Source organism: Mercenaria mercenaria, chromosome 2 (genome assembly GCF_021730395.1).
Source record: "Mercenaria mercenaria strain notata chromosome 2, MADL_Memer_1, whole genome shotgun sequence".
Taxonomy (NCBI): Eukaryota; Metazoa; Mollusca; class Bivalvia; order Venerida; family Veneridae; genus Mercenaria; species Mercenaria mercenaria.
Genome location: NC_069362.1, coordinates 51,773,912 through 51,895,807, shown reverse-complemented (window position 1 = coordinate 51,895,807; position 121,896 = coordinate 51,773,912). Strand labels below are relative to the sequence as shown.

The 121,896-nt window shown below is 36.1% G+C and overlaps 3 protein-coding genes across 4 annotated transcripts; 1 reads left to right on the top strand and 2 right to left on the bottom strand.

The window, feature by feature from the left end:
• Window positions 1-21,951: 21,951 nt before the first annotated feature.
• On the bottom strand, window positions 21,952-75,068 carry LOC123563957 (eukaryotic translation initiation factor 3 subunit B-like). 2 transcript variants are annotated; one of them, XM_045357151.2, is made up of 18 exons: window positions 74,894-75,068; window positions 73,125-73,320; window positions 72,206-72,325; window positions 71,146-71,203; window positions 70,488-70,631; window positions 70,000-70,157; window positions 69,499-69,636; window positions 68,099-68,165; window positions 67,621-67,667; window positions 63,606-63,846; window positions 62,264-62,336; window positions 42,755-42,877; window positions 42,421-42,499; window positions 41,998-42,136; window positions 34,163-34,288; window positions 27,996-28,073; window positions 27,373-27,481; window positions 21,952-22,664 (listed from the first exon to the last, which is right to left on the bottom strand). In XM_045357151.2, the coding sequence occupies exons 1-18, from the start codon at window positions 75,033-75,035 to the stop codon at window positions 22,561-22,563; spliced, it is 2,142 nt and encodes a 713-aa protein (XP_045213086.2). In that variant the 5' UTR covers window positions 75,036-75,068; the 3' UTR covers window positions 21,952-22,560. The 2 variants fall into 2 exon arrangements, with proteins under 2 accessions (XP_045213086.2, XP_045213087.2); XM_045357152.2 differs by lacking the exon at window positions 42,755-42,877.
• Window positions 75,069-76,905: 1,837 nt separating this feature from the next.
• LOC123563956 (WD repeat-containing protein 13-like) lies at window positions 76,906-109,865 on the top strand. The gene is made up of 13 exons (XM_045357150.2): window positions 76,906-77,041; window positions 87,856-87,914; window positions 88,309-88,397; window positions 88,859-88,919; window positions 94,690-94,835; window positions 95,973-96,055; window positions 97,312-97,452; window positions 98,117-98,283; window positions 98,861-98,920; window positions 103,692-103,834; window positions 104,726-104,845; window positions 107,968-108,083; window positions 109,115-109,865. Exons 5-13 carry the CDS (start codon window positions 94,777-94,779, stop codon window positions 109,309-109,311), a joined length of 1,086 nt encoding a protein of 361 aa, XP_045213085.2. The 5' UTR covers window positions 76,906-77,041; window positions 87,856-87,914; window positions 88,309-88,397; window positions 88,859-88,919; window positions 94,690-94,776; the 3' UTR covers window positions 109,312-109,865.
• On the bottom strand, window positions 90,037-94,375 carry LOC128555125 (uncharacterized). Its single transcript, XM_053536596.1, has 2 exons — window positions 93,866-94,375; window positions 90,037-90,305 (listed from the first exon to the last, which is right to left on the bottom strand). The coding sequence occupies exons 1-2, from the start codon at window positions 94,065-94,067 to the stop codon at window positions 90,079-90,081; spliced, it is 429 nt and encodes a 142-aa protein (XP_053392571.1). The 5' UTR covers window positions 94,068-94,375; the 3' UTR covers window positions 90,037-90,078.
• Window positions 109,866-121,896: the final 12,031 nt, after the last annotated feature.

Here is a 121,896-nt window from a genome sequence, read left to right as displayed (position 1 = left end):
ATATTAGAGATATACTAAACATTAATACAAAAAAGTGTCTTACCGACATATGTTACCACCAAAAAAATATATTTACTTTTTACATAGGACTATCAATAAAAAAGTTAGAAAAATACTGTAGAATCTGGTAAATAAGCGCATATTCGAATATAAGCGCATATCAAAAGTAAGCGCATATCATGCACTTACCATAATATTGTCTCGAAAGTAAGCGCATATCCGATTGCTGGTAAGCTAACAACAGATGCAGCAAAAAGATGTAATTAACGGATTTTACCGTGATAGTTGTTTATCATGAATACAGGTGACAAATGGTCTTACGATAGGTGTTAACAGATATTAACATCTATTGTCTGATTAAGTGGTAATTATGCACTTTGAATAGAAAATGTTCTCAGTCAATGAAAATAAAATGTGAAAGTAGGTAGCCTGATCAATTTCAAGGTCAAAGTTCATTTCAAACTATGCATGTGCTTCAAAGAAGCCTGTAGCCTGAGAAATGTGAAAGTAAAAACTCGGTAAAAATCAAGTTCAAATTTCAATTCAGAACAAAAAAGTATGCATGTGGTCCAAATTTGAAGGCAGTGTAGCTTCAGAAATGTGAAAGTAGGTCATTAGGTCAATCTCAAGGTCAAAGTTCATTTCGGTACAGAAAACTATGCATGTGCATAAAATCTGAAGGCTGTAGTTCAAGAAATGTGAAAGTAAATACTAGGTAAAAATCAAGGTCAAATCTCAATTCAGAACAAAAAACTATGCATGTGGTCCAAATTTGAAGGCTGTAGTTACAGAAGTGTGGAAGTAGGTCACTAGGTCAATCTCAAGATCAAAGTTCATTTCAATATACAAAACTATGCATGTGGTCCAAATTTGAAGGCTGTAGCTTGAGAAATGTGAAAGTAGGTCACTAGGTCAAAATCAAGGTCAAATTTCATTTCAGAACACAAAACGATGCATGGGGCCCAAATTTGAAGCCTGTACCTTCAAAAATGTTAAAGTATGTCACTAGGTCAATGTCAAGGTCAAAGTTTATTTCGGTACAAAAACCTATGCATGTTGTCCAAATTTGAAGGCTCTAGCTACAGAAATGTGAAAGTAGGTCACTAGGTCAAGATCAAGGTCAACTCATGTCAAGGTTCATCTAGCCATTCAAAACTATACATGTGGTCCAAATTTGAATGTTGTAGGTTATGGACAAGAAGATTTTTAAAGTTTTTTCCCTAGATATAAGTCTATATAAACTATGTGAGCCCCGGGGCGGGGCCTTATTTGACCCTAGGGGGATGATGCTACATTACAAATATCAAAGCCCTAGGCTTTGTGGTTTTGGACAAGAAGGGTTTCAAAGTTTTTCCCTATATAAGTCTTTATAAACCATGTGACCCCCGGGGTGGGGCCATATTTGACCATAGGGGAATGTTTGAACAATCTTAGTAGTGGACCACTAGATGATGTCACATACAAAATATCAAATTCCTAGGCCCTGTGGTTTTTGGACAAGAAGATTTTCAAAGTTTTTCCCTATATAAGTCTATATAAACCATGTGACCCCCGGGACGGGCCCAAATTTGACCCTAAGGAAATAATTTGGACAATCTTGGTACAGGATCGCTAGATGATGCTTAGTAACATACCAAATATCAAAGCCCTAGGCCCTGTGGTTTTGGACAAGAAGATTTTCAAAGTTTTTCCCTATATAAATCTATGTAAATTATAAAAATAAACAAAGGGCCATGACTCACTCAAATATTGTTGAACCAGTCTGATTTTCTAGGGGACACAACTAGGGTACCAATACATCATCCTGACAAAGTTTGGTCAAAATCCCCCCAGTAGTTTCTGAGGAGATGCGATAACGAGAAATTGTTAACGGACGGAAGGACGACGGGCGCAGAGTGATTTGAATAGCCCAACATCTGATGATGGTGGGCTAAAAACAGAATAATTTGTCCAGTCTTTGTAAAAGGTAACCCAAAAAACATTTGTGCAAAACTGTTTTAGATTGGACTTGCTGTTTCTGACAACATTTTTGAAGTTTCCAATATGTAAATATAGGGAAAATGTGACAACTCCCCCTGGCAGCCATGTTTTAAGACAAATCAAAATAATTTGAACTATCTTGATAGATAGACAGTCAAACAAGAACAACTTGTGTGAAACTATTTTAAAATCAGGCCAGCAATTTCACACAAGCAGATTTTTAGTTTCCATTATAAACATATAGGGAAAGTGACCATGCCCTCTGGTGGCTATGTTTTTAAATGAATCAGAACAATCTTGGTATTGGGTCAAACAGACCATTTGTGCAAAATTATTCTAAAATCAAGCTAGCAGTTTCACACAAGAAGACTTTTAAACTTTCCACTATATAAATATCAGGAAAAAAGACCAAGCCCCCTGCTGGCCATGTTTTTTGACAAATCGGAATAATTTAAACAACCTTGGTAGAATGTTACATAAGGACCATTTGTGTGAAATCATTTCAAAATCAGACCAGCTGTTTAGGAGATGTCGTTTGAAATTTTTTTTATTTTTATCTCTGGCGGCCCCTTTGTGCAACCAAGCAGAACCATTTGAATAACTTTGGTAGTGGACCACTCAAGAAACATCCAGGCCAAGTTTCAACAAAATCCATTCTTAGGTTATGGACGGAATGTTGTTTAAAGAAATTGTTGATGGACAGGCGCATTCACGAACGCACACAGCATTATTACAATAGCTCACCATGAGCATTTGGTGCTCAGGTGAGCTAAAAAATGGGTCAATTACTTCAACCCCAGATTTTTTTGCTATAGATAAAGGTTTAAATGTAAACACAAGGTCTGGAGTGTGCATGTAAATCAAGGACATAAATTCAAGTCTTTGTAACACACTGAAACACCTATTTAGTATAACGAGTTGTACTACTATTTAAAGACCTATCCTGGCAAAACGTGTAGAGCAGAGAATATTTTTTTAATTATCCTTGCGTGTTCTTTAATATTGACATAAAATGAAAACAAACTTCTTAAGTACCGGTCACCATGCTAACTTTTGCATTTTGTCAATCTGGCATTAAACTTAAAAATTATCTAAATGGCGAAAATATTTTTTTATGCAGGTTACCAAAAATCATAAAAGTATTCATGTACTTTTTAATAGAGATACAAATAATAATCTTCAGACATCCTTGTAGTACGACGTAACGTTATCCACTTAATTTTAATTTCAGCCGCAAGGGTTGTCATTGCATAAAATTTGGAATTATCTCTTCTTTCAGCAAAAATATAAATTTTTTCATCAATAAAATAAAAATGATGTCAACATTGTAGGACTCATGTCCCATAAGCTTATATTGCTTGATATGATAATAAATAAAGTCCACAACAGGGAGTTAACTATAGACAAGAGATCACAGAGTGATCTTGGCGCCCACCATTGAGCCATTTTTGATTGTTCCAAATTTCAAGACTAGCTCAAGGTCAAATTTCATTTCAGTACACATCACTGTGAATGTGGCCCATGTGGTCCATGCATGTGGTCCAAATTTGAAAGCTGTAGCTTGAGAAATGTGAAAGTATGTCACAAGATCAATTTCAAGGTCAAAGTTCATTTCGGTATACAAAACTATGCATGTGCTTCAAATTTGAAGCCTGTAGCTTTAGAAATGTGAAAATAAGTCACTAGATCAATCTCAAGATCAAAATTCATTTCGGTACACAAAACTATGCATGTGGTCCAAATTTGAAGGCTGTAGCTTGAGAAATGTGAAAGTAGGTCACTAGGTCAAAATCAAGGTCAAATTTCATTTCGGAACACAAAACTACGCATGTGGTCCAAATTTGAAGCCTGTACCTTCAAAAATGTGAAAGTAGGTCACTAGGTCAATGGCAAGGTCAAAGTGTTTTTCAGTACACAAAACTACAGTAAAACCTGCTATAGTGGTCACCTCTATTAAGCAGCCAACCTGTCTTAAGCAGCCAGTGTCTCATATCCCAAAATGGTCATTCATTCTATAGATTACCTGCATTAAGCAGCCACCTGCTGTAAGCAGCCTCTTCTTCCCACTCCCTTGGCTGGCTGCTTAAGACAGGTTTTACTGTATGCATGTGGTCCAAATTTGAAGGTTGTAGCTTGAGAAATGTGAAAGTAGGTCACTAGGTCAATGTCAAGGTCAACGTTTTTTACGGTACACAAAACTATGCATGTGGTCCAAATTTGAAGGTCAACTCATGTCAATGTTCATCTTGCCACTCAAAACTATACATGTGGTCCAAATTTGAATGTTGTAGGTTATTGACAAGATTTTAAAAGTTTTTCCCTATATAAATCTATGTAAATTATAAAAATAAACAAAGGGCCATAACTCACTCAATGCATGTGGTCCAAATTTGAAGCCTGTACCTTCAAAAATGTGAAAATAGGTCACTAGGTCAATGTCAAGGTTTTTTCCAGTGCACAAAACTATGCATGTGGTCCAAATTTGAAGGCTGTAGCTACAGAAATGTGAAAGTAGGTCACTAGGTCAAAATCAAGGTCAACTCATGTCAATGTTCATCTTGCCACTCAAAACTATACATGTGGTCCAAATTTGAATGTTGTAGGTTATTGACAAGATTTTAAAAGTTTTTCCCTATATAAATCTATGTAAATTATAAAAATAAACAAAGGGCCATAACTCACTCAATGCATGTGGTCCAAATTTGAAGCCTGTACCTTCAAAAATGTGAAAATAGGTCACTAGGTCAATGTCAAAGTTTTTTCCAGTGCACAAAACTATGCATGTGGTCCAAATTTGAAGGCTGTAGCTACAGAAATGTGAAAGTAGGTCACTAGGTCAAAATCAAGATCAGCTCATGTCAATGTTCATCTTGCCACTCAAAACTATACATGTGGTCCAAATTTGAATGTTGTAGGTTATTGACAAGATTTTAAAAGTTTTTCCCTATATAAATCTATGTAAATTATAAAAATAAACAAAGGGCCATAACTCACTCAATAATTGTTGAACCAGTCTGATTTTCAGGGGGACACAACTAGAGTACCAATACATCATTCTGACAAAGTTTGGTCAAAATCCCCCCAGTAGTTTCTGAGGAGATGCGATAACGAGAAATTGTTAACGGACGGACCACCGATGCAGAGTGATTTGAATAGCCCACCATCTGATGATGGTGGGCTAAAAATATAATTAGACATGAAAGTGTCGATAATACATGCATTGATGATGTATACCAATTTTCATTTTTATAGGATGAGACTGTAGGACTTGAGTACATAATGTTATGAAGTAGTTATAATATTTCAATGTCAAGAAAAGGGCCATAAATGAAAAGAAATCTGACACGATAGTCCCAATAACATGTATATGTCTACTTTATCTTGTTGATGTATGCCTAGTTTCTTTTCAGTCCGATTGGAACTGTAGGAGGAGTGGAGTACAAAAGGAAGTATGACAAACAGACAGACTGATGGACATTTCAATCACTCTATGCCTCTTGGGTCTTCAACACCAGCCTGACCAGGGGCATAAAACATCTAGCACAGAAAATGGTATGTATTATCCTACAATTATAAAGGGGCCCAAGTGCACCAATCGAAAACAAGAGGGCTATGATGGCCCTATACATCGCTCACCTGATCTAGCCTACTGACCTAGTTTTTGACCCTGCATGACAAAGAGTTGAACTTGACCTAAAGATCATTAACAAACATTCTGACTAAATTTCGTAAAGATTTGGTTACAACTGTGGCCTCTAGAGTGTTCACAAGCTTTTCCTTTGATTTGACCAGTGACCTAGTTTTTGACCCCATATGACCCAGATTCGAACTAGACCTATAGATTATCAAAACAAACATTCTGACTAATTCCCAAGAGTTTCAAACTTAAATTGTGGTCTCTAGTGTTCACAAGCTTTTCCTTTGATCTGGCCTAGTGACCTAGTTTTTGACCCCACATGACCCAGATTCATACTTGACCTAGAAATGATGAAGACAAACATTCTGACCCAGTTTCATAAAGATTGAGTCATTAAATGTGGCCTCTAAAGTGTTCCATTGATCTGTCCTACTGACCTAGTTTTTGACCCCACATGACCCAGTTTCGATCTTGACCTAGAAATCATCAAGACAAACATTCTGACCAAGTTTCATAAAGATTGGGTCAAAAATGTGGTCTCTAGAGTGTTCACAAGGCAAATGTTGACGGACGACGCATGTCGACGGACGCCAGACAATGACCGGTCTCAATAGCTCACCTTGAGCACTTTGTGCTCTGGTGAGCTAAAAAACTATATAATTTTGAAGAATCAAGGGTCAAACTCGACTGAAAATCATCAAATCAGAAAATGCCAACGATATGCACAACTTGACTCTTGTGAAGTTTGGTGTAAATCTATCCAGTGGTGACGGACAGTACTAAATCAATACAGTCAAATACTGTTACCTCGATATCGGTTATCACGATTCTCTGGTTAGCAAGATGTGTTTTGGTCGATCCCAACTTTTCTCTATATATTTTATCGGCATTATTTATCATTATCTCGATATCATTAGTACGATATTTTGTTTAGCTCGATGTGATTTTTCAGTCCCGTCAACTTATCTGTACTGTTTTTACACCTGGTTTCATCGGTATCACAGCTTGTCAAATAATATCCATGTTACTTGTAACCTGTGAAAATCAACCTATTGTTGTTCGGTGATGTATTAATTATAATCAGGTTAGTTTGTGTGTTTGTTTTGTTTGTTATTTAGTCTTTATTCCAATTTAAATGTTAGCAAGTTTGCGTTTAATATTCAAAAGCGTGCAAGTGGGCAAGCTGTTTTAATTTATACGGAGTATTTTTCTGTTTGACGGAGTAAAAATCTGCCATTTTTGATTGAGTAACAATGTACGTATTTAACTGGCAAATTTTCGTTATTGAAACACATTCAAAATTACTCAACCAGGATCATTACCGCTGCATTCAGACTTTTTTAGGGAAGGACCCGGTAACCAACCCGGTGGGATACCTAGCAACTCTACCGAGCATGCTGTTTATGGGGAAGGACCGGGTAAAAATTTAAAGTTGTATGTATATACTGTTGAATTAAGATGTTTTAATTGTCAATAAAATTCATATCGTATTTACGTTTTATATTATTTCTTTCCGCTTTCAAACCCTCTAAAAGAAGCATGGTATGTAATGACAATATAGACGTCCTATACAGATACAACAAAGTCCTAGATAGACTATCGTTACGTCGAACTTCTGATATGTTGATGCAATTTTTGCAGTCCCTTGAATATCGAGGTAAATGTATTTGACTATATAAATTATTTGGAAGACAGCCTTATAATGATGCTACAGACCAAGTTTGATGAAGATCTATCAAGCAGTTCAACAGAAATTGTTTAAAGTTTTTTTTTCTATTTTCAGTTCTAGAACATGCCCCTACTTGCACTAAATTGAGGGAGGACTTTATAATGATGCTAAAGACCAAGTTTGATGAAGATTCATGGGAAGTTGTTTAAGGGTTTTCCTATTTTTAGTTCTAGCAGCCACTAAAAGGGGCAGAGTGTTTGAATGAATTTAAGAGGACCTTGCGAGGATGCTACAGACCATGTTTGGCATAATTCTGAGCAGTAGTTTCAAAGCAGCTGTTAAAATGTTGATGATGGTCACCTGACCATTGCCTTTACTAATAGCAACCCCAAACTGTTGGTTCTGGTGACAGAGTGGAAGTGCATCAAAATCCTAGTAAGAAGGGGACATAAATCATGATACATTGGTTAAGAGTTATGGCCCTTAGGTCATATGATAAGGGTGATGATGAAGAATAACTATTCGTAGTTTGAAGCAAATCAATCATGTAATAACAGATAAAGTGCATAAAAAACTTTTTACCAAGCTGTAGACGCAGATGCCTAGGAGAGTAGGATTAATCTCCATATACTTTGTGGTTGAGCTAAAAAATAAATTCAACAGTCTAAGTGTATGAAATGTATAAAATCAGTTAGATTTTCTTTCCCTTCATATATATATCATATATATATATATACATGTAGCCCTATTTAAGTATCAGATATCAGACTTGAATAAATTACATATTATTTACTTGTTCCATGGGCAAGATAGTAGATAGTGTTCATACTGCTATTGATCTTTATTCATAACTTACAGCAAGCCTACAGTAAAACCTGTATGCATTACTTACAGCAAACCTACAGGGAAACATGTATGCATAACTTACAGCAAACCTACAGCGAAACCTGTATGTATAACCTACAGTGAAACCTGTATGCATAACTTACAGCAAAACCTGTATGCATTCCCTACAGCAAAACCTGTATGCATTCCCTACAGTGAAACCTGTATGTATAACCTACAGTGAAACCTGTATGCATAACTTACAGCAATCCTATAGTGAAATCACTATGCATAACCTACTGTGAAACCTGTATGCATAACTTACAGCAAACCTACAGCGAAACCTGAATGTATAACCTACAGTGAAACCTGTATGCATAACTTACAGCAAAACCTGTATGCATTCCCTACAGCGAAACCTGTATGCATTCCCTACAGCGAAACCTGTATGCATACCCTACAGTGAAACCTGTATGCATTCCCTACAGCGAAACCTGTATGTATAACCTACAGCAAAACCTGTATGTATTATAGGATTCTTTCACTGGTTGTAGGTGCAGATGGGAATTTCCGGTCTCGAGGGTAAACTGTTTAGGTGGTTACGAGGCTCCAGCCGAGTGACCGCGTAAAGTTACCCGAGAGCCGGATATTCCAATCTGCACCTACAGCCAGTGATAGAATCTTTTTCTTGCATATCATATTCAACAAAGAAGAGTAAAAAATAAATTCAAACAAATGATTTTCTTATAGCACTTTTTTTTCTTATAGTAGCATATTAACAAAGCGCGGGAACTTTACGTCCATAAACAGGAAGTACGTCATGACGTTACAGAGACGAAAACAACGTAAGAGTTCCGGTTTTGTTTTATCATCTGCACTGAAACGTTATGTTATTTCCTTAAAATAACGTTTTTTGAATCAAGAAATATGTGATAAGGAACAAAGAGGAACTATCAAGGTATTTAATTTTTATCCCGTTTTACGAAAAACATTATTATTACTACACACATCTTCTGTACATATGTAGTTCATTATACGTCATTTACAGCACGAGAGTCATTTTACACCTCGGGGTGTAAGATGGAGTTTTCCAGCACCGGTAAAATCACCAGAAATCCCCGTCTGGTATGCAAGAAAACCTACAGCAAAACCTGTATGCATACCCTACAGTAAAACTTGTTTGCATAACATGCAGTGAAACAATTAAACGCTCATATCTCAAGGGGCTGAACAAAATACTCTTGTTAAGAGTTTTGAGCAAGCCAGACAAAAATATATGGAAGATAGCCGAGGACCAAACTGAATTGATCATTTATCCTGAAAGCTCTAGCCATAAATGCTCAAGTTTCACTATAATCCTTCCCCACACCGCTAACATTTTACCATCATGGCAACAATGGGCATTTCTTGCTAGCATCTATTGCTGTATCAATGAAAAAAACACAAGTAACAATTTCTTTACATGATCATAAATCTGGTATAATAATAATAATAACTAGAAAATGCTTTTGTAAAAAAGCGCATGTCTCCCCCAATGCAAAGTCCTATAGGCAAGAAGTCAATAGGGGTCAGGAGCAAAAGTCAAAGAGACACTGATGGTTGGCTGCAATAGGGATCATCTACTTGGCATGTCCAGTCATCCCGCTAAATTTCAACACTCTTGGCCTAGTGGTTCTCAAGTCACTGTTCAGGCTCCTGTGACCTTGACCTTTGATCAAGTGACCTCAAAATAAATAGGGGTCATCTACTCTGCATGTCCAATCATCCTATTAAGTTTCAACATTGTAGGTCAAGTGGTTCTCAAGTTATTTCCAAAAAATGATTTTACATGAACAGGCCACTGTGACCTTGACCTTTAATAGACTGACCCCAAAATCAATAGGGGTCATCTACTCTGCATGTTCAATCATCCTATGAAGTTTCAACATTCTGGGTCAAGTTTTGTTTGTTTGTTTGTTTTGGGTTTAACGCCGTTTTTCAACAGTATTTCAGTCATGTAACGGCGGGCAGTTAACCTAACCAGTCTTCCTGGATTCTGTACCAGTACAAACCTGTTCTCCGCAAGTAACTGCCAACTTCCCCACATGAATCAGAGGTGGAGGACTAATGATTTCAGACACAATGTCGTTTATCAAATAGTCACGGAGAACATACACCCCGCCCGAGGATCGAACTCACGACCCCGCGATCCGTAGACCAACGCTCTTACCTACTGAGCTAAGCGGGCGGGTTTCTGGGTCAAGTGGTTCTCAAGTTATTGATCAAAGCTGGTTATCAATGTTCAGGCCTCTGTGACCTTGACCTTTAACGGAGTGACCCCAAAAACAATAGGGGTCATTTACTCTGCACGAACAATCATCCTATGAAGTTTCAACATTCTGGATCGAGAGGTTCTCAAGTTATTGATTGGAAATGGTTTTCCATGTTCAGGCCCCTGTGGCCTTGACCTTTAACAGAGTGACCCTAAAATCGTTAGGGGTCATCTACTCTGCATGACCAATCATCCTATGAAGTTTCATCATTCTGGGTCAAGTGGTTCTCAAGTTACTGACCGGAAATGGTTTTCAATGTTCAGGCCCCTGTGACCTTGACCTTTCACAGAGTGACCCCAAAATCGTTAGGGGTCATCTACTCTGCATGAGCAATCATCCAATTAAGTTTCAACATTCTGGGTCAAGTGGTTCTCAAGTTACTGACCAGAAATTGTTTTCAATGTTCAGGCCCCTGTGACCTTGACCTTTAATGGAGTGACCCCAAAATCGATAGGGGTCATCTACTTTGCATGTACAATCATCCTATGAAGTTTCAACATTCTGGGTCAAGTGGTTCTCTAGTTATTGATCGAAATGGTTTTCCATGTTCAGGCCCCTGTGACCTTGACCTTTGACGGAGTGACCCCAAAATCAATAGGGGTCATCTACTCTTCATGACCAATCACCTTATGAAGTTTCAACATTCTGGGTCAAGTGGTTCTCTAATTATTGATCGGAAATTATTTTCAATGTTCAGGCCCCTGTGACCTTGACCTTTGACGGAGTGACCTCAAAATCAATAGGGGTCATCTACTCTTCATGGCCAATCATCCTATGAAGTTTCAACATTCTGGGTCAAGTGGTTCTCTAGTTATTGATCGGAAATGGTTTTCAATGTTCAGGCCCCTGTGACCTTGACCTTTGACGGAGTAAACCCAAAATCAATAGGGGTCATCTACTCTTCATGGCCAATCATCCTATGAAGTTTCAACATTCTGGGTCAAGTGGTTCTCTAGTTATTGATCGGAAATGGTTTTCAATGTTCAGGCCCCTGTGACCTTGACCTTTAACGGAGTGACCCCAAAAACAATAGGGGTCGTCTACTACAGCAGCCCTACAACCCTATGAAGTTTGAAGGTTCTAGGTCAAATGGTTCTCCAGTTATTGCTCGGAAATGAAGTGTGACGTACGGACGGACGGACAGGGCAAAAACAATATGTCTCCTGGGGGAGACATAATCATGCCGTAGTGTGATAATAATTCCCAAGGCTTTATACTGAAAGTTAGTTACAGTAATTTTGTCATACTAAATTCTTAACAGACCATGCATTATTCACAGGCAAGCACATCAAGACTAGACAGATCAAGTTTTTCTGTAATGCCCAAGCCCAACACAGCCTTTTCACGGTATGTCACAGACACATAAGAAATTATTTCCAAGCAGGAATGGTTAGCTCATTGTCATACGTTTGATTTAAAACAAAAAAAAGTTAATTATCGTCAATAGATCAATAGATGTGTTTTCACTATTCCTAAAATGGCTTACGATGCAGAAAATGTCTCAAGAGTAACATGTCTGGCAATAGCTTGAAGAAACAGGATAAATGACTTGTCCTGTTGCTGTTTTACAGAACTCCTGTAAAAGAATATATACTCACAATGTTTTTTATTATTTTATATATACTAACAAAGTAAGAAACGGGCATCATTTACTGACAAACAAAACTGGATGGCTTTGAACAACTGAATTACATGTATTTATCAAATATGCATTTGTATTGCGAGGTACCAGGCTTTCTCCAGGCATGCTTGATCTTCACCAATGGCAACAAATTAGCACAACTGTCGCGTAAGTCTCAACACTGCCTTGAATCAGAATTTATGTCCAAATTTATCCCAACTAAATGAACATTCAATTGGAAGCAAATGATTGACATCGAGTAGTGACCTTATCAAGGTGCAACTGGAAAATCATGAGATTTTCCCACTATCTCAAGATGAGCAGAAAATTCAGTTATATCCTTCAAGTGTTTTTGAAGATATGGCCTGCACACAAAACTAGATGCCCACGGGCAACATGTCGAGTCCACCAGCTGTCAAAAGGACTAAAAGTTGCACATGACACCCTGTCTAATTGAGGCAAACATTTATGCCAAATAAAAAATGATAGCAAAAAGTTACAATATAAGTTATTTATAGTAACAACTAGAACTGTCACAGGAGTGACTCATACCCCCACCATACGGTCTTGTCACAGAAGAATGGAAACCATAAGGAATCTTAAAAATACTTTGGAGTACTTCATCCTGGGCTTCCACATATAAGTAATACTAGTATAATACTAGTATAGTAATACAAGTAAATATATTAAATCTCTAATATTAGAGATACACTAAAAGTGAATACAAAAAAAGGGTCTTACCGACCCATGTTACCACAGAAAAATGTTTTTACTTTCTCCATAGGACTTATAATAAAAAAGTTAGAAAAATACCTAAAATACTGAAAATCTAACAAGAGGGCCATGATGGCCCTATATCGCTCACCTGTTATCATTGCATCTGAGGACAAGAAGGTCCTCAGTAAAAATATCTAAGTCCAAAGGACAGTAACAACAAAGGGAAAAAATTTAACCAAAAAGAAAAAAAATTCTTACAAGGTACAGGTATGTCAAAATACACCTAAAAATTGGAGGTACCATCCACGCTGTACCACAGAAAAGTGGTCTCGGATGATTGTTCGTGCAGAGTAAATGACCCCTAAATATAAGCTATCTATAGTAACGTAAAAGGAAAGTAATTAAAAAATTTTTTTTATTGTAAGTGAACAAAAGAAGGATCTGCCATATAAATCTGTTGACATAAATGAAATTTCAGATCAGTATCTTCATTAGTTACGGAGATATACCCATTTTAATTTGAAATAAAGGGAGGTAATTTGACATAAAATCAGTCCATAGTTATCTACCCTGATTGGCTCAGTCGGACTAATGACATTAAAGAAATTTCAAATAAGTCCTATAAGTACTTACTGACATAAATCCATTTTGATTACAACCATGGGAGGTAATCAGATATAAAATAACTCTGAACCTACGCTTGGATCTGATTTGTCATGAAATCCAAGAATTATTGTTGTTGAATTTATTTTGGAAGTTTGTATCAAATAAAACCATAAATGAAGTCTCTATATGGCTGCAAAAGCCAAAATAGCCAATTTTGGACCTTTAAGGGGCCATAACTCTGGAACCCATGAGGAAATCTGGCCAGTTCAAGAAAAGAACCAAGACCTTGTGGTGATACAAGTTGTGTGCAAGTTTGGTTAAAATCAAATCATAAATGAAGCTGCTATTGTGCAGACAAGGTCAAAATAGCTAATTCTTGCCCTTTCAGGGGCCATAACTCCGGAAACCATAAAGGAATCTCGCCAGTTCAAGAAAGGAACCAAGATCTTGTGGTGATACAAGTTGTGTGCAAGTTTGGTTAAAATCAAATCATAAATGAAGCTGCTATTGTGCAGACAAGGTCAAAACAGCTAATTCTGGCCCTTTCAGGGGCCATAACTCTAGAACCCATAAAGAAATCTGGCCAGTTCAAGAAAGGAACCGAGATCTTATGGTGATACAAGTTGTGTGCCAGTTTGGTTAAAATCAAATCATAAATAAAGCTGCTATTGTGCAGACAAGGTCAAAATAGCTTATTTTGGCCCTTTCAGGGGCCATAACTCTGGAACCCATAATGGGATCTGGCCAGTTCAAGAAAGGAACCGAGATCTTATGGTGATACAAATTGTGTGCAAGTTTGGTTAAAATAAAATCATAAATGAAACCACTATCGTGCAGACAAGAAATTGTTGACAGACGGACTGACGCACACACGGACGGACTGACGACGGACGCACGTGATCACAAAAGCTCACCTTGTCACTGTGACAGGTGAGCTAAAAATAGGATTTCTAAAAATAGACTAATTCCTGGAATTTAAGGGGAAGAAACTCAGTACAAAAGTTAAAAAAAGGTTACTTCCCTTTGGCTCTAAGCCAATCAGAATGAGATATAGTGAAAATACATCAAAATTAACCTTAAATTCTAGGTAAAAGGGGAAACAATTCAAGAAAAATTAGTGTCAGAGTTATGCACCTTGTGTCACATGATGTGGGTGATGAGGTGGAACATCTACTTTAAGTCTGGATCAAATCCATTCAGTAGTAACTGAGATATAGTGAAAATACATCAAAATTTACCTTAAATTCTAAGTAAAAAGGGGCATAATTCACGAAAAATTGGTGTCAGAGTTATGCACCTTGTGTCACATGATGTGGGTGATGAGGTGGAATTTTAAGTTTGAATCAAATCCATTTTGTAATAATTGAGATATAGTGAAAATACATCAAAATCAACCTTAAATTTAAAGTAAAAGGGGACATAATTCATAAAAAAATTATGTCTGAGTTAAGCACCTTATGTCACATCATTTGGGTGATGAGGTGGAACAACTATTTTAAGTTTGAATCAAATCCATTTAGTAATAACTGAGATATAGTGAAAGTACAACAAAATTAACCTTAAATTCTAAGTAAAAGGGGACATAATTCATGAAAACTTGGTGTCAAGAGTTATGCACCTTGTGTCACATGATGTGGGTGATAAGGTGGAACATGTATTTTAAGTTTGAATCAAATCCATTTGATAATAACTGAGATAATAGATTTCGGGACGCGACGGGACGCGACAAAACTGCCTCCTATATACCCCCCTCAAACATGTTTGGTGGGGGTATAATAAAGGGAAGTAAATCTTTTAAAAAATCAAAGTCCGCACAAAAATCCTTACCAGTAGAGATAGGTCAAAATTGGATGTACCATGCATATTTTACTACAGAAAAGTGGTCTTGATTTTTCCCCAAGACCAGTAATAAAAAAGTTACAGTATAAGCTATTTATAGTAATAACAAAGGGAAGTAATTCTAGGTTCTTGCACATGACACTCTGTCTCATGATGGTGAACAATTGTGCCAAGGTACATCAAAATTCCTCTATGCATGAAAAAGAAATGCTCCGGACAAAGTCATTCTTGTATCTGACCTTTGACCCATAAATGTGACCTTGACCGTAGATCCTTGTTCTTGCGCATGACACTCCGTCACATGGTTGTGAACACTTGTGACAAGTTACATCAAAATCCCTCCATGCATGCAGAAGAAATGCTCCAGACAGTCATTATTGAATTTAACCTTCGACCTCCAAGTGTGACCTTGACCTCTGAGATAGGAACCTGCGGTTTGCGTATGACACTCCGTCTCAACGAGGTTAACATTCATGCCAAATATAAACGAGATTGCTCTATGCATGTCCAAGTTATGGTTCGGATGCACATGCACTGAACAGCCATTTGGACAACTGTCTTCGCTGCTGCAAGGGGGCTCGACAAAAATCAATTGCCCCAACATTTAGCTGTGACCTTGACACTGCCCAGTTCTGAAAGGATCTAAATGTCTTGAGACGAGATGAACATTCCACCCATGTTTCATCAATAAGGGGTTAACAAGAAATACTCGACATAAAATTAAGACCGACTGATGTGATACCTCTTGCTGCAGATCAAAATTGGAAATTTACCAAGCAGTTTTGTTGGTATTGGCTTAATTTTCACACTTTTCAATCATTGAGTAGGGGTGAACAATCTGAAGAAATTCTGAATGCAACAATGCCAACTATGTAATTCTTACAAGCCGCTTCTATGAATATGCACCACATGTTCATATAGCTTACTTTTACAGAGCCAGTAAAGTGATCGCTAACAAACACACAAACAAGAGGACCATGATGGTCCTGAATCGCTCACCTGACCCAATTTACATGAAGATCCATTGAAAAATATGGCTTCTGGAGAGGTCACAAGGTTTTTCTTTTATTTGACCTAATGACCTAGTTTTTGAAGGCACATGACCCAGTTGAACCTGACCTAGATATTATCAAGGTGAACATTCTCACCAATTTTCATGAAGATCTCATGAAGAGTATGGCCTCTAGAGAGGTCACAAGGTTTTTCTATTTTTATACCTACTGACCTAGTTTTGTCCACACGTGACCCAGTTTCAAATTTTATCTAGATATCATCAAGGTGAACATTCAGACAAATTTTCATGAAGATCCATTGAAAAATATGGCCTCTAAAGTGGTCAAAAGGTTTTTCTATTTTTAGACCTACTGACCTAGTTTTTGACCGCAGTTGACCCAGTTTCGAACTTTACCTAGATATCATCGAGATGAATACTAAGACCAACTTTCATACAGATCCCATGAAAAATATGGCCTCTAGAGAGGTCACAAGGTTTTTTTATTATTTGACCTACTGACCTAGTTTATGATTACACATGACCCAGTTTCGAACTTGACCTAGATATCATCAAGATGAACATTCTGACCAATTTTCATGAAGATTCATTGAAAAATATGGCCTCTAGAGAGGTCACAAGGTTTTTCTATTTTTAGACCTACTGACCTAGTTTTTGACTGTAGTTGACCCAGTTTCGAACTTGACCTAGATATCATCAAGATGAACATTCAGACCAACATTCATACAGATCCCATGAAAAATATGGCCTCTAGAGAGGTCACAAGGTTTTTCTATTATTTGACCTACTGACCTAGTTTTTGACAGCACGTGACCCACTTTCAAACCTGACCTAGATATCATCAAGGTGAACATTCTGACCAATTTTAATGAAGATCCATTGAAAAGTACGGCCTCTAGAGAGGTCACAAGGTTTTTCTATTTTTAGACCTACTGACCTAGTTTTTGACCGCAGTTGACCCAGTTTCAAACTTGACCTAGATATCATCAAGATGAACATTCAAACCAACTTTCATACAGATCCCATGAAAAATATGGCCTCTAGAGAGGTCACAAGGTTTTTCTATTATTTGACCTACTGACCTAGTTTTTGACCGCAGTTGACCCAGATTCGAAACTGACCTAGATATCATCAAGATGAATATTCAGACCAACTTCCATACAGATCCCATGAAAAATATGGCCTCTAGAGAGGTCACAAGGTTTTTCTATTATTTGACCTACTGACCTAGTTTTTGACATCACGTGACCCAGTTTCGAACCTGACCTAGATATCATCAAGGTGAACATTCTGACCAATTTTCATGAAGATCTTGTGAAATATATGGCCTCTAGAGAGGTCACAAGGTTTTTCTATTTTTAGACCTACTGACCTAGTTTTTGATGGCACATGACCCATTTTCGAACTTGACCTAGATATCATCAAGGTGAACATTCTGACCAACTTTCATAAAGATCCCATGAAAATTGTGACCTTTAGAGTGGTCACAAGCAAAAGTTTACGCACGGACGGACGGACGCCGCACGATCACAAAAGCTCACCTTGTCACTTTGTGACAGGTGAGCTAAAACAAGAGGGCCAAGATGGCCCTAGGTCGCTCACCTAAAAAACACTCCATAACAGTGTAAAACATGTTTGACCTAGTGATTTCATGGAAACAAATATTCTGACCAATTTTCATTAAGATTGGACCAAAAAATTGGTCTCTTGCGATAAAACAAGCATTTTCTTAGATATGACCTAGTTTTTGACCCTAGATGACCCATGTTCAAACTTGACCTAGATTTTATCAAGGCAATCATTCTGACCAAAATTCATGAAGATCAACTGAAAAATATAGCCTCTATCACATACAGAAGTTTTTTCTTTGATTTGACCAAGTGACCTAGTTTTTGACCTCAGATGACCCATATTCAAATTCGACCTAGTTTTCATTAAGGCAATCAACCTGACCATATTTCATAAATATTAACTGAAAAAAACAGTCTCTATCGCATACACAAGATTTTTCTATAATTTGACCTAGTGACCTAGTTTTTTACCTCAGATAACCCATATTCAAAACCGACCTAGTTTTCATCAAGGCAATCACTCTGACCAAATTTCATGAAGATCAATTGAAAAATACATCCTCTATTGCATACACAATGTTTTTCTTCAATTTGACCTAGTGACCTAGTTTTTGACCCGAGATGACCCATTTTCGAAATCAGCCTAGATTTTATCAAGGTAATCATTCTGGCTAAATTTCATAAAGATCAGTTGAAAAATACAGCCTCTATTGCATACACAAGGTTTTTCTTTGATTTGACCTATACACCTAGTTTTTGACCCCAGATGACCCATTTTCGAACTTGGTCTAAATTTCATCAAGGCAATCATTCTGACCAAAATTCATGAAGATCAATTGAACAAGAGGGCCAAGATGGCCCTAGGTCGCTCACCTAAGAAACACTCCATAACAGTGTAAAACATGTTTGACCTAGTGATTTCATGGAAACAAATATTCTGACCAATTTTCATTAAGATTGGACCAAAAAATTGGTCTCTTGCGATAAAACAAGCATTTTCTTAGATATGACCTAGTTTTTGACCCTAGATGACCCATGTTCAAACTCGACCTAGATTTTATCAAGGCAATCATTCTGACCAAAATTCATGAAGATCAACTGAAAAATACAGCCTCTATCACATACAGAAGTTTTTTCTTTGATTTGACCAAGTGACCTAGTTTTTGACCTCAGATGACCCATATTCAAATTCGACCTAAATTTCATTAAGGCAATCAACCTGACCAAATTTCATAAAAATCAATTGAAAAAAACAGTCTCTATCGCATACACAAGATTTTTCTTTAATTTGAACTAGTGACCTAGTTTTTGACCTCAGATAACCCATATTCAAAATCGACCTAGATTTCATCAAGACAATCACTCTGACCAAATTTCATGAAGATCAATTGAAAAATACATCCTCTATTGCATACACAATGTTTTTCTTTGATTTGACCTAGTGACCTAGTTTTTGACCCCAGATGACCCACTTTCGAACTCGGCCTAGATTTTATCAAGATAATCATTCTGGCTAAATTTCATGAAGTTCAGTTGAAAAATACCGCCTCTATTGCATACACAAGGTTTTTCTTTGATTTGACCTAGTGACCTAGTTTTTGACCCAAGATGACCCATTTTCGAACTTGGTCTAAATTTCATCAAGGTAATCATTCTGACCAAAATTCATGAAGATCAATTGAAAAATACAGCCTCTATCGCATACACAAGGTTTTTACGTGATATGACCTAGTGACCTAGTTTTTGACCCCAGATGACCCATTTTCGGACTCGGCCTAGATTTCATCAAGGTAATCATTCTCACCAAAATTCATGAAGATCAATTGAAAAATACCGCCTTTATCGCATACACAAGGTTTTTCTTTGATTTGACCTAGTGACCTAGTTTTTGACCCGAGATGACCCATTTTAGAACTCTGCCTAGATTTCATCAAGGCAATCATTCTGACCAAAACTCATGAAGATCAATTGAAAAATACAGCCTCTATCGCATACACAAGGTTTTTCTTTGATTTGACCTAGTGATCTAGTTTTTGACCCAAGATGACCCATTTTCGAACTCGGCCTAGATTTCATCAAGGTTATCATTCTGACCAATACTCATGAAGAAGAATTGAAAAATACAGCCTCTATGGCATACACAAGGTTTTTCTTTGATTTGACCTAGTGACCTAGTTTCTGACCCCAGATGACCCACTTTCGAACTCGGCTTAGATTTCATCAAGATTATCATTCTGACCTAAATTCATGAAGATTAATTGAAAAATACCGCCTCTATCGCATACACAAGGTTTTTCTTTGATTTGACCTAGTGACCTAGTTTTTGACCCAAGATGACCCATTTTCGAACTCGGCCTAGATTTCATCAAGATTATCATTCTGACCAATATTCATGAAGATTAAATGAAAAATACAGCCTCTATCGCATACACAAGGTTTTTCTTTGATTTGACCTAGTGACCTAGTTTTTGACCCGAGATGACCCATTTTCGAACTCGGCCTAGATTTCATCAAGGATATCATTCTGACCAATATTCATGAAGATTAATTGAAAAATACAGCCTCAATCGCATACACAAGCTAAATGTTGACAGACGACGGACGACAGACGACGGACGACGGACGCCGGACATCGAGCGATCAGAAAAACTCACCTGAGCATTGCTCAGGTGAGCTAAAAATACAGCCTCTATCACATACACAAGGTTTTTACGTGATATGACCTAGTGACCTAGTTTTTGACCCCAGATGACCCATTTTCGAACTCGGCCTAGATTTCATCAAGGTTATCATTCTGACCACAATTCATGAAGATCAATTGAAAAATACCGCCTCTATCGCATACACAAGGTTTTTCTTTGATTTGACCTAGTGACCTAGTTTTTGACCCGAGATGACCCATTTTCGAACTCGGCCTAGATTTCATCAAGGCAATCATTCTGACCAAAATTCATGAAGATCAATTGAAAAATACAGCCTCTATCGCATACACAAGGTTTTTCTTTGATTTGACCTAGTGACCTACTTTTTGACCCGAGATGACCCATTTTCGAACTCGGCCTAAATTTTATCAAGGTTATCATTCTGACCAATATTCATGAAGAAGAATTGAAAAATACAGCCTCTATTGCATACACAAGGTTTTTCTTTGATTTGACCTAGTGACCTAGTTTTTGACCCGAGATGACCCATTTTCGAACTCGGCTTAGATTTCATCAAGGTTATCATTCTGAATAATATTCATGAAGATTAATTGAAAAATACCACCTCTATCGCATACACAAGGTTTTTCTTTGATTTGATCTAGTGACCTAGTTTTTGACCCGAGATGACCCATTTTCGAACTCTGCCTAGATTTCATCAAAGTTATCATTCTGACCAATATTCATGAAGATTAAATGAAAAATACAGCCTCTATCGCATACACAAGGTTTTTCTTTGATTTGACCTAGTGACCTAGTTTTTGACCCGAGATGACCCATTTTCGAACTCGGCCTAGATTTCATCAAGGTTATCATTCTGACCAATATTCATGAAGATTAATTGAAAAATACAGCCTCTATCGCATACACAAGCTAAATGTTGACAGACGACGGACGACAGACGACAGACGACGGACGACGGACGCCGGACATCGAGCGATCAGAAAAACTCACCTGAGCATTGCTCAGGTGAGCTAAAAACAAGGAGCTGCGTTCAATTAACGCTCGATGCCCCCGGTGGCATCCTTGTCGATAGATTTGCACCAAAGTCCAAAATGACTTCAAGGTCAAACCAAGGTCAAGTGATGTTTGAAGATGAGGAATGGTCACAGGTTACATCTGCATTAGTATCAAGTCATTCTAGTAAGGGGTACTGATGCTAGACAAAACGGTCCCATTTGGTTAACCAAGAGATAGCCCATACAAAGCAACCAAAGTCCAAAACGAGGTCAAACTGAGGTCAGGTGATGTCTGAAAATGAGGAATGGTCACAGGTTACATCTGCATTAGTATCAAGTCATTCTAGTAAGGGGTATTGATGCTAGACGAAACGGTCCCATTTGGTTAACCTCGTACGGACGGACAGGTCAATCACTATATGCCTCCCGCATCAGTAGATGCCGGGGGCATAAAAGCATTTTTTTTGCAATACCCTTATATGCAACAATAAAAACAAAACATTTATGTTCAGATGTCCTTTTATTAAATGCCTATACTTTAAGCCAAAATAAATACCAAACAAATACCTAGCAATGTTATTACATAATCGGAAAGGAAGAGGAAAAAGTCCTGAAAAATGAGGAATATACTTGCATCTAGGAGGTGGTGGATATATAGATATTACTAGCACTGTATATATCATTCTATTCACAATATTTGATTCCACTGTTGTCTTTGATTTCCACAACATAATGTCATACAGGTATCTTGTCAACACAAAGGGAGACTAAAAGCACTTGTAGATTATTTATAAAACAAAGAGGTGTACCACATAAAATAAGAACAATAAATATATTATACAGCTAAACTCAGAAGAAAAAAAATACAATTTACCACAAAAAGCTTTTTTTAAATATATATTCTGCTAATTTCAGTGCCTCTTTTATCAACAAATTCTTTCGGTATACACAAACTCTTTGGCAAGTTTTCAAGACGGCTGGCTTTTCAAAGCTGGAATAATGTTCTTTACCAAAGAGTTGTAATATATATTTCAAAACTAAAAGAGGCAACAATGGCTAGGGGAGGGAATTCTGTCCCTCCCAATGTGACACACAATGTGATTGTATCCCCTACTCCTCGTCCAAGATAATTTCTTCAACTTTAAGCAGAAATTCAACAACTTCCTCATCATACTCATCATCTGGTAAGTTATCCAGCTCGTCTGTGTCAACACCTGTAATAGAAAACGTAAAATGCTTGATCAAAACTGCCTAAGCTGTTTAAATTTCAAATTGTATTTCTTAAAAACAAAAATGATGTCAACATTGTATGACACATGCCTCCTGAAAATGCTTGACAGAATAATATAAACAAGTGAATGAAGTATTGCCATGCAATACAAAGTCCCCTACTGGAAGGCACCTAATTTTCTCTACTGCAGTATAACATAATGAACTGATATCTGTCAATGTTGTATAAACAATATTGTACTATATATACAATATGCTATAACAAAACACTTGGATTAAAATTTATATATATAAAAACCTATAGTTGTTTTCATATTGAATTTTTTTGGCTGATTATAAAAATGTTATCATGTAAGTTATTTATAGTAACAACAAAGGGAAATTAATCTTTAAAAAAAAAAAAAAAATCTATATAATATAAGTCCACAAGAAACTCTTTACCAGGTAGAGATAGGTCAAAATACACCTAAAAATTGGATGTAACATGCATGCTGTACCACAGAAAAGTGGTCTCGATTTTTCTCTACCGCCAGTAATAAAAGTTACAATAAAATCTATTTATAGTAACAACAAAGGGACGTAATTCTAAAAACAAGGGTGCCTCATGGTGGTGAACATTTGGTCCAAGTTACATCAAAATCCCTCCATGCATGAAGAAGAAATGTTCCGTACAAAGTCATTCTTGAATTTGACCTTTGACCTCTAAATATGACCTTGACCTTAGAACTAGGGACCTGGTTCTTGCACATGACATGTTGTCTCATCCAGGGGAATATTTGTGCCAACTGATATCTAAGTTATAGACCGGACAGGAAAAAAATCCTCTTGACCTTTGATCTCAAAGTGTGACCTTGACCTTTAAGCTAGGGTACTGGGTGTTGCGCATGACACGTCGTCTCATCATGGGAAACATTTATGCCAAGTAATATTGTAATCCCTTGATGGATGACAGAGTTCTGGATCGGACAGGGAAAAAAACCTTATTGACCTTTGACCCCAATTGTGACCTTGACCTTTGAGCTAGGGGTCTGGGATTTGCGCACGACACGTCATCTCATCATGGGGAACACTTGTGCTAAGTGATATTAAAATTCCTTAATGAATGTCAGAGTTATGGACCGGACACGAAACAGACCCTGTTCATGCTATGTTAACATTCGACTGCTAAGTGTGACCTTGACCTTTGAGCTAGGGGTTTGAAAGTTGTGCATGACACATCGTCTTATTATGAGGTACATTTGTGCCAAGTAATATTAAAATCCCTTCATAGATGGGAGAGTTATGGACCGGACAGGAAAAAAGCCTTGTTGACCTTTGACCTCAAATTGTGACCTTGACCTTTAAGCTAGGTGTCTAGGTTTTGCGCATGACACGTCGTCTTCTCATGGGGAACATTTGTGCCAAGTAATATTAAAATCTCTTCATGGATGGGAGAGTTATGGACCGGACAGGAAAAAAGCCCTGTTGACCTTTGACCTCCAACTGTGACCTTGACCTTTGAGCTAGGGGTCCGGGTTTTGCGCATGACACGTCGTCTCATCATGGGGAACATTTATGCCAAGTAATATTAAAATCCCTTCATGGATGGGAGAGTTATGGACCGGACAGGAAAAAAGCCCTGTTGACCTTTGACCTCAAATTGTGACCTTGACCTTTGAGCTAGGGGTCCGGGTTTTGCGCATGACACGTCGTCTCATCATGGGGAACATTTGTGCCAAGTAATATTAAAATCCCTTCATGGATGACAGAGTTATGGACCGGACACGAAATTGCGGACGGACGGACGGACGGACAGACGGACGGACGGACGGACGGAAAAGCGCATTCCTATAGTCCCCGAAACTGGTTTTCAACCAGTAGGGGACTAATAAGTCAAAAGAAGGGGCAAAATCCAAAAATAGTAGTTGAAGGTGACGAAATTCCCAGCAAGTGGATGTCCATGTTGATGAAATACACCAATATGAACACGGGTCTTTCTAGATTATTTATTATAGGTAGATGAATTTCTGAAAATTCATCATTTACCATACTAACTGTGTAGGGTAACTTTTCGTAAGCATAATAACATTGGCATTACCGAAATTTCAACAGAAAAGTCAGAAATGCTGCCTATCCTACAATACAGAATACTTTTCTAGAGCTAAACATATGCAATCACAACCATTTTAACTTAGGCTTTCATTATAATACTTAAATATAAAAGTTCAGTATTCAGAAAAATAATGAACAGTTTGTCTCAGTCAGTCCAACTTTACCTGCTGAACTGTCAGAAACTCTAGCCTAAGATTTACATCATAACACTGAACACTACTAGATTACGAAATCCATTCCACCTGACAAAATTGTAAAACATATTTCTACTGAAACACAATTTGTGAGGCATTTAGCTCAGCAAATAAAAAAGATAGGTTTGTGTACTTGATTTTTTGCCAGATTGATCTGAAAAATTTGGACCTCACAATTTTTTATAATGGGAGTCTATGGGAAAATCCCAAATTTCAGAACAGTTTTGCGAATAGAAATTTTTCTACAATGTAGATTTTAATGAAAGTGTAATAGGAGCGGAAAAATGTGCAGCCCGATACAGGACTCGAACCTGCAACCTTCTGCTTGCAAGTCAGATGCTCTACCAACTGAGCTAATCGGACAATCGATATCATAGACTAATTATATACATTATATACACACTGCTACATTCCTCTCTCCTTTTTTTCAAAGACAAACTCAGATTCTTTTGACTAACCTAGCCATTGCTTCATCCTAGCTCTAGGATTCCAAGGCTAGCCACGACACTCACGGCCCAATGTAATAGGAGCGGAAAAATGTGCAGCCCGATACAGGACTCGAACCTGCGACCTTCTGCTTGCAAGTCAGATGCTCTACCAACTGAGCTAATGGGACAATCGATATCATAGACTAATTATATACATTATATACACACTGCTACAAAAGCAATGAAACTCAAACATCACTTTGCATGACCACAATTTTAATAAAACAGTTCAGTGTTCAGAATAGTAATGAACAGTTTGTCTCATCCAGTGCAACTTTACCTGCTGAACTGTCAGAAACTCTAGCCTAAGATTTACATCATAACACTGATTTTATTTTTAGTCTGAACATAAGTATATTACCAAATCCATTCCACCCAAAAAAATGTTAGACATTTCTACTGAAACAGAATTTGTGAGGTATTTAAGTTTTGGTTTTCAGTTCCTGTTTTCATTTTACAGTAAAACTTTACACAAATGTATGATTTTAATCAGTCTTCAAAAATATCCGACTAAATGTAACTTTATCTAGCAGATTTTCAACAATCCGCACAATTCCAGATCTCTGCCCATAACCAACAATAACTAACTATAAATAAAACTCAAATTAACATGAACAACATACCCAAACCAAGGGCTTACAACTTAAAATGTTCGATTCCAGTCTGAAGCTTTCCCCATTTTGGTAGCCAGACACTCCACATACAATCTCTTATAATACAAGGATATTTCCCCAGATTTCTCAGATGCCCCTTTGCAGATTGGGAGGATCAGATACCGTGTAAAACCAATGTACAAACACAAACCCACAGTATGGCTTTTATCATAGATAATTCAACTTCGTACTCTCTGCTCTATGGTCAATACAACAATTTCAATACCACATTTCAGTGCTTAGAATAATGACCAGTCTGTAGCATCCAGTTCAATATAGCCTGTTTAACCCTTACCCTGCTAAATTTCTATAATGAACTTGTCCGTCTTCCAATTTTACCAAAAAGATACTGAATGAATAGCGAACAATGCAGATCATGATCAGACTGCTGGATGTGCAGGCTGATCATGATCTACACTGGTCGCAAAGGCAAAACCAATCATGTCCAGCATGGTAAGGGTTAACTGTCAGAAACTATAGCCTAAGATTTACCTCATAATTTGGACCTTCAATTCACACACATCTGCATCAGAACTTTTTCAGTAGTATCAAAGCAACTCAAAATAGCTATATTCTAGATTAATGTAACCCAAAAATATAATTTATATAACTGTGGGAGAATCCCTACATGACAAGCAAGAATGAATGAGTGCAAATATCTGTTGCTAGTACCCCTACAGTGATATGCATGACAATGAAAGAAGAACAGGCAATATGTGAATCAGCAGTAAAATTGTGATTGCTTTGTTTATCAAGTTATTCTGAAGAGGAACACGAGATGCCAATATAATTAAATCAAGGGATAAAAATACTACTAGCAAACCAGTCTATTTTCTTTTCAAGTGACAAGTTGGCCATAGGAAAACATAAACTAACATAAGAATTGGGGATTTCTTAACAAGTGGCCTTACAGCAATGAAACTCAAATGTCACATTGCACCACCACTATTTTAATACAACAGTGCAGTGTTCAGAATAGTAATGAACAGTTTGTCTCATCCAGTGCAACTTTACCTGCTGAACTGTCAGAAACTCTAGCCTAAGATTTACATCATAACACTGATGGTAACTGTTCTTTCCTAAAGGGCGGGGATTCAGAGGGTAACAGAATCTTTTCTTTTACTACATTCTTTTAATTAATCAAGATTTTTACATACACCTCATTAATTAAAAGATCAAGACAATTTGTACTATGACTGCATGTCTAACTGAAGTATAATTATGTACCAGGAAATATATCAATATTTTTAGATAATGTATACTCACCATCTCTGAGAGCAATTCTACGTTGTTTACCACTAAGGAATTCATCCTCCATCTGTTGACGGTATCTCTCATAGTCCAGCATCAACTGACGTCTCTTCTCAAGTATTTCCTATAAAACAGGTATATAAGAAAACTTTGATATATGCAGAATAACAGAATTTGCCTATTACATTATTAATCTTAGTGTAGTATATTTCTCTAAATTTAGATACTTTGAGTAACTGATAATTAAAATTACAGTCACCTATTCCTAGTTAATAACATGCTGAACATACCACTCAACATTTAAGTACTTGATATTCAACAGGGTAACAGTGGTATAGGAGAAAATACTGATTTACAGTTGATACAGTCTTGCCCTCATTCTACTGTAAGCATATATTAGGAATATACCTACAGTGGATACATTCAACTGCCTATGACTCAAATGATCTACTGTGAGCATGAAAATTATACATACAGTGGATACAGTAGTGTACTTTAGACTGTCTGGGCTGGTCTAGGGCCACAATTTTACTGTGAGCATGAAGAGAAAATAGATACATACACTGGATACAGGAGACTGTCTGGGCCAGTCCAGGGCAACAATTTACTGTGAGTATGAAGAGGAAATATATACTTACAGTGGATACAGTAGACTGTCGGAGCCTGTCCTGTGCCTCAAATCTTTGAGAATACTTTTTCAGATTTTTCTTAATCTCCTGAAGTGTACAAAGAAAGTCAAACACTCTTGCTTCCTTGCAAGTAATTCACAGCAATCAGTTTCAAATACTTTCAACAGTAATTCAAAGGCGGAACACCAAATTCTTAGGTTTTAAATAGCATTTTGCAAACACAACACGGGAAGCATGTTCAGTAATCACAGACCAACAAATCAGCATGAACAGATTTCTGCAGACTTTCAGATGAAACAGAATATGATAGTTAGCTGTATCAGCCAGCAATGTAACATATACTGTCAGCAACATGTACATCATCATCATACTGCATATATCTTGTCTAACAATCTCGCTCATCCATGACATCCGCAAAATTTTACCAATATCAACTTGAACTTGTCTTTTGTTTTGGGTTTAACGCCGTTTTTCAACAGTATTTCAGTCATGTAACGGCGGGCAGTTAACCTAGCCAGTGTTCCTGGATTCTGTACCAGTACAAACCTGTTCTCTGCAAGTAACTGCCAACTTCCCCACATGAATCAGAGGTGGGGGACTAATGATTTCAGACACAATGTCGTTTATCAAATAGTCACAGAGAACATACGCCCTGCCCGAGGATCGAACTCGTGACCCCGCAATCCGTAGACCGACGCTCTTCGTACTGAGCTAAGCGGGCTGGCTTCTGCAATTCTGAAAAGCATAATAAAAGGCAGGAAATTCTTTTAACAAAAATGGAACTTCTCATTTTCATGCTGAAGCCAAAATTGAGAACCTGTTGGTACTTCCTTTTAGATAAAAAAACTTTGTGCATTACTAATCAATAAGGTCTTATAATTGCAATTAAGGTTCCTTGTTCAGTTTAAATCTATCCTCAAACAGTCTCTTTTACTGTCAGAGACTCTAGTTTGTTTTAACATCATCACAGAAACCTTAAAAGATCAAGTCTCAAGTAGAAATCAAACACTTGAAATCAACTTTTCGATTTGGAAATCTTACGCTATTGATATAACAAAGAACTATGAGGCTTTGAAGATGATTCTATTTCATATCTATTCTAAAGAGATAATGCAGACTATTATCAACCTGGTTCCTTCTTCTGCAAAGAAACACATCTCTTTTCTTGGGGAAAAAACTTTCATGAATGTACATTTATATCTGCAATTGTCTATCCTCAAACAGTATGACATACAGTCAGAGACTGTCAGTTTACTTTAACCTCACAGCATATTTAATATCAGAATAGCAAGCCTGACAATTCCAATCTCAGGTTATCAAACTTCAGTTTCCGTATTCATTGTAAATCTATCCTCAAACAGTGCTTAATATTGTCAGAGACTCTAGTTTGTTTTAACATCATTACACATCCACTGAATAGCCGGGACAACTGTTTAGAGAACAATATTAATTAGTTTATAAAATTAGTAACTGGATTTTGTTCAGTTCAAATCTATCCTCAAACAGTACTATGTACTGTCAGAGACTCTAGTTTGTTTAAACATCATCACAAATGAATCCTGATGAAGGTCTAGATAAGACCTAAACCGGTAGATTTATTAACAAGAGGGTCATGCTGACCCTGGATTGCTCACCCGAGTAATATGAGCTACATGTTTCAAATCTCAAACTGATGATTTTTAGAATTTTTTTTGTAAGATTTTCCAATGTACAATCAAGTAACCCCTGGGGCAGGGCCAATTTTACCCCGGGGGTCATGATTTGAACAAAGTTTGTAGAAGTCTACTAGGCAATGTTACATATCAAATATCTAAGATCTAGGCCTTCTGGTTTATTTTAAGAAAATTTTTGAAGATTTTCCTATATAAAATCAAGTAACCCCTGGGGCGGGGTCAATTTTGACCCCGGGGGTCATGATTTGAACAAATTTTGTAGAGGTCCACTAGGCAATGCTACATGTCAAATACCTAAGCTCTAGGCCTTCTGGTTTATTTTTAAAAAATTTTGAAGATTTTTCTATGTACAATCAAGTAACCCCATGGGACTGGGTCACGATTTGAATAAATTTTGTAGAAGTCTATTAGGCAATGCTACATGTCAAATATCTAAGATCTAGGCCTTCTGGTTTATTTTTAGAAATTTTTTGAAGATTTTCCTATATAAAATCAAGTGACCCCTGGGGCGGGGTCAATTTTGACCCTGGGGGTCATGATTTGAACGAATTTTGTAGAGGTCCACTAGGCAATGCTACATGTCAAATATCTAAGCTCTAGGCCTTCTGGTTTATTTTTTTTGAAGATTTTCCTATAGAAATCAATGTAAAATCAAGTGACCCCTAGGGCGGGGTCAATTTTGACCCCGGGGTCATGATTTGAACAACTTTAGTAGAGGTCGATTAGGCAATGCTACATGTCAAATAACTAAGCTCTAGGCCTTCTGGTTTTTGAGAAGAAGATTTTTTAAGATTTTCCTATGTAAAATCAAGTGACCCCTGGGGTGGGGTCAATTTTGACCCCGGGGTCATGATTTGAACAACTTTAGTAGAGGTCGATTAGGCAATGCTACATGTCAAATAACTAAGCTCTAGGGCTTCTGGTTTTTGAGAAGATTTTAAGATTTTCCTACGTAAAATCAAGTGACCCCTAAGGTGGGGTCAATTTTGACCCCGGGGTCATGATTTGAACAAACTTGGTAGAGGTCCACTCGGCAATGCTTCACACCAAATATCTAAGCTCTAGGCTTCTGGTTTTTGAGAAGATTTTTAAAATTTTTCCTTTTTTGGTTGCCATGGCAACCAGAGTTCTGCATGGAATTCAATTCTTTGAAACAATTTTGTAGAGCTTCACTCAAGGAACATTCCTGTGAAGTTTGGATGAAATTGGCCTAGCGGTTTATGAGAAGATGTCGTTTAAAGTAAAAGTTTACGGACAACGGACGCCATACGGTTGGCTCTGGTGAGCTAATAATAGGGGGCAATAATTCAAATGTTTGCAGTCTTAAGGGGGTAACTTTGGAAATAGGGGGGCGGAGCCAGACGTAAACTAGAATGTGTCTGTAGGACACAGGGTGTGCCCCAACTGGTACATAGGTCACAAATAAGGGGCAATAATTCAAATGTTTGCAGTCTTAAGCTGGTATAGCCTCAACAAACATTTATATATAAAGGATTCATTATTCTAGGCCATATACTTTTTGAGCTATGAGCATCACAAACAAAAAATCCACTATTCTGGCTATTTCAAGGGCCACAACTCTGTAATAAGCACTAAGATTCTCAAGAATGCAAACTGTGCAAGGTCACATCATGATAAAGACTCATGCAAGGTTTTATGAATTTACATCAAATACTTTTTGAGCTAGGTATGTCATTAGCTGAAAATGTGCATTTTTGACTATTTCAGGAGCTGTAACTTTAAAAATTGGGGGTGGAGACAGACGAAAAATAGGTGTGCAAGTTTATATCATGATAAAGACTCACGCAAGTTTTCATCAATTTATATCAAATACTTTTTTGAGCTAGGCACGTCACAAGCTTTTTTTCGGAGGGACGAGACCAAATCTATTATGCTATATGCCCCCACCACTCATAAAAGGGCGGGAGGGGGGTGGGGAACAAACACGAGTCAACAGCCTGGGTAACAGGAGAGTAAAGTTCACATCCAGTATGTTTCTCCTCAGTTGTTTGGATCAACTTAACTTCATTATTTGATTATAATATGACAACAAAATTTCCTGTATGGCACATGCAGATACCCTAGATGGTCTAAATAAGTGCATGTGTTCAGTTAAAATTCATCCTCAAACAGCACAATACACTGTCAGCGACTCTAGTTTGTTTTAAACATCATAACACTAGATATGAACAGAGAATATTTTCAGCCATTTTTCGCACCACGAAGTATGTGTTTTAGCAAGATAATTTCCAAATCATTTCACAAGACATGAGGAAACAAATTTGTTGTTAAAATTTGAGGACATTTAAAGATTATGGACACATAAACTCTGTGTAGATAATATGCCGTAAAATTATATTGCTCTCATGAATTGTTATTAAATTATAAATCTTGAGCTCAGTGGAAATCTATCCTCAAACAGCGGTTTCTGTCAGAGTTTATTTTAAGGTTTAGGAGTATATCACCAAAACATAGAAATATTTTATAAACGAATAACATCGTTACCAATATTTTACTTAACCATTACATGTTCTGCCGTACTGTCCCGTACTGAAAATATTCTGAAAAAGTTGTCCCCCTTTGAAAATGAATGCCATTTGTAAAGAAATAAAAATAAACAATCGCTGAAAACTTTGTTCCACCTTGTTATGTGAAATTTCAACACTCGCACGCTATTACAAATGCATTAAAACAAACATGTGTAACAGTTCCTTGAAAATGGTGAGATTTTAAAAGCGCTTGACTGTCTGGAAGTGGGGCCTGTTTAAACAGTTCTTTTTTCGGAATTCAATACTTATATCAGTATACTGACACTTGTTTTGTAGAGTAATATAAGTAATATACACGCTATCATTACAAAAACAACAAAACAAGTGTCAGTATACTAATATAAACACTGAATTCCGAAAAAAAAGACTGCCTAAATGGGACGCACTTTCGGACAGTCAAACGCCTTCAAAAAGTCACCATTTTCAAAGAACTGTTACACATGTTAGTTTTGATTCATTTGCAATCGCATGCGAGTGTTGAAATTTCACATAATTAAGCGGAACACAGTTTTCAGCAATTGTTTATTTTTATTTCTTTACAAATGGCATTCATTTTCAAAGGGGGACAACTTTTTCAGAATATTTTCAGTACGGGACAGTACGGCAGAACATGTAATGGTTAAGTAAAAATATTGGTAACGATGTTATTTGTTTATAAAATATTTCTGTGTTTTGGTGATATACTCCTAAACCTTAACATCACGCACAAGATTTATTTACATAACAGTAAATGAAGTATGAAGTATTTTCATTCTAGATGATAAACAAGAAGATGCTTTTGTAGAAAAGAGTATGTCTTCCCCAATGCATAGTTGTATAGGCAGGAAGTCAATAGGGGACAGGAGCAAAAGTCAAAGCGACACTGATGGTTGGCTGCAGTAGGAATCATCTACTTGGCATGTCCAATCATCCCACTAAGTTTCAACATTCTAGGCCTAGTGGTTCTCAAGTTATGAATTGGAAACAGTTATCCAAGTTCAGGCCCCTGTGACCTTGACCTTTGATCAAGTGACCCTGATTTTATACTCTGCATGTTCAATCATCCTATTAAGTTTAAACATTCTGGGTCAAGTGGTTCTCAAATTATTGATTGAAAAGAGTTTTCTATGTTCAGGCCCCTGTGACCTTGATAGAGTGACCCCATATACAATAGGGGTCATCTACTCTGTAAGTTTTATCACCCTATGAAATTTGAAGGTTCTAGGTCAAATGGTTCTCAAGTTACTGACCGGAAATGGATTTCCATGTTCTGTTCACTGCGACCTTTACCTTTAATAGAGTGACCCCAAAATCAATAGGGGTCATCTACTCTGCATGTCCAATCATCCTATGAAGTTTCAAGTGGTTCTCAAGTTACTGACCGGAAATGGATTTCCATGTTCAGGCCCCTGTGACCTTGACCTTTAACAGAGTGACCCCAAAGTCAACAGGGGTCATCTACTCTGCATGACCAATCATCCTATGAAGTTTCAACATTCTGGGTCAAGTGGTTCTCAAGTTATTGATCGGAAATGGTTTTCCATGTTCAGGCCCCTGTGACCTTGACCTTTGATGGAGTGCAGGGATATAAATTAGCAGGGGCCCAGTACCCCATGGCACCTAGATTTTGGGCTGGGCCCCTAAATTGTTTGAGAAAATGCCCATATACCTAATGTTAAACATTTATTTTTGTCAGTCTGGGCCCCAAATAAAAATAGCTAGTTTATATTCCTGGAGTGACCCCAAAAACAATAGGGGTCGTCTACTCCATAAGCCCTGCCACCCTATGAAATCTGAAGGTTCTAGGGCATAGTGTGACAGGCGGATGGACGGACAGACAGGGCAAAAACTAGGGGAGACATAATTCATACTGATCAATTCTTAAGCAGTTTCTCTGTTGCAGACTTCAGTTTGTTTTAACACCACAATACAATACCACTATCACAACAGTATTTAAAATCTTGAAAACACTAACCTTGATTTCCTCAACTGATAGCAGTGTTGGTGGCCTTGGTCGCCATAGTAACTGACAAAACCTGTCAAGCTGTTGCTTCTGTAAAAGACGACCTTGGAACGACCATAACCAATAACCATTGTCAACCTGTACAAAGCAGAAATCATAGCAGAATTAACCAATGTCTATCTATACAAAACAGAAATCATACCAGAATTAACTAATGTCTATCTATACAAAGCAGAAATCATACCAGAATTAACCAATATCAATCTATACAAAGCAGAAATCATACCAGAATTAACTGCTGTCAACCTGTACAAAGCAGAAATCATACCAGAAACAGAGATGCTTTTCAGAAAAGCGCATGTCTCCCACAACTGCCTAATCATCTAAATAGTAAGTCAGTCTTTATATACTATTTATATAGAGCACATGCGCATGCGCCTTTTTTGACACCAAAATGACCCATATACTACTTTTAAAAGTAACATAGGCGTCCTTTTGAGGTCAAAAGTGTGCAAGAAATCTCAGCGTTTTTTGGTAATTCAAGAGCCATAATTCTGAAGTGCCATGGCCGATTTGGCTAGTTATCGAACTTGGCCAAGCACTTATTGGCAAACACATTCTGTTCAAGTTTGTGAAGATCGGATGAGAAATGTTCGACTTAGAGTGCAGACAAGCTTTGCGACAGACAGACACACGAACACACAGGAGTAAATCATTGTCTCCCACACCACTGTGAAATCACATGCACGGATTTTCAGTGTTCAGATAAAAAGAACAGGTTTTGTCTCATGCTGTAGTGGTTTTCCAACACTACATTCAGAAACTCTAGCCAGTTATTTACATCATTACACTGATCAGGACAACAACGGCCATTCATCACACTCAATCGAGTATCTCTTAATCGTTTATATACAATGTCATTAACAAAGTAAATTATCTTTATGTATGAGGGTTGCATTTTAAAGCTCAAAAAGCTTTCCTAAAGTATTTTTGCCCAACCATACTGGAGCCACTAAACTCTTAGAGAACCTTAAACTCTATCAGTGCTCAGAAACAGTCTATCTCCATAAAGTACTTTGCGTTACTTTCAGAGACTCTACTTTAAGCATCACAGAACAAGTCAAACTACTTTAACTTTTCCAAAACTTTAAATTCTCTTTTTGATTTTTTTTAAAGATGCAAACAGGCAAAAAAGGTTGAATTAGTACCTTACTTCACATGAAACTGTGCTCAGAAACAGTCTAACTGTAAAGACTCTTTGGTGTTCATAATCCTTAACTCATACATTTATTTTTCTAAGTCTTTCAAAATGTTGAAATATACTAATCCACCGACAATTTTTGACAGTGACGTCATTTTGTCAACAAACTATAAATAACCACGGTATATCCCCAAACGGATGTATACTTATAATAGATAGAAATATTTCCTTATCGTATGAGAAACTCTAAAGTAAGGTATGGCTCAGTGGATGTGTTGGCTACTTGTCACGCAGGCGATGTAAGTTCGAAACCAGTGATAGGCAAGGTATATTTTATGTGAAAGACCAGTTACATTTGCTTTCCTTGATTTGGAAAAAAGTTGCTTTTATGTTTTTCTTGTTAGTTTTTTCTTAATTATCAATCATTTATTTTATTATGAAGTATACCAAATGTTTAAGCAACATATGCCTGTCTCACCGTCAGTCCATTGTGTTTTAGAATAGATATTGCTTTCTCGTTATTCTCCAAAGGTTCGTTACAGTTAAAAACGTGTTCATAGCCATTTTAGCCATTTTATGTAGAGTGAAATGACGAACGTTTTCTACACAATTTATTCTGTACGCATAATTCGTGAAGCACTAGAAAATCAAGGTAACTTTATAGTTGAATACATGGTTCATACAGAATATCAGAGACAAAATTCAAGTACTTTTGAAGGACTTTTTACAATTTTTCAAGCACTATTTTTTTTTCAAAACCACGACCTAATCTGAACAACTTTTATTATGAAATGCAAAAATAAAACAACCATCACTTGTCACACTTTTGAAATGACATAATTCGATTATTAGATTGATGTGATTCACTATTTTGCTGAGGTTTATCGCTTTTCTTGTGATTTTTTAGCACACTCCTACTAATGATACCTCAAAATTTTGTCACACGACGTACAAATACACTTCGTTCTGTCTGCTCTATAGGGCTTCAGCCACTGTTTATATTCGTCTTTTGTCTCCCACTTACTTGAGTAAACACGTTTATTTTTCTTACTCATTTTAATTCACTGGAAACACTCGCAAATAGCTAAAAATTGCGAGTTATTATTCCCCATACTTTTTTAAACGGAAACCGAAACATGCAAACGGTGATATAGTAGAAATAGCACTCTGTAAATATCGATAAAGTGTGGCCGTAGACCACTATAATAGCATACGAGTGATCCAATCCTGCAATTTCACGAATTTATTTTCATTTTCTCCGATTTATTTTAAGCCTTTAATTCTTTTTGCAAAGCAAAGTTACGGAAAGAATATTTCAAGGAGTGAAAGGTCAAATTCAAGGAGTTTTTTTTCAAAATTCAAGTACTTTTCCAGGTTTTTTAGGGTTTTTGTCATTTTCAAGGAGTTTTCAAGGACTACCATCGAATTCAAGGACTTTTCAAGGCCTGTGCGAACCCTGGAATAAGAAAATATTGTGCGGGGAAAAAGTTCCACCGACCAGATTCGAACTTGGTACTTTTTGGTTACTACAACAGCGCTGTTATCCTCTGGGCTACATATCCATGCAGACTATAGGTACAGAAACAAAATGATAATCCAGTACAATATAAGGTAACAAGAGCTGTCGGAGGACAGCAACGCTAGACTATTCAACAGCCTTGTCGATTGAATGAATACTAGCGTCGAAAAAGGGGCATAATTCAGTAAAAGAGCAAAATAGGGTTATGGAACCTGCACAGTGCTTATCAGCTCAGGACAGTGGACAAGTGTGTGAAGTTTCAATCTATTCCCCTTAGTGGGTACTGAGATACCAGCTTACATATAAGAATTTAACCAAAAACTCCTAAGTTGAAAAAGGGGCATAATTTTGTAAAATGCAATGTTGAGTTATTGACCTTTTGCACTGCATGTCATATCATGACAGTGAACAAGTGTGTGAAGTTTCAATTGTTTCCCATTGGTGGAAACTGAGATACCAGCTTACATACAAAAACTTAACAAAAAATTTCTATGTTGAAAAAGGGGCATAATTTTATTAAAAAAGCAAAATAGAGTTATGGGACCTGCTTTGTGCATGTCAGATCATGACAGTGAACAAGTGTGTGAAGTTTCAATCCATTCCAATTAGTGAGTACTGAGATACCAGCTTACATACAAAACCTTAACCAAAAATTTCTAAGTCAAAAAAGGGGCATAATTTTGTAAAAAAGCAAAATAGAGTTATGGAACCTGTGCAATGTAAGTCAGTTTATCACAGTGAATAAGTGTGTGAAGTTTCAATCCATTCCCACAAGTGGTTGCTGAGATACCAGCTTACATACAAAAACTTAACCAAATCGGGACGCGGACGCATGTGCGAGTCCAATAGCTCTACTATTCTATGAATAGGCGAGCTAAAAATTGGAAAGTAAACACAATATAACGTCACTGTCAGGTATCCCTGGTCAGATAGTAAACGTAAAAGTTAATCGACCGTAACCTTAATCGCCTGTTAAAGTTTTGAACAACTGGGTTCAGGCCTCTAAAAAGGTTGATATGGTACCCTACTTTACATGAAACTGTGCTCAGAAACATTCTATCTCCATAAAGTACCTTGATGTACTTTCAGAGACTCTAGTTTGTTTAAACATCATAACACAAGCCAAACTAACTAAAGTTTTCCAGAATTTCAAATTCTCTTTAATCGTTCATTTATTACCAAAGATGCTAAATGGCCTTTAAAAAGGTTGATATGGTACCCTACTTAAATGAAACTGTGCTCAGAAACAGTCTATCTCCATGAAGTACCTTGATGTACTTTCAGAGACTCTAGTTTGTTTAAAGGTCCATTACTAAGGGAAAGTGAGTTGGCAATTTTTTTCATAGCCAGTGCATAGACTTCTGCAAGACACTAAATAACGAAGATTGGCAGGTCAAAATTTACAGAAGGTCTTTTGAACTCAAAGAAATGTATGTGTATTATGTTGAAATTTCAATGAATCGACAGAATGACCCCCCAGGTCTTTTTAAGTTTCTTCATACTTCATAGAAAAATAACTGTACATATACTGCGATTTATTTCGAATTTCTACATACCAACTTTCATTTTCCAATAAAATGAAATAGTTTCTGTGCTTTTTAAAAGAAATTAAAATGTTCACTTTCCTTAGTATTGGACCTTTAAACATCATTACACAAGCCAAACTAAACTTCCACAGAATTTTTAAATTCTCTTTAATTTTTCACTTATTACCAAAGATGCTAACTGGCCTCTAAAAAAGTTGATATGGTACCCTACTTTACACGGAACTGTGCTCAGAAACAGTCTATCTCCATAAAGTACCTTCATGTACTTTCAGAGACTCTAGTTTGTTTAAACATCATAACACAAGCCAAACTAACTAAACTTTTCCAGAATTTCATTCTCTTTAATCGTTCATTTATTACCAAAGATGCTAAATGGCCTTTAAAAAGGTTGATATGGTACCCTACTTAACATGAAACTGTGCTCAGAAACAGTCTATCTCCATAAAGTACCCTGATGTACTTTCAGAGACTCTAGTTTGTTTAAACATCATTACACAATCCAAACTAAACTTCCCCAGAATTTCAAATTCTCTTCTATTTTTCATTTATTACCAAATGTACTAACTGGCCTCTAGTTTGTTTAAACATCATAACACAAGCCAAACTAACTAAACTTCCCCAGAATTTCAAATACTCTAATTTTTCTATTTATTACCAGAGATGCTAACAGGCCTCTAAAAAGGTTGATATGGTACCCTGCTTTACATGAAACTGTGCTCAGAAACAATCTATCTCCATAAAGTACCTTGATGTACTTTCAGAGACTCTAGTTTGTTTAAACATCATTACACAAGCCAAACTAAACTTCCCCAGAATTTCAAATTCTCTTTAATTTTTCATTTATTACCAAAGATGCTAACTGGCCTCTAAAAAGGTTGATATGGTACCCTACTTTACATGAAACTGTGCTCAGAAACAGTCTATCTCCATAAAATACCTTGATGTACTTTCAGAGACTCTAGTTTGTTTAAACATCATAACACAAGCCAAAAGTAACTAAATTTTTCCAGAATTTCAAATTATCTTTAATTTTCTATTTATTACCAAAGATGCCAACTGGCCTCTAAAAAGGTTAATATGGTACCCTACTTTACATGAAACTGTGCTCAGAAACAGTCTATCTCCATAAAGTACCTTGATGTACTTTCAGAGACTCTAGTTTGTTTAAACATCATTACACAAGCCAAACTAAACTTTCCCAGAACTCCAAATTCTCTACAATTTTTCATTTATTACCAAAGGTACTTACTGGCCTCTAAAAAGGTTGATATGGTACCCTACTTTACATGAAACTGTGCTCAGAAACAGTCTATCTCCATAAAGTACCTTGATGCACTTTCAGAGATTCTAGTTTGTTTAAACATCACAACACAAGCCAAAAGTAACTAAACTTTTCCAGAATTTCAAATTCTCTTTAATTTTTCATTTATTAACAAAGATGCCAACTGGCCTCTAAAAGGGTTGATATGGTTCCCTACTTTACATGAAACTGTGCTCAGAAACAGTTTATCTCCATAAAGTACCTTGATGTACTTTCAGAGACTCTAGTTTGTTTAAACATCATTACACAAGCCAAACTAAACTTCCCCAGAATTTCAAATTCTCTTCAATTTTTCATTTATTACCAAACGTACTAACTGGCCTCTAGTTTGTTTAAACATCATAACACAAGCCAAACTAACTAATCTTCCCCAGAATTTCAAATTCTCTATTTTTTTTTATTTATTACCAGAGATGCTAACTGGCCTCTAAAAAGGTTGATATGGTACCCTACTTTACATGAAACTGTGCTCAGAAACAGTCTATCTCCATAAAGTACCTTGATGCACTTTCAGAGACTCTAGTTTGTTTAAACATCATAACACAAGCCAAAAGTAACTAAACTTTTCCAGAATTTCAAATTCTCTTTAATTTTCTATTTATTAACAAAGATGCCAACTGGTCTCTAAAAGGGTTGATATGGTTCCCTACTTTACATGAAACTGTGCTCAGAAACAATCTATCTCCATAAAGTACCTTGATGTACTTTCAGAGACTCTAGTTTGTTTAAACATCATTACTCAAGCCAAACTAAACTTCCCCAGAATTTCAAATTCTCTTTAATTTTTCATTTATTACCAAACGTACTAACTGGCCTCTAGTTTGTTAAAACATCATAACACAAGCCAAACTAACTAATCTTCCCCAGAATTTCAAATTCTCTAAAATTTTTTATTTATTACCAGAAATGCTAACTGGCCTCTAAATAGGTTGATATGGTACCCTTCTTTACACGAAACTGTGCTCAGAAACAGTCTATCTCCATAAAGTACCTTAATGCACTTTCAGAGACTCTAAGTTTGTTTAAACATCATAACACAAGTCAAAATCAAACAACTGAAAGATTTTTCGAAAAACAAGAGCTGTCACTAATGGTGACAAATGCCCCCGCAGCGCCTTGACCTTTGACCTGGTGACCCCAAAGTCAGTTGGGGTTGTGTACTCAGTAAGTACTATCAGCATGTGTAGTTTGAAGGTCCTGGGTGCAGTGGTTCGCGAGTAAAGTGCCTTCTTGCAAAAAGTTAACGTTGTGACAAATGAACGAACTAATGAACGGACAGTTGAAAACTAATATGCCTCCCTTCGGGGGCATAAAAAAAAAAACTTTTCCAGAAATCCAAATTCTCATATTTTTATTATTTACTACCAAAGATGCTAAATGCATCACAGCACAAGTCAAACTATGCTCAGAAACAGTTTATCTCCATTAAGTACCTTAAGTAAGGTACTTTTTGAGACTCTAATTTTTGTTTTAAACATCCTAATACAAGTCAAACTACTGTATACTTTTCCAGAATTTCAAATTCTCTTAATTTTTTATTTATTTGTAAAAGATGCTAACTGACAAAAAGGTTTAATTGGTACCTTACTTTACATGAAAATGTGCTCAGAAACAGTTTATCTCCATAAAGTACTTAAAGTACTTTAATGTTTATCTCCATAAAGTACCTTAATGTACTTTCAGAGACTGTAGTTTATTCAAACACTATTACACAAGTCTTAAACGTTTCCAGAATTTCAAATTCTCTTAATTTTTCATTTATTACAACAGATGCCAATTGACCTCTAAAAAGACTGAACTGATATCTTACCTTACATGAAACTTGTGCTCAGAAACAGTTTATCCCCACCAAGTACCTATGTGTACTTTCAGAGACTCTAGTTTGTATAAGCATCATAACACAAGTCAAACTATTCAAACTTTTCCAGAAATTCAAATTCTCTTATTTTTTCCCCCTAACTATCTGACTGGCATCTAAAACTGTTTAATTTACGTTGCTATTTAGTACTTTGTTTTACACCAAAACTGTTATGTGCTCAGGAACAGATTATCTCAACAAAATACCTTGATGCACTTTCAGAGACTCTAGTTTGTTTAAACATCATCATATGGTATTCTTTTAGCATTAGTCAGCTCTAGTTTATCTCTGACAAAAATAATCCTACACTTTCCATCAAGTTTAATATCATCTTCATACATGTTTTATATATCTGGTATAAACTGCCATAGGTTGGTTGCTTTACATCTAGCAATACTGACCTTATGTCCCCACCAGCTGACTCCAGTAATGACATATCTTCCAGTAGGGTCCCACTCGACGTCTGTAGCCATAAAGTGCTCTGTCTGAGCCATCACAGTCATATCAGCTGTATCAATAAACTCAAGTACTCCATTCATACTGAAAACACAACAAACATACAAAATATGTATCTGAAATCTGTATGTTAATGGTGCAGAAAAACTAACTGTTCGTCAGTTTAGGCTCGAAACACTTACAGACTCCAAAACTAATGCTCTACAACTTCACCCTTAAACTGCTGAGACATCTAAGCCTCTAGATTTTAATTTTTTAGCATACCATGTCAAACAAGTATATACTGTTAAAGCACATACAGCAAACACACAATAACCCATTATATCACAAACTTTATCATCATACAACCTTGAATTCATTTAACTTACTTTCTAAGACCAGCCAGGACAATAAACTGACCAGTTGGACTCCAGAATAGATGGTTAGCTGTACGTCGTTCAAATGTTTCTACAAAATAAAGTCAAATGTGTCAAAAACTTACAGGTAGAATTTATGATTCTTAAAAACTGGTATTACCTTACACCAGCCTTCATTACTGAAGAATTTTATTAATTTTATTTCTAGTCGTTATAAGGCTCATTATACTTTGAGAGTATCACTGTAAGCAGAGTAATGTCCTAGACCTACCTAAATGTCTGATGCATTGACACTAAATATGCTAGAATTATTGACCATACCAGAAAATTAAAACAAGAAACCTACTCAGACTGTCCACTTTCCCCTGCGGTCTGACGATATAGAACGACACCGAGATCCTTGGATTCTCGCCATGAATGAAAGCAAACTTGTTACCAGTTGGCTCCCAGGCAAATGCCAATACGTTTTCTGTAACAAAGCATTTGGATGAGTACTTTATTCTACAATCACCACTTAAAGATATATAAGATAGAAATTCATCTAAAATTAATATGTTTGTGTGTAAATACAGTACTGTGTGTTATATTTAAATAGTACACACCCAATACATACAAATGTAGTTAAGTGCACTTTTTAAATGTGATCTACCATTAAACAAATGGAAGTATTTTTAAGACAGGACTGTTATACACAACTTTTGATCATAACTGTAACTCTATAAACACATTAAGGTGATGTCACTTTTTGAATTTCCGGTGAATAACAAAAAACCAAAGAATATTCAGTTCTTTCCAAAAACTGTTATATTATGATTCAACCAAATAGTTTCCATTGTCTACCAGAAAGGAACAATTCTTATATCTTAATATTGAGATTTGATACCTTTATAACAGACAGTAAACTAAAACAATAGACATTCATATGTGACGTCGGTGAGCTCAACAAAGCAATTTCAAGCACAAATATTAAGGTATCCGATCCATAAATAGCGCATATCACTTCGGCAGTTATCGGACGATGTCGGTATTTTCCGGAATTTTCATTCAGGAACTTAGTTTTATTTTATTTTTTACATTTTTGAATATCATTTAATAAAACCATTAATAAAAAGACAAATACATAAAGAATTGTTACCAATAGTTTTCTATTATCAAAAAATTACGGAGTTCTCGTCTACTCTCTTACAACGAGATGCAATGGCGGCGCCCATGAAAAAACATTGCCAATGCCGATTTAAAAAAAATAAACAATGATAAACGTTTCACATTAGAATTAACAGTCTATCGAGTGATCATATGGTACGATGGGCGCCAAAAAAATATCATTTATTGTGCTAACAAGACCTGTCGGCTCTGAATATGCTGCGAATAGCCCAAAACATTCGGGTTGACGTCATTTCGACATGTACAATGATCAGATGATATAGAAAAAGTAGGCATCGAAAACAACGATTGTCCACAAAACGCTTGATTTATGTAGGTGTTTTAGGCCGTATTTTATTATTTGCTTGTAAAAACTCAATGGAAGAAATTTTTATGAGATTATTTATAAATTCATAAACATTTCTACAGGTATATAATCGAAGTGCAGGTCAAATGGTACAGTACCACAAAACAGGCAATGTTCCCAAAGGCAGTTGCTAGGGGTCTGGTAACCGGACGTCTAGACCTGGAATCTAGAGGTCCGGTTATCAATACGAATGCTGAGAATGGTATTTACAAAGAGGATTTCAGAAGTTTGCTCTCGTATTTTACTTGTCATTTTAAATGCTTTGTAAGTGACAGGAAACAGAAGTATTTATAATTCTTTAGTCCTTGAAAAAATGGATCGTAAGTTCGATAAATTATAAATAGGAATTTGTACGCTGTACATAATCGGAGGCATTTATCAGATAAATATATTCTCCTTATAAACAGTTCTCAGTATTCATACTAATTGGGACAAATTGGGGGGAAAACATGCTTTTTTGCTTTGGAACTGCTTCCTTTTAACGCAGGTAGATTTATACAGGAAACAGCCCTGACACTGATAATACAGCATTAAATAGTGTATGTATATTGAATACTGAACCTTTAGACTCCAGGTCTTGAGGTCCGTTTACCGGATCCCTAGCCACTTCCTTTCCCCAAAGGCCAAACCAAAAATTTCAGATGCACTGCAGCACGAAGTAGTAAGCATGTTATTTTGATGAAAAAAGATCTTAAAATAGGATTTGATAAAATATATGAATTGTGTTGAATATAGTAATTGATAATTCTTCAATTTTAATGTAATTTAAACTACTAGCTTGGACTGTTACAAGTACTGTTTATGTATTGATATTGAAAATTAATACAAGCTACATGTTATATGTACAAAGCTGTTACTGCATTGGTTATAGCCCTTTGGCATCTGTGCGCCATTTGTAAGCATCAATGTTAAATAAATAAGTTGTATTTGCGAAAAGAGTTATTTTAGACCTCAAAAGGTTTGTTATTGGTTTAATTTGATAGACTGAGGTACATCTTATCTATGCTATGATATGTCTGCGTTTATATTAATGTTTGTTATGTTTTGAAAAAGATGGAATGCTTTTGTAATATGTTTTCGTTACTCAATGAAAATTTATGATGTCAATAAATTTATAATAATTTATATCTGAAGAAGTTTTCTTGAACCGAGAATTTGTTAAGTTCGTTTCAGTTTTGACACAGAAGTGTGAATTACATACAGTCCTGGTATATTCTCTAGTATAACATGTATAACATTTGCATTGACTTTCATATTATTTTGTGCTACTGTTAAACCTTGATGATTCTTATTATACATTTTAAAGAAATGATAGGTTAGGCATCCCTTTACCGGACCTAGAACAGAGTAAGGCATACTGCCAACCATTATAATATACGGTAAACACATTTAGTGTTTAACATCTGCAAACATATCCTAGTAAATCCATTGAACGGCTTGCTACATTTATGACTGAAATAAAATCTATAAGGCTATTATTAAAAATCATTTGTTTGTGGTAACATGACCTACCTGTGAAAATCGCTGTTACCCAACTTTTTTTCCTGGACATTCGGATGAAATGTTTTTCCCTATATGATTATATACAAAAAAAAATCACTACCAACCGACTCACAAAACAAGAGGACCATGATGGTCCTGAATCGCTCACCTGTCCCAACATGACCCAGTTTTGAACTGAGTATGACTTCATTTTTTTTCTATTATTTGACATAGTGACCTAGTTTTTGAGCTCATGTGACCCAGTTTTGAATCTGACCTAGATATCATCAAGATGAACATTCAGACCAACTTTCATACAGATCCCATGAAAAATATGGCCTCTAGAGAGGTCACAAGGTTTTTTCATTATTTGACCTACTGACCTAGTTATTGATGGCACGTGACCCAGTTTCAAACTTGACCTAGATATCATCAAGATGAACATTCTGACCAATTTTCATGAAGATCCATTCAAAAGTATGGCCTCTAGAGAGGTCACAAGCTTTTTCTATTTTTAGACCTAATGACCTAGTTTTTGACCGCAGCTGACCCAGATTCGAAACTGATCTAGATACCATCAAGATGAACATTCAGACCAACTTTCATACAGATCCCATGAAAAATATGGCCTCTAGAGAGGTCACAAGGTTTTTCTATTATTTGACCTACTGACCTAGTTTTTGATGGCACATGACCCAGTTTCAAACTTGACCTAGATATCATCAAGATGAACATTCTGACCAATTTTCATGAAGATCTTGTGAAAAATATGGCCTCTAGAGAGGTCACAAGGTTTTTCTATTTTTAGACCTACTGACCTAGTTTTTAATCACAGTTGACCCAGTTTCGAACTTGGCCTAGATATCATCAAGATGAACATTCAGACCAACCTTCATACAGTTCCCATGAAAAATATGGCTTCTAGAGAGGTCACAAGGTTTTTTTTATTATTTGACCTACTGACCTAGTTATTGACGGCACGTGACCCAGTTTCAAACTTGACCTAGATATCATCAAGGTGAACATTCTGACCAATTTTCATGAAGATCCATTCAAAAGTATGACCTCTAGAGAGGTCACAAGGTTTTTCTATTTTTAGACCTAATGACCTAGTTTTTGATCGCAGCTGACCCAGTTTCGAACTTGACCTAGATATCATCAAGATGAACATTCACACCAACTTTCATACAGATCCCATGAAAAATATGGCCTCTAGAGAGGTCACAAGGTTTTTCTATTATTTGACCTACTGACCTAGTTTTTGAAGTCACGTGACCCAGTTTCGAACTTGACCTAGATATCATCAAGATGAACATTCTGACCAATTTTCATGAAGATCTTGTGAAAAATGTGGCCTCTAGAGAGGTCACAAGGTTTTTCTATTTTTAGACCTACTGACCTAGTTTTTGACCGCACGTGACCCAGTTTCGAACTTGACCTAGATATCATCAAGATGAACATTCTGACCAACTTTCATAAAGATCCCATGAAAAATGTGACCTCTAGAGAGGTCACAAGCAAAAGTTTACGCACGGACGGACGCACGGACGCACGGACGACGGACGACGGACGCTGCGCGATCACAAAAGCTCACACTGTCACTTTGTGACATGTGAGCTAAAAAACTTTGAATTGTGTTACGCGAGTCTCTGATGTTTTCTTTAGTGCTGGAACACCCTTGTCTTATACCCTGGATGTAAGATGAGAATTGTCCTGTCATATGTATAACGAACTATGTCTATATAATGTACATATTTTAAAAACATTCCTATTTTTTTTTGCAGCAATGGTCTGTGTTGATGCTATTTTCTCTGAAAGCAAACTGTCAGTAATCTGCAGCCATTCAGCTACTGTTCCAGAAACTTGAAGAAAGGCGTAAAAGGCAGCTTTTATTTCTCATTTTGCCTTTATTAGGTTCATACAGAAGAGAGAAATTTGCTAAGTTTAAAATTAACTTTAGATAAATTGTAAAGAGCCGGAGTCATAGTGATTTATATTTGAGCCGCGCCATGAGAAAACCAACATAGTGGATTTGCGACCAGCATGGATCCAGACCAGCCTGCCTGTTTGCTTTCAAAGCCTATTGCAAATAGAGAAACTGTTAGCGAACAGCATGGATCCTGACCGACTGCGCGGATGCGCAGGCTGGTCTAGATCCATGCTGGTCGCAAACCCACACCATGTTCATTGTTGGTTTTCTCATAGCGCGGCTCATTTTGTTATTTGTGGTGTGATATGCCAAAGACATATATGACTTCAGTCTTCATTTTATGATCATGTATATGAGGAAGTTTTCTTTCACATAAAATGTGCTGTTATCATTTTGCACCTGTCCAGCTAATATATACATGTAAGTCATATACCTTCAAGCTGTGTATTGTTGAAAATGTGATTAAAACTTCTGTCTTACCCAACAATTTAGTGTATTGTTGTTAAAAAAACATGTTTAGACTTGGCCTGATCCTTCACTGCATGTCATACATCTTGATGAGGTCACTTTTATTTATGTACACCCCATTATCATTGGTAAATGAGGTATATAGTGTCAACACTGTTTGAACTGTCTGCCCATCAGTCCCACATTCTGGTGTACATTCTGATGTACCATTTCCATCCAATTAAAATGAATCATGTATACTTCATCAACATGAAATGAACATTAGCATATTATCAGAACAGATAATTATTTTTTTAATTATTCCCCATTTGACTTGACAATATTACATAGATCTGTACAACAGCTTCCATATTCAAATGAAATTGGTATATATCATGAAGCAAACATAAGCATAATGTCAGATTATTATTTTTTGAGTTATGCCCCTTTTTATTATATCACATCTATACATTGTGTCCTCTGCTTCTACTACATATTCATGTAATTCAAATGAAACTTGGAATACATCATCAGTATGAAGTGGACATGTGCTTATTGTCTGACCCTATTTTTAGTTAAGTCCCTTTTTGGAACTTAACATTATTACAGCTATATCAGTTCATAACTTTCAGTTTTCATTAAATTCAGAGTTATGCCCTTTTGAACTTTTTTAATTCATTTTATAAGCATTCTGAAGGGGCATAAGTCATACAATATGACATCATTCCTGCTTTTAGTATTTAAAATTAACTCAATTTTATAATATTCCTACTTGATCTTAATGTTGATAATATGTCTCATTTCAGTGAGCTGCCATTACCACAGTACCTCAGATATGTAGGAACCATGACATTCGGGCATTTCTGTTCTGTTGAAATAATACTTGAGCTGGAACCATGACATGAAAGAAGACCTTAGGAAATATATGCAAGTGGAGGTTGAGACATTAAATTTGAAAAATGAAAAGACTTATGAAGCAAATAGCAAGTTCTGAATGCTTCAAACTAACTGTTAGTAGACTTTGGATGATTTACTGCAAACAGAGGGCAAAAAAGACCCAGATACAAATGTATCATAACAATGCTTACATGCCAAACTTCCAGGGCATCTATACAGGAGAATTCAGTTGAAAGTCCAGGAGATTTCAGAATTTACATTGTACCTAGTTTAATAGTATAATTAAAAAGATAGTTCTGAATTCTTTTTAGTAAATCTGATTCATTTTTAAATCTACAAGGTATTGTCATCATTTGTTGATCTTTGTCAGCTTTGGTCTTGGTTAACATTTTTGCTTATGTTCCTCTTTTCTTCGAAACTATAAGAAATATAGCTTTGAAACTTAGTTCACCTGTTTATCATCATTAGATAGCCAAGAGTCATAATTCCCACTTCTGTCACTTTTGGCAGAATTATGACCCCTTGTGTACCTAGAAAATTGGAATTTCTTGGTTAAATATTTGGTTAAATTAAATGTTTCATACTTTAAGAGCTATAGCTTGAAACTTTATATGCTTGTTTATCATCATTAGTTGACTAAATAGGTCATGAACCATAACTATTGCTTGTATTCTGTCAGAATATGGGCTTTTTAAATTTGTATTTCTTGGTCAATTTTTTGTTTAGCTCGACTATTTGAAGAATAGGTAGAGCTATCCTACTCATCACGGCGTCAGCGTTGGCGTCACACCTTGGTTATTTTTTTCGTACCATTTCACATATTGACAAAACTTTTTGAGGTAATGCTTTAAAACTTTCAACACTTGTGTACCATCACCGTGTCAAGTTTTAGGCAAGAATACTTAACTCCATCAAGGATTTTGGCTGAATTATGGTCCCTTTAACTTACAAATCTTGGTTAAGTTTTCATACCAGTTCATATTTTGTGCAGACTGTTTGATATGTGGCTTTGAAACGTTTATACCACTTGTTTATTTTATCTGTAGGCCTGGCAAGAGTACATAACTCTGTCAAGTATTTTGGCTGATTTATGGTCTTTTTGGACTTGAAAATTGGTTCAGTTTTTGTACAAGTCCATGTTTTGTCAAAACTTATGACATGTTGCTTTGAAACTTTGAACACTTGCTTATCATCATAATTTCCATCTGTAGGCAAGAGAACATACAGTAACTATGTCAACTATTTTGGCTGAATTATGGCCTTTTTTGGACTTGGAAATGGTGAAGTTTTTGTACAAGTCAACGTTGTGTCAAAATTGTTTGACATGTGGCTTTGAAACTTTGGGCACTTGCTTATCATCATGATCTCAATTTGCAGACAAGAGTACATAACTCTGTCAACTATTCTGCCAGAATTATGACCCTTTTTGGACTTGAAAATCAGTTAAATTTTTCATACCAGTCTATATTTTGCCTAACCTGTTTGTCAAATGGCTTTGAAACTTTTACCACTTGTTTACCATCATAATATACATATGTAGGCAAGACTACATACGGTAACTAGGACAAGGACTTTAGCTCAGTTATGGCCCTTTTGTGAGAAAGAAATTCGTTAAGTTTCGCATGCGATTCCATATTTTGTCTAAACTGTTTTATATATGGCTTTGAAACATTGAACAGTCTTGCTTACCATCATGATCACATATTGCCATATATTGCAAGACTTATCCAGATCCACAAAAACAGGTACATTGTTTGTCTAATTTATTTTTCATCTTTTGTCTGAAAATCTCTGGTAATATTTTGACCCTATACTTCCACCAATTCTTCGAATAGTCAAGTGCGCTGTCAACAGACAGCTCTTGTTTGTGAATACTATAAGATCTATTTGCTTTAAAACTTTGTACATTTCTTTACTATCAGTAAGTGAGTAAGAAGATCAAGAACCATTTATAACACTTTCTATTGCATATTGTTAAACGTCAATCAATTACAGGCAAGGGTAGGCACCCGCAGGCGTTTCTGTGGTTCATACCAATTTTGACATATTTTAATGAATGTCTGGGGTAATTTTGACTAAAAGAGGTTGCTTAAGTATTATGATAGCATGGTTTTTGATAATTTTAGATTCTGACATTTGAAAGCAGTATGGGTAAAAAAAGAACATGTCAGTAATGTAAATGCTATAATCTTTTTACTGAGGTCTGAAAAAACAAAAAGGAGAAATATACTTATTTTGGACCAATTTTCTCCAGTTTGGATTGATAAGTTTTCATTGAAAACAGCTGTAATAGAACTAAGGTCACTTCATTTGTAACATGTATTGTAAACTACACTACTTTCAAGTCATAATTTGTAATGAATCACAAAATTTTGAAGTAACAAATTTATATTCAATTCCTTTTGATTTTGCATTATTTTTGCTGGTGGGTGGGGTAAGTCTATTTATATAGTGTTTTTTTTCTCTAAAATACAGAATTGCATGTTGTTTTTCTAATGGCTTTTACTTGCAAATATTTTAAACTATCATATTTATAATCTTGAAACATGTAACTGATGGAACATACTGTTTTCAACTTAACAATATGTTATGTTGTTTTATGTACCTGCAAATATTTAGTTATTCGTAAAGCGAAGTTGACAGCTAAAGTTATTGCATTTTATATTTAAAAGAGGTATATTAATACTATGTATTGCATCAGACATCTGATAAGATGTTGTTTTGTCTGTTGAAGTAAGCAGTTGTATAACTTAAATGTTTAAATAGAAAAACAGCCAAAAATATGCAACATATTAGATTAATTTTGGTGCTAACTTCAGCTTTATTAGACATTTTTGATATTGGTTACCTTGATATAGTCCGTCTCGTAAAATTTTAAAATGCATGGTGACCTATACTTTTTAATATTTATTTCATCTATATATACAGCTATCTTAATTTTTGAAAAATTCCGGAAAGTAAAGAATGTAGAAAGGTCTGTAACTCTTCTTCAAATAATCTGGATTCATAATGGTTTCAGTGATTTATGTATAAATTTTACGAGACAAGATTTAGATTTTTGTTATTTATCTGCAGATAACTTCGATAAAAATTCAAATGTTTGTATTATTTTTCAATAATATAGTGTTTTGTAGGTCATATAACTATTTGGAATGGAAATCACATGAAATATTAGCAAAATAAAATTTTGAAATATAAACTTTGGCTATTTTTAGTTTATTTATGTCACATTTTCATGTAAAGGAAAGAATTGTAAGAGTTATCTCCCCAGTTGAGTTATGCTCCTTAATATTTGCATTTTTCAAACTGCCAAATGGTAAACTTTCATAAAACAGCCAAAAAGGATAACGTTACCAGGCATATATTTTAAGCCATTTATGGATCGGATACCTTAATGTGGAATGTAAAGTAAGTTACACACTACAATATCCGTCCAAGATACTTTCAAAAACAATGCATTTGCAGAATAGAGAGATAAAAGTAATTTTGACAGCTCGTGAAAACTAATGACAAATTTTGACAGGTATATGATGACTCATGACCTAATTAATTTTTTTCTGTTATTTCAAACTTCCAGTTTGATTTTCATAAAATGGGTATTCTTTATTGTAGCTTACAACTCGTACATTAAAACTATAAAAGAATATATTGTTACCTCACTGTCGTTTTGTCTATCCATCTCTCGTACAAATTCCTATTGTTTCAGTCATTTGTCAGTAATTAGAGCAACTCACAGTGTTGCAATCATACAAAACACATCCCTTATTTTCACATAGATATTGAGGATCTATCTAATGAGCACTTGTATTGGAAACACAATTTCAATACCGACTGTGTATTGTAATAATGCTAAACTATCTCAGCCGTGACATCTCCTTAAGTTTAAATTAATCTGATGGTAAGTTTCTACACTAGAGCTAAAATTTAACAAAAGCTGTCTGTAAGACAGCACGCTCGACTTTTCTCAGTGCTTGACTCTGAATTAGAGCTTTGCCAGTATAAAACTTTAACCAAAAAATTCTAAGTTAAAAAGGGGCATTTATATAACTCTGTCAAAATTCAAATCAGAGTTATGGGGATTGTTTCTCCTGGTGAAGACTTTGACAGTAAATAACTAATCAAGTTTCATGTCAAAAGTTTTGATAGCAACAGAGATATTTGACTTTATCAAAAACTTTACCCAATGGCAACACCGTGGCAAGTGCGATAGCTCTACTTTTTCTTTGAAAAGTTGATCTAAAAATGAACAGCTTTAATAATAATAATAATATAATAAGTCTTTATTTAACGAGGCAACATATTTGGGCAAGCCCAATCTAACAACACATTTTACATACAATAATTACAAAAAAAAACAACAAGAGCTGTCACAGGAGACAGCACATTGACTATTTCGATGCTGGATAGTGAAAATGGGCACATCTGAGGAAGCTGGAGCAGTCACTGGAGTGTTTAATAACTCCAATGTGGATGAAGGTATTGGACAATAGCTTATGTTAAAAGAATTAAGTAATAAGAGAGATAAAGATAAAGTTATCAAAACCTTAAATAAGTATAATTCTAAGCAAAAAGGGAGCATAATTCATGAAATATTGGTGCAAGAGTAACGTACCTTGTGTCATATGATGCTGAACAACTATTTTAAGTTTATATCAAATCCTCTCTGTAATAACAGAGATATAGTGAAAATGCATCAAATTAACCTTAAATTCTCAGTAAAAGGGGGCAATATTTACGAAAAATTGGTGCCAGAGTTATGGACCTTGTGTCATATGATGTGGGTGATAAGGTGGAACAACTGTTTTAAGTTTGAATCAAATCCATTTAGTAATAACTGATGTAGAGTGAAAGTAAAAAGGGGGATAACTCATGAAATATTGGTGCAAGAGTTATGGCCCTTGTGTCATATGATATGAGTGATGATGTGGAACAACTATTTTAAGTTTGAAATAAAATCCATTTAGTAATAACAGAGATAGAGTGAAAGTGCACCAAAACTTTAACCTGAAATTCTAAGTAAAAAGGGGGCATAATTTGTGGAAAATTGGTTCCAGAGTGATGGACCTTGTGTCATATGATGTGGGTAATAATGTGAAACAACTATTTTAAATTTGAATCAAATCCATTTAGTAATAACTGAGATAGAGTGTAAGTGCACCAAAACTTTAACCTGAAATTCCAAGTCAAAAGGGGGATAATTCATGAAATATTGGTGCAAGAGTTATGGCCCTTGTGCCATTTGATGTTGGTGATGAATAACTATTAAATTTTAAGTTAGAAAACAAATCCATCAAGTAACAAGAGATCACAGAGTGATCTTGGTGCCCACCAATGTGCCATTTTTGAGTGTTCCAAATTTCAAGACACTGACTAGCTCAAGGTCAAATTTCATTTCCGTGCACAACACTGTGCATGTGGTCCAAATTCGAAAGCTGTAGCTTGAGAAATGTGAAAGTAGGTCACTAGATCAATTTCAAGGACAAAGTTCTTTGTACACAAAACTATGCATGTGCATCAAGTTTGAAGGCTGTAGTTTGAGAAATCTGAAAGTAGGTCACTAGGTCAATCTTAAGGTCAAAGTTTATTTCAGTACACAAAACTACGCAAGTAGTCCAAATTTGAAGGCTGTAGCTTGAGAAATGTGAAAGTAGGTCACTAGGTCAAAATCAAGGTCAAATTACACTTCAGAATACAAATCTATGAATGTGGTCCAAATTTAAAGCTTGTACCTTCAAGAATGTGAAAGTAGGTCACTAGGTCAATGTCAAGGTCAGAGTTTGTTTCGGTACACTATCCTATGCATGTGGTCTAAATTTGAAGCCTGTAGCTACAGAAATGTGAAAGTAGGCCACTAGGTCAATGTTAAGGTCAAAGTTCATTTCGGTACACAAAACTATGCAAGTGGTCCAAATTTGAAGGCTGTAGCTCAAGAAATGTGAAAGTAGGTCACTAGGTCAAAATCAAGGTCAAATTTTATTTCGGAAAACAGAACTATGCATGTGGTCCAAATTTGAAGCCTGTACCTTCAAAAATGTGAAAGTAGGTCACTAGGTCAATGTAAAGGTCAAATTTTGTTTCGGTACACAAAACTATGCATGTGGTCCAAATTTGAAGGCTGTAGCTACAGAAATGTGAAAGTAGGTCACTAGGTCAAAATCAAGGTCAACTCAGGTCAAGGTTCATCTTGCCACTCAAAACCATACATGTGGTCCAAATTTGAATGTTGTAGGTTATTGACAAGAAGATTTTAAAAGCTTTTCCCTATATAAGTCTATATGAAGCATGTAACCCCCAGGGCGGGGCCATATTTGACCCTAGGGGGATAATTTGAACAAACTTGGTAGAGAACCACTAGATGATGCTACATTACAAATCCCAAAGCCCTAGGCTTTGTGGTTTGGACAAGAAGATTTTCAAAGTTTTTCCCTATATAAGTTTATGTAAACCATGTGACCCCTGGGGCGGGGCCATATTTGACCCTAGGGGGATAATTTGAATAATCTTAGTAGAAGACCACTAGATGATGTCACATACAAAATATCAAAGCCCTAGGCCCTGTGGTTTTGAACAAGAGGTTTTTCAAAGTTTTCCCTATATAAGTCTATATAAACCATGTGACTCCCAGGGCGGGGCCATATTAGACCCCAAGGAAATAATTTGAATCATCTTGGTAGAGGACCACTAGATGATGCTTCATACCAAATATCAAAGCCCTAGGCTCTGTGGTTTTGGACAAGAAGATTTTCAAAGTTTTTCCCTATATAAATCTATGTAAATTATAGAAATAAACAAAGGGCCATAACTCACTAAAAAATTGTTGAACCAGTCTGATTTTCAGGGGGATACAACTAGGGTACCAATACATCATTCTGACAAAGTTTGGTCAAAATCCCCCTGGTAGTTTCTGAGGAGATGCGATAACGAGAAATTGTTAACGGACGGACGGATGACGGACCACGGACACAGAGTGATTTGAATAGCCCATCGTCTAATGATGGTGGGCTAATTACAGAGATAAAGAGAGAAAGTGCATCAAAACTTTAACCAAAGTGCGGACGCGGAAGGAGGCCGACGTCTGGTAAAGTAGGACAGCTCTCCATACTTTGTTTAGTCCAGTAAAAAAAAACAACAATACATACATTTAAATCACAGTACAAGGATTAGAACCAAAGTAAGCAAGAGATTTACGAAAGAGTTCTACAGAGTTTTGGAACCTTTAATAGTTGTTGGCAGTAAAATCTCAATCTTGTGTGTTCAACATATTGAAATTTGCTTCGTAAATAATCTGGACATTGTGGGGATTCTATTTGCAAGGATTTGAAGACCACTATTGCTTTTTTGTAGGCTATATGTTCTGGAAAAGTCATCCAGTGAAGTTGTTTAACCCTTTTCCAATCAGTACTCCACTGGAAACCTACACCTACTGGGAACATAGATCTGTGTGATCTGATAAGCCTGTCTGAACAGAGATATTTGCCTATGATAATATTTTGCCAGTTATTCACATAAAAATGAGGGGGTGTTTCACTTTAAACTATTCAAAGTAACAAAGGCCATGCAAAAAACATAACAACACATGCACAGGATGGGAGATAATTAAATAAACTTACAGTAGATGACACTTGCTAAGATCTTAGTGGGGAGTATGTCTATTTAATCCCCACTCAATTAACACTAATAATTTCCAGTCATTGACACTTAGTTGATATTTGCTGATTTCCTCTGATATATTTTCCTTTTTTATTGCTTTATTTTCCATTTTATCACATCTTACACTGACATTATTTATGCACAATTAAATTCTGACTATGTACAAACTTGCAATACATTCATAATTATATATAAACACATAAAATATATACTATATACTGTAAATGAAATTGTATTATATATATCATAGTTGAAATATTTGTCTATATACATGACTAAACAATATCTCCCATTGATATTTACATTTAACACTTCCTTGATTTGTTTACTGTTTTATTTTTTTGTACTTCCTATTAAATTAAAAAAAAATCAACAAAATTAATACAGATTTTATTCATATGCAAGTAGTTCAATTTGACACCTGACCAAATGTTTCTTTGAAAAGCTATGAGATTGCCTGAACGAAAACTATGATAAATAAATAGATAAATAAAATTTAATAAATGAATAAATAGAGTCTGCTGACATTCGTGATTTGAGTCCCCATTTTGTCGGCTTGTTAGGTATTTACTGTTTCAGCAAAAACCGGCCTTTGAAACCAATCACTGCTTCATCAACTGACAGATTACGACTTGGATGGGTAATATCACTCTTGAAATTTCTGTTATAAAGGTGTATAAGTGGCCAGACTTTGAATAACCTGTCGCGATATTGTCGGTCGGATCAGGCTGATCACAGTTATTTGAGATGATTTTTCAACTTACACCAAAGTTGAATAGGAATGTTTTGGTAAAACCCTCTACTCGAAGTCGGTCACCGGAGCTCCAGAAATATTTCACATAATGTTACGTTTCTGACGATTATCATAATCAAAGAAGACAGTCCGTATATAATTTCATAAGCTGTTGTTTTTCCCTGAGCCTCCCAAACATCATCATCCCTTCAGTCAAACTGTTGTTGTTTATGTTGAATTTCTTGCCTTGTACCAGTACCATAAAAAATTTGGTTTCTTCAGCAATCATTAAAAAAAAGGAATCGAACTTTGTGTCAAAAAAATTATAAAATCTATTTGATATTTCAGTCAAATTTTGTTCGCCATCACGAATAAAGTCCCTAACATACCTCGATGAAATATTCGAGTCAGATTTCAATAATTCATCAAAGGTCGTAGGTCTTCCAAAGGGGTGTCACATTCCGAGTTATTTTCTATTTGTCACGAGTATAATTCTACTATTTCAGACGTATCGGAGTCGCTTGATAATTTCTCCGACCAAATATCACTAATATTCACATCTGAATCTGGATCCCGACGTAGAATTTCGTAAATATCGTCGTGACAAAATTGTCCGAAATCTCTATCGCTATCCGCCATTTTGGTACATGTACAATTTTATTTTCTGAAAAGGAGTTGGGGATTTCCAAAATTTGCTGTATAAATAGTAACGTTTTGAAAGCGAGACTCGGGCATGATCGTAAAATGAACTTTTCCTAACCGATTTAAACTTTTAAACCAATAAGTTTTCGTCGTTTTCAATCGGAAAAAGACGAATATTAAACAGTGCATTATCCGGGCGGTTTCAGGCGAATCGTTTGTAGACAGCACGGGCGGATTGAGGCGTTTCGTTGGATAAGCGATAAGGGCGGATTGGGGCGATATGATTGGAAAAGGGTTAAAAGAGTTCTTCAAAAGGTGCATCATATGGCTTATCTAGTATTATTATAGCTGCTCTTTTTTGAAATTTAATCAAACTGTTATGAAGTTGTGAGTTACAATTACCCCATATGATAATGAAATAGTTTAAGTGTGGCAAAATATAAGCATTGTAGAACAATTTTCTTGTATGTAAACTTAGGCAAGATTTGATTCTTAACAACAGATATAATTGAGAGTTACATTTTTTAAGGATTTTATTAACTTGTTTTTTTCCAGCTTAGATTTTGATTGACTTGTACTCCTAAAAGTGTTTCATCTTCCACATTGTCTAACACTTGGTTATTCATGAAGATTTGTGTATCCGAGTTATTTTCAGATATACGTCTGGTTGTAGACATATACATAGTGTTAAGTTAGTGTTGTTTTTTTTTTGGCATTTGGTATCATGGAATTTTGAGTGCATTAGCTTTCAACAATATCAAGTTGACTCTGAAGTTTACCCTGAAGTTCAGATAACATTTTCCAATATGCAGAATTGGTGGTATCATCTGCAAACATATTTGCGCTAGCATCATGAACATGCAGAGGCAGATCATTTATGTATAGAACAAGAAATGCGGCAATGCCACGAAACCAGGTTTTCAACACTTTTCATAAGAATAAACAAGAGTGCCAGAATGTCACAATATACACCCGTCACATTTCTTTACTCTAGCACCTGTATTTGCAGATGTAATTTTAATTTTGTGGTTGTTTAGTAATCGTTGTAATTCTTTTGTTTTTCTAAGTCCACAAAAAAACTCCTTACCAGGTAGAGATACCTTAAAATACACCTAAAATTAGAAAGTAACAACTATGTTGTACCACAGAAAAGTGGTCTTGGTTTTTCCCTACGGTCAATTATAAAAAAGTTACAATATAAGTTATTTATAGTAATAACTAAGGGAAGTTAAATCTTAAAAAAAAAAAAAAAAAAAAAAAAAAAAAAAAAAAAAAAAAAAGTCCACACAGAAATCCTTACCAGGTAGAGATTGGTCAAAATACACCTCAAAACTGGATGTAACATGCATGTTGTACTACAGAAAAGTGGTCTCGATTTTTCCCTACGTCTAGTAATGAAAAAGTTACAATATAAGCTATTTATAGTAACAACAAAGGGAAGTAATTCTAAAGAAGGGAACTGCGCAAGACACTTCGTCTCATGATGGTGTATAATTGTGCCAAGTTACATCAAAATCCCTCTATGCATGAAGAAGATATGCTCCGGACAAAGTTTTCATTCTTGTATCCTTTGACCTCTAAGTGTGACCTTGACCTTAGACCTAGGGACCTGATTCTTGCGCATGACACTCCGTCTCATGATGGTGAACAATTGTGCCAACTTTCATCAAATCCCTCCATGCATGTAGAAGATATGCTAACCCTAACCCTATTTTTAGTAACAATGACCTTGACCTTGATCCCAGAAACCCCAAAATCAATCCCAAGCTACAACTTTATATAAGTTTTCTATACACCAAGTTTCATCATGATAGCTCATTTCTAAGTTAAGTTATTGACCAGAAACCCTTTTTCTATTTTAAGTAACAGTGACCTTGACCTTGACCCCAGAAACCCCAAAATCAATCCCAGCCTTTGTCTTGATATAAGCTACATACATACCAAGTTTTATTCAAATATCTTTACCAAAACAAAAGTTATTGACCGGAAACACCAGTTTGACACCGTCGCCGCCCGCCCGACATCTACCCCAATCTTATAACTCTGGTTAATAAACATGGTTCATACAGACCTTCCCAAAAAAATTCAAGTAGTTTTCAAGGAATTTTCAAGTAGTTTTCGTCCATTTTCAAGGACTAAAATGGGCGCAATGTCACTGTTGCTGAGACAGGAAATAACCAATTTAAATCCAATTTAGGACAAAATTAAACAAGAGATCACAGAGTGATCTTGGCGCCCACCAAGGGCCATTTTTGAGTGTTCCAAATTTCAAGACTTACTGACTAGCGCAAGGTCAAATTTCATTTCCGTACACAACACTGTGCATGTGGTCCAAATTCGAAAGCTGTAGCTCGAGAAATGTGAAAGAAGGTCACTAGATCAATCTTAAGGTCAAAGTTTTATTCGGTACACAAAACTATGCAAGTGGTCCGAATTTGAAGGCTTAGCTTGAGAAATGTGTAAGTAGGTCACTAGGTCAAAATCAAGGGTCAAATTTCACTTCAGAACACAAATCTATGCATGTGGTCCAAATCTGAAGCCTGTACCTTCAAAAATGTGAAAGTAGGTCACTAGGTCAATGTCAAGGTCAAAGTTTGTTTCGGTACACAATTATCCTATGCAAGTGGTCTAAATTTGAGGCCTGTAGCTACAGAAATGTGAAAGTAGGTCACTAGGTCAATCTTAAGGTCAAAGTTCATTTTGGTACACAAAACTATGCATGTGGTCCAAATTTGAAGGCTGTAGCTTGAGAAATGTGAAAGTAGGTCACTAGGTCAAAATCAAGGTCAAGTTTTATTTCAGAATACAGAACTACGCATGTGGTCCAAATTTAAAGCTTGTACCTTCAAAAATGTGAAAGTAGGTCACTAGGTCAATGTAAAGGTCAAAGTTTGTTTCGGTACATAAAACCAGGCATGTGGTCCAAATTTGAAGGCTGTAGCTTGAGAAATGAGAAAGTAGGTCACTGGGTCAAAATCAAGGTCAAATTTAATATCGGAACACAAAACTATGCATGTGGTCCAAATTTGAAGACTGTACCTTCAAAAATGTGAAAGTAGGTCACTAGGTCAAAATCAATGTCAAATTTCATTTTGAAACACGTAACTATGCATATGGTCCAAATTTGATACCTGTACCTTCAAAAATGTGAAAGTAGGTCACTAGGTCAAAATCAAGGTCAAAGTTTTTTCAAGTGCACAAAACTATGCATGTGGTTCAAATTTGAAGGCTGTAGCTACAGAAATGTGAAAGTAGGTCACTAGGTCAAAATCAAGGTCAACTCATGTCAAGGTTCATCTTGCCACTCAAAATATACATGTGGTCCAAATTTGAATGTTGTAGTTATTGACAAGAAGATTTTAAAAGCTTTTCCCTATATAAGTCTATATGAACCATGTGACCCACGGGGCGGGGCCATATTTGACCCTAGGGGGATAATTTGAACAAACTTGGTAGAGAACCACCAGATGATGCTACATTACAAGTATCAAAGCCCTAGGCTTTGTGGTTTGGACAAGAAGATTTCCAAAGTTTTTCCCTATATAAGTCTATGTAAACCATATGACCCCCAGGGTGGGGCCATATCTGACCCTAGGGGTATAATTTGAACGATCTTAGTTGAAGACCCTAGATGATGTCACATACAAAATATCAAAGCCCTAGGCCCTGTGGTTTTGGACAAGAGGTTTTTCAAAGTTTTTCCCTATATAAGTCTATATAAACCATGTGACCCCCAGGGCGGGGCCATATTTGACCCCAGAGAAATAATTTGAATCATCTTGGTAGAGGACCACTAGATAATGCTTCATACCAAATATCAAAGCCCTAGGCTCTGTGGTTTTGGACAAGAAGGTTTTCAAAGTTTTTCCCTATATAAATCTATGTAAATTATACAAATAAACAAAGGGCCATAACTCACTCATAAATTGTTGAACCAGTCTGATTTTCAGGGGGACACAACTAGGGTACCAATACATCATTCTGACAAAGTTTGGTCAAAATTCCCCCTATAGTTTCTGAGGAGATGCGATAACGAGAAATTGTTAACGGACGGACGGACGGACGGACTGACGGACAGACGGACGGACGGAATGACGGACCACGGACGCAGAGTGATTTTAATAGCCCACCATCTGATGATGGTGGGCTAACAATGTAACACAAGATTTATGTAAACGCATCGCGGATAAATCACACAGTGTGAAAATTACTTGAAAGAGCATAAACCCGTAAAGTACAGTACCGTACCATACTATCACCGACTCCGTGGCAGGCCCTAATGGCGGTAACGGTTTGTTTTTTTTTTTGTCGTTTTTTAGTTTATTTTGGTCCGTTTATGTTTGTCCGTTTTCACTTCTCACCCGACAAATTTAAGGACTATTTGCCATCTTTTGTACGTTTTTTCCTAAATTCAAGTACTTTTCAAGTAGTTTCTGACTGTTGGTTGTATGTTTTCAACATCCTGTTTTCATCCGAAAGGCTAAATTTCTGACTCTAAAACACTGGTTTGTGCACAATATATCTTGCATTAAATCTAGTGTTTAAGGTAACAAAACTATCCTACCTTTACATTCTACCTTGTCCACAGGTATCTGTTTCTCCCTAATTCTGAACAATTCAAAGTTGTAGTAAATACCCTGAAAATATCATAACAACAATGTTAAAGAGCGACCAAAATTTGAAATACAGCTATTCTCACTGAACAATCAAGAATTTAAATAATTATAATTTTATGGTCTGCAAAAACAAAGAAAAACAATAAATAAAAGTCAAGGGTAGATTTCTCGGAAGCACAGAGCACTCCAAATTCAGACAGTCATGCATTAAAATAGAGGCTCACAACTACAAAACAAGAGCTGTCTCCGTAGGATGACACACGCCCCCGATGGCACTTTGAATGAATAGTTATGGCCGATGTTAAGAGTTTAGGACCTTTGACCTACGGAGCTGGGTCTTGCGCGCGACACATCGTCTTACTGTGTCACACATTCATGCATAGTTATTTTAAAATCCATGCATGAATGACAAAGATATGGACCGGACATGCCCATCAATGCACTATCATGAAAAATGATCTTTAACGTCTAAGTGTGACCTTGACCTTTGAGCTACGGACCTGGGTCTTGCGTGTGACACGTCGTCTTACTGTGGTACACATTCATGCCAAGTTATTTGAAAATCCATCCATCGATGACAAAGATATGGACCGGACACACCCATCAATGCACTATCCTTTAACGTCTAAGTGTGACCTTGACCTTTGAGCTACGGACCTGGGTCTTGCGCACTGCACGTCGTCTTACTGTGGTACACATTCATGCCAAGTTATCTGAAAATCCATCCATCGATGACAAAGATATGGACCGGACACGCCCATCAATGCACTATCCTTTAACGTCTAAGTGTGACCTTGACCTTTGAGCTACAGACCTGGGTCTTGCGCACTGCACGTCGTCTTACTGTGGTACACATTCATGCCAAGTTATTTGAAAATCCATCCATCGATGACAAAGATATGGACCGGACATGCCCATCAGTGCACTATCCTTTAACGTCTAAGTGTGACCTTGACCTTTGAGCTACGGACCTGGGTCTTGCGCACTGCACGTCGTCTTACTGTGGTACACATTCATGCCAAGTTATTTGAAAATCCATCCATCGATGACAAAGATATGGACCGGACACGAAAATTGCGGACGGACCGACAGACCGACAGACAGACAGACGGTTCAAAAACTATATGCCTCTCTTCGGGGGCATAAAAATTCATAAATGTCGATTCAGTATTACTTTACAATTATATTAAGTATTAAATTAATGATCAATGGCAAAAAAAACCTGGGAACTAAAATCACAAAATCGTGAATAAATCCTCTGACTTAAAATCTTTAACATGTTCAACATACACTGTATTTCCACTGTCCTGTATCTTCAGCCTTCCTTGCCTTTGAATACCTATCTACTTTAACACACAGGAAGTCTCCGTTCTTCTGCCAATGCATCCGACAATCAGCAACATTGAACAAGTTACGCACACACATCTCAGCACGTGCTGGCATTGAGATAATAGTTACACGTGCAGGGATGTTATTCTGTTCTGGTACCCAATAAGCTAAATAGTTATCCGATGGACTCCATGAAAAATCTCTGAAATATAAAGTTTTCAAATTTAATATCTCTTCCAACTAAAGAAAACATGAAAGTGAGCTACAACTCGAGAACTCAGTGTTCAGATCTCATGAACAGGTTTTGTCTCATGCAGCTGAGATTTAGCAACCCAACTTTCAGAAACTCTAGCCAGTTATTTACATCATTACACTGTATACCACCATAAAACATAAACTTTCAGTATCAATAAAAACTCATGGACTTTTTAGTGTTTATCTGAACTAGAGCTCATCATTGCATTTCAATCTCCCATTATATAGCAATAAACAAAACATATCAATGGTATGAAAATATAGCTGCTTGTTGATTATACCGGAGATTAAAGCTCTTTTAATAGATTTATAGCTTTTGCCTTCCTTATAAAGCTTCATCAATTAATGGAAGCCAATATAAATCTTAGTCTCTAACTATTCAATACAAGATGATCAATGGATGCTCCCCAAAATTACTATAGACTAAATAGCCTTTCAGTCACAGAGGTTGTATATATGGTCAGCAATAGTTTAGGTAAGTGACCCTCCATAGAATAATCACTGGTCAGTATGATAACTTGGGGTGGTGGGAGGCACACAAGGTGTTAGCTAAATCCCCAAATTTATCATACTAACAGCACATATTTCCATGGAAGGTCACAAACAAAACAAATAATTAATTTGTTTTATCCATCACTTACTTATTAGCACAAGTCAACTGAACCTCCAAAAAAATTATTAAAGGGCCAGAATGTGACCCCCTTCTAATCAATGAAATGGCTGGGCCAGAATGTGACCCCCTTCTAATCAATGGTTAGGCTGGGCCAGAATGCGACCCCTTCTAATCAATGGTTAGGCTGGGCCAGAATGTGACCCCCTTCTAATCAATGGTTAGACTGGGCCAGAATGTGACCCCCTTCTAATCAATGGTTAGGCTGGGCCAGAATGTGACCCCCTTCTAATCAATGAAATGGCTGAGCCAGAATGTGACCCCCTTCTAATCAATGAAATGGCTGGATATTGTGGGAGGTAAAACAAAAGCATGTGCAATCTGACATGCATCACCCTAATCATTTCTAAATTTACATATTTTCAGTGTTCAGATAAAAAGAACAGGTTTTGTCTCATACTGTAGTGGTTTTCCAACACTACATGCAGAAACTCTAGCCAGTTATTTACATCATTACACTGTAAATTAAACTAAAACATAAACAACTAGAGATGCTTTTGAGAAAAGCGCATGTCTCCCACAACTGCCTAATCATCTAAATAATATTAAAGTCAGTCTTTATATACTGTTTACTGAATCCACATGTGCATGCGCTTTCTTGACACCAAAAGGACCCCTATACTACTAGTAGTATAGGGGTCGGTTTGCAGGTAAAACTACGCAAGAAATCTGAGTGGTTTTGGTAATTCAAGGGCCATAATTCCGAAGTGCCTAGGCCGATTTGGCTAGTTATCGAACTTGGCCGAGCACTTATTCACAGACACATTTTGTTGAAGTTTGGTGAAGATCGGATGAGAAATGTTTGACTTAAGAGTGCGGACACGCTTTGTGACAGACAGACACACAGACTGGAGTAAATCAATATGTCTCCCACACCACTGTGTGGTGGGAGACATAATTCCCCTTGAGCTTTTCATGTGCACGGATTTTCAGTGTTCAGATAAAAAGAACAGGTTTTGTCTCATACTGTAGTGGTTTTCCAACACTACATTCAGAAACTCTAGCCAGCTATTTACATCATTACACTGTAAATTAAACTAAAACAAACAATTCCCCTTGAGCTTTTCACGTGCACGGCTTTTCAGTGTTCAGATAAAAAGAACAGATTTTGTCTCATACTGTAGTGGTTTTCCAACACTATATTCAGAAACTCTAGCCAGTTATTTACATCATTACACTGTAAATTAAAAACATAAACAATTTCCCTTGAGCTTTTCACGTGCACGGATTTTCAGTGTTCAGATAAAAAGAACAGGTTTTGTCTCATACTGTAGTGGTTTTCCAACACTACACTCAGAAACTCTAGCCAGTTATTTACATCATTTCACTGTAAATTAAACTAAAACATGAACAATTCCCCTTGAGCTTTTCACATGCACGGATTTTCAGTGTTCAGATAAAAAGAACAGATTTTGTCTCATACTGTAGTGGTTTTCCAACACTACATTCAGAAACTCTAGCCAGTTATTTACATCACTACACTGTCAGATTAACAAACTGCTACATGACATTGTATTGTTTAATTATAATAATAATGCAGTTCATGTGTGATCAGGTTTGACTTCAGTTCATGTGTGACCAGGCTTGATCACGATCATACTTCAGTTCATGTGTGACTAGGTTTGATAATGATCATTCTTCAGTCCATGTGTGACTAGGTTTGACCACGATCATACTTCAGTCCATCATGTGCGACCAGGTTTGATCATGATCATACTTCAGTTCATGTGTGACTAGGATTGATCATGATCATACTTCAGTTCATGTGTGACTAGGTTTGATCATGATCATACTCCAGTTCATGTGCGACTAGGTTTGACCATGATCATACTTCAGTTCATGTGTTACCAGGTTTGACCTTGATCATACCTTAGTTCATGTGTTACCAGGTTTGACCATGATCATACTTCAGTTCATGCGTTACCAGGTTTGACCAAGATCATATTTCAGTTTATGTATGACCAGGTCTGACCATGATCATACTTCATTTCATGTATGACCAGGTTTGATCATGATCATACTTGTGTTCATGTTTGACAAAGTTTGACCATGATCATACTTCAGTTCATGTTTGACTTGGTTTGCAGGGTTTTCCCTCGGGTTTTTTATTTGGGAGTCCATGGACTCCCATGGCTGCTAATTTAAGGGTCCCTAATAATTTTTGGGGGTCCACAAATTATTGATCTTGAAAATGGACATTATTACTAAAAAAAAAAATTATCCTAAAACCGAATGAACTTGTATCTTTTTAATTTAGATAGCAGCTGATTCAGTATTTCGGAATGGTATCTTTCAAAATGGCATGAGCTTCTCAATTCAGACTGATAACAAAAGGTGTGACAGTCTTTTTGTTATGATCAAATAGCCAGTAATTACCGGCAATTAAGTGTCAACTGTGTCAATTATGTTGTTCACAGTTTGATCTTAGTTAAAGATAATACTCGATCCTTAATTAGTATCATAATTTTTGTGATATATTAATATTTTTTCATCAAAATACTTTAAATTTATAAGAAATTAATTTTGTTTAATAGAAAAATAAACCATTCGATCTTTTACGGAACGTAACGGCAATCTTAGATTTTAGCGGTGTCAGTTAGCGCGGAGAGTAGTTTCCCTTTACCAAAATGGCGAACATCGGTAACAAAACTTGTTTTGAAGTTGGAAAAACGTCTATACCTGTGTATAATGAGCACCCACGATTCGGGGATGGTCCCGGTGGTAAAAAACTGCGCATTTTACATGGGTATCTGCGCAAAGGAAGCTTCAGTGCAAAGGAGTTTCGTGACCGATTTTGCGGGTCCAGTGGACGCAGAGGCACTACAAACTGCGAGTCCAAAGCAGTCAAAGCGCGTCAGGGACGCAGAAAACCTGCGTCCGGGAAAACCCTGGGTTTGGTTATTGTCATTAAATTTCCTAAAGGAATACAAGAGATATAGAAGAATAACATTTGTTTCAATTTATTTGATAGTGTCTTTTTTTACACAATAGATTCTACAAGACAGCTCTATCTGTGGCATTACACTGTATTAAAATTAAAATTAAGATTACCTTATACCCTCAATCTTCAAACTTTTATTGTCCAACAATCTAAATGTCTGAAAGATAAAGAAAATCATTAAAATCATTTTTGTTCTTGTTGGGATTTATGTCACACCAACACAATTACAAGACGTACAGCAACTTCCCAGCTTTTGACAGTGGTGGATGTCTGCAGGTGTGCCCCTTTGTGCATTATTTCAGGTAAGGGTGGGCACCTGCATAGAACCACTGACCTTCCATACACCAACTGGAACATGAAAGAAATGTGAAGTTTTGAACCCACAGTAGTGAGGGGCAAGTAATTCAAATTCACTGACCTTAACTCCTGTTATAATCTACTAAACAAAATTCAGTATCACAACATCAGATATTTAAGTTGAACCATAGCAATAATGAAGTATGATTAACTGGAATAAGGACCCTTAAGTTATTCAATATTGTTATCAAGATATTCAGACAGTGTAGTGAAATATTTCTGAATACTCACATTAGTTTCATACACACTGAGGGTATCTGGAGCAAGTCTTGCAAAGAATTTCCCATCACTACTCCATCTGAAACAATCAGCATAACCATACTATCTCAGTAATTGCCTTTAAAAGTTTCTTCATTTTCTTTAACTTTAGTTTATCAGAGCTCCAGATAAGCTTTTGGTGCAATTGGGTATTTACCCATCACTTTTTGTCTGAATTGGGTATTGGAAATTTGAATTGGGTAAAAATAAAATCATTACCCAGCCTTTTCAGAAGTAATTGGGTATTTGCTAAAACCAATTGGGTATTTTACCAATCTCGCACTAACAACTGAGTATTTTTTTGCTTACAGTATACATGGTATATATCATTAAACAGGACTGACTAAGTATTTTAATGGCGCCCTTCAATGTTTAATACAAAAATGTATTTAAAATTGTAATGAATGTTTCATACTGTTGTTTTCTTTTTCACTTTTAATGCAGTCTGAGATCAGTTCATCCACAATATCCCGAACGATGTGGTCACCGCAATATGCATTCTCCCAAAAGATGTCATCCAGTATTGGTGACACTACATCGTCACAAACAGATAACTGTCATTGTTGAACAGCAAAATATCCCACTAATTTGTTTGTTTGTGCTGCAACAATGTTTTTTCCTGCAACCTCTTTACATTTTATCGGCGTAAAATTGTTTACAAAGCGTCCAAATAACACTGATCAGCCGACTGAATGGTCCTGTTATTTTTCCGATAAATTGCAACCTGTTCTGCAGTAACGTATAACCAGTCAGTCAAATCTAGCGTTAAAGTCTCGTACCCGTTCTAGTTATAAGGAAAATGCGATACGCAAGCTATTTTTTACGAATTGGGTATTAAGAATTTTAATTGCGTTTCAGTACACACACTGTATGAATTCAGTTGGGTTTTCTGCAATTTTAATTGCGTAAATACGCAGCTTATCTGGAGCTCTGGTTTATTCTAAACTAAGCAGCTCTTTTTGCCATTCACTTTTGTATGCGTATTTTTTCTTTTAAAACACTTCACTTCCATTCAAGTAGTTACAAGCATAACCTAAATTCAGTAACAAGTTGCAATCAACTTCTGATAAAACAAAGACTGGAAACAAGCAACCATAATAAATAAGACCTTTATGAAATCATGTACTGTGCTCCAACAACACAAGAACAATGGGAAGAAACAACATAACTTATATGGAAGAAGACAGCACTGCAACAGACTTCCAGCAACACTGCAATATTCTAAATGTCAAGACTATCCAAAACTTAATAACTCCTTCCATAAGTACACTACTCATCTTTAGCACTACCATCTTTAAAAAAAGTCCTTTAGTTATCTGTCTATTCAAGAAATCAGTATTATGACACCATATACAGGAAGAATAGTTACATACTTAAATATTGGCCAAGTGGCCTGAGCATGGGATTCACAGTTAAAACCTCGTTTGCGCTGTCCTGTCCGTATATCAAATATAACTATACTCTGCGGCTCTTCTGATTTCACCGGCACTGGACTAAATGTTATCAAAAACCTGAAAGGAAACCAACAAATTTCAATGATCTGCTGACAATTTTACCACTAACTTCTTACCTCAACTTCAATATAAACATACAACTATCAAATCTTTATCCTTTACACTTACTCTATATTGACCTAAAGTTATTTATAAACAGGACATCTTTAATTAAGCATCTTATGTCTGGATTTGTACTGACAACTTTCCAAGTATAAAACTGTCACAGGTAGAAGATAGCAATTAAGTTATAACAAAACAATGCCTTAAAACAAGTTGTGATTTATAGCACATATCAAAGTAGGGAATACTGAATGGATTAAAGGTCAACAAGTGGAGATATCAAACATTTCATAGCAGTACAACTACAACATTACTGACCTTTCACATGGTGAAAAATCTATAAGCTGCACACCAGGATGACTAAATCTCATGATCTGATCAAACTTTGGACCGCCCCACAGAGCTATACCTTTCTGATGTAGAGTTGCTAGATATGTGCCTTGTGGCGACCACCGCACATACGTCTCTGTCCAACGCTACGAACATAAATGAATATTACAGTAAAATTGCAATCAAATTTTTAATACCGGTACAATGGTACTTCTACAAATATGTAACCAAGGTTAGTGTAATTCAAAACAGAACCATAGCCAACTAAAACTCTCTTTACTCCAACAACTGAGTTACATAATCTACAAAGCAAAGAATAATAGAGTTAGAGTTTAAACCTGTATCAGTCAATTAATAATTGACATATTTTACTTCTCATTTTTTCAAGAATGCTTGCTTTAATAATTTAGTACTTCTGTTGATCTTGATTAACTAGTTTTATTTCTTAATTTCTTTAGAACTGAAACGTGTCTTACAGCTCTCTCCTCCACTTTTGTTGGTTCTCTAACAGAACTGAGATGTACAGTATTCTGAAATATGGCCGTCTTCTCTCCGCCCTCATATATAACACTATAGTGATCAAAACAATCTGGATCTTGCAGCCAATAACGCAGGTTTCCCTGTCAAGTTACAACACAATGTAACATAATGTATTCCCATACTGCTCAAAAAGATAAAATTCTAAAAGATGACCTAATGGAAAGTTACTTTTCCAGCATCTGTATTATGAAGGTAGGGGAAATTAGATTGTTTTGTTTCAACTGTGTTTCTTCATAAATTTGTAGATACATGTGCAAAGGAAGCAATGTCTTACTACGCATGGTATTTATGTACTAAGTAAAAGCGTGGTATTTATGTACTAAGTAACTTTACTTTTTTCAGAAAGGAATATCAATGAGAGATAATCAAGAAATCATTTTATACAAGACAAGTGATTGAGAATAGCAACATCCTCCAATATAAACTGAAGATTTGAAAAATTCCTTCTTTTCAACGCAAGACTAAAATTTAATATTTTATAGTGTTTTGTTATCCCAGTTTAAATAGGAATTAATAAGTGAGACCCAAATTTTTCACTGTTTAAGGAAGAACACCCATCATGAAAATAGAGCTGAAACAGATTGAAAATCTTACCAGATCTTTATATGGTTTGGCCTGTGGAGGTTCCCAGTCATCTGGTACATGTTCAAACCTGAAATACAAACATTCCAAATAAAATCCATTCACCTGTTTCAATTTTATGTCTTTTTTTCTGCATAAGTCAATGCCCTTGACACACAATTATATTATTTTAAGCAACAACTCTAGTTTGGTTCTTGGGGAACATTTAACACTATTTCTAATAAATAGCACCATTAATTTAAACAAGAGCTGTCCGTAAGACAGCACGCTTGACTTTTCTCAGTGCTTGACTCTGAATAAGAGTTAAAAAAAGGGCATAACTCGTCAAAATTAAAATCAGAGTAATGGGGATTGTTTCTCCTGGTGTAGACTTTGACAGTAAATAACTACTTTAAAGTTTCAAGTCAAAAACTTTGATAATAACAGAGATATTTGACTTTATCAAAAAACTTTTAACAAAACTGATCCCTATATTCAGCAAAAGGGGTCAACTACTGACCCAAGCAATCATTCTATACAGTCTTACATCTTTAGGCCCAATAGTTATTCAGTTATGAAGCAAAAATCATTTCTAGTCTCAATATTACTGTGACCTTGACCCCCAAAACAGTATGGGGCACTTCCTGACCACAGGCAATCATTTTATGATGTTCAATGGTTTAAAACACCTCAAAAGTTTTTTGAATAAGGTTTCTTCAGGTCAAAGAGTGTTGTGGGCTAAGAGACCCATATACTTCTAGTACTATATAATGTGGTTGCTTTAGCATTACATGCTGTCCAATAGTAACCCCATTCAAGAAATGCTGAATATGTGCAAAACAAGCCCAAGTATTTCACTTTTCTGTAAAGTTTAATTGAAATCCTGTAAGTAGTTTCACAGGAGTAACCTGAACAAACTTCTTGAACAGATGTACAAACAGAGAAACAAAACCAATATATCTCTTCCACATATGAGGAGCCAAAAAATATAGCAGATTACTTTAGCAATATAATAGACCAAATATTAAAGAAACACAATCACCTCATATTGTATTAAGCAATTTGTACTGATAGTATAGAAGTAGACACTAACTTGTCATAGTCAGAGAAGAGGTTGACAGCGAAGGTATGAGCCTTGTCTAATTTATAACCATTTGTACTCTTCACAGCATCAAGGGCACTTTGTGGATTTGAGTATTCTATGAACAAATACCTGAAATGTAAAAATGAAAACACATGGTTAACTCAAATGGTATTCAGCAAGACACCTCTTCAATACTGCCATAAATCACTGGGCTATGGTTGAATTTTCAAAGTATACAACATTATACTTACGTTAAGCTGATATTAAACTTGACTCCACTACTGCATGTACAATCCCAACCTTAGTTTTCATCCTTTTACTTCTTCCACTTTTCCCAACACCCAAACTCCTTTTTTCTACCCCTTACACATTTCTGTATTTTGCATATAATTAAAATGTACTTGCTGGATTTTTAAAGCAGCCAGTCTGCTATATTTGACTGCAACAGTTTCTTTGTTACAGGCCTACTTTACGATGCATGGCTCTCTGACTGTTTGGGGTGCTCTGTGCTTTTAGAAAATATACCCTTACCTTTTACTGTTTTCATGCTACTTATGGACCTAGTTTCATTTCTATACAATTACATAATCAAAGCTCAAGACATTGAGCAGAAACTGTTTTTTTTTATTTCTATAACGGTGACCTAGACACCATAGGCTCTGTATATAATCCTATTATTGGACTTACTATAAGCTACAAACTGGGCAAGTTTCATTATCTCAACCTTGAATTTATGTTACTGAATGGAATGAAAAACTTCACACTGGCCATCCACCTGTCTGCCTGCCCAACTAGCCTGCCTTGTAATATCAAGTGCTTACATGACTGGACTACACAAGTAAAAAGAAATTAAGATGCAATTATTACAGAACAAATGCAGTTTCCTAACAAAGCAGTAACAACTCACTATAATGATCTGCATTCTTACCCTTTTGTTTTTTCATCTGACCCCATGGGGTAAAAGTCATTGACAATTCGTCCAAATTTTTCATAGATTTTCTTGATCACATTCTGCAATTTGGGAAGACGTTCCTGTCCAACAACTGGTATATTGTCCACAATGATCACATTGTCAATACTGTCTGTATCCTTCGGCTTATTTTTCAACAAATCTCCAAGAAGATCTGCAAAATACACCACTAATGATACCATACAAAGTTTCAAAGTAGCAAGATGCTAATAGTTCATCCTGTTCATCTCCCTTAGCATACCTTTCTATAGATAATTAAAGTAGTCATATAAAAGTAAAACATATACATGTACTGATTCAATCATTGTTTCCTCCCAAAATTAAATCATGTAATCTTTAAATATGTGTGGCAAAATCTTGGACATGACTTAACACCCCATAACAAGGAGTGTCAAATCACAATGCACACCAGTACATAAAAATCAAATGCGACTTTTGAAGTACTCTTACTATAGAGCTAACACTACATTTTGCAATTTTGACTAATATATTTATTTATTTATTTTGTTGGGTTTAAAGCAACTAACCCACACATTCATGATTTTTAAAATAATTTATCACTGAAAGGTAAAATGCCACTGTTTCATATATTTACATGAAACTTATTGTTGTTCAGTTCCTAGTTTCCAAAATTACAGGAACATTTGAGTTTTCAGTTTTTCTCATGCACTTTTATAAACCGTTGCAATAATCAAAGAAGTATAAAAATACACAGAATGGCAACTGGCTGTAATCTCGCGTGATCTCGTGTCAGAGCGTGAATTGGCGTTATCTTACTAAAACATCGGCGAGCATGGAGTTACAATTTGTACCTTTAAACCTACATTTAAAATACATGTTACTTCTAAAACAACATAAGTTTAATGTGAAATAGTCTTAAGACAAAAAGAACACGTTTCTTGCCATCAAAAGAAGCGTGGTCATACGGTGATAATTAATTTACCGATGAATATTTGCTTTCGAATACAAAATGGCGTGCGGAGAAAGCATTACTTCCGGTAAACGAGATCTCATTCAGTTATCACGGTATGTTGGCGAGATTTTCTCTATATGCCTTTCAAGTTGCCGATCTATTTATTTTTATAGCTCTTTGCAATAATTTACTTTTGTAAACATTGATAAATATAGAACAAGACACGACAGTATTTTTAGACACTATCATCATGCTGGCAGCAAACTAAAACTGTGCATACTCTAATTATCAATAGAGCACAAACGTATAGGTGTCGCACAGTATTATGACGTTTTGAAATGTAAACAAAACAATAACATAAAATTAAGGATACGTTGCAGATAGTGCTTCCTTGTTTTACGAGCAGTTACTGTATTCGTATAATATTTTGTTGCAAGTTCGATTCCCAGACCCTTAAAAAATTTGTTTTTAAAACTGTATCTACTTTCATTTATTCAATACGATTCACATTACTGGCTTGAAAAGCGAATGCAAGCATTTCAATTTTTCTGTCACCACATTTTTTGGAAATCCTGAATCAAGCAAGGCTTTGCAAGAGTTATCTTTCCTGTGGTTGTTGCTAAATTTTGTCATAAACAGGGAATGTTTTCTCCCTTGAACTTTCCCTTTGATATCGCTGCCAGAAGATGTCTTCAGCGTGGTTTGTGGAGAGACATCTTTTGGTATACACTCGTGCGGCACGTGGACGGTGAGCCGGTAACTTAAATCGGACATACACATATTGGGCGTGTTTTAAACCAAATTATAAAGAGACCTTCATCGGATATATCATCAACATAATCTTCTGGATCACTGAAGTCTGGTTCTTCATCATCATCATAGTCTATGTGATTATCTACAGATGATTCTGATCTCTTTTGTCTCCGGGACTCTCTTTCCCCCTTTTCAGCCGCCATCTTGAAAACCTCGTGGACAAACCGGTGCGGCGGTATCTTATTCCTCTTTGATTAATACCCAAGAGAGGCCCGACTACGGGTGCATCTATATTCTCTATAATGTGAACAAATATGTAGAGCATATTAAGGATGAAATTTTGATCATACAGGGATATTTTGGTGATGTCTGAGGATAAAAAAGGATATTGCACCTATTTTTATTATGTTTAATAGATCTATGTGGATTTTTTTTTCTGGGACTGAAATATCTTGACACCATTAAAATAAATTTAATAAAAGGTCGAAAGTGAAAAACAGTAGTTTTCAGAAAACTTAAAAACAAACAGTTTATTTCATTTTACACATTACTCACAGAAACTGCTCTTAGTCATACTGCAACCTGACAACTTAAGTTTTTAAAAACCTTATATTGAGTTTAAGATTTTTTCTGCATACACCTTTTTACAGCTGTTTATAATTATCTACTACTTACGACAGTTTACATATAATACGCAATCTAATATGGTTGTTAGTGGCAGATATAACCTTTACTTTCCAAACTAACCAAGAAATAGGTCGTAGAAAGTAATGTTGTTGACCTTTTATTACCGAGAACAATTTCATGTCATTTTTGGTCTAATCAGGGAGTTGTTATAGATGGTGTGTTATAACTCCATGGTCTAATAAACAGGGTAAGACATACATGATATTAAAGGCCTAGATCTTGGCAGTGGGCCAAGGGATTTCTGCCTTCATTAGCACAGTGGGGGGCTAATGACTATCACATGGTCCCAATGAACAAGGGTCATTGTTTATTGGAAAGTCAGTCTATCTTACAAGTGTATCAGTTAGTGAGAAGGGGAAACAGTGTATTTTTTTGGCAGTGGCCGGGCCAAGGGATTTCTGTCTTCACCAGCACAGTTGGGGGCTAATGACCATCACAGTATGGTTCCAATAAACAAGGGTCAAGTTCAAACAATGTTGATTACATGAATACAAGAAATCCAGTTTCCAATTAGAAAAATATTGTTTGTCAGCACAAAGAACTCATGAAGTTTTCACTATACTTGTATTTTATTATCATTATTATTTTCAATATTATTACTGTATCTTTAATCATCCTTTTTTTATTATTATTATTATTATTTTTATTATTATTATAACATTAAAGTAATAGTTATTATCATTTATATAATATCAAAATAATAATTAATATTATTATCATTCCACATTTCACTGAAGAAAAATTAATTTCTTTCAACTCCACTGCACACATCTTCATGGTCTAGGGGTCCCTGCTGTGCTAATTGCCCTCTAATCAGTTATGGTTACATAATCGCTGATAAGCAGCAGATAAGATGGGAGTTGTATATTGGATTTGGGGGGGGGGGACACTTATATAGTATATAAGTCCCCCCCCCCCCCCCCCCCAATCCAATTATGTAATAGTAGCTGATTAGAGGGTCATAAGCAAAGCAGGAGACCCAACTAGACCATGAAGAATATATTATGTGCAGTGGAGTTGAAAGAAATTTATTTTCCTTCAGGGAATGTATTATTATTTTATTATTATTTCTAATTTATTATCATTATTATACTGTACAGAAAATTGTTCTTTTTATCTTCAATGGTAAATTAGGCTCAGATAGATGCAGTTTTTTTTAAATTTTATTTTTATTTGTTTATTTATTTTATTTTATTTGCAATTTATGAAATGCCACACTGTTCATTCTAACCCATTGAAAGGCCTCAATAGTCAAACGCTTATACCGTTGACAATACATTAAAAATGACCAATTCGCTGTTTTGGATCATTAGAAACATAGCATAAGTCATTTACTGGTATCAGTCATTCATCAAATATGCTTGAGCTATTAACCCAGTATGTTGTCTACATAATATTATTAATTGCCAATTGATGTAAGCGTTACAAGGAAGTGAAAATGTAAACATGGCCAACTGGCAACAAGTTCTTGCTCTGGACGCAAAATATAATGCTTATCGTGCCCCATAGAATCCACAGTTTAGTAAGAATGATTAAAATTTCTCTTTTTCAAAAATGAATTGATGAAATAATAACGCAATTCAATTCCTTTGTATGTCAAATTAATCAGTTTAGGGAAATGTTACAGATATTTACAGTAACTATAAATTTAAGATTTTTATTAAGATTTAAGATCAAATGTTATGAAAATGCAAAATCATACTGGATCAAAAATCGCAGCTTGAAATTAATTGATATACTTATGGTACGCATAAATAAAGGTCAGTTATAACTTTCAGTCAGTTTTCGTACACACAATCTGTAAATTTACAGATCGAAAAATCTGTAAATTTATTGATTATCTGTAAATTTACAGATAATCTATAAATATACCACTTTCCTAGACCTGATTATGGCCAATACGAAATTAGATGCTACCTAAAAGGCATAAAAAGGCAGAGCTCCCTTTAAAAATCACCAGTACCCCATCAAAAATTAAAGAAGTATTATTGCAATGGCTGCAAATATCTCGAATTATGGATCCCTTTTAGGAAGTTTATGTTCTATTATGACAATTAACTGTATTAAAGATAATCCATAATTTCTGAATGCAATAGGCTATATACCAATAAAACAAATTGTTCTTTGTTTCATATAAAATTCAGCTACTTCAGAACAATTTTGATACAGTTTCTAGATTTTCACTTCGTCGAAGACCTATTTTCCACAAGATATCCGTACATTTGCTTCAGGAAAACGAAAAGAAAAAGGGGTGTTGAATAGTATGCAGTGAAATGCAAGTCAACTGAAGTCAGGTACCCTCATATTGCCGCATTTCAGAAAGCGGTCAGCAGAATAAACACCCTACTTTCGTTTTCAAGTAAACAACTCGAAAACATGCCAATATTAGCATGAAAAGTGTCTTATTTTATGTAAAATTTATTCCACGAGTGAAATAATGCCCATTTGGCCACCGGTTTATGCTCAAATGCACGAAAAATGGAAAAATTTGGCTCTATTTATTTGGGACTTCTTTCGACTACTCCACGGAAGCACATTTTTGACCGAATTACTGCTATATAACCAATACATGATGTATAAGCTTGTTATAAATGTCTTAGACTGCATTAAAATTAAATCTCAACATATGAACACTTGACAAGTATTCTAAACAAAAGAAAGTACGGTATAGATATACAAACATCTGCACCAAGATGAATAGAAAAACATATTTGAATAATTTCTGTTATTCATATTGAAAGATACTGTATCAACAATTTTACATAAATTATTATCATAGTTCTAAACCAATCACTAATAATAAATGCTTTAAATTTAAAAGCATGGCATGGCCTGTGAATTTTTTTTAACCTTACAGAATCTCATTAGGCCTATAGCCTAATTAAAGAGACTGTGTCTCCTTTCGGGTGAATGTTTGGAAACAAAGACCTAATGTAAATATTTTATGTTCCAATTCCAACGTTTATAGAAATCAGAATTTACATAATCCTGTGATCATAGACAATGACTATTGCAATTCTTTTTAAGATCATTATTGTCAAATTACATTCTTTTTGGAATGAAGAACGGGACCAAATTTCTGTCAAAAATTCTGCTACGGTAGACATCCGGTATGGGAGAATGATAAACATCTATTTACATGTACAACGTTTATTTTAAATTCCATGTTATACGCCTGAAGGGATGTCAGTCTTTCCGTCTGTCTGTCCGTCCGTCCGTCCGTTAGCAATTTTGTGTCCGCTCTGTAACTCTTGAACTGCTTGAAGGATTTCAAAGAAACTTGGCACAAATGTTCACCTCACCACACTGAGACGACACGCAGAGAGCTTGTTTCGGATGACTAGCTTCAAGGTCAAGGTCACACTTAGGAGTGAAAGGTCATATATGACTTTGCTGTGTCCGCTCTGTAACTCTTGAACTGCTCGAAGGATTTCAAAGAGACTTGGCACAAATGTTCACCACACTGAGTTGACATGCAGAGCGCATGTTTTGGATGACTCGCTTCAAGGTCAAGGTTACACTTAGGGGTCAAAGGTCATATATGACTTTCCTTTGTGTATATTGCTCTGCATTGCAGTGCTCTTGTTTTTATTTGGCAGATTTTTTTTGTTCTCTTACAATATTTTTTTTTAATCCCCCGCCGTGGCGGAGGGATTATTGGAATGGTCTGCGTCTGTCCTTCCGTCCGTCCTTCCGTCCTTCCGTAACAAATTCGTGTCCGGTCCATATCTCCTAAACCCCTTGAAGGATTTTCATGAAACTTGGGTCAAATGATCACCTCATCAAGACGATGTGCAGAACCCATGAGTCAGCCTTGTCGGTTCAAGGTCAAGGTCACAGCTCAAGGTCAAAGGTTTGAGCCTGCCATTTTGTGTCCGCTCTATATCTCCTAAACCCCTTGAAGGAATTTTATAAAACTTGGGTCAAATGATCACCTCATCAAGACGATGTGCAGAACCCATGAGTCAGCCATGCTGGCTCAAGGTCAAGGTCACAACTCAAGGTCAAAGGTTTGAGTCTTCCATTTTGTGTCCGCTCTATATCTCTTAAACCCCTTGAAGGAATTTTATAAAACTTGGGTCAAATGATCACCTCATCAAGACGATGTGCAGAACCCATGAGTCAGTCATGCCGGCTCAAGGTCAAGGTCACAACTTAGGGTCAAAGGTTTGAACCTTCCATTTTGTGTCCGCTCTATATCTCCTAAACCCCTTGAAGGATTTTCATCAAACTTGGGTCAAACGATCACCTCATCAAGGCGATGTGCAGAACTTATGAGTCAGCCATGTCAGCTCAAGGTCAAGGTCACAACTGAAGGTCAAAGGTTTGAGCCTTTCATTTCGTGTCCACTCTATATCTCCTAAACCCCTTGAAGGAATTTTATAAAACCTGGGTCAAATGATTACCTCATCAAGACGATGTGTAGAAATTATGAGTCAACCATGCCAGCTCAAGGTCAAGGTCACAACTAAGGGTCGAAGGTTTGAGCCTTCCATTTTGTGTCCACTCTGTATCTCCTTAACCCCTTGAAGGATTTTCATCAAACTTTGGTCAAATGATCACCTCATCAAGAACTCATGAGTCAGCCATGTCAACTCAAGGTCAAGGTCACAACTGAAGGTCAAAGGTTTCAGCTCTGTATCTCCTAAACCCCTTGAAGGATTTTCATGAAACTTTGGTCAAATGATCACCTCATCAAGACGCTGTGCAGAATTCATGAGTCAGCCGTGTCAGTTCAAGGTCAAGGTCACAGCTAAAATCAAAGGTTTTACCCTTTCACTATCCATAGCAGTGGCGGGGGATTTAGCTGTCATTTAGACTGCCTTGTTTAAATTACTTCCCTTTTTTGTTACTGTAAATAGCTTATTTTGGAACTTTTCTTTTATTGGCCTTAGGGAAAACCTGAGACCACTTTTCTGTAATACAACATGGATGGTACATCCGATTTTTAGATATTTTTTATATTTTGACATAACTTTACCTGGTAAGAATTTTTTTTGTGGACTTAGAATTTTTATTTGGACTTTCTTCTTTTTGTTGTTCCTGTCCTTTGGGCTTCAAAAGTCTAGTTCTATAAATTTTGCTCCCATCCTCTGATGTAACCCTTCGGGCGTATATTGCTCCCCACTTGGTGGCGATCTTGTTTACTTAGAATTTCAGGTTAAAGTTTTGATGCACTTTCACTGTATCTCAGTTACTGTACCCTCCGAACAACAAAGTTATAAGTGGGGGGGGGCGGGGGGGGGGGGGTGTATACTGGTTTCAGGTTATCTGTCTGTCCGTCTGTCTGTCTGTCTATACGTAGACACAATCTTGTGCGCACTATCTATCTTCATCCCCTTGACACAATTTAATGAAATTTCACACAAGTGATCAGTAACAAAAGTAGTTGTGCATGGGGCATGTTAGGTTCTTTCAGAATAAAAAATTGCAGAGTTACGGGACTTGTTTTTTTGTTACTATACTATATACATAGACACATTCTTGTGTGCACAATCTTTCCTCATCCCCTTGACACAATTTAATGAAACTTCTCAAAAGTGATCAGTAACAACAGTAGTTGTGCATTGGGCATGTTAGGTTCTTGCAGGGAAAAAAATTTGCAGAGTTACAAGACTTTAATTTTTGGTACTATACTATATATATAAAGTCTGCGGGCGCCTAATCTCCTGAACCCATGAACACAATTTAATGAACTTTCACACAAGTGATCAGTAACAACAGTTGTTGTGCATGGGGCATGTTAGCTTCTTTCAGAAAAAAAAATTGCAGAGTTATGGGACTTTGATTTGTGTTACTATACTATATACATAGAGTCTGCATATGCAAATTTGTGCGCGCCTAATTTCCCCGAACCCATGCACACAATTTAATGAAACTTCTCAAAAGTGATCAGTAACAACAGTAGTTGTGCATTGGGCATGTTAGGTTCTTTCAGGGGAAAAAATTTGCAGAGTTACAGGACTTTAATTTTTGGTACTATACTATATATATAAAGTCTGCGCGCGCCTAATCTCCTGAACCCATGAACACAATTTAATGAACTTTCACACAAGTGATCAGTAACAACAGTTGTTGTGCATGGGGCATGTTAGGTTCTTGCAGGGAAAAAAATTTGCAGAGTTATGGGACTTTGATTTGTGTTACTATACTATATACATAGAGTCTGCATATGCAAATTTGTGCGCGCCTAATTTCCCCGAACCCATGCACACAATTTAATGAAACTTAACACAAGTGATTAGCAGTAACCCTAGTTGTGCATGGTGCATGTTAGGTTCTTTCAGAAAAAAATTCTGTACAGTTATGGGACTTTGTTTTTTGTTAATTTACTATGTACATACAGTCTACATATGCAATCTTGTGCACGTTTAATCTTCCGAACCCTTGCACACAATTTTATGAAACTTCACACAAGTGATCAGTACCAACCCTAGTTGTGCATGGTGCATGTTACATTCTTTTAGATAAATATTCTGCAGAGTTATGGGACTTTGTTTTTTGTTACTATACTGTATACATACAGTCTATATACATAATTTTCCAAACTCTTGCACACAATTTAATGAAACTTCACACAAGTGATCAGTACCAACCCTAGTTGTGCATGGTGCATGTTACGTTCTGTTAGATAAATATTCTGCAGAGTTATGGGACTTTGTTTTTTGTTACTATACTGTATACATACAGTCTATATACATACAGTCCACATAATTGCAATGTACTTTGTCAGTGCATGCAGGGTGTACAGTCATCACTTTTAGTGAAAGCTCTAGTTACTAAATGGATTTGATTCAAACTTAAAGTAGTAGTTCAACATCATCACTCACATCATATGACACAAGGGCCATAACTCTTGCACCAATAACTCATGAATTATCCCTGCTTTTTACTCTATCTCAGTTTTTACTATTTAGTCTGCCAATATCTTAGGAAAATGTGACTTCTGATGGAATTTTTGTTAATGCTTGGATTTTAGTATTAAAATGTTACTTAGGATCATACATGAAATTTAAAAGGGGCTGGCGCCTTCTAGGGTTCCTCATTACAATATAATGGGGTCAAAGGTCAAATGAGTACAATTACATATAAACTATGCCGCTATGCACTCGTTTCATTTTCATATAACCATCTGAATTGGTTAAAATATTGTGTCTCAACGCCCTTTAGTATTTTGTAAATAAAACTGATGATAATATAAAAAATATATATAATATATATCATATTATATAGAATAATATATATCTGGGATAAGTGGAATCCGATGGCAAAGTGTATTATATTTGGCATGTTTGCTAATCTTTATATGTGGATCAACTGCAGAAATATTTTTGGTACTGTCGTATCCAAGGGTTATTTTAATGTAATTTCAAGGTCACAGACATGTCAAGGTCAAAACTGAACTTTTGAAAATGACTTCTTAGGTATTAAAGATGTCAAAATGGTGCATATATTAATAATATACTCAACAAGTTTTCTAACTCCATACCTGCTTTTTTTCCCTTTCATCGCCAAATTTTGACAGATTTGAATGAATGTTTTACACAATGTTTAATGATTATTTTATTATAATAAAACATAAAAATGATCATAGCCTGATTTCAATTCATTTAACCGTAAGGATAACAATAAGGTAACCCTTAAATTAAAAGTCACGTAATTAGTAAATTCCAAATCACACCAATACACTTTGATCCTATGAATTTAATGAAATTATTATATTCTGAATGTTCAACTTCGTTTAGTTGAAATAGAACATCCGTCAATATTTTCAATATGAACATGTTAATTTTAGGTTTATGACGTCATTAATGACACCACATTAATCCCGCAGATGACAGTACTTGCCGCATATAGACCAGCACCAACTTGCATTCAGTCTGTGACTTTTTATTTTTGGGTTACCTTATTTGAACTGTCATGGCTCAACGAATGTACGCACACTTGACATCGCTGTTACGTTTATTTAATTGAACTGGTCATTAAACAGTGTGTCCAATTTTCATTCAAATCTGTCAAAATTTGGCAGAGATAAAAACAAAAGTCATGTGTGGAGTTGTTGAGTAAATGATTATAAAATGACACTGCAAATGCATTTCTTGCACTTCAGGCAGCAATAAAATTTACATTTAAGCTTTGAACTGATTATAGAAAGAATATTTACATATTGTACTCCTTTTGAGAAATGTGTGCGAAAGTGAAAATATGGTAGGTTTTGAAGAAGAAGACTACAACGGAAAATGAAATACATAGAAGTATATAAAAATTCTCACATAAACAGTCAAAATCACTTTACTGTTATGTATACTACTAAGTATTTTTAGATCAATAAGGAGAGCGCAGATCTAAAGATCGTGGGGTCGTGAGTGCGATCCCCGGGGGAGGTGTATGTTCTCAATGACGATTTGATAATAGACATTGCCAGGAGTAATTTCGTCCTCCACTTCTGAATCATATGGAGAAGTTGGCAGTTACTTGCGGGGAAAAGGCTGGTACTTGTAGAGACTCCAGAAACACTGATTAGGTTAATTGACTGCCGTTACATGACTGAAATACTGTTGAAAGTAACATTTACATATATGCTTCTCCATCTCCTAAAGAAATTATTTCAATACTGGTGATGATGCATTATGTGATATATATTTATGTTAATTTGTCCATGTGGTGATGGTTAAATAGGACCATTTTAGAGGAATAACTGAAATATTGGTCACATTATAGGTGTACACAGTACATATACAGTAATAAACAGAACAGAACAGATCTGTAGGATTTCAATTATTTAATCTATACACAATTTCTTTGATTTGCTGTAATTTCTTCTTTTTTACTATTGGTCAGACATTTATCATCATATTTTTGTATTTGTAATTAAGTAGCACATTTCAAGAACTATCACTGAAGCTCTTAATGCGATATTTGCATTTATATTTTATTCTAAAAATTCAAATATTTGTTTCAATTTATAATATCAGATACCTTCGTGATACATTGGTACAAAATGTACGTTTGCTCTACAAGTTTTTCTATCACAAACCAATCACTAGGAAATCTAAAAGCATTTTAACAGGAAAACAAACATGATTTATCCCTATATTCACAGTCATCAAGATCATTCTAATAACATTCGATATACTTTTAAATTCACTGACAATTATTAAGCCTTTTTAGCTCACCTGTCACAAAGTGACAAGGTGAGCTTTTGTAATCGCGTGGCGTCCGTCGTCCTTCGTGCGTCCGGCCGTCCGTGCGTCCGTAAACTTTTGCTTGTGACCACTCTTAAGAGCTCACATTTTTCATGGGATCTTTATGAAAGTTGGTCAGAATGTTCATCTTGATGATATCTACATCAAGTTTGAAACTGGGTCACATGCGGTTTAAAACTAGGTCAGTAGGTCTAAAAATAGAAAAACCTTGTGACCTCTCTAGAGGCCATATTTTTCAACGGATCTTCATGAAATTTAGTCAGAATGTTCACCTTGATGATATCTAGGTCATGTTCAAAACTGGGTCACGTGCAGACAAAAACTAGGTCAGTAGGTCAAATAATAGAAAAACCTTGTGGCCTCTCTAGAGGCCATATTTTTCATGGGATCTGTATGAAAGTTGGTCTGAATGTTCATCTTGATGATATCTAGGTCAAGTTCGAAACTGGGTCAACTGCGGTCAAAAACTAGGTCAGTAGGTCTAAAAATAGAAAAACCTTGTGACCTCTCTAGAGGCCATACTATTGAATGGATCTTCATGAAAATTGGTCAGAATGTTCACCTTGATGATATCTAGGTCAAGTTTGAAAATGGGTCACGTGCTAATCAAAAACTAGGTCAGTAGGTCAAATAATAAAAAAACCTTGTGACCTCTCTAGAGGCCATATTTTTCATGGGATCTGTATGAAAGTTGATCTGAATGTTCATCTTGATGATATCTAGGTCAGGTTTGAAACTGGGTTAACTGCGGTCAAAAACTAGGTCAGTAGGTCTAAAAATAGAAAAACCTTGTGACCTCTCTAGAGGCCATACTTTGGAATGGATCTTCATGAAAATTGGTCAGAATATTCACCTTGATGATATCTAGGTCAAGTTTGAAACTGGGTCACATGCTAATCAAAAACTAGGTCAGTAGGTCAAATAATAAAAAGACCTTGTGACCTCTCTAGAGGCCATATTTTTCATGGGATCTGTATGAAAGTTGGTCTGAATGTTTATCTTGATGATATCCAGGTTAAGTTTGAAACTGGGTCAACTGCGGTCAAAAACTAGGTCAGTAGGTCAAATAATAGAAAAACCTTGTGACCTCTCTAGAGGCCATATTTTTCAATGGATCTTCATGAAAATTGGTCAGATTTTTTTTATCTTGATGATATCTAGGTCAAGTTCAAAACTGGGTCACATGAGCTCAAAGACTAGGTCACTATGTCAAATAATAGAAAAAATGACATCATACTCAAAACTGGGTCATGTGGGAACAGGTGAGCGATTCAGGACCATCATGGTCCACTTGTTGAAGTGATGCCATCTATAGAACATAGTTACAAAATTGTACATATTGAAAACACTTGAAGAGTGGTTACAGTTCTTATATTAGTCTAATGTTAATGTGCAAAGAATTAATTTTTTAGCTGACTCAAAAGTATGAAGAGTACCATTTTCATGCTAATGGAATGAAAACATTTTCATGCTAATGGAATGAAACAAAAACAACAAAAAAAACTTAACATTTGCGGTTATCTAATGTCTATATTTAAACTTTGATATAACTTAATTTTTATACATAGATAGTATTTCTAAACACCCACACATTCCTGAAATTACTACAGCACATGCGTTAACCACTGGAAAAGAGTTTTAATTGACAACATAGACCATTTTAGATGATGCTTGAGAGAATTTGCACATTTCATACTATCTCACAAACAGACTTAATCAAACCGAGTTTGCTATTTTCTATGCGTCCGAAGGAATCTTAGATCTGTCAACAGTTAGTATAGTCAAACTATGTTCGCTAGAGCTCGACGGGACAAGCAAAATCTGTTCGCGATATCAGTAGAACAAGCCCACGTGAAGTATACAATATAAAGACCTGACGGCGAGTTCGAGCTAAGAGTAGTAAGCGAATAATCTGAATTCGAGCAAACGAAGTTTGACTGTACTAGTCTTCATAAAATATGCGCGATAGATTTTTTACAGACAATCATACAGGCAATCAACCAGCCTTTTTGCAGTCTTTTGTTAGTCTAGAAACGGAAGTTTTAGAAACATGAGAAAGATAGCTTTCATAAATAAACAAAACATCAGAGCGTATGAAAAGTTAAGCTCATTCTGGAGAAATAACTTTAGTCGTTTTGAATTTTGCCAGTCTCAGATACAATAAATCTAAACAAAGTAATTTAATTTACTTCTCAAATTCATAATTATCAACGAAAAAATACAAGTTTATATTAAAAAGTAGCAAAAATGGCGAAAATCTGATGTTTATAACAAAAAATGCACTTATTGACCTTTGACCTTGTGCTGTGACCTTACTATGACCCCTAGAAGGTGACAGCCCCCCTGAAACTTTTCCAATTTTATTAAAGTTAACAATGAATATGGCTGTCGGGCATTAACAAAAAATGCCATCAAAGGCAATTTCTAGGCCTCTTTTTTGGATAAATAGGCAGACTAATTAAAATGGATTTGATTCAGACTTAAAATACTTGTTCCACCTTATCCACTTATCATGTGGGTCAGTAGGTCAGAGGGCAAGGTCATAGTAATCTCCAGACTGAGAATGATTTTACTAACAGCTGTTGTTTGAAAGCTTTTATCACCATCTTTCCTCATAATCGAAAATTTCATTTCATTGCATACATACTTTATATGTATAGAATAATTGTATTTCAATAATTGTGTAGATTTCTGTTTAGGAATGTTTAGTTGTTCATTACTCATACGCAGCTAGTATTTCAGGCTAGTCGTACGGACCCGGACTGTTATAGACTGCATACCCTAGTTGTACAGACCCTTACTGTTATAGACTGCATGCCCTAGTTGTACGGACCTGTACTGTTACAGATTGCGTGCTTTTGTAAAATCTTTTTTAGACTAAGTACCAGTATCTCAAAAATGATATGTCAGCTCAGATGGAGACATTTTATGCAATCAGGTCATGAAATAGCTGGTATATTATGATGATTCTGTCATTGAAGTGAATATATTTTCTTTTTTTAACTTATAACAGCTGTTCTTTGACTGAAACCTTTTATGCCTGCCATTACTATAGTCAATTTGTTTGACTGAATTATCTGACTTAATTCATTATATTGAATAAAAATATATGTTATTACTTTACTTTAAGGAACATTATATATCAAAAGAAGGAGCCAGTTGTTGAGAGAAAATGCTGCTGCTGCAGATGTAAGACAGGTTTCCAGATTTATTATTATAATAACAAAATAGATGTGGCAATCCTTGAACTTTTATCATAGAATTGAATTGTTTAGAAAAGTACCGGGATACCAGTAACAAGCAGTATACATGTAATAATTATACATTATACATTAATTCAAGGGCTGATAGGTAGAAATATAAACAAATGATTCTAATTTGTATGTAAGTAACAAAAAACATGAAGCAAATATTCTTTATTTTGTCACAAATGTTTCTTTACAGATGTGATTTAAAATTCAGATCTGAATTTGATGGGATCTCAAAAATATTTAACAGATGCTTTGATTCAGACATATTAGACTTTTAATGCTACCAAATATTCAGAAACTGTGTTACATGAATTCATGTTATATTCTTTCAGAAAGATCCTACTTTGAGACGAGACTATCTACATACCAGAGCCAGACTGCTCTCGGCTAAATATGGCAGTCCAGCTATCTCTGACCAAGGGTAAACTTTTTTTTTTTTTGAACATCAAAATAATTCTTCTCACCTCTTTTTTCAAATCAGTACCTATGGCATTCTTTATCTAAGTAAATTAACATAAAACAATATATTATTTCAATTCTAACACGTTACCAAGGACTTTAAAATACATCCTTGACGGCATTCATTAAATATTTGCACGTTTTCAATCGCTTTCTTTTCCAGCGCACCGCTATGCTGTTTGACGCTATGACGTAAAAATTGTGACGTCAGAACAGTGAATTGTTGTATAATAATTCACTGTTTTCAGCCTTCTTTGTTTAATAGGAAAATGAATTGGATCGTGTTAGAACATAAAACAATATATTGTTAACAAGATTTTTGTTTTGTTTTGTTCCACGGAGGAAAGCTTTGTAAAGCTTTGTGAATTATTTAGTGTTTATAAATACTTTCTGGTATGAACATATAAACTGTTTGTTTTCTAGGAGTATCAAAAGCCGGTCGTTCAGTTTTGGAGGCAGAAGTATTAGTAAATCTACTATCGAGGTGAGAAATAAGTTGCATGTGTCCTTGTGAACTGACACATCAAGGAACATTATTGTAGTTATTCTAAGATTCAATTTCATAAAATTACCAACCCGTGATAAGTTTTTTCAATTTATTCAATTGTAATAATATCCGTTAAACCAAAACATTATTCTAATTCAAACATAGTAGATTCATTTCAGATAATATGGAGTAAGATGGTCATGTCCGCGGTAGTTTCAATAGTTAACAGCTATTGAAATTGAAAAATTCTCATGCATGGAGACAACCAAGGGCGTATAATGAAGAAAACCAACCCCCGTTGCGCCCCCGATTATTTATACCTATCAAGCACACTCCTCTCGTGCTATGAAATAGTACCAGGTACCCCTTTGGTACCTTAATAGAACCATGTACTCCGTTAGTACCAAAATAACACCAGGTACCCCAATGGTACCATAATAACACCAGGTACCCCAATAGTACCATAATAACACCAGGTACCCCACTGGTACCAATATAGAACCACTAGCGCAACGTTTTGTAATTCCTACTACGAAATATTAATTCCTATTAAAACGGGGGAGTTATTATAAGAACGGCAAGCCCTTTTCGCTCTGGCCAGTTCTTAAACCCAACCTAGTCCCAAAAAACTATAATGTTTTAGCCACACGAGGCCAATGCCTTCAAAGTTAACAGCTCTGATAGGCTTGGACACTCATGTGTATGCAAAAAAAGAGTTTAAATATGATATTTAATGCCCCTGTTCATATCTTATACCCTCGATCGCCTCCAAGCATAAGAATTTTCCGCCACAAAATGAAAATAACATAAGATTTCTTAATACATGTATTTTTATTTCCCCAAAATTCTTTATAAAGTAGTTAAAAGGCATTCATGGATTGAATCTAGATAAAAATGTATGCCGACCTCTGACAAGTGGACTCCGCGGAACGGTAGAAACCTGGAGTTTGTGTTGTAATGTCTACTGTTAACGTTTTTGTTGCTTTTTTCCTTCCAAATTGATTTATTCGTTTTCTCTTTTTCTCAATGTTTTTAATATAGTTTTCATGGACTCCCCAGTTTATCCTTTATAAAATGTCAATCCACAGAACAGTAACCTCTGGGAAAGCTCGATGTAAATAGTCAAAGGCATCTTTTATGATTTGGAAAATGCACTTTAAAGAATGTTTCGTGACGTCATTTCCCCCAAATGAATAATAATCACCTTTGGCGGGTGTCGGAATATTGAAGGCAGCTGTAGGGCGTGAGTAAAGGACTCGAAACTCATCCCTCTCTTGCACCACCACGCAGCTGTTATATTTTGCAACTTAAAGTTTTCCATTCCAATGTCAAATGCTGTGCAGCCGGCCCAATAAGGGATGGAATCCCCGATGACCCATATGTCTGTAAAGAAAATTAATGTTTTTTTTTTTTTTTTTTTTTATATTATTTAAAAGTTTAATTTCTGATATAAGAATTTAGTGCAGAAGATCGCCATCTCCCTAACCTCATTATCGCAGCATCCGGTATTCCCAGGCTAGCTAACTGCGTAGCTCTACCTATACGGAAGCTGTGAGTCTGGAAATGACCAGAGCTGTATTTTGAACGGTATAAACACTTTTTTAGTATTGCTGAAAACTGGTATCTTGTGACAGGAGAACCGTTTACATGAGTGAATAAAGGACCTTGCTGCTTCTGTTTAGCCCTAATGTAAACTTTAAGTGCACAGACCGGGCATACTATTGGATTATCCTCACATGGGATTTTAAGTACAGCAGGTTTGCCTCGCTGGTTTGTTTTAAATTTGAACATAGTTATTCATACGGCATTGCCTATGTTGACAAATTTAACGTCACACATTTCTAAGATTTTATTCTGTGACCTTGTGGCAACTAATTCGCCCACTCTAAACAATCCGAAGTATGCTAAACAAAACATTGCTTTAAATAATCGTGCTTCGTATTCATTCAAACAAATAGATGGCAACAACTGACAAATTTCCTCTAGCATATGAAGGGTAATAGGGGCCCTCTTGTCTAATGACGGACGACTTCTGTGACAGCCTTCAAGTATCTTTTTTATAACAAACGTCTGTGAAATATCGTTCCAGTTATTTAATTTGTGAATAAATGATAGACCTGATATGTACGTAGAAATTGTATTTGCCGAACAATTTTTCTCGAAACAATACGCAATGAATAGCGTCACGTGATTAAGAGGCACTGGCCAAATATTTACGAGCATGTAGCGTTTCCGAAATAGTTGAAACATATTTAATGCTGTCTTGTATGTATATTGTGTATTTTTTGCTATCCCTGCATGAACCAATTGTTCACATCTGTTTTGAAGATACTCCAAAGAAAACTCGGTACAGGTGTTGGGTTCGGGTCTGCGTTCGGTGCCAATGTTTTGAACCGTGAAAACTGAAAACGAGACAACGCATCAGTTATATCATTTTTTGTACCGGGAATGTGCGATGCTTTAATAAGGCAATTACATTGCAGACACTTTATCGTTAGTATTCTCAATAAAGAAAGTACTGACGCGGACTTGGAGGTCATTGTGTTTAGTATATGTACGACCGCCTGATTGTCACAGTGAAAACGGATTTTCTTGTTCCTAAGATGATCCCCCCAAATGAAAAGGGCGGCAACAATGGGAAATAGCTCTAGCGTAGTTATATCCCTTGTGAGACCACTCTTGTGCCATTCAACCGGCCATTTTGCATGACACCAGTGCCCTTTAAACCAGATACCGAAGCCAACACCACCTGCACTGTCTGTGTGAAATTGCTCATCATCATTAGATACCCAAAACCTGTCGTGAAACACTGATATTCCATTACATTGTTTAAAGAACTGTAACCACATTTTTAGATCTAGTTTGATCTCTTTATTAACTCGGACATGATGGTAAGATTGTTTTACACCGCAAGTAGCGTTTATCAGCCTTCTACAAAATGGTCTGCCGACGGCGATAGCGCGGCAACAGAAGTTTAATGACCCAATCAAGGACTGAATTTCTTTTAATGTTACTGACTTTTTTGACAAAACGATTTCAATTTTTTGAACTACTTCCGTAATTTTTGTGAGCGGGATTCGAACTTCCATTTTTTAAGAATCTAATTCTAAACCTAAGAATATGATTACTTGTGTTGGGCCTTCGGTCTTCTCGTCGGCAAGCGGCACACCTAGAACTTGCATGACTGACTGAAATATCTGCATGACTGCTTTACAAACGTTTTCCTTATTTTCACCGCCTAAAAAGTCATCAAGATAATGTATAATGTGTCTTGATTGCGTTTTTGTTTTTGCACAAAATTCTAAAAAAGTAGAAAAAATTTCAAAAAGACTCGGAGAAATACTGCAGCCAAATGGTAAAGCTTTATCGAAATAGATCTTGTCCTTGAACTTGAACCCTAATAGCTCATAATCGTCGGGATGAATAGGTAACAACCTGAACGCATTTTTTATGTCCATTTTAAATAGATAACAGTTTTTGCCTAAATCTTGAATCATTTGAATCGCTTCATCGAACTCTGTGTATTTAACGGAGCATAGTTTTGGGTCAATGAAATCATTTATGGAGTGGCATTCTGGATATGATAAGTGGTGTATTAACCTATATTCGCCAGGCGTTTTCTTGGGAATAACACCAATTGGTGAAATTTGAATGTTTTTTAAAGGACTGCTATCGAATGGACCGCTAACTCGGCCAGCGTCAACTTCTTTTTGAATTTTACGTTGTGCCACTTCCGATAATTGATAAATGGATTTGAGATTTTTTGACGTACGAGCTATACAAGGGCCTGTGAAATTTATACTGAATCCATATTTAAAACCATTCAAAATGATGTCAGCATCAGGGGATTTATATTTTTTCAGCCAAAATTCTAAAGCTTGGATTTTTATTGGTGAATTAGCTAAATTGATGTGTTTTTGCACTACAGGTTGGTTCTCAATTTTTTCTTGCGCCTCGGCGACTGCTGGGGTAGCTGCGCTGGCCGCTCCATGACCCACGACCCCGAAAGGAATTACCAAAATTTGCATGGTCTCCAGAATTTACGTTCGATGACGTTTGTTGAGCGGTTTGAGGTTTTGAACCTATATTGCAGTCAAGAATTGTATGAGAACGACCGCAGTGATAACAAACATGCTTGAATTTGCAATTTTGCCAGTTGCATGTTCCTTTATTGAAGGGTAAACAAATATTTGCCGGCTTTTGTGCAACCATGAATTGTTTTGAAGGTTCATATCCAAGTGGCATACACCTTATCCAAAGATCATGGTTGATTATAGCCCACGACGACGGAACTATTGATAGGCGCATGCGAAATTGTTAATCGTATACTTTCCAAAATTTTCCACCGTGACGCGACGCACACTCACGGATTATGAAAATGTACTGTAAAAGCTCGTGGATTTTATTTGGATGAGCTGTTAAATATACGGACATGTATATTATAAAAGCATCTGTCCAACGTTCTATTGAACCGATATCATCTCTACATTCGTTAGGACGGCATTCTATCGTGCCGTTATTTGATAATCTCAAAGTACTACCGGAGGTAAATTCGGCAAGATCCACCGCACCCTTCAAAAGTAAAGATAAATTCACAAATTCACCTTTACAAATTTTTTGTTTTAAACTGGCGGGAACGTGCAGAGCAATATCATCTTGAGCTAAGCGTGTAATGTTATTACCTTGTAAACACAAATTGTCAGAATTTGATGTTAGGTCGAATACCGACCTCATGTACGTTTCGTCGCTATTATAAGCTTGTTGTTGCTCACTGTTGATAAAACTTTGGTTCGGATTCGACCTGTCACTGACGGTCGCAGTGTTTTCTGACGGGTTAGCGTTTTCATGACCGCTAGGCTTATCAACATTATCATTTTCTCTATTTTGAATATCATGCGATATTTGAGAGGCCCGAATAATTTGTTCAAAATCGATTAAATTACCTGAATCGGGTTCTGTTCCGTCGTCCATGGCTGGTCGTCGGCGTTTCTCCCGACCGGCTCCACTACTCGAGGGCTCTGCCATCTCTGCTCTGGGCCGTTTTCTTGGGCCTTGATTCGCTTCTGCCTGCCCTGTTCCCTCCTGTGCCATGGCCCCGGGTCTGCTTCTCAAATTTCTCCGTTTTCCTCTCCCTCTATCCGGCATTGCTATTGACTTAATTTACGTTGTTTCGACTTCTGAACAAATCGGTTGTGCGCGACAACGTGGCGGTCACATGACCTTTTATACCAGTTTCTATCCCATGAGATATCGCGTGGATAACCATGGAAACGATCTAAGCGTCGCTTGAAATATATATATCATCCGTATACATGTGATAACCGATTCAGAAAGAAATTGTACCAGAATAAATTAGATTAATCGAGAATATTAATCCTTAATATTTTCAATCCATTCAATGAAATTCATAAATTCATATTTGAAATTATGAACAATTACTTCATAGTGTCTTTGTAAACATAAAATTGTGTTAGGTTTAAAACAGTGCACACATAATATAAGTATACCTCTGCAAAGTATAAATACATACTGCCACTAAAAAAACTGCAAGTTTTCAAATGAATAACTATTAGCCTTGAGATTTGTTTTGAATTTAGCTCTACAAATACAGTAAGTTTATATATTTTATAGTCAAGTTAAATAAATTTGATGACGATTTCTGACTGTTAAAGACAGTGTCTAAAAACAAGCTATTTTTGTGAGTTGAATGTCTTTAAAAAGATCATTTTTTTGTGTGTGATATTTATGCAGTAAGGTATTATTATAGAGCCTTGATCCCAAGCTCACTGATACAAGAAAGTATCATAGACGGCAGCGTAGCAGCGGCAGTGTCAAGTTCAATCTCGATGGACCAATGAAAAGAGTTTATGACAGTATAGAAGTTGTACCAACCAAAGAAGCAGAGGCTAGCAGGTAAGAGCAGGGGTTGTAGTTCAGTGGTAACACTGTATGAAACCAGAGGTTGTGAGTCCCTGCTTCTCCACCTAATAGGTACCTAACATTTGGATAAGAGTACCGTGTATGATTGCTTTACACTAGGCATGCTAAAGTACCTGAAGCCATAAGGGGATAAGAGTAATCTAGGGTTTTGATCATTCTGAACATAGAATATATAAGTAAAGCAGACTGGGACTGCATGAATTGCTTGAGTGAGCCCGGGTGCTCAAGTTCTTGGTGCTCAGACAAGTCATGTTTCATGGTGATGTAAACTTGACACTGATTTCAGTGGTGTAGCTTTACAGAAAAAATATCTGAAAGATTGCAGTAATCAGAATATTATAAAATATTGGTATAATAGGCCTTCTAAGGTATAACCTGTAGTTCTATCATTAACCCTTACCCTGCTAAATTTCTATAATAAACTTGTCCATCTTTAAATTTTGACTGTACCATTAGCTGTTAAAAGGGATGCAGGGGTGCTTACCAAAAAGATACTGACTGAATGGCGAACAGTGCAGATCTAGATCAGACTGCAAGGATGTGCAGGCTGATCATGATCTACACTGGTTGCAAAGGCAGAATCAGTCATGTCCAGCATGATAAGGGTTAAACATATCTGAAAAAAGCTTATATCAATCTGAGAGTTCTAAATTCCAACTTTTGTGGTAAGTTACTAAGAAGTCATACATGTACCAGTGCATACTTTCGTCAAAAATCCAAAATTAGATGAAGTTGTAAAGTTTGCTGCAGTTGCTGAAATTTTGACAGTGTGAGTTTGCAAGTTTTAAAACAGGATTTTGTCTAAGTCTTTGAACTGCAGAGATATGGTTAGTGGTAGCTCTGAGGTTTAATATTCCTGTTGATATTAGAGGTGCACATGGTAGCTGTACAGAAAATATTTTTGTCCAATGTTGCTGTATACAAGTTATACATTAATTAGGTGAACCTTCTTTATGAATAGCAGTCCATAGACAATTTTCAAACTTGACAAAATTTTATGTAAAGTTTCATGTTGCTTGATCTAACTTAAAGTTATTTGTGCCTTTTACCTAATGGTTTTGGTTGTTAATGTTTTGATGCAAGAACTTTAATGATTTATATGTTTTATAGAGCAATGGCTGGTGGGAAGTCTGTATCAGAGAATTATGCATTTGCTGGCATGCACCATATCTTTGATCAACATACAGATGCAGGTAAATTTGTGGGGAGGTTGGGGGGGGGGGCTGTGTTTATGAGGGGTGAGATTTATATGCCACATGGGTTTTTCTTAAAAATACTTAATTGTATTGAAACATGGACATAAGTTGAACAAAAAATTCTCTTCTTGCATTGGAATTAAAACCATCAACAGTTTGCTTTCCATTATTAAACAGTTTTGGATCTATTAAAAGACTTTCTTCAGATGCCCATTTTAGAAGTTTGATGTTTTATGTCTGTTTATCATTTTTATACACCCGTCTCTGAAAGTGCGGGGCATGTTATGTGAACACCCGTGGTGGCGGGCGGGTGGCGTCCACTGCATGTCTGCTCTTTAAGTCGAACAGTTTTCATCGGATCTTCACCAAACTTGCTGACAATGTTTGTGGGCATAATATCTCGGCCATGTTGGATAAACAGCCAAATCGTCCCAGGCACTCTTGAATTATGGCCCTTGAATTACTCGAAAAACAGCGAATTTAGACTTGTCTGCTCTCTAAGTTGAACAGTTTTCATCTGATCTTCACCGAACTTGCTGACAATGTTTGTGGGCATAATATCTCGGCCAAGTACGATAACCAGCCAAATCGACTTAGGCACTCTTGGATTATGGCCAAGTTTTCATCCGATCTTCACCAAACTTGCTGACAATTTTTGGGGGCATAATATCTCGGCCAAGTATGATAAACACCCAAATCGCCCCAAGCACTCTTGGATTATGCCCCTTGAATTAGGCCAAGTTCGATGATGGGCGTATTTTGTGACATTCTGGCACTCTTGTTCCAGTTTGTCATTTATTTCCAGTATCAAGTGTAAAGTTTGCCATTTCTTTGCAGTAACAAGTGTAAAGTTTGCCATGTCTTTGCAGTAACAAGTGTAAAGTTTGCCATGTCTTTGCAGTAACAAGTGTAAAGTTTGCCATTTCTTTGCAGTAACAAGTGTAAAGTTTGCCATTTCTTTGCAGTAACAAGTGTAAAGTTTGCCATGTCTTTGCAGTAACAAGTGTAAAGTTTGCCATGTCTTTGCAGTAACAAGTGTAAAGTTTGCCATGTCTTTGCAGTAACAAGTGTAAAGTTTGCCATTTCTTTGCAGTAACAAGTGTAAAGTTTGCCATTTCTTTGCAGTAACAAGTGTAAAGTTTGCCATTTCTTTGCAGTAACAAGTGTAAAGTTTGTCATGTCTTTGCAGTAACAAGTGTAAAGTTTGCCATGTCTTTGCAGTAACAAGTGTAAAGTTTGCCATTTCTTTGCAGTAACAAGTGTAAAGTTTGCCAATGATGATAAGAGTCGAGTTGCATGTTCCTCTGTGGATGGTACTCTGTCAGTATGCCAGGTGATACCCCCTCCTGCCACAGTGATCTGTATGCTGAAAGGCCACTCTGATGCTGTCTCTGGTATGTATGTAATAATTTCTTAAGATAATCAGTGTCAGGTATAATATTAATTGAATGTTTTGATTTTTAATTACTAGTATGTCTGTTGTAGAAATGCCTTACTGCTAGAAATTGCATATACTGTGAAATCATTAATATTTGTGTGGGACTACTTTTCTTGGATTTCTGGTTTGTGTCAATATCAAAAATATATATCTCAATGTTTAAATAAAATCCCATTCATTTCATGTTTAAAAGTTGAAATCCATGGATTTATATCCCATGAAACAGCCCTTTTATCGAAAACCAAGAAATATTATGCCTGTGAAATTAAACAGTTTCACAGTAGCCTTTTTCAAGTACTGTACAGAATAAAGAGATTGTAATCCTAGCATTTTCTTGACTTTAAAAAAAGCAATGACACAAAGATTTTTGTTCTTACAGATTTTTTTCAAACTTTTCTGGAGAAACTTAGGCCAACTAGTTTTTCTCCTTTGCATTTTGCACAGTAAAGGTAAGAGACATCCAGAGAAAATAGGACAGCAACCAGATTTAATAATATAATAAGATAAAATCAGCAGTTAGGCCTTGCCCACATTAAGATGGCATAGTGCCTTTACTCTACATTATGTGTACATGTAGTGTACCCAGATAACAGTTTTTCATATTTTGATATCTTTCACAGATTTTCAGTGGTCATTGTCAAATGACATTATCTTGTCTGTGTCATTTGATGGCACGGCTAGACTGTGGAATGTGGCATCAGGAGAATGTATACGTACCATCAAAGATATCACAGGGGCGGAGCTACATTCATGTCTCTTTCATCCATTGAATAATAACATGTTTGTTGTATCCTTTATACTTATGCTTACATGCACCGTGTAGGATAGGTGAAGGGGTTGAAGGTTCAATCCAGTGAAGAGGCACTCATTCTTCATGCCAGTATAGCATTGACAGTGTTTATCATCCTTCGACTTTGAGAAGTATTGATAAGTCTGACATTGTTAAAAAAAACAAGTTCACCCTTTTCAGACTTTTGTTACATTACTGAAAATGTATAAAACAATATTGAAATCTGCTGGCACTCTTGACTTATATTGAGTTATTGGCATCAGAAAGTTGAAATGCATAAGTTAAAGCTTATTCATGAATAGAATTGAAGATTGGCTAAACATTTTAGGGTTTAAAGTTTCTGGGTTGATTTTCTGCAACCAGTACACATGTACTTTATTAGTGCTGCTGTTTGTATGGATTAGTTAGATTTAGTCAGAATTAGGACCAAATCTGGCCATTAACAGAAAAAATATTTGTATTTATAAATGGAATCATATACTTGTACATATAAAATAAAATGTTTTAGGTTTATTAGGTGAATTTAAAAATGATTAATATGCTTATGTATACATTTTCCTTAACATTGTACTAGACGGGGAACAGTAAATGTTTTGTACAGATCATCAATGTTTCTACAGGGAAAGGTTATAAGGTATGTTATCTTACTGAAGATTGGCTGTGGTTTATAATTGAGCCGCACCATGAGAAAACCAACATAGTGGCTTTGCGACCAGCAAGAATCCATGCTGTTCACTAACGGTTTCTCTAATTGTTATAGGCTTTGAAAGCAAACAGCTTTGATCCTGACCAGACTGCGTGGATGCGCAAGCTGGTCTGGATCCATGCTGGTCGCAAACGCACTATGTTGGTTTTCTCAGGGTGCAGCTCATATGTTTCTATCATATGATTCGCATGTTTCCACACTAGGTACATTTTCTTCAACATTCTGAGTGAAAAACTTGCAAATTAAATTTATTCAATTTACAGTAATTTTATATATAAATTTTTGCAAATATCATGGGATCTCCTTTAACTTGAAAGAAAAGTAGAACTTACAGTCAGATCAATATTTTCAAGTGAGTATTTCTCAATCGGTATTTTATAAAAATATAACATGACATTGAAAATTTGAATTTTGCGTTTTTGAGTCTACACCCTTTAGAAACTCAAAATGTTTTAAACTTACTGAATATGTACTGCTGCATAAATTGCATTGTTTAGTGTATATGACTGAGTACAAAGTTTGGATTAATAGCATTGATGGCTGTATGTTATTGCCTATGTTTTGGTCAAAATTAAATCACAGTGCCTACTATTAATTTAATCTTAATTATACATGTACAAAATATGTACAGTATATGCTTTTAGGCGCAATAGGTCGAATATAATGGTTGCAGTGACCATTCATACAACAAAAACTTAAAATAAAACTTTCACAATTTTCATTGAATATAATTATGAAAATGTGATGATAATGCTTGATAATGCTCTTTATTATCAAATTAAATTTGCTTTTTGTTCTTTTTTAGCTCACCTGAACTGAAGGTTCAGGGTGAGCTATTAGTATAGGGTGGATGGTCTGGCGTCCATCATCCACATTTTTACTTAAACATCTTCTCCTCTGAAACTACTGGTCAGAAAAACACAAAATTTGGTCTGTAGCATCCTGGTGAGGTCCTCTATCAAGTTTGTTCAAATGGGGGCATTTGGCCCCTTTTACGGGCCACTAGAGCTAAAAATAGAACAACTTCTTCTCATGAACTGCTTGATGGATCTTCATCAAACTTGGTCTGTAGCATCATTATAAGGTCCTCTCCCAAATTTGTTCAAATGAGGGCACTTGGCCCCTTTTAGGGGCCGCTACAGCTAAAAATAGAAAAACCTTTAAACCACTTCTTTTCATGAACCGCTTGATAGGTCTTCATCAAACTCGGTCTGTAGCATCATTATAAGGTCCTCTTTCAACTTTGTTCAAATTGGGCACTTAGCCCCTTTAAGGGACCGCTAGAGCTAAAAATAGAAAAACCTTTAAACGACTTCTTCTTATGAACCGCTTGATGGATTTTCATCAAATTTGGTCTGTAGCATCATTATAAGGTCCTCTTCCAAATTTGTTCAAATGCAGGCACTTAGTCCCTTTTAGGGGCTGCTAGAGCTAAAAATAGAAATACATTTAAACGACTTCTTAACATGAACCGCTTGATTGATCTTCATCAAACTTAGTCTTTAGCATCAATATATGGTCCTCTATCAAATTTGTTCAAATGGGGCACTTGGCCCCTTTTAGGGGCCGCTAGAGCTAAAAATAGAAATACGTTTAAACGACTTCTTCTCATGAACCGCTTGATGGATCTTCATCAAACTTGGTTTGTAGCATTGTTATATGGTCCTCTTCCAAATTTGTTCAAATGGGGGCACTTGGCCCTTTTTAGGGGTCGCTATAGCTAAAAATAGAAAAAACCTTTAAACGACTTCTTCTCATGAACCGCTTAATGGATCTTCATCAAACTTGGTCTGTAGCATCATTATAAGGTCCTCTCACAAATTTATTCAAATGGGGGCACTTGGACCCTTTTAGGGGCTGCTAGAGCTAAAAATAGAAATACATTTAAACGACTTCTTATCATGAACTTCATCAAACTTTGTCTGTAGCAACATTATATGGTCCTCTCCAAAGTTTGTCAAAATGGGGGCATTTGGCCCCTTTTAGGGGCCACTAGAGCTGAAAATAGAAAAACCTTTAAGGTAGTTCTGCACGTTTGATAAACCAGAAATGATTGCATAACGTCATTTATCCGGAAAACGTGGAATAAAGCCTGGATTCGGCGTACGGAAATGAAAATCATTATATGAATTAATAACAACCTATGAGTAAATTTATTACAATGGCACTGTTACTGTCTTTCTAAAGTTAATTTATGATATTAAAACATCCTACATGTTAAAAATTCAAAATACAGTCGAGACTGTTTTAAGAGACCGACTTTGGGAAGCAGCGAAAAAGGTCACATATGACAGGGAGTCTCTTAAAACAGTCTCACTTAACAGGATGACGCTGGTTTCATATATTTTTCCAATTAAAGTACATGAATATCGGATACTTATATATTGGCCTCTTTTAAGGTAGGAGTGGAAAATGATTAAATACTATTTCTTTAATTGCATATTGATAAAATATAAATTTCAAATAATTTGCATCATTCGTATGATGTTGATAAAACAAATTTAAGCTCATGATCTGGCAAGAAAATAAAAAAGAGCAGTAAAATATAAATGTTCCATTTGAACTATTTACACACTGCTCATGAGGCTTATGATATTTATATTTTTGTGTACTGATTGTTCATTGACATTTATTCGATTATTGACTGCATCTTTAATCTGTGTTTACTTCGTCGTTTCCTGTTAAATACCGCCATATTTTTGTTTTACCAGGAATAAAGTTAATTTATGCACCGACTCCGAATTCTTCAGCGACTTTATACGCTGGTTTTCCCTAATCAAGCAATTCAAGTGCCTTAACACGCTGTTCTAATGTCAAAACAGTTCTTTATTATGTTTTTCCTCAGCTATTTTTTGTAAACAAATAAGTTCTCGTCTCAAACAACTTCACGCGAGATAAAGAACGGTAACTCTATCGTGTAAAGTCTTGCGAGGGAGCGTCTCAAAGTCGCTGAAAACAACTTCACGCGAGATAAAGAACGGTAACTCTATCGTGTAAAGTCTTGCGAGGGAGCGTCTCAAAGTCGCTGAAAACGTTCTAAATATCGATTCGGGAGCCTGATTTCACAGTCGCTTGTCGCGTAAGGCAGGGGGTTGCTTAATTCAGACTCTTTTAATAGTAAATTGCGTCCGGAGCATAAAATAGGGTCGCATATGACAGGGAGTCGCTAAATTCAGGGAGTCGTTAAGGCAGTCTCGACTGTAATGCCTTAAAAAATAGCGTGAAAAGTGCGGTTCACTTTCATCATGATAAAATATCTCAGAATTAAGCACATGGACCTATACATTTTATTTCACCACATTACAGGCAATATGTTTATTTACAACTGTGGGAAGTTTCATTAAATTCTACATTGTAGAAAAATTTCTACTCACGAAAATGTTACGAAAGTTATGATTTTCCCATAGACTTCCATTATGAAAAATTGCGTGAGGTCTAATTTTTTCAAATCAGTTTAGCAAAAAATCAAGCACATGACCCTACCTTTTTTATTTGCTGAATTTTCTAGGTATATTCTGAAGTTTTGAAAAATCAAAGTTTAATCAAATTCTACATTGTAGAAAAAATTTCGATCCAAAAGTGCACAACTACCTTAAACAACATCTTCTCATGAACCGTTTGATGGCTTTTCATCAAACTTGGTCTGTAGCATCATTATAAGATCCTTTCTCAATTTTATTCAAATGGGGGCACTTGGCCCCTTTTAGGGGCTGTTAGGGCTAAAAATAGAAATACCTTGAAATGACTTCTTCCCATGAACCGCTTGATGGATCTTCATCAAACTTGGTCAGAAGCATCATTATATGGTCCTCTCCCAAATTTATTCAAATGGGGGCACTTGGCCCCTTTAAGGGGCCACTAGAGCTAAAAATAGAAATACCTTTAAACAACTTCTTACTATACACTTCTTGATGGATCTTCATTAAACTTGGTCTGTGGCATCATTATATGGTCCTCTCCCAATTTTGTTCAAATAGGGGCACTTGGCCCCTTTTAGGTGCAGCTAGAGCTAAAAATAGAAATACCTTTTAAACAACTTCTTCTCATGAACTGCTTGATGGGTCTTCATCAAACTTGGTATGTAGCATAATTATATGGTCCTCTCCCAAGTTTCTTCAAATGGGGTCACTTGGCCCCTTTCAGGGCTTTTTACTAGAGCTAAAAATAGAAATACTTTTAGAAGTCTTTTTTAATTTAAAGATTTTATTTTTTTTTTAAATTCTTTTTTGAATTTAATATTTTGTCACAAGCAAGATCTAATTAGGTCAAAGTAGGCCTCAGGAGAGCGACTTAGGCCCACTTGGGCCTCTTGTTTACATTTTTGCATCCTTGATAGTATAAGCTGTAACTGAATTCATAACAAAATTTTGCAGTGGTTAGATAACAACAGTTAGAGTATAGTTGATGGTGACTGTATAAATGGATATTAGTGAGTCAAAAAAGTTTATGATTTTCAAGTGCCAGATGTTTCTCAAGATGAAATGTTTGCAAATTGCCTAAAACTGAAGTGCCATTGTTCAGTTTAGTTTACTTGACTGCAACAATATGCCATCGTGAATGTGGAAATTTACAAATGCAGATATTTTCACAATGTGTTTTAATTCGCAAAAATTGCGAACATTTCCATGTCACAAACTTTTCCACTTATACAATATTTATATAACTTACCATACATTAGTGTTTGTTCTTTATATTTTAGGGGGGAAGCTGTAAGATTACAGGTATGGCAATGTCATTGGCCTTCGACCCAACAGGCAGAACACTGTGGGTAGGTGATGATAAAGGGTCACTGTCATCATTCAATGTAGATCTGACTAATGGAAAACTTATCAGAACCAGAAGGTATGTCATGTTCTGGTATCCTTGCTGAATACTTTCTTCAGTTTACATTTGATCAAATGTTTAATTATACAGTATTACCTAGATCTTTCATTTACCTGACTTTTTACTTCTTGGAAAGACTTTGATACCAATACTGACAGTGTAGAAGTTGGAAGCTAAATCTTGCAGCTTATTTTAAACAGTCGAGTCACTATCAATAAATTTGATTGAGAATGATGATAAATTTAAACGAATACCAATCTAGGATTAAAGGCTAGCTAAACAATCATGATTTTGTTATGTAGTGGTTCTGGATCTTCAGAAAACAGTAAGTCATAGCATAACATCATATATCTGAATAACATTGAGTAAAGCCTGGATCCAGTATGCACAAACATTAATCATACTAGAAATAAAAGGCGGCCCACGTGTGTGCATTGTAACTATATTTCTAAATTTCAAATATAGTTATAAAAATGTTGATAATAGAAACTCTTTTAACAAGATTATAATTTAACCTTACAATCTGTGAGTCCCTTTAATCAGGCAAATATTGTCAAAATAAACACAGGTCTGTATATTTTGTTGGACCAGATAATTGCAAATACGTAAATTGTGAAAAGTTTCATTAAAATCTAGGTTGTAGAAATTGTTCTTTATACAAAAATGTTATCAGAATTGTGATTTTCCTATAGACTTCCATTATGTGAACAGAATTAATGAGGCCACAAAAAGAACATTACCATATACCTTTTATTGGCCAAATGTTCTTAGTTTATCCAGAAGTGTTGAAAAAGTCTACATAGTAGAAGAAAGGAGAAAAACTACCTTACTAAACACATCATCACATATATTAAAAGTTTCAATAGAACCTGCATTGATGAGAAAATAAGCTGACATGAATAATTACAGGGTTTCTGTATGTGAGGGCCATGCTATAACAAGTATATGTGCACGTGCCTGGGTGAGCAGGGAGGCACGAGAACCTTCACTTCTAGTCAACTGTGCTGTCAACTCCTTGTGCTTGTTTAGGTATGATTTTGTTTGATTAGTTTCTAAATATTTAGCCTGCCCCTTCAAGCAAAAATACAGTCAGTTGTCAAGTGGTTAGATTCCAGCATGTGTTTTAGATCTGGTTGTCGTCGACAAAAAGGAACGTGTTCTTAAGCGTTTCATAATCAGTCTAATTTTGAAATCACTATGCAGGATGAAATGATTAGAGTTGTATCATAGAATTTTGATGAAAAAAAAACAAAACAGTTTTCCATTTACAGACAAATAGTAACAGGATTGAACTGGTTCACACCCGTTAACCGGTTCCAAGCAAAACAGTTCGTGGCGGACAAAACAGTTCACCAATATTTTTGCCGGTATCTGCATTGGGGTAAGTATTCTCCATCCAAGGATCGGTTGGTGCAAAATATGTTAAAGATTTTTTATTTCTGTAAAAAATAGCATGAAAGAAGAACATGCCATGTGCTTCCCGTTTAAAAGTAACCTATATCTAGTAAGTTAGGACAAGTTAAAAGTGTAATTTTGTTGAACAAATGTGAAAACGAAAGTTTATGGCGGTCTATTTAATTCACTTTTCAACTTAGGTCTATTGTATTAACGTCAACCTTTAAAATAATGTTTGCCCTGAATATTGTCCAATTTTTAAGCGACAAAACGAAATATTCAATGAGTTACAGACATTAAAACATGACGTGGTCTAAAAAAAGTGTGGCGTCATTGCACAGCTCAAAATTATTTGTGTGGCGAGCAAGAGCAGTCCTGTGTCTTTTTTATTTTACTTTAATGAATGGTCTAAATAGTGATATCAAGCTTGTTACTCATTGTAATCTGACAAAAACAAATGGTACTAGCTCAGCAATGTTCAAAAATACAGCGAAGATGTCATGAAGCAATTCTTATGCATATAGTGATGTAAAATATGCGTATAATGATTATACACATCGTCAGTCCATAGTTGGCACTATTTAACCAGCACATGTATTTTGTAAAAAGAACATATTTTTGGATTTTCATGTTATTGCCATGCCGATTAATAATATCATATATTTACTGATTAACTCGGGCTTGTTAGTGGATAATCATTTGTATTTGCCGGAGGTCTGAATGCAACCACTCCATAAATAGTTTATAAGAGACACCAGAAATAGATTTTCAAGTTTAAGTGAATACGGAACACTGTTTGTTTATTTGTTGGTTCCGGGTGTAGCGTCATTTCTCGACAGTATTTCAGTTATTCAATGACGGGCCTAACGTATGGTGATCCTGTGTTTTGTACCGGAACTACCCTGTTCACCACAAAAACTACTGCCAACCTTTCCCCATGAATCTGATTTTAGAACATTGTCTTCTATTAAATAGTTACAGAGAACAAAAGTTCCTTCCGGGTACTGAAACTCAAACTCACAACCTTATGATGTATAGCTTTCCCTGTTGATCTAAGCTAGTGACCTTTCTTCGAAATATGGACTGGTTATCTATATAAGGAGTCTTGTAATTTAACAAGTCTAATTATCCCATCAGCTACCAAATTTTCCCAATTTTTATTCACTTATTGGATCAATATGCTAGGTAATAGATTTCCTACTAGTGATTCAACAAAGAAACTTATTGACCTCCTTATTGATTAAGTTATTGCTTTCATTGCGTCCATTACTACAAAACGTAAATTCATCAGAAGTTCAATAAATGACCTGTAACATATACACATAATAACAAAAGTCATTACATGTATATGACTATTTCAATATATCACCTGTTCATAGTTTGTTATATTGACCGGTCTATAGTTCCACAATAAATTTTGCTGGGCTATAGTCAACTAGAAGAAAAACAACACGAAAATCTTTTTGTTAAAGTAATGAAATAAAACACTCATTGAATGGCTAGTCGGTAAATAATTAAAACCACTGAGCCATTTTATAAGTGCATACAATTGTCATGCACTGTATGGCTATTACAGAGGTGCCGAATTAACTGGCTATAAATGTCAGCTATTGCATTGCAGTAGTAGCACAGGCACATATGCATTGTGATCCTGAAAGAAATATCACAAATGATAAAATAAAGTAAGTGGAACATTCCTAAATGGAAAGGCATCACATCAAACTATCATACCACTGCAAACATAATTTAAAAATGTAGGAAGACGTGTTGATGATTGTTAGGCGGTTGTGTGACTAATGTATGCTTTGACTTACATCTGTTTGTTAATAAAAATTAGTGTAAATTGCTGTTGTCTGATTAAAAACGTTATTGTTTTAAGACTTATGAGCTTGATATCACTATTTAGACCATTTATTAAAGTAAAATAAAAAAAAAGACACAGGACTGCTCTTGCTCGCCACTCAAATAATTTTGAGCTGTGCAATGCCGCCACACTTATTTTCGACCATGTCATGTTTGAATGTCTATAACTCATTGAATATTGCGTTTTGTCGCTTAAAAATTTGACAATATTCAGGGCAAACATTATTTTAAAGGTTGGCGTTAATACAATAGACCTAAGTTGAAAAGTGAATTAAATATACCGCGATAAACTTTCGTTTTCGTATTTTTTCAACAAAATCACACTTTTAACTCGTCCTAACTTACTAGATATAGGTTACTTTTAAACAGGAAGCACATGGCATGTTCTTCGTTCATGCTACTTTTTACAGAAATAAAAATCTTTAACATATTTTGTACCAACCGATCCTTGGATGGAGAATACTTACCCCAATGCAGACACCGGCAAAAATATCGGTGAACTGTTTTGTCCGCCACGAACTGTTTTGCTCGGAACCGGTTAACGGGTGTGTGGTTATATTTATTATGTACTGCAAATGCATTTTATTTTGCTTTCAGGGTCCATTTATTAGTTATTGGTAAATCTACAAGTAATTATACAAGGGAGCACAAAAAATTAAACATTTGCATTTTTCATTAGCGATTATATTTGATATTGAAAATTGTTGGAAAGTAATTCACTGTATAGGAAAATTTACATAATATTAGAGGTCTAGAGAAGTATAGCGATTTTTAAAAAAAATAATAAGGAAATGGGAAATTCCTATTTGTATTGGTGTATTTTTGTTGAAGCATTTTGTTATTTTGTACCTGTGTACCTGACTAAGACTTGCAGAATGTTTGTTTCCTTTTAGAATCTCCCCAGATGGTAGCCTCAAGTTGAAGCAACGATTTTCTATCAGACAGAAACATGCACGAGTCCGCAGCACATTCTGCCCTCTCATGTCTTTCAGACAGGGGGCTTGTGTCAGTAAGTATGAAGTCCTAAAAAGTGTGATTAAATAATATGAATATGTTTAAATCATTGATATACATCTTATACAAAGACAGATACAACATACTACAAATATGATGAGATCAGTTTGTCATGTTCTGTAAAAATTGTAAGTGGCAAACTGTAGGCATAGTGACAGTTGAATGGTGTGATTTTTATTGCATATCTAGCAAAAAGGAGCTTTTTTGTAGATACATTTTACACTCATGAAGGGGAACTTACAGTCGTCACTTTGTATGTCACATTTTGTTGTCGGTGGCAGAAAGTACAAAAAAAGATTTGAATGAAATTTGAAATATACATAAATAATGCAAATGAGAGGGAGTGCAGTACTTTCAAAACATAGCTCTGTGTTCATTATTTTTCAGATGGTCTCCCTTCTTCATAATTCTGTTTTGAATGGCTTTTTAAATGATCTCCCATTTATTTTCCTTGTCCAGATCTTAACTCAAAAACTACCGAAGAAATTTCAATGAAACTTGTATAATATAGATAGATATCAATAAAAGGGAGGGCAGTGCACAAGGGTCTGAACAGTTACTGAATATTTTTTAAATTATCGCCCTTTTTAGCTCATTTGAACCAAAGTTTCAGGGTGAGCTAGTATTACAGGTTGATGGTCCAACGAAATAGGGAGAGCACAGATCTACAGATCTTTTGGTCTTGAGTTTGATCCCCGGGCAAGGCGTATGTTGACAATTTGATAAAAGACATTGTGTCTGAAATCGTTTGTCCTCCACCTCTAATGTATGTGAAGAAGTAGGAAATTACTTGCATAGAACAGGTTTGTACTGGTTCAGAATCCAGGAATACTGGTCAAATTAACTGTTTGTTGTTAAATAACTAAAGTATTGTTGAAAAATGGTGCTTAACCCAGAACAAAGAAACAAACAATTTGAAGTAAAATAAATGGGAAATTTTGTTTGTTTATCCCCAAGAATATTAATGTTTTCACAGTATGTGATAAACTTGAATGCTGTTCTGAATACTATTTTTACTCTTTTCAGTATCTGGTAGTGAGGACATGTGTGTTTATTTCTTTGACATCGGTAAAGAAAAGAAAGCTTGTGTTAACAAACTGCTGGGACATTCTGCGCCAGTGCTGGATGTTTGCTTTAATTGTGATGAGAGTTTATTAGCTTCTTGTGATGCACAAGGAATGGTTATTATCTGGAAAAGGGAGGGAAAACAAGGGGTCTTATGATGAAAAATGGAGCAAACACAAGGGGTCTTATGATGAAAAATGGAGCAAACACAATGGGTCTTATGATGAAAAACGGAGCAAACACAAGGGGTCTTATGATGAAAAATGGAGCAAACACAAGAGGTCCTATGATGAAAAAGTCTAACATAAAAAGATATTTTCCAAAACTACACTCGAGGATAGGAGATTGATTGAGTTTTAGAGTAGTCAACTCACAGAAGGCTAGTAACAAACAAAGAGAGATCATACACAAGTGCATGTAATATGAATGTAGAAGGGAGATTAAGTCCTGGAATATCAGTTAAAAGAGGACACTGCAGAGGAAATAGGCCAGGACAAAAAGGAAACAAAAAAAATGGAGGAAATATGACATATTTCAATAAAAAAGAATGATATAAAGGCATTTAAAATGTAGCACATGTTGCTGTGTTGACTGCATTATTCAGTCCTCCGCAAGGTTTAATTCTGTTTTCAAATTCAAATTTATATCATAATTAGCATGGCACAAATATGAATGATGCAATATTGTGAGAATAAATTATGTGCTCGAAAAATCAAGTAAATGGCTGTTTTTCAGATAATTTAGTAACTGAAGGTCTAATGTTTTCACCTTGGGTTTTATATCCAGTCCATATAGTCTAACCCCTTGTCCATATTTTCTAAGCCCTTTTAGGGACATCTTTGGAGCTCGGTTAAGATGCCCATCAATTAAGACAATGTTGCAATTGCACTAGCCCAAGTTCACGGTCACACTTGAGTCTTGGACTTGATATATTATCCAAATGTCTATGTTGTCACCCAGTATGAGATATCTTTAATGACCTTTAAGTTCTTGAATTTTTTTTATTTTTTGCTGATTTTCCAAACCATTCATCAAAAATAAATCTGATTTTATATAGTAAGAGCAAAACAAAATTTAATATTGCTTTCATTTTTAAGTTTGATCAAAAATTAGTGGGAGGAACAAGTTATAGCAGGTAAAAGTTTTATGCAAGGTTCTTATCTGTAACATTTACCCTTTATTATCACCACATCTGGTTTGACTAGTCTTAGTACTAGGAAATCTTTTTGTATTGGGTCAGCTACTTTTGGTCACTGGAGTAAGATGTAGTAATTCTGTTGGTCAGTGATTCATAGTTTCAGTTGCACTATATCTTCTTAACTACTGCACTGTTTTGTTATGCCCCAAGCATTAGAATTGGTTGGCATACAGTGTTACTACCCCTACCCATGTGTGTGTTTGTGCAAGTCTATGTGTGCGTATGTTTGTATGTGCACAAAGTCGTGTCATGTCAATAACTTTATTGTGCATTGTTGTATTTTAAGGCAACTTGGCACAAATAACCGCCATAAAAAGATGACATACTGCATGCAAAACTAGACCCCTAGCTCAAAGGTCAAGGTCACAATTTGAGGTAAAATTATGATGATCATTTTCCGTAACTTTTTATGCATGTATGGATATTAAAGTTACTTGGCACAAACATTCACCATAACGAGATAACATGTTACATTAAAGGACCATACCCAAACCTTAAAGATCATGGTCATAACTCGAGATAAGTATTTAACGTCATTTTTAGCTCGTCTGTATGAAGTTTATGGAAAGCTGTCCACTCACCCCGGCGTAGGCGTCCTTCCGCGTCCACACCTTGATTAAAGTTTTGATGCACTTTCTTTTTTTTTCTCTTTATCTCTTTAATTACTTGATGGATTTGCTTCAGACTTAAAATAGTTTTTCCTATTCATCAACCACATCATATGACACAAGGACCATAACTCTCACACCAGTATTTTATGAATTATCTCCCTTTTTATTTAGAATTATGTCTTCCATACTACTTAGTGGTGGGAGACATATTGATTTACTCCTGTGTGTCTGTCCGTCCGTCCGTCCGTCCGTCTGTCACAAATCTTGTCCACACTTTTAAGTCGAACATTTCTCATCTGATCTTCACCAAACTTGAACAAAATGTGTTTGCCAATAAGTCCTCGGCCAAGTTCGATAACTAGCCAAATCGGTCCGGCACTTCAGAATTATGGCCCTTGAAATATTGTTTTTGATAATCAAAGCACTGAAAGTGTGATTGGGTTGTTTCAAAGCACTGAAAGTGTGATTGGGTTGTATCAAAGCACTGAAAGTCTGATTCGGTGGTTTTTGATAATCAAAGCACTGAAAGTCTGATTGGGAATTTAGAATATATAGGGAGTAGGGTTTACACTCGAACATTTCTCATCCGATCTTCCTCGGCCAAGTTTGATTACTAGCCAAATCGGCTTAGGCACTTCAGAAATATGGCCCTTGCAGTCCAAGCTGTAAATCTGGACCTAGAGTCGCAACATGAAAACCTAAGATGGGCACATGGTATCGAATAGGACACCTTTAAGATTTCTGAATGTATAAGCTGACAAATTCCACCAGTTCATATATTTATTATATTTTGTATGGTTATATTTATATTTCAATGATACAAATATGCATGGATCTCGATGAAAAATAAGTTGAGACTGATTCGGTCAAGCACCAGATTGGGTCACTCTGACCAGATTGGATAAAAATCACTTCTATAAAGTAAAATAAATGTCAGGATATGTAAAAACCGAGCTCCAGGGCTTAAGCTAGGGAGCGATTTGAGCGAAATAGTCGCTTTGTAGCTCCCCACTTTGCTCTAATCTAACATCAAAGCGAAATTCAAGTCGCCAATTTTTTTATCCACACTCCTCCAGTTATCAGCCTGTGAACACTTGACTGGAATACACGATGGCATAATTTAAGCTCCGCCTACTTCAGATTACCGAGAAGTGCGAAGGTGACACTTGTTTTGTAAACTGACTGTTGATAAACAAAGCAGTAGGGATTTATATTTCATTAGCTTACACATTCTTTTTTGACCTTTAGAAAGTATCTTACCTTGACTGGCTCGAGTAATTTCCTTAAATCCACTTAATTTTACTCGTATTTTTCAAAACCCAGACTTTAGAAACATAATATTATCACTGACACATTCTGTGACTAAAATAACGTAACTGAAATTTACCCAAATTTTTGACACCTGCCATCAGAAACTGGGTTAAACCTGTTTGACAACTGTTTCTTTTTATGTGTGCTGACACCAGCAGATCAAAGAAGACCTGTATTCCGTGTGATGTCATAGTGATGTCACTGCTATTGACATGTATTAATTCAGGACCAGCATAATACACACTTGTTATTTAGAGTGACTGTGACATTGAATGCATAATAGCACTGGGAGCTTAATTTATTTTATGCTGATATGGAATTAACTTTTTTTAATTGTATTCAGATTTAAAGGGTTTTCTTGGTTTGGGCAATCATTGCAAGAGTGAAAAAAACTTTCATTTGCAGTTTAATCACATAAGATTCACAAGGTTTACAAGGATAAGAAAACAGAATCACTGACATTTTCAGTGAATTTTTTATTTACTTTAAATTAATAGACTTAAACAAAGACAGGAAATAATAACAAGAGGGCCATGAAGGCCCTGTATCGCTCACCTGACCTATTGACCTAAAGATCATCAAGATTAACATTCTGACCAAGTTTCATTAAGATATGGTCATAAATGTGGCCTCTAAAGTGTTAACTAGCTATTCCTTTGATCTGACCCGGTGACCTAGTTTTTGAACCAACATGACCCAGATTTATACTTGACCTGAAGATCATCAAGATTAACATTCTGACCAAGTTTCATTAAGATATGTTCATAAATGTGGCCTCTAAAGTGTTAACTAGCTTTTCCTTTGATTTGACCCGGTGACCTAGTTTTTGACCCAACATGACCCAGATTCGATCTTATCCTAAAGATCATCAAGTTTAACATTCTGACTAAGTTTCATGCAGATACAGTCATAAATGTGGCCTTTAGAGTGTAAACTAGCTTTTCCTTTGATTTGACCTAGTGACCTAGTTTTTGATCCTACATGACCCAGATTCAAACTGGACCTTAAGATTATCAATATTAACATTCTGACCAAGTTTCATGAAGATACAGTCATAAATGTGGCCTCTACAGAGTTAACAAGCTTTTCCTTTGATTTGACCTGGTGACCTAGTTTTTGACCCCAGATGACCCAATATCGAACTCATCCAAGACTTTATTGAGGAAAACACTCTGACCAAGTTTCATTAAGATTGGGTCAAAATTGTGACGTCTAGTGTTAACAAGCTTTTCCTTTAACTTGACCTGGTGACCTAGTTTTTGACCCAGATGACCAAATATCGAACTCGTCCAAGATTTTATTAAGGGTAACATTTTGACCAAGTTTCATTAAGATTGGGCCAAAAATGTGACCTCTAGAGTGTTAACAAGCTTTTCCTTTGATTTGACCTGGTGACCTAGTTTTTGACCCCAGATGACCCAATATCGAACTCGTCCAAGATTTTATTAAGGGTAACATTTTGACCAAGTTTCATTAAGATTGGGCCAAAAATGTGACCTCTAGAGTGTTAACAAGCTTTTCCTTTAATTTGACCTGGTGACCTAGTTTTTGACCCCACAGTCAAATTGTTGACGACGGACGGACGACAGACACAGGGTGATCACAAAAGCTCACCTTTGAGCACTTCATGCTCAGGTGAGCTAAAAATAGTAACGTTATATTAAGCATAGTTAGTTCCTTTTTCAACTAGCATGTCATGGCGCTAAAATCTTTCCACGTTTTCCCTAAAATCTCGCCACTTCTCCCTAAAATCTCTCCACTTCTCCTTAATCTTAGCTGAGGGAGAAGTGACTTCTCCCTAAAATCTTAGCCTAGCTTAAGCCCTGAGCTCCCGTATATAATAAGAATAACTAAGAACAATTCGGGTTCGTTTTAGAACCATACAAGAACTTGACCAGATTGGGTCAAGTCTAGCCTACTGCACCGGGTCTATAGGGTCTCTATAAATATACTGTTTAAACGTTAAATCTGGGTTAATGACCAGTACAATTACACTAAATAGATAGAATAATCAAAAATGGGTAAGCACCTCCACTTGGGAGTTCATTTTCAGAGGCAGTGACAGAAACACAACTGAAAACTAGCTGTCAAACAAATGTAAACAAAGATCCACAGTATAGCGTTTGCCGCACTTGAATGCCAATATGACGTCACGTCCGGATAAACAAATGTGCAGAGGAATTGCGCGTATATTTGGGAGCTTGATTTCTACGTTAAATATGCTGAATGGAATGGTAATATCGATTGAAATGAATAAGGTACAATCCATACTTACTAACAAAACCAACAATCCAGGTTGACAGTGAGAAATAAGCGTAAAAATAGCGATATAACTGGAGTCAATCTGGGTCGCCAGATGCACATAAAAGGTATAGTAAGAAAGTGTCTCAAAACTGTCAGTTAAATGTCAAGCTCTGTAGGCTGTTCATAGCAATATGACACCAGGGGCTATAACTCTGGCACCAATATTTCATGAATTATACCCCTTTTTAGCTCATCTGAACCGAAGGTTCAGGGTGAGTTATTAGTATAGGGTGGATGGTCCGGCATCCATCATCCACATTTTTACTTAAACATCTCCTCTGAAACTACTGGTCAGAATAACACCAAATTTGGTCTGTAGCATACTGGTGAGGTCCTCTATCAAGTTTGTTCAACCCTTTTAGGGGCCACTAGAGCTAAAAATAGAAAAACCTTTAAACGATGATCTTCATCAAACTTGGTCTGTTATTATAAGGTCCTCTTTCAAGTTTGTCCAAATGGGGGCACTTGGCCCCTTTTAGGGGCCACTAGAGCTAAAAATAGTAAAACCTTTAAACAACTTCTTCTCATGAACCGCTTGATGGGTCTTCATCAAACTTGGTCTGTAGCATCATTATACGGTCCTCTCCCAAGTTTGTTCAAATGGGGGCACTTGGCCCCTTGTAGGGGCCGCTAGAGCTAAAAATAGAAAAACCTTGAAACGACTTAAGAATTCTTCTCATGAACCACTTGATAGATCTTAATTAAACTTGGTCTGTTGCATCGTTATATGGTCCTCTCCCAAGTTTGTTCAAATGGGGGCACTTGGCCCCTTTAAGGGGCCGCTTAGCTAAAAATAGAAATACTTTTTAACAACTTCTTATGAAGTGCTTGATGGATCTTCATCAAACTTGGTATGTAGCATAATTATATGGTCCTCTCCCAAGTTTGTTCAAATGGGGGCACTTGGCACCTTTTAGGGGCCACTAGAGCTAAAAATAGAAATACTTTTTAATGTCTTTTTTAATGATTATTTTTAACTTCTTTTTATGCCCCGAAAGGGAGGCATATTAGTTTTCAACTGTCCGTCCGTTCGTCCGTCACAACGTTAACTTTTTGCATGAAGGCACTTTACTCGCGAACCACTGCACCCAGGACCTTCAAACTTCACATGCTGATAGTACTTATTGAGTACACCACCCCTACTTACTTTGGGGTCACCAGGTCAAAGGTCAAGGTCACAGGGGCCATCGTTAACTTTTTGCATGAAGGCACTTTACCCGCGAACCACTGCACCCAGGACCTTCAAACTTCACATGCTGATAGTACTTATTGAGTACACTACCCCTACTGACATTGGGGTCACCAGGTCAAAGGTCAAGGTCACAGGGGCCAACGTTGACTTTTTGCATGAAGGCACTTTACTCGCGAACCACTGCACCCAGGACCTTCAAACTTCACATGCTGATAGTACTTATTGAGTACACCACCCCTTCTGACTTTGGGGTCACCAGGTCAAAGGTCAAGGTCAGAGGGGCCAACGTTTACTTTTTGCATGAAGGCACTTCACTCGCGAACCACTGCACCCTGGACCTTCAAACTTCACATGCTGATAGTACTTATTGAGTACACCACTCCTACTGACTTTGAGGTCACCAGGTCAAAGGTCAAGGTCACAGGGGCCAACATTAACTTTTTGCATGAAGGCACTTTACTCACGAACCAATTCACCCAGGACCTTCAAACTTTACATGCTGATAGTACTTTATGAGTACACCAACCCTACTGACTTTGGGGTCACCAGGTCAAAGGTCACAGGGGCCAACGTTAACTTTTTGCATGAAGGCACTTTACATGCGAACCACTTCACCCAGGACCTTCAAACTTCACATGCTGATAGTACTTATTGAGTACACCACCCCTACTGACTTTGGGGTCACCAGGTCAAAGGTCAAGGTGCTGCGGGGGCATTTGTCACCATTAGTGACAGCTCTTGTTTAAAATTTAATACTTTGTCACAAGCAAGGGCTAATTAGGAGTCGGTCTCAGGTGAGCGACTTGGGCCTCTTGTTTACATAAAATGTCGGGTTAAAGTTTGATGCACTTTCACACTGTATCTGTTATTACAAAACAGATTTGATTCAAACTTAAAATAGTTGTAGCATTTCATCACCCACATCATATGACACAAGGGCCATAACTCTGGCACCAATATTTTATGAATTATGCACCCTTTTTTACTTAGAATTTCAGGTTAATGATGGTGCACTTTCACTTTATCTTTGTTATTACTTAATGAATTTGATTTAAACTTTAAATAGTTCTTCCGCATTGTCATCCTCAAAGAATAACACAAGGTCCATAATTCTAGCACAAATATTTAGTGACTTGTGTTCCCTTTTTACTTAGAATTTCAGTTAAATTTTGATGCTTTTTTTCACTATTTCTATTTTGTTACTAAATGGATTTTATTCAAACTTAAAATGGTTGTTCCACACCCACATCATATATCACAATGTTCATGATGTTGGCACCAAAATGCTATGGGAAATGCCCCCTTTTTACTAGAATTTCAGGTTCAGGTTGTGATGCACTTCTGCTCTATCTCACTAATTTGATTCAAACTCAAATAGTTGCTCCAGATTATTAGTCTCATGATATGACACAATGCCATGGTGCATTACTTTTGTAGAATTTTTCCATGAATTATTTCCCTTTTATACTTATCTAATGTTTTGATACACATCTCTATCTCTGTTATTACTAAATACATTTGACACAGAATTAAGTGATTGTCCAATATCTTTATCCACGTTGGAGTAATTAAACACTTCAGTGAGACAGCTCCAGCTTCCTCGGATGTTCCCAGTTTCACTATCCAGCATCAAAATAGTTGAGCATGCTGTCTCCTGTGACAGCTCTTGTTTCTTGTTGTATATATAACATTTATGATGCCTGTCTGGATATTCAAATTCAAATAAGTTGGCACAAATGTTCACCATTTATACAAAACGTTGTGTTATAAGATACATACCTTGTCAGCAACTTTTGTATGAATGGATGGATAATCAAATACCTTGGCACAAACATTCTCCATAACTATAAAAATATAATGGATTGTAATGACACAAGCTAAAAGTACTCCAAATGTTATAATGCCATTTTATGTCGCAGACAATGTCACATTATTCAAATAACTAGAGCTGCTTTTGAGAAAAGCGCAGGTCTCCCACAACTGCCTAATCATCTGAATAGTAAGTCTGTCTTTATATATATATATAGTTAATGAGTCTAGATTGACTTAAATCAATGGTTCAGTAATTTTTGGTCAAGGGCCATAATTCCGAAGTGCCTGGGCCGATTTGGCTAGTTATCGAACTTGGCCGAGGAGTTATTGGCATGCACATTTTGTTCAAGTTTGGTGAAGATTGGATGAGAAATGTTCGACTTAGAGTGCGGACAAGCTTTGTAACAGACAGACACACACACACATAGACTGAAGTAAATCAATATGTCCCATGACATAACAGTATTTTTTATTTTTCTCTCATGAAGCTGAAACATGTAAGAAAAGAAACAGTAAAACAGTGTTTAAACATTGGAATTGTTCTTTCATTCTTCCATTTATACAAAAGTTACAGCAGCTGTAAAATCTTTGACCTCTAAGGATAACCTTGACCTTTTAGCTAGAGGTTTTGGTTTTGCATGCAACAGTTAGTCTAGTTTTGGAGATAGTAACTCATGTGCAAATCTTTAACTAGGATTTTCTAAGTCCAGAAGGGGACATAATTATATTTTGTCCAAAATACATGTCAGAGTTGTGGGACTTGATCCTGTGAGGTTGGTTTTTTGATTTAACCATATTTTATTGCTTACATATACATGCAAAAAGATACATAAAATTTTATTAAGCCCTTCCTAGAGGTTAGTTATTGACCTAGAAAAAGAAACAAGAGCTGTCAGTGGACAGCGCGCTCGACTATTCTCAGTGCCTGGTAGTATAATATAAGCAAGGGCTTAATAAAATTTTATGTATCTTTTTGCATGTATATGTAAGCAATAAAATATGGTTAAATCAAAAAACCAACCTCACAGGATCAAGTCCCACAACTCTGACATGTATTTTGGACAAAATATAATTATGTCCCCTTCTGGACTTAGAAAATCCTAGTTAAAGATTTGCACATGAGTTACTATCTCCAAAACTAGTAACATTACAATAAGCATATTCTAAGTCGAAAAGGGGCCATAATTCAGTCAAAATGCTTGATAGAGTTGCCTCCTCCTTTTTACAGACTGGGGTCATGATTGTAAACAAGTATGCACAATATGAAAGCAATATCTCAATGGACTTTGCAAATATTTGGGGTGGTACGCAAACTTTAACATTTATTCTAAGTCGAAAAGGGGCCATAATTCAGTCAAAATGCTTGATAGAGTTGCCTCCTCCTTTTTGCAGACTGGGGTCATGATGGTAAACAAGTATGCAAAATATGAAAGCAATATCTCAATTGACTTTGAAAATATTTGGGGTGGTACGCAAACTTTAACATTTATTCTAAGTCAAAAAGGGGCCATAATTCAGTCAAAATGCTTGATAGAGTTGCCTCCTCCTTTTTACAGACTGGGGTCATGATGGTAAATAAGTATGCAAAATATGAAAGCAATATCTCAATGGACTTTGAAAATATTTGGGGTGGTACGCAAACTTTAACATTTATTCTAAGTCGAAAAGGGGCCATAATTCAGTCAAAATGCTTGATAGAGTTGCCTCCTCCTTTTTACAGACTGGTGTCATGATGGTAAACAAGTATGCAAAATATGAAAGCAATATCTCAATGGACTTTGAAAATATTTGGGGTGGTACGCAAACTTTAACATTTGTGTGACGCTCACGCCGACGCCGGGGCGAGTAGGATAGCTCCCCTATTCTTCGAATAGTCGAGCTAAAAATAATTTTCAAAGCTATATGTTTTTCAAGAATACCTATAATTATATACTTGCATTCAAAACTTTAACCAGGATTTTTTAAGTCCAAAAGGGGGCATAATTTGGCTAAAATAAATGTCAGAATTATGAGACTTGATGCTATTACCTAGTTTTATAAGCCTGAAAAAACATGTAAAGTTTCAATTCAATGTCTGCATTAGTTTTGGAGATAGTAACTTCCATGCAAAACTTTAACCAGGATTTTCTAGGTCTTGGAAAGAGGGCATAATTTGGCCAAAATACATTAGAGTTATAGGACTTGACCATGTGAGGTTGGTACTGGTAATTGACCTAGAAAAAGAAAAAACAAGTTTCAAAGCTATATGCCTTTAAATGACAGCTATACATCGCATGCAAAACTTTAGCCAAGGTGTGACGCCAACGCCGAAGCCATTTTTGTTAACTGTCAATCAATGAGTGGGGAGCTCAACAATGGGTGTATATAGGTTAAAGTGTGTGTGCAACCATCAGATTTTGTCCAGTCTTAGGCAAACATAGGCCAGTCTTTATTAAATGATGTATCATATGTACAAACCCATTCCTTATCGCAAAAGAGAAGGTCACAATTCAGAGTTATGAAGGTCATTTTTTAATTTATTGCATCACAATTTCAGCATGCATTGAACAATGTTTTTTATTTGATAGAAAAGTTTGACTCCATAAGACAGTGTCATGCACAAGACCCCAATCCCTGTCTAAAAGGTCATGGTACATAGATAAATGATTACCCTTTCTCGCCTATGAGACAAAGTATTCAGAATAAATATAGGTGTGAGAATATAGAGGATATTTGTTTGTTTTAGTGCAAGATTGATGCAATATTTTCACAGTGAAAATGTAAGATATGGTGTTCATGTATGTTTCGTTGGGTGTAACGTCGCATTTACACAATTGTAGGTCATATGGCGACTTTCCAGCTTTTCGGGCAGGCACGTGGGTAGAACCACTGAACTTCTGTAAGCCAGCTGGATGGCTTCCTTACATGAAGAATTCAACACCAGGAGTGAGACTCGAACCCACTTCGGTGAGGGGCAAGTGATTTGAAGTCAGCGACCTTAACCACTCGGTGGCGGAGGCCCCTGCAATTGTTCAATGGATAGTATTATCCTGAAATCAACTTGCGGAAGGCTGCACCAGTTTGAATAGTTCAATGGACAGTATTATCCTGATATCAACTTGAGGAAAGCTGCACCAGTTTGAATAGTTCAATGGACAGTATTATCCTGATATCAACTTGTGGAAGGCTGCACAAGTTTGAATAGTTCAATGGACAGTATTATCCTGATATCAACTTGTGGAAGGCTGCACCAGTTTGAATAGTTCAATGGACAGTATTATCCTGATATCAACTTGTGGAAGGCTACACCAGCTTGAATTGCTCAATGGACAGTATTATCCTGATATCAACTTGGGGAAGGCTACACCAGCTTGAATTGCTCAATGGACAGTATTATCCTGATATCAACTTGGGGAAGGCTGCACCAGTTTGAATTGCTCAATGGACAGTATTATCCTGATATCAACTTGGGGAAGGCTGCACCAGCTTGAATTGCTCAATGGACAGTATTATCCTGATATCAACTTGGGGAAGGCTGCACCAGTTTGAATAGTTCAATGGACAGTATTATCCTGATATCAACTTGGGGAAGGCTGCACCAGTTTGAATAGTTCAATGGACAGTATTATCCTGATATCAACTTGGGGAAGGCTACACCAGCTTGAATTGTCAATGGACAGTATTATCCTGATATCAACTTGGGGAAGGCTGCACCAGTTTGAATTGCTCAATGGACAGTATTATCCTGTTATCAACTTGGGGAAGGCTACACCAGCTTGAATTGCTCAATGGACAGTATTATCCTGATATCAACTTGGGGAAGGCTGCACCAGTTTGAATTGCTCAATGGACAGTATTATCCTGATATCAACTTGGGGAAGGCTGCACCAGTTTGAATTGCTCAATGGACAGTATTTTCTGATATCAACTTGAGGAAGGCTGCACCAGCTTGAATTGCTCAATGGACAGTATTATCCTGATATCAACTTGAGGAAGGCTGCACCAGTTTGAATTGCTCAATGGACAGTATTATCCTGATATCAACTTGGGGAAGGCTGCACCAGTTTGAATTGCTCAATGGACAGTATTATCCTGATATCAACTTGGGGAAGGCTGCACCAGCTTGAATTGCTCAATGGACAGTATTATCCTGATATCAACTTGAGGAAGGCTGCACCAGTTTGAATTGCTCAATGGACAGTATTATCCTGATATCAACTTGAGGAAGGCTGCACCAGTTTGAATAGTTCAATGGACAGTATTATCCTGATATCAACTTGGGGAAGGCTACACCAGCTTGAATTGCTCAATGGACAGTATTATCCTGATATCAACT

Bases quoted from the DNA above. Each gene is read 5' to 3' on its own strand.
- LOC123563957 (XM_045357151.2), bottom strand. From the start codon at position 75,035: ATGGCGGCTGAAAAGGGGGAAAGAGAGTCCCGGAGACAAAAGAGATCA. The intron at 67,668-68,098 runs GTGAGTATTCAG...TTTATCTTTCAG, and splicing joins TCAGTGTGTATGAAACTAAT to ACATTTAGATTGTTGGACAA. The intron at 27,482-27,995 runs GTAAGTATATAT...CCTGTTTTATAG, and splicing joins GACAGTCTACTGTATCCACT to GAAATACTTGAGAAGAGACG.
- LOC128555125 (XM_053536596.1), bottom strand. From the start codon at position 94,067: ATGCCGGATAGAGGGAGAGGAAAACGGAGAAATTTGAGAAGCAGACCC. The intron at 90,306-93,865 runs GTAATTTAATCG...TTTTCTTTACAG, and splicing joins CGGAACAGAACCCGATTCAG to ACATATGGGTCATCGGGGAT.
- LOC123563956 (XM_045357150.2), top strand. From the start codon at position 94,777: ATGAAAAGAGTTTATGACAGTATAGAAGTTGTACCAACCAAAGAAGCA. The intron at 94,836-95,972 runs GTAAGAGCAGGG...TATGTTTTATAG, and splicing joins AAAGAAGCAGAGGCTAGCAG to AGCAATGGCTGGTGGGAAGT. The intron at 96,056-97,311 runs GTAAATTTGTGG...ATTTCTTTGCAG, and splicing joins TGATCAACATACAGATGCAG to TAACAAGTGTAAAGTTTGCC.